The sequence below is a fragment of the Opisthocomus hoazin genome, chromosome 5 (genome assembly GCF_030867145.1).
Source record: "Opisthocomus hoazin isolate bOpiHoa1 chromosome 5, bOpiHoa1.hap1, whole genome shotgun sequence".
NCBI classification, from domain to species: domain Eukaryota; kingdom Metazoa; phylum Chordata; class Aves; order Opisthocomiformes; family Opisthocomidae; genus Opisthocomus; species Opisthocomus hoazin.
The window spans coordinates 53,361,318-53,505,496 of record NC_134418.1 but is presented as its reverse complement, the minus strand read 5'-3'; the positions used below and the strand labels follow the sequence as shown (position 1 = coordinate 53,505,496).

General features: G+C 42.1%; 1 protein-coding gene across 1 annotated transcript; it reads left to right on the top strand.

The window, feature by feature from the left end:
* The first annotated feature begins 55,355 nt into the window (after nucleotides 1-55,355).
* Nucleotides 55,356-123,528, top strand: TECRL (trans-2,3-enoyl-CoA reductase like). The gene is made up of 12 exons (XM_009942302.2): nucleotides 55,356-55,589; nucleotides 70,287-70,338; nucleotides 95,455-95,499; nucleotides 96,758-96,861; nucleotides 109,276-109,391; nucleotides 112,831-112,936; nucleotides 114,697-114,769; nucleotides 116,814-116,857; nucleotides 119,799-119,856; nucleotides 121,138-121,223; nucleotides 121,657-121,702; nucleotides 123,264-123,528. Exons 1-12 carry the CDS (start codon nucleotides 55,356-55,358, stop codon nucleotides 123,389-123,391), a joined length of 1,092 nt encoding a protein of 363 aa, XP_009940604.1. The 3' UTR covers nucleotides 123,392-123,528.
* Nucleotides 123,529-144,179: the final 20,651 nt, after the last annotated feature.

Sequence of the window (144,179 nt, the reverse complement as noted above, 5' to 3'; positions counted from 1 at the left end):
GCATGTATTTTACATTTCTCCCCTCTCCCCATTCATATGCTAAGTCCTCTGATAAACGCCGCTTACTCAAAAGAAAATTGAAATCAGTGGATTGAAGCAAAGCTGGATAATGAGGTATTATTGATATATTCTGTAAATGCTTCCATTATTCCTTCCTTCGGTTTTGAAATTATTTCAGAGAAACAAAAAATAAATAAAAAATGGCTTTTTACAAAGTCAATTTTAATCTCTCCATTGCATTTGTGGTTGTTGTCTTTTCCCCTTAATAGACATGGAAAGGGCTTGATTATAGTTATCTTTCTGAATATACTGTTGCTCTTTGTAATTCCTTTCTCTTGACTCTCAAGGGCTCTCTCACAGAATGGTGCCCCTCAGTTATGTGAAGCACCTGTTCCCAATTCATCTCTGTAAATGAAACTTAACACGGCTTTGTCTCCTTGCATCTTAAATGCACTTTCTTCTTTCTTTCTCTCCACTGAATTCTTAAAGAAAACAGCTACCAGAAGGAGCTAGCAGAAATATCCTTAAGACGAAAGAGTGATTGTGCATTCAGTGTGTTCTTTACCACAAAGGTCTGCAGCAGTCTACATTCCTTCTTGATGCAGTTGAGTTTTGACACTTGATTTCAACGTGATCATGCTCGAACAATCCTGACAGCTTTCAAAGGTCCTATCCTAAACATAGACTGTTTACAGCAAAGAGACAGTTTAGTTAAGCTAACTGCTTCTGGCCCAGTGGTGGTCTGATCTTTGTCTGCCACAACACATGGCTCTCAGAGGATCACCAGTGGAGCTGCCCTTATCCTAGATATATCTATTTTGGTTTTGCTCATCTCCTTTTCTTACTGTCCAGTCATTCAAACTAACAATGCAAGCAATCAGCTCCTCTACGCAACTAATGAGAAGTTCTCAGGAATTTTTTTAAAAGAAGCAACCATCGTTATCTTTTTCTTAGCAGATGGGGAAACTGAGGCCCTGAGGTGCATAACTTAATGTACCCAGATGACCAAAGTCTATCTTCTAGATACAGCCTATTTCTCCAGAGCCCTGGCACAGAAAAAACATTAGGGAGCTGCAGGTACACGAGCACAGCATATCTAGGTTCCTGGGTTCAAGTCCCTGAGAAGCACAAAAGAGTGCAATTAGGAAAGGAACAAGAGCTTACTGAAGTCAGTGGCAATCTTTCCAATTGTTTCAACAGGTATCTGGCACAAGTCCCTGATGAATCCTCTGGGGCTGCCTGTTGCCTGCTCTGCGTGGCTCATTAACATCAAAATTCGTCTTGAGCACCTAACTCCTCAGCTTGCAGGTTTGCAGTTATTTGTGCTTATCTTTCCATTGCAAGCAGCAGCTAACAGAAACAGGATGGAGAAAAGAGTATAAGAGTGGAGAGATCAGCGATAGCAAGTCACAAGAGGAAGCAGCTTACAGGAATGGCAGGATCTCCTGTTCCTTTTTGCCTGTCTCCCAGGAGCTGGGCAGAAACCTGACAGCTTTGTGGCTGTTAGTAGAGCAAATACCATTTCTCAGTTTATTTTCTCTTGCAAAGATGAGCGGCTTGATACTGTGATTGATCGATGCTCCTAGTGAGTCAATACTCAGATCACACACAGTAAATTCCAGGAGCAGTGCCAAAACTGCAATGAGCGACTATGTCTCACCACACTGCCAAATTTTCCTTCCTCTCCCACACCAGAAACTCACCAAGCCAATGGAGCTAGTGTGAGTCAGCATCAGCACACCAGAAGCTAGAAGCTGGCTCATTTCAGTCTCTGAGACATCACCATTGGATGTATAGCTCCAGGGGAAAGGTCTGGAAAAAAACAGCACATTCTCTAGAAAATAGCACTGACAGGAATTTTGGAGAGCTGCAGTAATGCTGTACACTACACCAGGTGATATGCCACTCAAACAATGCCCTGTATCAGAGCAAGCTAGACTACTTCATGAGTCTAGTATAATGATCAGAAAATAAAAAAAACAGATTATACAACAGCAGGCAGCCCTGCTGCTCAATACCAAGTAATAAAAATCAATTGAATGATCAATAGGCTTTTCTGTCCACCAGGGCTCTGAAGATTCTGCTCTCATGCTCTCTGCTATAATTAGCTCTTGATGAACTTAAAATGTTTAATGACTGTGAAATTGCATTCCTATAGAGACAATCCACATCTGGAATAACAGCATGCAATTCAGGGGTCTATAGAGTCCCACACCATTAAACACAAAACTTCAAATAGAGTTTTCACCATGAAAATGGAGCAGGCTCTTTGATGGGCTAACATCAGCTCTGGTCCACTTGCTTCGCAAATCACTGGTGTAGCAGAAAAACTTCAGATTGCTCAGGATGTGCTTTAAAGCAACTACAGCATTTGCTTGTTTAGGAGTGAATGTACTCTCCTGGCAGCAGATGCAGAGAGCCAGACCACCCTTACCTCAATTTCACCTTCATAGTCAGAATGAAGGCAGAATGAGGTATATCACCCTATATATACCTATATACATACTACCCCTATATATATAGGGAGAGAGAAAAACTCATTGACCAATGAACCCCTTCCAGATTCAGTATAAAATAAGCTGCTTTGTGATATAGATTAGAAAATAGAATCTTTTGTGGAGAGAAAAAGGAGAAAATGCATTGAAAACGTGATTGACTCCAACTGGCAGTTTTGCAAGGCTGAGAATGCAATGGAGAAAGTACAGGAAAGTAAATGTTTTATTCTCCAGAATGAGCATTTTTCACCGTAAACATTTCTGCCTTGCACACTAAATGAAAACAGCACTCTCTTGCGTGAGCTGGGGGCATACACCTGAAAAGGAAAGCTGAATTGGCAAAGACAAGACAAAGGGCAAGGAGAGGCTGATGTTTTCCTTCCCAAGTTCAGCAGAAACTTGGCCATGAGCTGAGTTTAAAACAGGGTAACCTGGACTAATGTTTTTAGCTGTGCTACTCATTACTCATCCTGGCAACTAAAACCCCCAAAGAGAAGACCCATTGTATCGGATGGCTATTTCCAAAGAGCATACACACAAGATAGATCAGGTGGTGTCATCAGCCTTGCTTTAAGGGCTAATGCCAATAGACTATGAATGTGACTTTTAGCAGATGTTTACCCTGAGAAGCTGGTGGTCTCAAAATAAGGACCCACAATACGGGAGCAGTATGTGGCAGTTCAATCTGGCCTAAGCTGCCTTTCACTCTACGCAAAAATCTGAAAAAGAAAAAAAATAGAAGGCCTGCAAATGGATTTTGTCGTTCTAGGGCTTTTCAAGGCCAGTGTTCAAAACCAGAACCCTGACTTTCTAGTATCATGTTGGGCAGATATTAAAAGAAGATGAGGCAGAGTCCCAATCAGAATCATCTCTTTAATGCTATCTCCTCAATCATGGAATAAAATTCTCTTGTCTCCCTACAGCTCTATCCATGGGCCCCAGAGTTCAAGGCCACACAAATGTAAGCCTAAATATTTGCAAATATTATTATTTCATTCTGACTTATGTCTGCATAGAAATTCAATAGGGATCACTGTTTCAAATCTCAGGCTTGATCTCTTCAAGTCTTAAAAGACTGCTATCGAAGGCTTTTCATTAATTTATTGTGAAGAAAGAAAAGTAGAATTGTTAGCACTATGCTAGCACTCGTTATGTGGACAAGGTTAATGCACGGTAAGATATGAGGGCTGGATATGAATCTATAGTGCTTGATCTCAGAATTCATGCTGAACTGTTTAAAGGTTTGTCAGTGCTAACACTGCTAGAATTAGCCAAGTCACACCCATTTCTGATCTGTAAGGTCTCAAAGCCAACAGTTCTCTGCCACACAAAAATGCAATGAAGATCATACATTGTTGAAACAGAACAAGATCTCATATTTAAAGAAACTTGCAAAAATATGCATGTATATGGATGAAAAAACAACAAAATAATCCCTTCATATATCACATGAGAAGTACTAGTGTGTGGTTTTTTTCTGCTTTTGTAATGTGCATGTAGAACCTTTTAAAGCTAGAGGTTAAACATTCAACCTTTACTTTGAGCTTTCCAGCCTCTGAAGTGTTTCCATAGATACTTAATATATAAGACAACGCGACCTTTGAAGGGCACTCTGTTGAGGTTTCAAATATTATCTGATTGTAACACTTTACCCCTAACCTGTGCTTGGCTTCTCTTTCCTATTAGTATGATGAATCTCTAGTTTTCACTCTGTAGGGGCAAGGTTTTTGTTTTTTTCTTCAAAGTTTAGTAGCAGAGCACTGGACCCAGCCTTTGTTTCACCAATTCTTTGATCACCTGAGTTCTCACAACAGAACTGCAGCAAAACCATAAGCACTAGCAAAGCTTTATGAAATCAAGTCCCTACTGCTTTTAAACAGCCCCCATCCCATTTATTCTCTTTTTCCAGAATAAGTGTAGGTGCAATTAGTTGATGTTTGCCACTTCAGCCATGACAGGCAGCAAGACAGCCTGAAGATATGGCACATCTTTGCTTAGCTATTCCTCAAGCTGTTGCATGGGTAGCAAAATTCATGCCACATTCCTACCCTGTCCTAAGAGCATATTTCAGCACACAGCATAGAACATTAGCTAGTGATCTACTGCACCTGGGTTGTTATATACATCTAAAATGACTGGATTATAGTTTATATTTCAGGGAAATATCCCAAGTTACAAGAGCTGGAGGAGCTGGGCCATTGACCTCAATGAAGACATGATAATTTACATCAGCCAGCGTAGCAGCTTGGTGGAGCTTTGCTGATTTAAACCAGGGGAGGATTTTACTCATTATCCCTGGAAGTGTTCCACAAAAACATGTTCCTTCTAGTCCCTGTTGTCATTGTCTTAAGCAATTACTGCACTACATTCCCAAGAAAGGGTATAGCAATATATATTTTAATCTCAAGGTGACTTAAGTGCCTGGTTTTCCATGACGAGAGATGACTGCTTTACTTCAACAGCTTTTATTAGTGGTGAAAAAAGAAAAGGCAGTGATCAGATTTTGTAATTGAATAGAGAAGGTAATTTGCACTCCAGTCTTCTTGGAAATGAGGATTTTTGTTAGAAAAAGGAAAAGGTCTGAAAGGAATAACTGTCTTTCACGCATTGTGGTACATAAAAAAAAGCAAGAGAATAGTGGGGGCTGTCCCTTTCTTCCCTTGTGTACTTCTTTCCTGGAGAGAAAACCAGAGCTAAATCCTAGGCAGATCTCTGTGGCGCTGCCCAGTTAGTTGGCTTAGTATCTCTCAGGGGTCCTGAATGTGTGCAGCCTTTGTAATTACAGGCCTTGTCTTGCACTGAAAATACCCAAAAGCAGCACAGGGGAAAAGAGGGATCAGGTTCTGGAAGTGTGAAGACAGTGGGAAGATCTGCATCACGTTCCAGCCTGTACCTAAGGAGTCATTCTCTCCACCTCCTACTTGCCACCAGCCCACAGGAGCCATCACTGCAGAAATAACAGAAGCAGGCACTAAACACGTCCTTCATTGCTGACATGTTTGAGGCAGGGGTGCTGCTCCTGCAAAAGTCATATGTCATGAAAAATGAGCACTATGTACTCTAGCTATAGCTCGGGTGGCTGTCTGAAGAAGTAGAAAGGCTCAACTTTAAATAAGAGGCTTTGATTTTAAAATAGTGCCAAGAACTTAATGAATGAGACTGAAATCAGTGGCTCAGAGAGCTATGTTTCCATTTGAGTAGACTGGAAGGTAGGTGAAAGCCCAAAGCCTTTTGTTTCACAAAATATAAAGTAACAGTTTTGACACTCTTTGGTAAAGTTTCTAGATAAAGCAAAAAAACCTGCTCACAAGTCAAATTTCCATTTCCATTTCATTATGAAATAGCCATTTATTTTCATTTTCTTATTAAAATCCAGAATGAAACATAAATGGAAGGTGAAAATGCCAGCTTTATTTTAGATTTCATCAAGAAAAAAAGCACAAAAGCCAAACCGCAGAAGCAGTTGAAAGTAAAGCCTCCACACTGTCAGAAAATAATCTGCTCATCTCCTGATTAAGGAACAAAAGTAGGAACAGTGATATTTTTCATAACTTAAAAAAAAAAATTAAAATACTGTTTTCTGACTGCATTTTATTCAATGATATGGATTTTCTCATGGTTTTTATCTCAGACTTTTCTCTGCCTGCAGGCCATGCCTGCAAGAAACAGATAGTGCCACTGATACATAACTAGATTAGTCACTGCAGCATGCAGGTGCAAATGGTTGAAACAGACTTGATAGGAGCCCAAAAGTAGAGGATGACTTGTTGCTCAGAAAGCTACTACATGGTCTTGTAAGATGGGGATGGCAGGATCAGCTGTGATTTCAGACTGGAATCTGCACTGAGTCTCCAACAATCAGAAGCTGCACGATTGCAGCAGAAGAAAAAACTTCTTATGCAAGAACTTCCCATTTAGAAATCCTGGGTCACATCCTCTACCAAGACAGTCAGCTTCTTGAGATAAACAGCACCCAGGATTGGGCCGTCTAGACTTGTCGTTCATGTTTTCAGAGCATGAGAAACTCAGCAGCAGCAGCCATCACCTGGTACAGCTTGAACAAGTACATTTTAAGCACTACTTATTGCATATATGAAGTTTTACAGTTTAAAATTGCTTGGAGGATCTTCAAGAGTGGAAGGGAAGATGAACTGTAGATTTTAATAAACTGGTGTGGTTTCTGCCTTTACCCTATTCTGTTGCTAAGTATATGTCAAGAATAAATGAAGATAGATAACCTAGGGGGAAAATAACTGCATTGCAAAAACAGTTCAGCCGAGATTTATTTTTCAGCTGGCTAAAGAAGAAGCTTCTTAAACTTAATATGACCTAGAAACTGCACATTCCCCAACAGTCCCAGCAGCCCTAATTAGCTGAAGAAACTGAGCGTTTTGCCACATAACCTTCAAATCATCTCTTTGAATTCACTCTTTGCCTCTAAATCTCACCGGTTTCCCAAGTGTTTCCTTGTCTCATTTCATACAGCTAATGAAACAACTCAATCAAGGAGCAGGTTTTTTTTATGTGAGCAGATTCTGTCTGCATTCTAAAGGTCTGAAACTTGAAATAAGTTACCACTCTTTGCTTTGTTTCTTAAAGCAAAACGAGTGTCAGCACCACATCCTCTTTCTGAGCCCTGAATGGTTTGTCAAGTACCTCGCGTCCCTCTTTACTCCCAGAAGAATAGTTTCACATCTCAGGAGGAAAAGAGTTTGGGCACAGAAATCCAAACTGCTTTGTTTCTCGTGTAAAGCTGTGATTTGAAATGTGTGGCCTCTCTCAAGCTTTACCTTTTGAAATGGGGTATTTTTCTGTGTACCGTGCCAAATATTTTGTAAACACAACACAGTTCATAATTGTCAAGGCACTGATGTTGCCAGACCTAGCATATACATATAGAAATACAATTTTATCCAGGGCAGAGAGTGCAGGGAGCATCCTGTTCACCAAAGGCCTCTCTTCCTCGTTTTCTTCCAGCAACTGTTCAGAAATGATTTGTCTTTCTGTGCCTGCCAAGGTTTAACCTGGCATCCAGCAACTAGTACCAGACAGCCGCTTGCTCACCCTCCTCTTCCCCTCCAGTGGAAGTGGCAGAAGGTAAAGCTTGTGGGTTGAGATAAAGGCAGTTTAATGAAACAACAAAGGAAAATACTACTACTACTAATAACAATAATATTGAATATGCAAAACAAACAATACACAATACAATTTTTTCCTCACTGCCCAGTGACCAATTTGCAGTCAGTCCCCAGGTAGCAATCGCGGAACACAGATATCGCAGATTTTGTGGAGCTCTCGAAAAAGACCAAACTCACAGAAAAAAGAGGAAAAAAGAGGATTCCTGCCCCCAGCCAACCCCCATTCGTAAACTGAGCATGACGTCCATGGTATGGAATATTTCTGTTAGCCAACTTCGCTACCTGTGTGGCTGTGCTCCCTCCCAGCTCCTGCACGCCTACTCATTAGCTGAATATGGGAAACTGAAAACCGTCCTTGATTTCTTAGCAACAACTAAAAACATCAGTGTTACCAACATTCTTCACATACTAAATCCAAAGCACAGCAGCTACTGGGAGGAAAATTAACTTTATCCCAGCCAAAACCAGGACAGTGACCCTCAGCCTAACTTCCACGAACAGACCCCTAACCTAAGATGTCTAAGCTAAATTGAGCAAAGTAGTGTGAACCCGTCCGAAAGTTTTGGAAATTGATCCACATAGAAGAAGTCTGGAATTTGAGCAGCATTTCTAAAGCTTCCACCTTTCTCCTTGTTTTCTTTCATTCACTTGTCACTATGACTAAGTAGGAAAAATACAGTTAAAATTGCTACTAGAGTTATCGCCACTGGCAAATCACCTACTAGGGGAGCTTAATCCCTTTGAAATACCAGTCAATAGTTTTAAGATGGTTAAAGTGTTCACATCCCATAGGTACCTGATTATCTTAAAAATTTGGGGTCTGGCTGGCTCAGTCAGCTACCCCAGAATTCTCAACGTGGTCACTGTTTGCCTCTTTCTCATTTTAACTGGCCCTAGTTAAAAACAGGCACTTAGTCAAGAGATTTGTAAGCTTATCTAATCAGTGTTTCGAGGACAGCTCATAAGCGAAAGAAAATGAAGTCAACTAGACTATAAAAGAATTTTTAACACAATTTTTTTTCCTAAAAATATTCAACTAAAAGCTTGTTTAAAATATGAAAAAATATTACTGGATTTTCACTAAAAAACTCAAACCAGTTCCAGATAAAGTTGTGGGTTTTTTAGAACAACTGATTAACATTGTGTGTGTGAAAGTGTTTCAGTGAAAAAAAATTTGGCCAGCCCCAACAGACTCCTAGAGAAGTTCTTCCTTTGTCTTACTGTTACTCATGTGGGGATAAGTACAAAATGGGGTAAAGAAATTACTTATCGGCAAAGACTTCTATCTGTCTGCTTTCTGAATCAAGCACACATTGTACATTTGATGACCATAACAACTAGAATGAGAATGCAAGCCCACAGTCTTCAGCATTACAACCCATTAATGTCAAGGCACAATGAAGAGAACAAAGGAAAACAAAAAGGAAAAAGATGAAAGCAAACAGGGCATAAAAATCTAACCTCAAGAACCAGCTGGGAATTTTCCATCAGGAGGATTTCCTGAGGGAAAAGAGCTTCCACAAAAATCCAAACTGCATTTTTTACAGTAAATATTTCAACTCCACAGTTGGGGGAAATTGCAATGAAGCTATGTGATTTCAATAGTTTTCAACATTTTCAAATCCTACTTTCAGTCAAAGACAAATGCTCAAAGATTGGAATATCCCTTAGGAGCAAAAAAAAAAGTAATCCAGATTTGCTCACTCACTTTGACCTTCCTGGGTAAGCTTTTCTTTTGACAACCAATTTCCAGAAGAATGGAAGAAAACCCAATGGTTCAGAACCAACTGAGATGTCATTTGGCTCATAGCTTTGACAGCTTCTGGTTTCCTGGATGATCCTTGGAGGAATGTGATTCTGAGAAAATGTGCTCCACATTGCAATTCCTTTCACAGTTGTATTTCCTTTCGAGATTAACTGCGGACAAAACCAGAAACCGACACCATCAATAAATGATTTTTCTTGTTTTTCTTTACCATGTTCTGACTTCTCACAAGAGGGTAACAGAGCAAGTTATTTGCTGGACCTGTTCAGTATCACATAAACATACAGAATCACAGAATGTTTGGGGTTGGAAGAGACCTCTGCGGGTCACCTAGTCCAACCCTCCTGACAAAGCAGGGTCACCCACAGCAGGCTGTACAGGACCTTGTCCAGACGGGTCTTGAATATCTCCAGAGAAGAAGACTCCACAACCTCCCTGGGCAGCCTGTTCCAGGGCTCCGTCACCCTCAGAGTGAAGAAGTTCTTCCTCCTGTTCAGAGGGAACTTCCTATGCTTCAGTTTATGCCCATTGCCCCTTGTCCTGTCGCTGGGCACCACTGAAAAGAGTCTGGCCCCATCCTCCTGACACCCACCCTTAACATATTTATAAGCATTTCTAAGGTCCCCTCTCAGCTTTCTCTTCTTCAGGCTAAGCAAGCCCAGCTCCCTCAGCCTTTCCTCATAGGACAGATGCTCCAGTTCCCTCATGATCCTCGTAGCCCTCCGCTAGGCTCTCTCCAGTAGCTCCTCATACCATACATTTCTTCTGTTACAACTGTTATTCCTGTCCTAAGAGTTGCTCATTTTCCTAATGTGCAAAATTTCCTGGCAGCTTGGAAATGTGCTTATGTTTCTGACACTATTTTTGCCTAGTAAGAGGTCCACTCACAGAACTAACTTGGAACTTTGTGAAAAATGCAGTTGATTCCAATTTTGTGTTGAAGTTCAGTATTGTGCACCTTCCACGACCATTATATTGAAGAATAAGAAACAGTAAGATTTAGAATTATCAGACACTTCATTTACATATCTAACAACCAAACTCTCTTGGAAACTTAGCTCTAACTGTGATGCTGAGTTGATGTCCTACAAGATGGTTAACTAACAGAGCACAAGACAGCTCTGCAGCCCAATGAACTGGTTATGCAACTCCAGTGCTTACCGTTCTGTTACCCGGTACCAAAATCGTTAAGCAAACCAGAAATATTTATTGAAACACTGTTTCGTCATGAGAAAAATTTACCCCGTGGAAACTTTCTAACCCATTTAAAATGTGCCTGCACGGTAAAGCATGACTGGTTCAATGGCACAGAGAAACACAGCTCTCTTTCGTTCTCATTCTAACTCAAACCAGTTCGCCCTTGACTAGCTGGGCTTCTGCCAAACGAACCGCGATTGTCACCGTCCTTACCCCGAGACGTCGAGCACAGGGCCAGGAGCTAGAAGCTGTATTCCTTCACGCTGGAAGAAGAACAGTGCTGGAGCTGGTGGACTGCTTGCACCACCTAGTGATGCCTGCAGGCTGGCACAGCTCCCCTGGCTGAGGATGCTGGAGATCTCTGGAGGAAAAAGGGGAAAATCAACACTTAAACCACAAATATTGTTACAAGGACTAGTGGTCTCTCCTCAGCATCACCATTTTTAACTGGCTTTTCCTCTGACACACCATGTCACACATCTGCGCTACATTTGTACGGATATCAGATGAAGCACACGGGATTTACAAGGCACAAGAGAGTGGCTCTGGAGTGGCTGAACTGGAGAAAGCAGACTGTAATGGGGAGTGTCAATAACATTCCTGCATGCATTTTTCTGTAAATCCAAAGTTTTCAGACAAAAAAAAAATCTAAAGGGTCATTTATTTTCCCCAGAAAGAACACTTTCAACATTAAATAAACTCTTTTCTGTGCAAAAAACATTTTCACCACTTTCTTCACGCTCATCTATGAAGTGACCTTTCTCCAGAGATTTTCCAGGATCCAGCTCATTGCAAGGAAGGAGCAATGTCTGCATGGATATGTGACTTTGCAAAAAGCCAAAGTGCATTGGTGTCCAGAGGATAAAAAGCTGCTCCCGTCTGTATTGAGTTTGTGTGGCCAGGTTTTGGTGGCAGGGAGGCTACAGGGATGGCCTCTGTGAGAAGCTGCTAGAAGCTTCCCCTGTGTCCAACAGACACAATGCCAGCCGGCTCCAAGATGGACCGACCGCTGGCCAAGGCCAGGCCCATCTGTGACAGTGGTAGTGCCTCTGGGATAACGGATAATGTATTTAAGAAGGGGGAAAACAAACCTGTGGAACAGCAACTGCAGCCAGAGACAGGATTGAGACTACATGGGAGAAACAACTCTACAGACACCAAGGTCAGTGAAGAAGGAGGCGCAGGAGCTGCTCCAGGCGCTGGAGCAGCAATTCCCCTGCAGCCCATCAAGAAGACCCTGGTGAGGCAGGCTGTCCCCCTGCAGCCTATGGAGGTCCATGCTGGAGCAGATCTCCACCTGCAGCCCGTGAAGGAACCCACACCAGAGCAGGTGGATGTGTCCAAAGGAAGCTGTGACCCCGTGGGGAGCCCACGCTGGAGCAGGCTGCTGGCAGGACCTGTGGACCCATGGAGAGAGGAGCCCATGCTGGAGCAGGTTTGCTGGCAGAACTTGTGACCCCATAGGGGATCTGCGCCGGTGCAGTTCATGAAGAACTGCAGCCCATGGGAAGGACTCATGTTGGAGAAGTTCATGGAGGGCTGTCTCCCCTGGGAGGGACCCCACGCTGGAGCAGAAGAAGAATGTGAGGAGTCCTCCCCTGAGGAGGAAGGAGCGGTAGAGACAACATGTGATGAACTGACCACAACCCCCGTTCCCCATTCCCCATCCCCCTGCACTGCTGGGAGGGGAAGAGGTAGAGAAAATCGGGGGTGAAGTTAAGTCCAGGAAAATGGGAGGGGTGGGAGGAAGGTGTTTTAAGATATGGTTTTATTTCTCATTATCCTGCTCTGATTAGTTGGGTAATAAATTAAATTAATTTTCCCCAAGTCGAATCTGTTTTGCCCGTGATAATAATTGCTCAGTGATGTCTCCCTGTCCTTACCTTGACCAAGGAAACTTTTGATGTATTTTCTCTCCCCCGTCCAGCTGAGGAGGGGGAGTGATAGAGTGGGGGGCACCAGGTGTCCAGCCAGGGTCAACCCTCCACACTGCTGAAGTATAATCCAAAAGATCACTGGCTTAATTTGGCCAAGGAATTCACATTTCCATTTCTATACAGTAGCATGTTAAAAAAGGCAGGTTTTGGTGGGTTTTTGTAACTAGAAGTGGCAACAGGAGTCACAAGTCTCAGGATCTGTGCTGTAAGTTACTAATTTTATTTTAACTTTAATTGTATTGCCCATCTCAGTAGACCTTTGCGTAAAATATGGGTAATTTTAACCTGTATTTTTAGAGTGTTGCCAGGCTTTGCTGGGTAATGCTTGAAAAAGGCACAGAAATCTTTGAACGAAAACTGTAACATAGAAATTCAGGGGACCAGAATTAAAATTGAACAAGAGGAACAGCAGATATGTGTAAAAAAACCCATTTCTCTCGTTCTGCCATGGGGAGCAGGGAAGCTATTCACGTCAGAAGGACGTTATAGGCTATTGATGACTTCATGGGGATTCTTATTCTTTCTGTGGAATCTCAGGTCAGTGAAGACAGGAAGGGATGTGAGCACAAGCGAGGTGCACTCTGTTTTTGCTCATACTGTGTTAAAACCCAGGCTGAATTTGTGTTCCCAGAAATTAACTATAGTACCTATTCACAGTCCAATTTTTTATTACAATTATCCAAAAAAGTCTCACCTGAAGAGTGAAGTTGCTGAGTGACATCTATACATAAGCTGATATATGCACTTTTGGAGTCTGCATCAGTCTAGTAAAGAGCTATGGGAGCTTTTTCATTGCACTTTGGGCTACGAAGATACACATTGCCTTTTCTCCACCTGAGCATTTCTCTGATGACTAGTCACTTAATTCCATTAGCAATTAATATCAGGCACTCTCCCATCTGTGGCCACAGAAATGAAAATGCTATTACTTCAGGCAAGCCATAGGTAATTTGGCCTGAAAAGGGATGGGGGAAGGGCGTGGGTGGGGGGTGTATTTCCTGGTCTTTGTTTTACTTGATGATCTTTTCTGCTTTTAATTTCTTTGGTTCTGGCATTTAAAAAGGCAAGCCAGTTGAGCTTTAAATCAATCCTTTTTTATTATTAACTTGCAAATCCATTAAAGATTTCATATGTTATTTGCTTTTCAGTGAGGGCATTACTAGGAATTATACTTAAACCCAAAAAGAGCAGACTTTCCAGGATCTTCCAGCAAACACAAAACCAGACAGTATTAACACTACTCTGATTATCTTACTACAAAGACATTCCACTGCAGTGTTTCAAACTAATTGAATGTTTATCTGAAAGCCTTCATTATGCTAATATCTATAGAAACCATCTCGATGCCAGCTTCTACTGAGATGACATATTTTAATCTAGGTTGTTGCAGAGCTCCATTGCACAATAATATCAATTTAATGACAGAAGGCCTCAATTAAATCTCTGAGGTTTCCAGCAACATCTTCAGCTCTTCAAAAAGTTATTACCTGCCAACCATGTTGATTGGCCAAAGGCAGCCTCCTCCCCCACTTCATTATGAAGGCCTGAGCAAAACTGACATCAAAACAAATGGTGGTTAGTGAAACAGCCTTTTTGCAACGATAGCAAGAGTTAATGGAGTTTGGATGTCTTGATTTTAGTATGTCCTTTGAGATTAATCTTCCTTTTTCTCCTGACTTTTCCACTTTGATGTAGACTTTCCCTTGCTGTCATTGTACTTGCCCTTCTTTCCTTCCCCTGTACTCACACAACCACAAGGGTGTTCCCATGAAGCATGCACTCCTCACTGGTATACGTCCTAAGAATTTGTGCATTTGTGTAACTGCCTGAGTGGGGTCTGTAGTGACAAAAGGGGATCCTTGACCCCACCCTTTTTGAGTTCCAGTCTGATTACTTAAGCCTCCTGCTCTTAATGCTTACTCTGATTCACTGGAACAAGCAGGGGAACTAGAGACCCATCTTCTGCTACCACAGCTCTTGTAGAGACAATGGATCTGTGCCAGAAGAAAATTCCAGAAGTGTTAAATATCAGGGACAACTAGGTCCTTTCATTTCAACTCCTTTACAAACTTCAAGGATAGAAAAGAGCCCAAATATTCTTATTATTTAAGAACACAATGCTCAGATACACATCCGATCTGAGGCCATCAAGTAATGGAGAAACCCAGCAAAGATTCTCATACATTTTCAGTTGTTAATTGGCCTCACTATTAATAGCTGATCCTTATTTTTAAGTTTTTTTTAATCTAAAATTACTGTGTCTTGCTAACCTAAATCAAGGTGCTCCCCCTATACAGTTATTTCTATGCTATTCCCAAATCACTTCTCAATCAGCTTTGTGTTTAGCAGAACAAATTGCATTCCTTCAGTCTCCTACTTTAATGCCCTATGGATATAATTATAACATGCAAAAATAGTATTCCTTGTTAACATTTCTGCGTCAATAAAACATGAGTGTGCTTGACAACTACTGTAATTTTACATCACGGATCTGAAACTTGCCCTGAGACTGCTATGCTTGAAAACGAAGTCGGGTACAGTTTCCTCTCAACATTAGCAGGATTTGTCTTGAAGACGAAAAATTCCCAGACAAGCTCTGCTGTCTGTCACACCTTGACCCACACATCTTCTAATGCAACTGCCTGCATTCAAACACCAAATCTTTTATTACTGTGCTTCACAGCCTGTGGCAGATGAGAGAAATTTCACATCAGTCATAAGAAATATGAATAAATGCCTTGTCACCATTGAAAGCAAAGCCTGATCAATTCAAATTCTTTTACAAAGGCTAGATTCATGTATAAATCAAATTGAATAAAAGATTTATCACATCTGTCTGCATTATATACACATCTTCCAGGAGTTCTACTACTTTAAACATATTTGTCACAGTATTTCTGACATACGCAGGACTTTTATATTAGTAATGACATCTGAGTAGCATCAGAATATCACCAAACACTTTCAAACCCGTGGATCGTTATTAGACATTGCCAGAAATAACTTGGTTTCTGAAGACATTGCAAGCATGCAGGTTTCTTTAAGTAGCTGAGTGGATTCAGCCATCCTCAGAATCAAGCTCTGTGTGCACACAGATGTGGCACCTAGAGAGATACACAATGGGCTTGGCTTCTGTTCAGTCCTCATGTGGGAACTTGCACAGACTCTTCAAGTTCTGTCTTCATACGTGCTTACTCAGAAGCTGAGTGGTCCCAGCTCCTCCAGTTACTGTCACAGTTCAAAGGCTGTTAAATACAACCTGCATTTCCTGTACGTAGGCAGCCAGTGTTTTCAGAGCTGCCAGGGTTTGGAGGAGTGACGGTATTCTAAAGCAGCAGGACCAGAGTTTAGAAGGTAGGTTTGCTGATGTTTACTACCAAGAAGTCTAAATCATGATCCAGTAGCAACTGCTCAGTCTGTACAGAAACTTTATGTCCGCATCCATTGTTTGCTGCCAACTGGTTTGCTTTAAAATGTGGAAGAAAAGGTCCTCAACCCAAAAGCTGTGCAAGCAGTCCAGCAGCAATCCTCAGTAGACGTCTTTGAAGAACCGATGATCTCTTTTTGCCTTTATGAATTCGACTGGCATGGACCTGAGTATGCGGTTTGAAAATGGCCGTGAACAATTTCAGCACACTCAAGAGCCTGGGAAGTTTCCAAATCTGTGCCTCTGGAAAATTTTAAATTACTGGAGAAAAAAAAAGCCCTAAACAGCTTGGGCCAAACAGCTGCTCGCTGTCCTGTTCCCATATTTTTCATATCTTTCCAGGGACTGCTTATGACCAGTGCTTTGCAGTTTGGCATGGATGGCAGACTGTAATTTGGGAACCACTGCACCGAAGCCAACAGGCATGGCTCCTCCATTGCTTCAGTACAGACACTCTTGTTGAGCTGAGCTTAACAGGGAGAGGAAACAGAGTACCATTGTGCTGCCCACAAGATGATTGATACGTTTGAGAGAACGATAACTTGACCTCCCCTTATCCCTTGGAAAAGCCACGCTGGAATGCCATCAATCTGTTTTGCTAGCAATTTAAAACTGACTCCACATAGGCATAAACAACTTAAGCTGTGAGAGAACAACATTAGAGCAGGACTGGATATTTTTTGACCTTAAGGTAAAGTAGCATTTAAGCCAAGACTTCCACATCTACTCATGGTACTCAGTGTTTTTCTGTGCAGCCTTAAATTCTACGGTTACTTATTTATATTGCTTCCACAGGTGGAGACATTGGGTATCCTGTGGTACAGAAGAAAAATTCCTGCCCGACAAGCTCAGAAAGGCCTAAATTTCTGGAAGAGCCCCTAGGAAAATAAGATCCCTTCACAGCGTGCTTGTGTGTGCTGGCCACGTCTGCCTGGATCCCACCTGCAGAGCAAGACCTACTGATTATCAACAGAGCACTGACAATGTTGCTAAATCACACAATTTTAGCACAAATGTTATGAATTCTCCCCCTTCAGGAGACCTTCCATTTGATTTTATTAAAAGTAGTTAAGTGGCTAATTATCATCACAACCAGGATGAAAAGTCATTCACTCCTGCACAGGTTCCTGCAATTCTCACATGCGAAGTTTCAGCTTTCTTTAAAACCATCGCCTCTTCTGAGCACTTAGCTGCAGAAAGACGCTTGCAAGTGGCATATGTTTACACTTAATGAAAAGAAACACTGGGGTTACCTTTGTCAGACAAAGCCCCCAATCTCATTATCTGGTGCCTTAGCTGATGATTTTCAAACAGCTGGACTGCATGACTTCTGAAGGCTGGTAGTGCAGCAATGCTGCCCCCAGAACAAGAACAGGAGCACACTAACTCTTCAGAGTAACTATGCTTTAAGCATCAGTTTGACATGCTTTTCCCCCTCAGAAGATCACAGGGCATACTGATAAAGATGACCTGAAACCGCTGTTCAGATGCTAGACCAGTGCCCATACTAGCTACAGCCTCTTCCGTTCCGAGGTACTTGGATGGCTGCGCAGACCTAAACAGCAGGCATATATTTACTGCTGATCAGCAATTCCTAGGCACAAGCCCCCCTCTGTTTTGGAGGTGATATTCTTACACGTTAAGTTGCTATTTTGCACACAGGACGCCCTGTGCAACGACACCTGTCTATATACTGCTTTATTATATAATCCTTTTTATCTGATTTCTTTCAGTGCTTCTTCCCCACGCTTAAAGACAGGTGACTGCATGAACATTGCAGCTTTTTAGATCCTCTGACTAAATGTCATTTCCCCTCCTGAAGATATATTCGTTACACTCAATGCCTGTCAGCCAAACGGAGAAGCAGCATTTGATTTGTTCAAAGCAGCTGGAATTTTCTCCTTTCGCTTTCTTGTTGTCACATCAGCCAAACTCCTGCTGTAATTCAGAATAAGCATAGGGTGCAGTGTGAGTTGAGGTGAAGGCAGCAAGAACCTCTGGGGATGGAGTTTCACGTATCTTCTCGCCGAAATGTTGGTGTCGTCCATTCCTTTTTAAGCGCACAGTATTTGAGAAATAATTTCAAGCCTGTGAAGCATTCCTGTGAATGCCTGCAGCATTTTTACAATCCTGAATTAGACTGCATTACAGCATTATATGTCTTTTTCTCACGAAGGCCACAAAAGCAGTTAGGGTACTTGTCTACGGTCAGATAGCAGATCCGTATCTGAAACTGGAATGGAGATGCAGCACTCCTTGTAGGAAGGCACTGCTGTTTTCTTCTGCCAGCTTCCTGTAAGGAAACAAAGACTCCATCCATGCTGGCTGTTTCTTTGCCTTTCATTAAAAAAAACCCAAAAAGACCATAAATATCACAAGAGAAACTGAATTGTTTTGAAAACATTTGCTCAGATGCCCGCGCTCTGGATCAAAGCCTGCCCCGGACCTTTCCTGCGGAATGGCCACCCCCGGCCACAGGAGCAGGGAAGGCTGGGGGAGCCCCGCTGCCATGACAGCTGCCCTGCACACTGGTCCTGCAGGCAGCATCCTCTGGGGTCTGGGCCCACTCACAGCCGGTGAAGACCCTCTGTGGCAGCCCTCCCGCGTACGGCTCTCTGTGTACAGCCCGGGCTGGCAGCCCTGCAAGTGCCTCTCACCCTTCCACACCTTCCCTTGCTCAGCAGTTTCATTCCCAGAAGCCAGGGCTGCCACAACATGGTGGCTGGCAGCACGGGAGAGGAGTGCGGAGTGGGGCAAAGCGGTGGCCGTGCTGGGTCTCGGCCCTGGGGGCCATGGGAGAGGCCAGAGGGAGCTGGGGCTCCTTCAGAAAGGGCCTTTCATCCTCCATTGCTCCTTGCACAAGGGCTGTCCCTGGCCGGCAGCAGTTCATTTTGTTCCCCTGCTACATGCAATGTTTCCCTGCGAGCCCCGCTGCTGCCCATGGGTATGGCAGCACCTGGGTGTGCACAGCACCTGTGCCTTTTGCATGTCTGAAGGCCATTTGTTTTGCAGTGGACTGTAAAGTGAATCATAGAATCATTAAGGTTGGAAAAGACCTCTAAGATCATAAAGTCCAACTGTCAACCCAGCACCACCATGCCAGCTAAACCGTATCCCGAAGTGCCACATCTACATGTTTTTTGCACACCCCCATGATGGTGAGTCCACCACTTCCCTGGGCAGCCTGTTCCAATGCCTGACCACTCTCTCAGTAAAGAAATTTTTCCTAATATCCAATCTAAACCTCCCCTGACGCAACTTGAGGCCATTGCCTCTCATCCTATCACTAGTTGCTTGGGAGAAGAGACCAACACCTGCCTCACTGCAACTTCCTGTCAGGTAGTTGTAGAGAGCGATAAGGTCCCCCCTCAGCCTCCTCCAGACTAAACAGCCCCAGTTCCCTCAGCCACTCCTCATAAAACTTGTGTTCTAGCCCCTTCAACAGCCTTGTTGCCCTTGTCTGGACATGCTTCAGCAACTCAATGTCCTTCTTGTAACGAGGGGCCCAAAACTGAACACAGTACTCAAGATGCAGCCTCACCAGTGCCGAGTCAGGGGCACGATCACCTCCCTGCTCCTGCTGACCACACTATTGCTGATACAAGCCAGGATGCCGTTGCCCTGCTTGGCCACCTGGGCACACTGCCGGCTCATGCTCAGCCGGCTGTTGACCAGCACCCCAAAGTCCTTTCCCACCAGGCAGCTTTCCTGCCACTCCTCCCCAAGCCTGTAGCGTTGCATGGGGTGGTTGTGACCAAAGTGCAGGAGCCGGCACTTGGCCTTGTTCAAACTCATACAATTGGCCTTGGCCCATTGATCCAGCCTGTCCAGATGTCTCTGCAGAGCTTTCCTACCCTCGAGCAGATCGACACTCCCACCCAACTTGGTGTCATCTACAAACTTACAGAGGGAGCACTCAATCCCCTCATCCAGATCATTGATAAAGATATTAAACAAGACTGGCCCCAAAACTGAGCCCTGGGGAATACTACTTGCGACTGGCCGCCAGCTGGGTTTGAAAGTGAAAGGAATGTTGTGAACTAGATCCAAAAATCGCAGGATACACTGATCTTTTATCATTTCTTATCCTTCACCATGGAGTTCTGAGTACTGACTGCCACAATCTCTTACCTTGATGTGATTAACGTAAGATACTGTATATGCTAATCATGAGAGAGGAAAGTGACTGAACTAACAAAGTGCCTTGATGATGTAGCAGTGAGAGACCAGATTTTGATCTTCTCAACACTAGAATAGGTCCAGGGTGACTTCAGTGGAGGATTCCAGACTTCCCAGGTGGAAGTGACAAAAAAATTTGGCTAAATAGTTTAATTCCAGTTCCCCATCAAAAGCTGCTAAGGATTTATCAGCAAATCCATTAATCCTAGGGAATACATTATACTTACCTTTTTTTCTTCTCACTAGTAAGCCAAAGCATTGAGCGATGCTCAAAGGAAACCATGAGAGGAAGAATTGTACCTTTGGCAGGGTGGGTGCAAGGGAAGCAAGTTTGATATCAAACCATAAGGAAGAATCCCTGTTCTTATAGAAAATGTTGATGCAACTTCATTTTCGAAATAGATAATGGCCTTCCAAGCTTTCCAACTAGTCAGGATGATGGATATTTTAACATTACTCTCAGGTAACTTCAGGCCAAGTATTTCAATTCTTTGCCTCTCAAACAACCATAAAAATAAAAATAGACAATCACAGAAACTGTCATGTAACTCTGAACAGTTTTTCCAGTTCAGTGTCTTCACTTTGCTCTGAGTGGCTTATGGTAAGAGCTAGAAACAGCAGCAAAAAATGTAGAAGTTCAGAACTAACTGTAATTCAAAAGATGTCACTAATCATAGACAAAGGAGGGACTCTCAAATGGGACTTAGTGGCCACAACTGCCATTTATGGTTTCTTGGTTGTCTATATGAAATACCAGCGTATTCTGGATCGGTGGAGATACTATGAATGAAGAGGGAAGACAAAAGAAGGAAGCGTGGAAACAAGAATTATCCAGGCCAAGGTCGTTAAAAGAAAAGTTGCTTCTCCTTTTGTACTGGCTCTTTCAGAATACTAGCTATTGCCTTTAACTCAATCCAAAATGAACTGGCACTTCACATGAGCCTCAGCATCAGTCTAACCAAACAGCAAAAAGCAGGGAGTCCAAAACATGACTGGGTGTCAGACGTTCTCTAGGAATGCAAACGATAGGACAGGTGCAGAAACAATGCATTATAAGGGGGGTTTATCTACAAAAGGAAGAGCAGAAAGAATGATTTAATAATGTGGCATGATCAACAGGGTATATATACTACACAGAACTGTCAGCTCATTTGGTGTAGCTGAGCTGGTAAGTCTGTCTGATGAGAAGATACTGCTTTTATTTTAACTTGATTCCATTTCAAGAGTGTTTTAGGATGTGCACTAATGTGTAGCAAAAAAGACTCATCCGATTTCTGAAGCTAGAAAGCTGCTGAGGAGGGGCTAATTAACAGAGGAAAAGCAACTAGCCTACTGCAGGTCTCCAAGACTTTTAAAGTGCCTGTTCACTCTTCTCTGCAGTGTGCTATAATCTTGACTGTAACAAAAAAAACCCAGGAGCCACCATCTTAAGTTATGCAATGTTTTACAGCCCATGGGTAGAATTTGAGATATGTGAAAGGGGTGTGCTACAGACCTTTCAGCACTAACAGGCTATTGCATGCTGGCCTATGATGGCAGAGAGCTCGAGTCGGTGATCAGCATGGCCTTTCCTGGTCCTTTTTTTCTGGCAATGATCCATACACTCCCTTCCCTCGCCTGTATTATATTAGGACTCTAAGCACATACTGATCACTGAACTACTGCCATACTTTAAAAGGGTTGAGAATGGAGATATTGAGAATTATGGTTACACCTATAAAGCGGCGTAGAAAACTTACGACACTGAACAATGCTCTCAGAGGGAGCTTGCATTGCTGGCTATGACATTCCCTGCAACTTCCTTAAGCTGAGTGCCAATACTGACATCAAGGGACCATTGTATCAGCCTGGAAGTGTCACACAAATTCCAAAACTATTTTCACTTTTTTCCAAAAAAGTCTTCAAGAGCTTTTGAGTCTCCAATCAATGCAGCAATTTTATTCTACAACACATTTTGAAAACCTGTGAGGTCTGTGAAAGGAAATATAATCCTAACAATTGCCTTTCAAACATTTGGTGCAGGAGAAGAACAGTTCTGTAATATCCACAGCATGCCTTGTTATTAAATTAATTGAGTTTGGATATATTTTAGATCAGTAGATATTTGCATAATAAGCATACTTGATAAATAATTACTAAGTTACAATTAATTGTCCAATTAATTATAAGAAAATTATTTTGAAAATTGGAGAAGTCTTACAAGTTGTAATAAGAAGATTGGAGAGCAGAAAGGAAAAGGTAAATTCAGTTAAAACCTCATCTAAGTCATCTTCATAGTTTTTAAGACAGCGAGGAGAGGTGGGTGATTTCCATCCTGCTGCTGTGAGACATCACTGCTCTGCCGCTGCGGTTTCTGACACCATCATCAGCTCTGATCTTCTGAACCTTTGCACAGTACCTCAACCTACTACGTAGGGACCATGAGTCTCACTGAACTCTGGGCCCACTTTCTCTGAGGAAGGCTTACATATATAAACAGAGATGCTTGAAAACTCCTCTGTTTAATAATACATTATTACATTATTGGGAAGCAGCTTTCCACGAACTGGAGTCTTTTCATTCATTTTTGCAGGCTCAGCACAGGGCTTATGGCAAACACGGCTAGAGCACCAGAGCAAACGTGATGCTGCCTGCAACTCTGCCTTCAGCTCTGACGACCTTTCTTTGATGCAGATCTGTTGGCAGCAAACTTCAGACCGAATTCTACAGACAGCGAGAGCCTGGGCCAGCCTGGGTGTGTAGGACTGGGCATCACAGCATCCACACTGGGGGGAACAGAAAAAACTCATGTAAGGTTTGCTTTTTAAAGAGGAAAGAAAAGAAGTCAGGGTGTGACAACAGAGGAGCTGAAGATCAGCCCTTCCCGTGAACCTGCACCGCAGTCACTCGAGCATGACAAGGCAGCAGCGCTGCTCACCACGGAAGGGGGGAAGCAGCATCTTGGAAGAGGCCGGGAAGTTCTGATGTTCACTTTCTTTGACCACTTTGAAGCACAGCCTCTACTTTTCACCTGTTGCTTTCCAAGCCTCCCGGGCCTTAGCCGTGCCTGCACCCACCCACAGGTTTTCTGTTCCAGCAGCATTTGAAGTGTGCGGAGAATAACTGCAATTTTAATAATCAACGCTTTCAGATGTGCATTTATTTTTAGCGAATACTCTGTTCCTCCCTCCTTTACTAGCTTTTCCAGGTAATTGAGTACACATCTCCTACTAAATTACCTTTCACTCTTTGCCCTTGTCTTCTGATGAACTTTTCCCTGTCACTCACACTTCCTCGGTAGTTTAGAAAGTCTGCCAGTATGCAGTATGTTTTACTGTTTGTTTTGTGATACTAATAATGAAACTGCTTTTGTTGTTTTCTTTTTTTTTTCCATTTTTCCTGAGTACCATTTATATAGCATGCAAATACAGTCACTTAAAGCGTTTGCAAAGTCTGATTTTTCCCTTAGCCATTTAACTACTGGAAGCAACGTTCCTCTCTTTGCCATACAGTGTATTGCCGTTTCCTCTCTTCCTCTGCTTTTCTGTCTCCAGCTCCGTGTAAATACTGATAATAAAGGGAATACGACACCTGGATATTTCACCACGCCAGTATTGCAGATACTCCCCAAGGAGCAAATGGGGGGGCCCTTTATGCTCCTGTGACTTTTTTGCCAGGGGAGGGCGGCTGTGGGTGAGAACACAGACACAGACAGGTATCCCAGCTCAGCTGACCTTGGATAACTGTATTGAACGTGAGGCTTCACAAGTAGTGAAAAAGAGGGAAGCTGGATGTTTCCTAGTGCTTCTGACCGTGAGAACAAGCTGCTTTGGAACAGAGGTTTGTTTTACTCGCTTTTAGGAAATAAATGATTGTGGTCCAGATTCAAACATCTCTGTGCCACTAACCACAAATTACTCCAAACAATTCTATTATTGCTCACATTGTTCTTTTTCCTTGACATTTTCCTGTTCTGGTATTTCAAATTCTGCTTCAACACGGCTGTGATTACCTGCTAACCACACACTATCTGTCTTATGGAGTCGCACTTCAACAGAATTGCGTTACCTTTTGTCATCAAAGGAAACAAGCGATGCTGAGATGTGTCTGGCATCGGGCAATATCCAGGGAAAAATTTGAGAGTGAAGTTCAAGGTCACCATAAGAGAAATTTAGCCTGGTTTTGGAAGGTAACTTTGTTTCAATATTTTTAAAAACTCTTTACCTGAATGTTAGCCAAGCAGACTATTATTGTTATTCATGGTGCAGGGCTGTATTAAAAATGCTGCACACTTGCTCTTTCTCAATTTTTCCTGTTTCATTCAGGAAATACTAGGAAGTTCTAATTAAGATGGAGAAAAATCAATGGAAATTGTGCTGCATTTGTCTCAGCTGCATCAAGCAAATGCTGAAAATCTGGAACAAGTGCGATTGCCAGAAGTAGTTCTACCAGAGTAATATCTGCTGCTCAGCTCCACCAGAATTGAAAATGCAGTGGTAACTCAGAAGTGCTATATATAAGGTAAAAGTGAGCATATGCCTGGCTAGTCTGAAAACTAGCAGATCCATTCTGTTACGTGGGACATACACCATGCTGTACGACCACTGGGGCCTTCGGCAGGCTGTAAAAAGGTGAGGTTTTTATACAAGCCTGTTGTAAGAGCCTCGAAGCCTGTTGAATTAACAGACATTTGCCCCTGTAGTTACGTGCCCAGTAACCCCAGCCATAGAGCCCTTTCTCACCTAGTGTTGTGGTGGCATGTCAATATTTGTCACTTGTTATTTACGGATAAAAAGGTGACATTTCAGGGGACAATAGGTCTCCTGTATTTAACAGGCTCAAGCGAGAGGAGCGGTTCTTCGCCAAGTTCTTTCTTGCTGCACCACTTGATGGCACACGTGCATTAGCACATTGCAGGCTGCAGGCAGGACAAATCAACCAGCAAATCCTGTCCACAGGTGTTCCACTTAATTTGTTTTGCATCATGAATGTACCTGTTTAATTGATTAAAGGAATCTAACACTGTGGTACTGAGTAGGAATAAGCAGGGCATACAAAATAACTACACCAAGAAAGCCCTGTATTTTGCAGTTTTAATCCGAGATATTGCCTGGATAATTCATTACTTTTTCATTCTTTCAGTAAGGTTGCCAAGAAACTTGTCTTTGCCTTACTGAGCCTTTTCTTCCAAGAGTGGCAAATTTTCCTCGCCCAGTATTTTCTTTTTTCTCTATCAGAAGGTTTGTAGCAGGTTTGTTCATCACATGTTCATGCACGGTTCAGGGTTTACTTTTGTCCTTCCAGTTCAAAAGCAGCAATGAATTACTAGTAAAACTAAACAATGATACCTTCTGTTTGGCTAGACAGTAAATGGAAATTAATTTATGTTCTCTGAATAATAAAATTATGATTCAGCTTTATATTAAAGGAACATTCTCCAGTGGGCTATAGGAGTTTAATAAATGAGTATAAAGTTTTATCACATATGCCACTTATCTCTAGATGGTTATAAATACACCAGTGAATGCTGCAGATGGTTACAGGCCACAGGTAGAAACAACTTGCTGGTCTGTTGGATTTTATGACTTCATGAAGAATGTATTAAAACATTTATTATCTCTTTATATGCAGAATCTTAATGGCAAGTGTAACTGACCAGGTTCTGAAGTTAAAATGTTTCAGGGACTGGGGTGAAATCATGAGAGGGTGGCTGACTGTCATTGGAGCATCTTCTGCTCAAGGGCTTGAATCCACGTTCTGAATGAGAACCTCAAGGGGAAAACTGGAATCATCTCAGTACAAATGACTGAGTGCCAGGTGTCCTTTGTATTTACCAAGGCCTCTATCCCACAATATTTAAAAAAACACAAACTTTACCTGGTCCACAATGCAGTTGTTAATAATCATTCCTGCTCAGGACTAACTGTATGATCCCTTACTTTGACAATTCATGAGATTCCCTGAGGGCTAAATTAGTGAGTGCAGACCCCTTGCCTTTTTTCTGTAATTACCCTTGTTTAACTTTTTGAATTTGTTCCCCTACTCCAAATACATGGGTAGAAGACAGACTAGATGTTTACACCAAGGAAAGCTCATGCTTTTTATTCTGTTTGGAACAATGGAGGAGCAGAGTGGGAGCCTCACAAATAAGTGTTATGGGTAGGTAGCACAGGAGAGGTTTTGAAGCAGATACTGTCCTGACTTCCTCCACTACCCACTGAATTGCATTGGCAGTGATAATTGCAGCTTCAGGAAAAAAAAAACTGCTAAACAGCGACAGCACCAAAGCCCTACAGCCATTCTCAATTAAATGGAAATTTCGTCCTTCAGTACTAGTTCTGAAACTGGCTGAGCAGAGTAAGAGCAAGTGCCCTGGTCGGTTGGAGCACAGCACAGGGCAGGAGAAAGTCTGCTTGCTTTGCTCTGTGGCCACCCTCCCTATCCCCCCCATCTGAAAAGTCAGTGGCCACCTCTGCCCTATATCTGATGTTGGCATGAGAACAAAAGCAACAGATTGCAAGATGCATCTACTCTAACAGAGGCCACATAAGCTGGGGAATTCAGGGAAGGGCCACTGTCCTCTCTGTAGCCATCATTTCTCTTCTGGGTTCGCATCAGCAGCTTGTACTTCCACCATTATTCATCTGTCTCAGCTGCAGCCTCTTGATCTTTGAAGGCTATTTTGGTATTGTTAGTATGTCCTTGCTACCTCATTTATTTCTACCCTTTCTGCATATCCCAGTACTTGGGGTTTTTATCAACACCATCTGCAATTATCTTGCATTTGTTAATGGGTCCTACAAAGTAGAGCTTTTTATGTCTACATTGCTGTGTGAAGGGGAACAGGAGTCACTTTCAGGAACAAAGGAAATATCTTGACATGATTTGTCGTAAACTACCCAAAATGAAAGAGTGAAGCAAAGAAAATGTCTTTATCATAACACTTTGTGAATCCAGGAGGTTCTTTTCAAATTATATCTAAGAGCATTTCCTTCAGCCTTCGTAAAGGAAGGGCAGCTCTGCCTTAATGAACATTATTTGCTGTAAAGATGGGATAGGAAGGACAAGTTTTTATGGAAGAGAACAGCCTGCAAATTGATGTAGCCTTTTAACATCTTTCTGCAGTGCTAAGAAACCATAGCCCAAATAAGTAGAAAGGGTTTTAGCCAACCTTTACATAATGCAACTCTTTTAATGGATGCTGTCACTTCAGTACCTATTAAATGAAGACCACGCAAAAAAATAGAGAAGATGAGGTGAATTTAATACGTTTTCCATTGCCACCGAAATGGAGTATTCTGCAGGGCAGAGTATTCACCTGTTTGTACAGTATGCAGACTGTGTGGATTTGCATTTGGAGTTTGAGGTGACTTCTATCAGTGCAAATACCTTTACAGAATCACAGAATGGTAGGGGTTGGAAGGGACCTCTGTGGGTCATCTGGGCCAACCCTCCTGTCAAAACAGGGTCACCTACAGTAGGTTGCACAGGACCTTGTCCAGGCAGGTCTTGAATATCTCCAGAGAGGGAGACTCCACAACCTCCCTGGTTAGCCTGTTCCAGGGCTCCGTCACCCTCAGAGGGAAGAAGTTCTTCCTCATGTTCAGACGGAACTTCCTGTGCCTCAGTTTGTGCCCATTGCCCCTTGTCCTGTCGCTGGGCACCACTGAAAAGAGCTTGGCCCCATCCTCCTGACACCCACCCTGCAGATATTTGTAAGCATTTATTAGGTCCCCTTGCAGCCTTCTCTTCTTCAGGCTGAACAAGCCCAGCTCCCTCAGCCTCTCCTCGTAGGGGAGATGTTCCAGTCCCCTCACCATCCTTGTAGCCCTCCGCTGGACTCTCTCCAGTAGCTCCTCATCTTTCTTGAATTGGGGAGCCCAGAACTGGACACAGGACTCCAGATGGGGCCTCACCAGGGCAGTGTAAAGGGGAAGAAGAACCTCCCTCGACCTGCTGGCCACACTCCTCTTGATGCACCCCAGGATCCCATTGGCTTTCTTGGCAGCCAGGGCACACTGCTGGCTCATGGTTACCCTGTCGTCCACTAGTACACCCAGGTCCCTCTCTGCAGAGCTGCTCTCCAGCAGGTCCACCCCAAGCCTGTACTGGTGCATGGGGTTGTTCCTCTCCATGTGCAGGACCCTGCATTTGCCTTTGTTGAACCTCATCAGGTTCCAAGTGAGAACAGCAGCGTGTGCATTGGTAGGATGGGCAGCAGTGGCATGGCAGAGGAATAGTGACTTTTGAAGAGCCTGCTCATTATGCTGGAGACTGAATTTATTCAGGTCAGTCTCCAAGGGACATGGACTCCAGCTGGTGCTGGGGAAAAGAGGCTGATTTCTCCCCTCCACTTCCTTGTTTCATGCCTTGGTTAAGGGTCCCTGTCCTGGCACAGAGGCTGTCCCCAGTGGCTAGGCAGGAGTTTTTAATCATAATAGCATTTTTGTCAGGGGACAGTATTGCTTCCCTACTCACTTGCATCAGGCCTGCCATGAAGCATAGAACTGGATCAACGCATGCATCTCTGCTGCTCAGTGCAAAAAGTGGGGATGAGGAGGTGGCTTTACACTTTCTCCCTTGGGTCAGGCAATTCTTATTCACTGCCGTGCGGTTCTTACATGAAGCCTCTAAGCACAGATTTCTGTATGTAAATTCTTCGCAGTGCTTAGAAAAAAGTATCTAAAACTTTGGGAAGCAGGTAGACACAGCACAGGGTTGTGACCTAAGAAAACTGAGTACATTCACATTTGTCTTCCATCCACAGCTCGTCCACTGAATTAAATTTGTGCAGTTCTCCCCATTAGGGGACCAGGCTCTTCACAGTGCTTGGGCCTAGCCTGAAGTTTTGTTTCTCCCTTTCATCATCATTTCTTGTGCCAGTTCCCCATTGCTTTTGGTGTATTTTGAGCAGCATTTAACCCCGGCATGCTGTGACAGGCACTTTATCAGTGTAACAAAGCATCTCTGGTCCTGTGGGAAAACGAAGTAGTCATCTGTCTGGAAGTGGCCACGACTTACTACAGGTTGTCATGCAGAGTCAGAGGCTGAGAACAGAACTTGTCAGCTTTACCTTGATAAGCCCATGAGTGTGAAAGACATGCCACATGCAATCTCCATTACAGAGATCACCAGGAGTCCATAAGAAGCGTGAATGAGTGGAAGGAGTCAGGCATGCAGAAAATTATTTAGACCACAAAACTTAGGCAGTTCCAGATGTGCCTGTTTTCCACAGCAGTCAAGAGGATTCTCAGAATTATCTTACAAGATCAAGAGAAGATCATCCATTACAAAGTACATCAAGACAGCAAGATAATATTTTCAGATTAACCTTCCTATATTTTTTTCCCCTCAAGCAGGAAAGGTGATAAATTCTCTCACAGTAGGAAAGCAGTTTTAATATCATCCAAAAATATTTTAGTGCTTTTCCACTCAATTAGGACCATCTTACTGGTTCACATAAGGGCAGTGTACTGCATCTTCCTTGTCTTTCCATGACACTGGCAACTTCATCCGCAGGTACAAGCACCCTCTCCCTTTGTGCTGGGGGAAGGATATGGACTGTTGGTGGAGTTGTCTTTCCAAGGCCAAGAACCCCAGCTGTCCTTACAAGGAGATATCAGAAACAAGGATCCTATTCTTCAGCAGCACCTCAAATTTTGTAGCTTCATGAGCCGCCCACAGCAAAGGAATTGGCCCGCACCACGCTGCTGTGCAGGAAGATCCCACCCAGGAGCTGACTGCGACTCGGCAGTGGAGAGGACTGGCCATCAGCTGGACAGTTACCACGGCTCTTCCTCCCTCTGAAGCACGGCAGTGAATAATGATGTACAATAAATACTTGCACTGTGGCACTACTGCCAAGGAGTAGCAGATGTCATATCCCTGAATTTGGGGTTTATCAGATGAGGAGTCATGATTTGAGACTTATCTTCCTGAAGCCGGCTGTTTGGTGTCAGCTGGGGGAGATGCAAGGAGCCATGCAACTCATGTGTTTGTGCTTGGTTTCCAGGCACCAACTTTGTGTTAAAAACTGATTGCAGTTAAGGAATCAAGCTTTTGTTACTTACATTCACCTTCTCAGACAAAAAGCTTCTGGACCTGGAAGCTGGTAACAGCACAGCATATTTGTAGAAGGTAAAAATACTGTTTCACTTGGGAAAATAATGCCCTGTTGAAAACTACAATTAGTTGAACAAGTGATGTAATACACATATAAGATCTTTCAGACCAATGTTACCCCCAGACAAAGTGTTTGTTCATCAACACAGTACTAAAATAGCATCACTGCAAGAGTTCAGCAGCCTAGTTTCAAGAACTAAAGTCAGATAATGGTTACTTTTGCAAGACAAGTAGAAGCAAAGTCTGCTTGTGTCAATCAGTATGAAAATGTAATTTAATTCAGTGCAACAGAAATCAATTTTTCTCCTAGGATTTAAGGTAACTAAATATCACACAGTCAGCTTAATTAGTTTCTGATATTTGTACAACTTCACCTTTAAACTCTGGAAAAAGCACAGTTCGTATGTTTGTTCTTTATAATTCCTTTCTGTTCTGCTTTACTACTTAGAAGAAGGTGGCTTATAAAGCTTCACAGTGGCAATAAAATCTTCGTCAAATTAAGACTCTCTTTTGGCAACCAGGAGATGGAATCAATGTTCCATTAGATCCATCAGGCCATCTCATTAGTGTCACTAAAGCAAGCTCAACAAAAGGAAGAACACAAAATCAGAGATTCTTAAACCTTTCAAAAAAACATGTTCTCATCAGTTGCCTTCTCTAGAGAAGTAACAGCACATAAACTGCACAAGACCCTCAATCAAACAGTCATCTGTTCCCCAAAAAATGTATCTGTCCAAGTCTTTTTCCGTATCAGTGGCTTCTCTTAAAGTCTTTGCTCTGCCATCTTGCAGTCCAGGGGCACCCTGGTCCCCAGGTCTGGGCTAGGACCTCCTGCAAAGCAACTCCAATCTCTCTGCTGCAGACAAACTAAGGGCCCTGTGTCTTCGTGCTGCCCTGCCCCGCACGCTCCCCAGCTGTATTTTCTGGGCTCTCACACCACACAGGACCCTGCAAGAAGCATTAAGTTACCAACACCAGAACAAGCCTTGGTACCTGTGGCATGGGCAGCCCCCCTGCCCCAAGGGCTGCTCAGCCCCCCTGACCAGTCACTAGCACACAGGGCATGTACCTTGGAGACAGGAGGCCAGCAGCAGGGCACTGGAAGAACAGGGCTGCTCCCTTGAGAAGGACAAACCAGGATGTTACTACACCACAGCAATTCACCAGTGTGGGGCACACTGCCAAGCAGCACAAGCAGAGCAGAGTTGGTGGCAATAACAAGTCCCAGCAACAGCCCAGTGACCATCAGACAAACACACAAGGATGAAGCAAGTCCCAGGGCAAGCGAGGAAATGTGGTAAGCAACTCAGACTCAGCAAAAAACAAGGCTACACTCAAACCTTCTCTACAACACAGTTCACAGAAAGAAGAGTGGTCAAACCTGAGCTTATATAGAGCTCCTGGGCTATGGGTGCAGGCTGGAGGCATCAGGAGAGGTTGATGAGGGTGATTAGAGTCTATTAGCACCCTCATGGCCTGCCAGCTGGCTTTCCTTCTCAGGCTGATTTTAGTCAAGAATTTTACCACTGGTCCATGAGACACAGTACATGCTTTAGTTTCCAAAATTTGGACTGCATTTCCTCAGTTAAAAGAGTTTTACTTGTTATAAATGTTTTAAGCATACTCCTGCACTCATCCCTTATCCAAGATAAGGTTTGTAGTGGCTGAACTGAATTGGCTCTTGCTTTTTGTTTTGTGCCTCTAAGCTCAAGAGAAGGGTGATTTCTGAGACCCCCTGCGATGTCTCTTTTCCAATTTGTCCTGCACTGTGCTTTTCCCTTAAACACCCTTTTGGCTCTGTAGTCCTTTTCCAGGCTCATACACTTGCCATGAGTGCTATCCTTGAAGAACAAATCTAGGCCCATGAATTTCACAGGCATTCAGAACAGGCATGGTCCTGCTGTGCCTATAACCCAACCTGAACGACCCAAGATTACACAGGTACTATAGGATGAAGCACAGATTTCAACCCTCACATGATTAATGTCAAGTTCTCTAGACCACAATAAGCACTTCTATAAAGCCATGCTCACTGAAGGGGGCTTCACAGCGTGCTGTAGCTATCCAGAACTTTCTTAGCAACTGCTGGTTGAAGAGAGAGGAGATGGTTGTTTTAGCAGAGCTATGCACTCCTTTAAGTGCAAAGTCATGATGTGATAAAATGAAAGATGGAAATCTGCATGGCTGTGCAATGTGCAGTGATAAAGATGATTATAACCTCCAGTTCTCTTTAAACTTACCAAGGGCAATGGGGTGAGAGCTTAGTTAATCAATCCTGAGGAATCCTTTCCTGCTATCTTTTCCATCAGTGAAAGAATGAAAGCACAAATGATGAAGATGATTCATACTCAGCAAACAAAGGCATAAAAAGCTCAAAGTGCAGTTGGCTCAACACAGCTTAATTGAAACAGGCATTGCATGAGACTGTTGATAACTGCCCTCTCAAATCTCTTCTTTTTGAAGTGGCTGCATCCCAAGTAGATAGGGTCTTGAGGTAAAACTGCTCTAAAACTGACAACAAAGAGCATGCCACTGTCTGGCCTACCCTAAGAATTAGATATATTGGGGCAGAAGGCAGGACTAGTATTCCAGGCAGGGTACATGTGTCAAAAGTTGTATTGCTTATGTAAGGTGTCAACGGACAGTTTCATCATTGACTCTTGGATTAGTTGTAGGATTGCAGAGGTAAAGATGTTGAGAAGGAGTGTATATATGTGTATGTGTGTGGACTGATTACAGAGGGAATGAGAAAAGCATAAAAAAATTGAAATTCAGACTGGCAGGGGAAGCAAGTTGGGGTGAGGCCGAGCCTCTGCAGCACATTTGATTGCCAGTGATGGCAAGAATTCTGTACGTGGTTGAAAGTCCTTATCTTCATATTCCCACTGAAGTTGATCGTAACATGTAAAATGAAGTACCTTTCTAGAATCAGGGCTCCACTTGTTCTCTGCGGAGATAGACACTGCCCTACCAACGTGGACATTAAAAATGTCACGCATGTGGTGTCAAAGATGAGAAGCCTAACTTTTTGTTAATGAAAGCTGATGCTGTAGCATAACAACTTTGCTCCAAGAGGTGGATTTTTCCAGGAAACCTCAAAAACCTCAAAACTTGCAAGATTCATGCTTAAAATCTCTGCAGATCTGATTTACAGCACAGTATGATTTCGGAGAAAAATCAATCCAGGAGCCATAATGGTGCTTGTTAGTGTGAGCAGCAGAATAAAAACAGGTTAAGTGGTGGAAAACAAAGGAACGATCCCCCTCAGAAAGGAAGACTTCTCTAACAGAAAATACATGTCATTTTCCCTGTATTTCATTAGTTTAAAAATTGGCTAATTTCAAACTGCAGCCTTTAAAGTCCAGAAAAATTTGCAGTGCAGTGCAGTGGCTTGTCAGAACTTCAGACGAGAACTCAACTCGAGTCTAAGTTTGTCTTTTCAGCCTTACTTGCAACTTTTTCTCCCTGTCAATTGCTGGGCAAATGACTCAGATTTCAACTTTTTCCTGTATTGACTTGGCTCTTATCCTCTTATATCATTCATTTTTCACGTGTACTGGGAACTCGGCTGGACTCTGCTACATACAGCCTCTTTAACGCTACTCAAAGGGCTTGAAGTCAAATCTCAACTTCCATGTGGATTATCCTGGGATTAGAAAGACATCCAAAGGTCTTGCACGTTTCTCAGCTGGAGGAAAATTAGCTTTGTGTGGGGATGGGAGATGTTCATGTCAAGAGTTAACAGCAGCTGCATCGCTGTGGCTGTAGCACATTTGGCACAGATCTGGGCCAACCGCTTAGTGGCTGAAAGCAGAACTGACCTTTGAGATTGTCGATGGGACAAATATTAGCACCCATTGTAATACTGCTAGCATCTATTAATGATGCAGAAAAAATATGCAGCCCGCATGGAAGGAAGGTACAGATCATATCTGCCTGTGGTCTGCTGGTTTTTCTGCACTGGTACTGTCTATATTATGATCCCATATGTATGGTGTAGCTTAGAGCAACCGCAGAGCAGCTTTAAATGATAACATGGCCAGTTCTGGTCTTGAGAATCATTGTGTTCGAAACAGTTCTCTCATGGTCTGCAGTTTCTAATGTGTTAATCAGTCTGCCTCAAGAAGCTGACAGTGTTCAGTCTGCTGTACTTTAAGGTAAAGAACAGAATTTTCTAAAGAAGTCATGGTTAATTTTGGTTATTTAAGAAGACAAAGCAAGGAACTGTCTAATTAGCAATTATTGTCTGATACAAATTGTCCAGTACTGAACATCTAATTCCCCTGTCTGATCTTCGGTGAGCATGAAGGGCTGTTTATTACTACTGCTGTTTCCAGTGTGTCTGAGAAGACAGTTTTTATTTCATTAACCTGCACGTAGGTAATTCTCAGATAGTCATCCTTTTGTTCCTCTGTGGGATAGATGTAGATAGTTTATGGGATGCAAAAGCTGTTCAATTTTAGTGCGGAAGGGCGAGAAGGCAGTCATCTTTCTAGAAACTGGCAGTCGTGCCACTGTCCCTTATGTTGCTGTTCCGAGAGAATGGGTGGGATGTAATTCCCTTCACTTCACACGGAAACTACTTGGCCATGTTGACATTTGCAGCCCTCTGGGATAGCCCCAGCTACTGACCTGTTTGCTAAACACTCGTTCAGCTGTGTCAGTTCTGTCGAAAACTATTTCCTGGCATTTGTGTTCAGCTCACACTATTTTGCAGTACCCCAGCCATGATTGTTTCCTTTCTTGAGGAAAATAACTTCTCTGCTCGGGCCATTGAAAACCTGGGTGTTAAATACCTTCCATGTCTTTTATCAGCACTGTGTGCCCGCCTTCTCTGTTGCGAGAAATCATTACTTTTCATAGCGTATCGGTTTGTCATGTTTCACGTCCGCAGACTGTTAGTGGGGTTGTTTCTGGGAAACTGCGTGGCTCAAAATGACCTCCGAACACCCTGGACTGTGCAACCGCACTTATGCTTAGAAGCAAAACTCAGAAGCAAGATCTGCCTTGGGCTTGGAGGGAAGCTGAGTCCTCAGAGGCACAAAAGCCTGAAGCTATTTCCTTCTGTCAGTTATTCAGCTGAAGTCATTGAGAAATTACTGAGGACAATACATCTAATTAAAGAGATCAGTTCTGCACATCATGACAGCACTATGCAGTATGCATCGTTCCTTCAGCAGCAAGCAATAGAAGTTTCTCACAGGCATGCCCGCAACGCCTGGAACGTACTCGCACTGCAAGCAGCATAGACAAGGACGAGGTTTCTGTTTGCATAGCAGCTCTAGCACTGCTATAATAATTCAGATTGGAGGACAGCACTGCTACTTCCTTCCTGCAGTCCTGTACTGCAGACCTCTGTAAGCTCCACAGGTGTTCCCCACATCTCTGCAGGTCTGAATAGGTATCATGCCATTGCGTTTCAGAAGCAGCTAATTCCATACATTTAACTGGCATGCACTCTGGTGAGATTTGTTTGGGGTTTATGTTTTAAACATAAACAGACCTGAGATTCTGTGATTCAACAAGAGAGATGAATACAATGCTATACATGCAAATAAGTTGTTGTATTAAATTGGGTTTTTTTTCCAATTATTTTATTAAAAACATCCACATATATGCAGCACGAGAAGCCAATACTGAAGGAGATAGAGTCTCTACTATTCTGACAGTAGACCAGAATTATATGTTGGTTTGCAACCTGTTTAGAAAAAGCCAATGGCAATCCAGGCTGCCTTTACAGAAGTACTCTGGTGCACTCATTTCTTGAATGTCATGCTGAGTCTGGGCATTGCATTATCAGTAGGGAGACTGAAAGAGAAAAAAATTGATGAGCAGATCGTTGACTTGGAATGAGCGACTTGTACAGTATGAGAAAGATTAAAAGTACTAAAGTGATTTATGCCAGCTGAGGATCTGAGCTGGCTAGTTTAGTTTTGGCCACTAGCCAACCTAAAGGGTGAGAATGGAGCTCAGCAGTTTGCAAATAACTGAAGGCTGTTAAATACCAAGGAGGAATTAAAATGATTTAATGAAGCACACAAAGGTGTAACTGGAAGTAGTTGGACTTAATTAAGGAAGGGAAAACTGTAAATGAGTATCCAGAAAGCTTCTTGTTAATGAAATGTAATAGTCTGCAAAATCACCTTTGCCTGAGACTTTTAAAACTGGATGTGACAGAACACAAATGCTGTGTAGGTCGAGAAAGATTGTGTGTTTATAGCATATAAATTTATAGTTACCATGAGGCTAAGCTAGCTGAGGCTTCCCAGTCTTGGGCTCATCATATTTAATACTTCCCAACAGACACACCAAATAATATCTGCATCTTACCTGTTGCATGCCATCATGTACGTTTGAGAGTCACAAGCAAATACTCGCTGTATTTTTTTTACTCCCTGTAATGTATATCTGCTCCTTTCAATTCTGAAAAAAACCCGACCCTAGCTGGTAAGGCATGCTTAATAGAGAACTGGGTTTATGGCTAAATGGAGAAAAGCTATGATGACTATGTGGAAGAGTAGGCAGGATAGCCCTTGCCAAAGTTTAGATCAAAAGATGTTTTCTGAGCTGTCTCAAAATTCTTAGGAAATGTGCACCGTGCGGTGAAGGCACTGCAAAGAGACTAACTGTGCAATCCCAGGCAGGAGAGAAACTTGAGCTCAGCTGGAGCGTTTAGGTACCTCTGTGATGCAAAGAAGAGGCATGGAATTGCTGCTGCTCCCTTGACATTAAAACCAGTAGCAACAGGCTGGGAGAGTGACATTTCCATTTGTGAACAAACTGTGAATCATTAGCTCAGATATTTGAGAGATGGAGATTATTCTGAATTTGCTAAAATTGCCACATCTGAATTTATTTCACAGCTCATTAGGGAGCTGTGTATAATAAATTACCCAGCATGTTACGTTCAGCTAACCTGCCATCTCCCTGTGTTTTTTTATGGTCTGGGTTGCTGAATGTGAATAAGCGAGTAGTGCCTATTCGACCATCATTTCATTGTGCAAATGTCAGAGACGGTGAATTGACAGAGGTTCTTTTTCTTTCCATGCAACCTAAAGCAGTTACTCACAAACCTAGAGATGATTTCCTGCACTCTACATGCGAGGGCTGTTTCCAATTGATAAGAAAGGACACAATAGCAGAAGGACACAGCTACCCAAGGCCAGGAGATTCTATTTTTCTTTTCTAATTGGTGCCTACAGGAATGGTTTCTCTCTGCCCAGTAATTTCCACTACCCAGAGAGGAGGATTTCCAGACAGGTTTGAGATGTCTTGTAGACCTCAAGGACACAGGCACAGCCTTGCCGTTTTGTTATTTACTTTGGGCTCTGGTTTCATCCGGCTGCTGCACAGCATTGCGCGTAGGGAAAAGCCTTCACCTCAGTTTGTATCAGTAAGAGCTCTATGGGGTTTGGGTTTTGTTTTTTTTTTTTTTTTAACTTGACTGTGCAGTCCCAGCTTGCTTTGTGGCCCCACCTTAGCATCTCTAGCAGTTGCTGATGTGGGGGAGAGTGGCAAAGCAGGAATAATAGCTGTGTGGATTTTTTTTTTAAAGAAATCAGCTTTTCAAAGGGGGGGCTTTTTATTTTTTTTAATTTTTTTTCAGAATTTGAAACCTCATGGCAAAATTTTCTTATTTTTACATAATAATTTTTTTTTGCTTTTCTTTTTTACAGTTATTACCTAAAATGGGTCTCCACAGAGTGAGAAAATGTTTCATTAACTTCTTTGGTGCTTCCTGGAAAAGAATAGATCATTACTGGAACTCATAAAATTGTATGTATGTATCTATATATAATAGTATTTATGCTTTCTCATAGCAAAAGCTTTTGATGATGAATAGGGAGCTTTTGTGAGATGTTTCACTGCGGAGCGTTTCCATTTTCTGTCAGCACTGTTCATCAATGGGATTGATCTTTTTTGCAGGCTGGCTGTTCCAGGCCATACTGCTGGCTGTACGAGACTGTGGCGGGACAATTCCTGTTTCCTGTGCTCTGGCATGTTTGCATTAGATCCGATCTAAACACAAAAACTGTGCTGACTGTCTATGCAGATTTCTCAGTTGATTTCAGTAAACCAGCAACCTCCACGACTTTGATATGTGTTTTAGATTGGATAGTGTTTTATTCGGTGTTCTGTGAGTTGTTAAAAGGAAAAAAAACAAACCCAGAGAAGTATTGAATACTCGTGTCTCATATACCCTGTGAAAGAAAGAAGTGTGTCTTTACCAAATCAGATGTCAAACAGATATAGGAAGACTGGTGCTCAGGTGAACCCAGATTCTTCTGTAAAGTAAGTCACAATGTAGACTTTAATTTACAGGCTGGTGTTAAGGGATCAGCAGCATTCACAGGTACATGAAAGCAATATGCTGGTGTTAAGGCACCTGAAACCAGTGGACGCACTTTTAAAACCACCCCCGTCCATCTGCTGGGCCGAGGGCGAGGTTTCATCCACAGGTGTGGTCGTACAGCTGACCCGCTCCTGCGCTGAGCTGGTGTTGGAGAACCGTAGGCGCCTTGCAGCAGGCAGCACCTGGGAGCATAGCTGGAAGCAGGCTGTGACAGGCCTCTGCTTCACCAGCTGCGGCCGGGGCAACAAAGTGCACTCATTTCTTTATCCGTGCTTTGGTGACAAGTGTTCTGTTAGAGCCAGGCATTAGGGCTGAGAAAAACGGCCTGTCAGTATTCCCTGTGCGAGTGGTAACACTACTGAACAACCACCTCCATCACACACGCATACACCCAAACAGCTCTGCAAACTTCTCATGTTTCCTGACAGTGACCTAAACAGGGGATGGAAACAACCTGCTCTGAGTAATAGAACAGAGGGATTTCCGTTTTTTCCAAAAGGTACAGCCACCTTAATTGCTTTCCTGTAATAATATAGTGATACGGTGTTGGCTTTCTATGAATAATTCAGGGCAGTGAAATGATAAAGTTATCAACAAAAGATGGCTTACGGTGATTATTTAATGCATTTCATAGATGTTTCAAAGACAAAAAGATATATCTGCAGGTGGAATGTGAAATACTACATTGGAAATGCGTACAAATATATTAACTCTATTACTGGTAAAGTAAGAGTCAGCGGAAGACAGTGAATAAAACATTTTTATATTCCCTGTATGTATGCTGTCTTCTTCTATTAAATGATGAACAAAAGATCTTTGCAAAATTCAGATAATCTCTTGTGCAATAGGTACACTTTATGTTATGAAAAGGAATGGCAAGGCTAGAAGACACAGGACTAGTGGACTGGTTAATAACTGTGGTGACAGTATGTATGCAGCAGCAATATATAAGGGACCAGGTTTTATGTGTGGACCACACTTATCAGAGGGTGCTAGGGCTTTACACTAGAAAACATGCCCTGCACGAACAGCTCTTCTTTTTTGTCCCACTCACCCCCAGGTCTCCATGTGCTGCATGGTGTGGGTGTGGTGATCGAACGTAGCAACTGAAGCCCAGTTAAAAACAAAACAAGAGATGTCGCCAAAGGAACTGATGGAAACAGCTTTTCAGAGCAAAATTTAGTGGCTACTAAAGCCTCCCGACGGCTTCAGCTGTGCTAGCAAATGTTAAGTGGTGGGGTGAAGAGCAGCCCATGTTTCCACTGGTCTCCAGTTCCAGAGCAGAGCGGGACTGTGCATTTTGCTTTCTTCTCGGAGCACAGGGGAGGTGGGGAGCCTCCTCATAATGCAGAGAAGGATGGCCATCTCACGTGCTGCCCTTGCAAGCCAGCCACCAGGAAAACAGACAAAACAAGATGTTTTATCTAGGAATCTTCCTGCATGCTGAATCCTCACTCACACACCTCCCTCTCAAGGAAAGTGATTTTCCCTTTCAGCATCCTGATATAAGCACTTGGAGAAGCGGGGAATGCGCGGAGGCACATTTGGAGCATTGCTTGAGGCTTTTGGCAGTTTTCGTGTTCAACCGCTGCCTGTGCTGCAGAGGCTCAAAGGACTGCGGTCTACCCATCACTGGTCCGTGCAGCCCACTCGGGAGGCAGCATGGGCACAGACAGCCCGCGCAAGAGAGCTGCAGGATTTGCAGCCTAGACCTTGAGAACTACTTGACCAAAGACCACGGCTTAACAGCTGCTGTGGAGAACAAATACTGTAAAGATGGGGACTTTGAATTTTTAGGAAGAAGTCTCAAGTCACTCTTAAGTTTGGGTGACAGCTTGCTTTATGTAAATCCTTTATCCAGGCAGTCAAGTTCTTTGTGCTTATTTACGCTGGAGAAGTGCAAGCACCACTACAGATCTGCCCCTGAAATGAGCTTGAAGATTTCTCTTCTGTTAAGTAAGTTGCCTTGGAAAGACATTTCCATTTTTTTTCACATTCCTCCCTGTTTAAAGTGAGTTGAAGAGGGATCTTCACTCTTCAGTGTTGGAGAAATAGAACAAAAATTCTTGACTTTAAAAGTCTTGACTTAATGGTCTTGTCTCTTTTTCCTCCCCCACTCTATTACCCTTTACACTGTTGATTTACCTGTTCACTATTAAAATAACTATCTGATGGTGGCATTACTTGGTGAAGTGATACAGGCAGGCCAAGTGGAGTGTAACAGATGAATTCCATAATTTGAAAACCTGCTATCTATGAGGTGGCAAGCACTGCCTTTTTCTGTCTTTATTGACTATTAGAGCTCCATTTTGCAGTGTATACTGTTCCAGTGACATAGTTTTCCATGCAAAAAGTCTTGATTTTTTTTCTGAAACCAAAAATCTTCCCTTCTGAGTTTGGGTGGACTGTGTAATATTCAGGCCACAGAAAATACTTTGTTTTGTTAATAAAATGGCTTTTCATTCGCTTCCTAGAATGTATTTTATTTTTTTAGTAGGTAAATTAAAACCTTGCTTATTAATTGTAATGCATGCAAGTGCCTTTGGCACTCTTTCAGTATACCTGTGCCAAAGCTGTTGCTGGCTAGGATGTGACAAGGCAAAGGGAGAGATCTGAGGTTGTACGAATCCATCTGGTCTGAGTGATCCTGATGGGAGATCTGACCACAAATCCCTCTTAATTCCTTTCTGTGATTGCTTTCTGCTCTAATTGCTTTGTGAAAAGACAGAATGATTGTCTTTTCGATAAGCTGACATACTTTTTAGATTGAAACAGTAAAGTGTTTTCCTTCCGTGGAGGCTTCCACCTTAATGGACTAGGAGTGCTTACAAACTCAGTTAGCTTATCTCATTTTGGCTCAGTTCAGTTCAGCAACAAACAGCTGAGGAGTAACTTCATTAAACATGTGCTGTGCGGCAGCGGAACATTGCTTTGCCAAAATCTATACTTACTGTGAAGTATGTTATTTTAAAGAGGGAAAGTTAGGATTTCATTATACATCATAAAGTTAATTGTATTTGTCTCTCATACAGCAACTTCCATGAATTTTATTAAACATGAATTAAACCTAACCTAACCATTTACTCTACTAACAAAATGATAAATATCCATCTTTAAAAATCAGCTCTCAGAATAGTCTTTTATTTTAAATAGGTGTCTGCTGTTAATTGACTATGTGCTGAAAATGAAAGGCCAGATCTTGATCTTGGTTACCCACTAAGGAATGACAATCAATGTGCTGGGTCTAACAGATTTACGTGGATGATTTCATAATAAAAAGCTTGTCTGCAAGAGCTAATGTTGGAACGGTGGCCTTGTCCTTCACATGCACTGCTCTGAGAACAAGGTAGTAACTTGTCTTAAGTCTAGTGGGAGTCCTCTGCTACTGGAAGGCTTTTTGTTGCTGAAATCTAAGGTGCAGTTTCTAATTAACTATAGCGTCACTGGATCCCTGCCTAGCTTTTCTGAGAAGTCTGCTTATCCCAAAATTTAGGCCATGCAGTGACTAAAGTGGCTCAGAAAGCAGAGCTTTCATTCCTTGCGAGTTTCTGATGGTGGGCATCTGGAAGGATATTCAGAGAGCCCAACCTTAGGCACGCAGCTCCACAGAAAAGGGAGTGGATTTTTTCCCAAGCCTGATTTAGGTGCCTTGATTTTTTACCTTCTGTCCACTGACTATGTATGTAGAAAAGGTGCAAAAAGCAGTTTCCTGTGCTGGATGGTGTGAATAGCCATATTTTATTCATTTCTAGGCAAAAATAATCTGAATCAGACATTGACTAAACTGAAATCTCTCTAAACATTTTATCCCTTAAAATGTAACCTTTTTTTTTAGGTCTTGGAATATTTCATTTTTTAAGTGCTTCATTCAGATACTTTTAATCAAGGACACAAATATGCTGGCGTTAGTCGACCAAAACCAAATATCTTCTGGCTGCTGCGAAGAGTTTCATTTTGGTTTGTATTGTTTCTGAGCTCAGCCTCGGGGTCACTGACCACTGAGGCCCCTGAGGCCTTCAGTTTTTGGTAAGCTCCCTCTGGCCAAATGCCCAGTCCATGCTAATGTGCTTGCTGTGATTTTCAAAATTCTGCCCAGCTGGTCCTTTCCTCTGGAATAGTTTGTGATGCTCAATCTCCAGTTTTTCATAGGGGAGAAATATATAATTTAATTTGTGGGTTTCAGTAGTCTTACTAATGACTTTCTACTTGTTCTGCTGTTTTTAAGTAGTTACAGAGGCTTCACTGGCACTTTTATATTGTCCTGTATTGTTTCCATCAGCCGTTGGATTTCAGGAGGGAGAGATGTAAACTGTATTTCAGGTTCTTTGAGACAAAGCTGACAGAGCTATCGAAAATGAGGCACATGCTGCTGCTGAAGTTTTTGCCTTTTTGGGCTGCATTTTGCGAGAGCTGGGAGAGTATACCCATGTGAGAAACTATCGAGATGAAATACTTGCCTCTCTCAGTCTAAAGAGCATCAAGTAAGAAGCCATTAACTTTTGACTCAGAACTTGCCCTTTAGCGATACACAGAACATTATTAAAACAACCTTTAAGGATTTTGCTAGTGAAGATGTCTGACTACTTCTTTATCAGCATCTCAGCAGTGCTAGCTGAAGGCATGGACCTGAGGAGCTCAGGTCTCCTGATCCGACAGGTTCACGGGTCTCTGCAGCATGCCACTGGCAGCGAGTCCAGCTACAACAAGGGACCTGGTGGGCTCTGCATGTGGCATTCCTGGGGCATCTACTGTTCTTAAAAGGACCTCTCACTTTGTTTAGAAGTGTTTTAAAAAGGTGTGCTGCAGTAGTTAGTATATAATAACAAAAATGGTAAAAGCAGAACAAGCAGAAGTTATTTCATCCTTACCTTCTGGTAAGCCGTGCAAAAGCAAGATAGAAGGTTGCTGCGTTCCTGTTCTGACAGATTCTTTCTACCCTTGAGGGCTACAGCTAGCTGAAAACGGAAATGCCTTCTGGGAGAAACTTATTTTTTGGCCCTGCTCATTAAAGCTGTATTTTTATTGTGGCTGAAGAACCAAGTATTTAAATTTAAATGGATGTTAGTCTGCTAAGGGAGTGCTCTGAAAGAAATGTTTTGAGGTGGAGTCTGTGGTTCTCTCTACGTAGGCAGTCCTGTGCTTAGCTTACAACAAGCTGACACCAGTGGTCGGTCTGCCTTGCTCTACATGCTGTGAATTCAGAGAAAAGCTGTGAATTCAAATCTTCATTAGAAACCTGAGTCTCTGCAATACATCCAATTTTTTTATTACTAAAACTGTATACATCAACAGTTCACGCACGTTGCAGCTGGGTGCTTTAGTAGCTAAATCTACAAAGAAACACTGCAACAGACAGCGATCAAGTCTCTTTAGTAGCTATTGTCCGTGTCTGTTCTTGGATGTTGTGCTTTTGCATGCAAAAACAACTTTTTGAAAACAGAATGAAACTTCCAATTCCTCTATATTAACAGCAGCAACAACAAAGCAGGTTCTTTATCTGTAAAGCAACTTGCAGGCACAGCCGGTTCCTTCTGGGGCTTGATGTAATGCCAAGAGCTCTGGCTCAAAGACTGCTAAACTGGATGGACTCAGATACGGCATCTGTGGTGCCTGCACGTGGTTTGCTCTCAGGGGAAAGTTGCAGCAGAAAGCAAGCTGGAGCGGGGTCCTTCGTATGGCGGTGATGACCGCAGTTGTCTGCAGCTCTGAAGAGAGAGAACAAGGGAACAAGGGACAGAGACTGTGAAGGTACGGTGTGGCTGTCACACGTGCACAGCGAGTAGCCCTGGTCAGCTCACACCTCCCAGTCAGCAGGGTAGAGCAGTACACAAGGATTATGTCTGAGTGTATCTGCAGCAGTACATGGTTTGCCAAATGTCTGACAGCTTGAGGTGCTGGGCATATGGAAAAATAGCTGGTGGTCAGGAAAGAAAAAAACAAAGCTATTCTTCATTGCTTTTCAGACAGGACACAGGACCAACTATTTATTAAGGCTCTATAGGATGTCTAGCAACCTGGCTGATAGGGGTGGGTCCTTTCAAATGCAGACATACTCCAGCCTCCTGCTGTAAGATAGCACAGGTAATCCATGGTTTCTGGAGAGTTTCCCTATTTGTAAAAAAGAAATGAATTTATGTATGTCATCAGCTTGTGGAACTAAAGATAACTGCATCAAGTTCTGCTAGGTAACTGTGGATTTTCCCTGGTAAACTGGTAAATTTCTAGCCCTGGAAGATTGCAGATGTGATGCTGAATCTTCCTTCATTTCACCCTTATAAATGAACAGCACCTTCAGGCTTTTAGAGTACTTCCTACAGTTGGGTATAGAGGGAGAACATAATTTCTACCCAGGGTCTTTATTTTACGGCATTCTTGAAGCTGTCTGTTGATCTGAGTTGCTTTCTGCAATGGGGAGTCCTGGTGAAGCATGCTGATATCTTACCTATAATCCTCCAGCATTGCTTCCCAGACTGGTAAATGTCAGGGCTCGCCTTGTCACATCTATCTGTATCACCTCGCCCCAATAATGGCTATGGAAATTGTGGGAATGCTTTATAGAGACAGCTGTCAGCCTATGAACAGCACCAGCGTTTTGGTTTTTTTTTTAAAAGTAAAGATAATTCCGACAGCTGGATGGTTGTTGTCCTGACCTTGTTTGCAGGCTGTTCACAGTCATTCCTGACTAGGAGCTGGTAAACTGGAACTCAGACTCCAGAGGCGTTGACTGACATGCTGTTGTCATAATGTGTCAAGCAACAAGTGCTGTCTTTTGGCAGCCTGAGCTTACATATCAGTTCCTGTCAAGATTTTAAAGTCTACTGTGGCAAACGTCTGCTTTGGTTCTGCTTGTCCTCAGAGCCAAACTACTTACTGCTGAGTTGTCACATGCTAACTAATACAAGCAGCAAGCCTCTCGCCTTTCTGATTTGCTACAGGACCAGGGAAGCCTGTGCATTGCAAACTTCACACAAATTAGTGTGCTCTTCCCTGCCATCTGTGCTGTACAGCAGCAATTTTTTTACTTTGAAATGCTTCTGTGCCAGCCTTGGTGTGATAAAACAACACATGAATAAATCGGGATGTGCCAGCAACAGAGCGACAGGTGGAAAATGGTTTCTTCACTAGGAATACAAGTGTTTCACAAGAAACTACAAAAGCATTTCTGGAGCTAACGGTACCATTTTTCCTTGGAACTCGAGTTGAAAACCCTGTTCTTCTCAGCTTGTTCCAGGTTGCTGGGTGGTGTAATACGATTACGTAGATGAAATGCACACTTGTTTGTGTCTGCGGTTCTTTCTGGGGGTTAACACTGGAAGTGAGGGGAGGCCTGGAGCTCACACGGGCTCCATCCTCTTGTTTGTGGCAGGGTGCCCTGACGCTGTACTGAGATTCATCGACTTTGTGTCTGTGGGCAGCTTGTTTCCCCTACGGGTCAGTTCTGCTTTCTCCTCAGAGTATCAACCTGTGGCACAGAGTGTGAGAGCACAGGCCAGATGCTAAAAGGGACCCAGGTGCTACCGCACTCTGCTCGGAGGCAGGCGGGTCCCGGGGAGGAATTCGGAGCCCAGTGTTGGGCTACCAGGGCACCCTGTACCTTGTGCAGGGGAGGCACGTGTCTCAGCATGGGGGACTTACCTAGATCTTGTCCTTTGAAATTACGCAGGGACTCAAAAGCCTGATCTGCTGGGTATTCTCCAAGAAGAAAGAGGTAGTCAGGAGGCAGGTCTTTCTGTGCCTGGTTTCTGGAGCCTTGTCACGTTTAGGCATGAGCAAAAGGGCCAGGTTGCTCAACTAGGTTGTGAGAGAGCCACGATTCAGCGTGGCACACGTGGATGTGCCACCGGGCTCCCCACGGAGCTACGACTTACCGTGATTCTGCCAGTACCCCCCAGTCCGGCTGGATTCCCTGAGGAAAGGCAGGTTTTATTTCAGGGTATGTGGTGGCTCCAGGTGCTGTGAAGATGGCAGGTTTGATGAGGTGGCGATCTTGAACACGCGATCCTGATAAATTGGAGGTAGTAAGTCAGTGACATTTTCACCTAAAGCTGCTGCAAGCAGAACTGCCTGGCTGAGCACTGCTTCCCATGCTGGACCAGGCCTCGCAGAAAAATGATCTGATCTCAGGTGGAACTTCTTTCTGCTTCTGACGTATAAATAAAGAGTGGGTTTCTTGTAGTGCCTTAAATATGATAGATCTCCTGTACTGTTTTAAACAACACTAGTGAGGCTACCCTGGTTGCTGATGCAGCCTTGGCAGAAATAATGGTCAAAACACGCAACAGAAGGCACCACCCAGCCAAGGACAATACCCAAATTGTCACTTCTTCATCGGGGTCATTACTGAGAATGGTAGCAGTCTGGGGGCAGATGACTTCGCCGTATAGGCTGGAGACTTTAAACAGGAGAAAGAACTAGAAAAAAATAAGAGTATTTCAATCTGATGAGCATGCTTGCCTTTGTTTTTTCATTTTGCTGCATGGAAATATTTTTCCAAACATTTTAAGCTTGAAAAAATCTGTCACTGAACAACAGTTCTAATGAAATAAATAAAATCCTCTTTTGTTCACTTGTCTTATTCAAAGTTTTCAGGAATTCTGCTGTTTCTCAAAATCATTTTGCTTTGAGAGAAAAATGTTACAAGAATATTTTTTAGTCACAAAATGAATGTAGAAAAAGACTGATCATTTTTCTTTTAGCCTAAGAATAATTTTTGGGCTGAGCCTGTATATTAAAAATGTCATACTAAATGGCAACTTTTCTGAAAACTTGAAAGTTTGTGAAAGAAGAAGGTTATGCTGACAGATATTTCAGAAACCTAATTAATGAAGCCCTGAAATGAAAAAGACTGAGAACAATTTGGCTTCTTGTATGAAAAGAAATAACACATAACATTTCAAAAGTAATGAAAGACCAATCACCCCAAGAATTTCAGACAGAAAAGGATTGTAAAACAGGAGTTATATTTCTTTTTGTCATGGTAAACTTTTTAAACATATATCTGGATAGAACTGTCTGAAAGAACACGACTGTATTTTGTGACAATTACTGAGGTTTCAGGATTTTTATACATTCTACTTAGGAAACAAAAGCTTTTGAATATTTTTGTGTTGAAATTCCTTTAGGAATCTGTAGGTGTTCTAGTCAAGGTTGTTCTTTCCTCCTACCGGTCAGAAATTATTAGAGAGACCAGATTGTTCTGAACCTCAAAATCTTTTCATCCAAATGAGTAAATCTTTTTAAGTGCCTCAGCATCAATGAAAACTGCATATTTGAACAACATTTTGTTTTTCTGAAACTATTCCAAGTGACTCCAACTTTGTCTTGCACGTAATAGTTTTGCACAAAAGAAAGATGCATTTAATCTCAGTTGTAAGAGCACGGATTTGCCTGTTCTGTACTGCTGCTGTTTCTGAAAAATGGCTTTGCCTTACTGTATTTCTTTTCATCATCCTTACTTAGTGGCTGATCGGCTTCCGATAATGTGGTTACTCGATCTTACCCTGTGAAATTACAATCCATTATCTCGTCAGGATATGTTCTTAGAGGGGGGATAAAAAAATGTTGTCAGTAATACATATACTTAGTTGAAATTAAGTGAGGACATGAAATAAGCTTACACTGCTGCAAAGCACAGGGTATCAGCACCTGTCCTTCATTAATCCACTCAGTCCTCTCTCTTTACACTGTGAAGTGGCATGATAGCATAAAGCCACAATGAAATACATGGACACTCTGTCTGTCCATGCTTTGAGGACTCTTATCCACCTGGATGCTGCCTCGTTGCTTGCTTTGCCACTGGGCACCAGTATGGGCGCTGAGATTGCCAGGAAGCCCATCACAGTGACTTTCCTCACGTAAGCAATGGCACATTAGAGCGCACAAAGCCTATTGCAAAGTGTTGAAATGAAGCCAAACATTTGGAAGCAAGTTTCTAACCTTTGTTAATAGAGGTGCCATTTTATTAGGCCGAGCTGATGATGCAGTAGGGGGACTTTAGGCCAATGTATGGAAACACTTGTTGGCACAGAAAAGGAGATGCTAAAGGGTGAGTGTAATGCTGTAGGGAAAATCCTGCAGGTAAAGGTCAGTGGAATTTTCTTTAAAAGTTGTTCTTGGACAAGTTTGGGTGACATTTATTTGTCTTCTTTCTAATACTGCATTCTAATCTTTGCCTCAAAGAAACAATGGGGTACAAAGTGTATTGTCTGTGTAAGGACTTCAACTCAAAAATCTCCCTGTCTGCCTCCAAATGCCAAGATTGACTTAAAAATCATGGACTGTGGTTTGAATAAAAAAGTATCTTTACTTCTAGACCTTTTGAGGTCAAGTTGTCAGACATTGTTGTATGTTTCTAAGGGCTACACATTTACCTAAGTGAGAAAGAATAACAAAAAATATAAGTCGAAAAAAAAGACATTTCACATAGTATTTGACATAGTCACGTACTTCCAAATGCCATGTATTTAGGGGAAAAGATCATCACATGCCTCAAATAAAGAGAGTTAATAACATCAGGAATAGCACAATTTGCACTGATTTAATTTAAATGAGAACTGAAAATTCTCAGCTGCATATCTGTAAATATGCTATTTGTTGTCAACAACACTAAAAGATTGATCTAGCAGGTCACCTGCAAATTTTCATTTGGGCCTCTTCATCATCAGGAGATTCTCCTCAGGCTTCTTCTATGCTGCAGTCCAACAGCTGTCTTTTACAATATATCCTGACTGTCATCAGATTTGAGCTCTGTATCACACTGTACTTATTTTGGTAGAGAAGTAGGCGTGTGTTTGTGTGCGACAGGGACTGGGGCTGGAGGTTTCACTTTGTACTTCTTGCAGATAGAATTACTGTGCCTCTGTTGGCTTTGCTTATTTCTCTTATGTCTCTTGTGGGTATCTGTGGGGGTTAAAATAAGTGTTGGCTTTGGATTTGATTTGCATTGTGAATTTGTGTTGCCTTTGTTGGCGTGGCGACCTGGTTCAGGAACGGCACGGCGACCAACCCCAGGCCGCTCGGGCCATCAGCTCGCAGACACCAATGTGGTGGACGGCAAATGGCGTTTATTGACGGGTAGCACAGTATTATATAGCTTAGGTTTACAGCGTCACTTCCGTCTGCTTACACCTATGGGCTAAACGCTACTGGTTATCAGGAGAGGAGGGGGGGGCCTACCTTTCCGTACAGCACGACATCTTCCGACCGCCAGGCCCTAACTATCCACAAATTTGCTTCTAATTGTCACCACCCACACCAAAGTTTAAAGTCAACATTTTCAGTTTTCAAAGCCAGAAGGATAAAGCCAGCCTAGCAGAGTGAGATTTTAAACAGTTGGCAAAACTCCATTGCTGTGATAGTGGTAACAACTTCTCTTGAAGGGACAGGGTGGGCACTAGAGGTCTCTGGGCCTTGCTTGAAAGCTGTACCTTGGACTCTCCTTTCTCACAGTCTCTGGAGGATGTGGCCTGAGGCTTGTGGCTTTTGGCTGTGTAATGTTTCCACTGGGCAGCTCACAGGGTCAGAAAGGCTGTCATCCTTTGCTGAGGAGCCCTGCCAGTATAGCTGAAGGGGATGAACAGGGGTGTATATCACTTTTGCCCTGTTCCTTAGCACTGATGAGGTCTAGTTCTGACTTCAGCGTTATTTAAAATAGCTTTAGGATTGTTTTGTGTTACAGAGTCAGTACACTTATTTTTTTTTACCATGCAGCCTTTATAAGCAGTATTTGGAAATAATGGTATCAAATTTCATGTACTATATACTGCAATCTTAGATCTACGTTCTTCATTTCCAACAACTGGGCTCACATGCTTAAATTTCTACTATGCTTCAGAAACTCATTCTAGTTGTTACTAGTATGAGATGGATAACAGAATCAAACCAAATATTTAAAAGCGTTAGCCCCCAAAATAATCTGGTAAACCTATTCCTAAACCCTCAGCCAGATGAAGCCAGGAGCCAGACAAGTTATTGTTAGTATTTTTCCAAGTGAGTACATTGTATCAGGTTCTTAAATCCTTCCTTGGACAGCTCAGTAAAAAAGAGACCAAAAGCATAGCTCCACTTCTGCCTGGCTCTGAAGACATTAAATCCAAGACTGAAACAAGGAGATGCGGAGGAGCACTGATAAGATCAAGCGCAGTACCAGGCATACGCGCTGCACAGCTACCGAGCAAGGGTGGTGCGGCCATGGTGCATGGTACGCACGCGTGAACTTACTGGTTCAGACCTCCGTTAGCAAAGGGATCTCGCTGCTTGTTTGCAACACTGTTGAGCACTTGGTCCCAGCATCTCCTTCCCGACAAAATGAATGGCTGAGTCTCCAAAAATGGGACACTGAAGTGAGTATCCGTGATCTTGGGAATCTGCTTTCCTTTAGGCTGCATGACTTGCAGTACCAAACCCTACATACTTTGGGCTCTGGACTCTTGTGTCTTGGCAGGATTGATCAGTTCTTTGGCATCACAAAGCCAGTGGGAAAGGAATAACCGTGCTTCCACCAAGCATTCAAAGCGCGTGCGATAAAAAAGCGATGTGTGAGGGGCTGCTGACAAGCATCTAGACTGATAGAGACAACCCTCTGCTGCGGACTTAACAGTCGACATTCTGCAGACTGAAAGGAGATGGCCAGTTCTCAGGGGAAGGAGGAGTACAAAACATGACCAAAGATGAAAAGGAACTTCAGAAGCGCCTTAAGGCCCCAGCTGAGATCTTGTGAAATCCCTTTGTGCCAGGCTGTCTGCAAAATGCACAGTGCAAGGGAGCCTCACACAGGGAAGGCATGTGGAATGGGAAAGGAAAAGCGGGAGAACCAGCAGCTCCCTAACACCTCACAGGAAATCGACACCATAAGCAGAAACTGAATACTAAGTCTTAGTCCCTGCCCAGTGTTTGTTACCTGTTTTGTCAAGACCTGCACAGGTTGATGCTTGTTTCAAGATACTGTATTAGAAGGGTGCAAAAAGTCCACTACAGGGTGTCGCTTTTGTTGTGAAAATATCAGCAGTTCAGCTAACCAGAAATGATGGCCCTGCTGCATGCTTTGGGGGCAGGAATTCCCTCCCTCCTGGAAAAAAGGCCTTTCAGAAGGATGGCTTAACAAAATGTCTGCCTGTCTGCAAAACAGCTCATGTCAGCCAAGCGCCAAGGGAGGAGAAGAGGTAGAGCCACAGTTGCCACAGTTTGAGAAGAGTTAAGCCTGTCCTCGTGGCTCCTGAAAAATATCGGCCCTTTATATGGCAGGAAATTCAGTGTGAGTTGAAGCTGTCAGAGATGATTTAATTCTTGCTGAGTGCTCTTTGAGTCCTCTCAGAGTCCCAGAATGAAGCTGAGTTCCGGGACTCGGTGACTGCTGGCTGCTAGCCCTGCCATAGCTCCAGGAACAGCAGCTCGTACCCATATAATGTGGATCAATAAATCTCACCATAGGACTGATCCCTTGTCCCCATGTGCTGGGACTCCCCATGTCCACTGTTGGGGACTGAGATGAGGTACATATAACTGCATTGACAGAGAAGATGTGGCTCTTGTCCAGGAATTAATGTTTCCCTTCTTTGTGCACATCTGCATAGCATGAGCTGAATTACTTCACATCAAGCCAGAATATCCAAATCCACTGATGACATTTCAAACAAGCGCAGCACTTGTCACATTAGTGGCAAAATCTCCACTGCTTTTATGCATCTCCCTTTTAGAGCTTAGGTTATCAGTGGTAAATCTATCCCTGATTATTTTTGGTAGAGTAGGTCTCACCCACCTTATATGCAAGCAGTATGTTTGCTGTAGACATGGTGCTGCAGTCTAATCCTAGACCCATGATTTAGCACGGTCAGAAAAGGGCCAGTCACCTTCTGGGAAGTCCTACTAGTTTATGTCAACAAAGTATTTGGCTCTTGTAAAGATTGTTGTTTATCAAAATATTGAAATTGCATATGATTAACTTAGATTAAAAACAATATATTTTTGTGTTTTCCTGGAATTGGTTTAGATATTCAAGTGTTCATTGGTCAGAAATAAAATTCCAATTATTTAAATGTCTGCAGTAAATCAAAAGCTCTTCCTCAGAAGCAGCAGCTCAGATGTTAGCATTTTAGATAACGTTATAAATATACCCACAGTAATGACTGCAACACCAGTTCCTTCTATACACAGAAATTAGCCATGATGATCAATATTACTCCTTATTACGTTTGAATTGAAATAAATTTAGAAATTTATTAATATATGCTATTACAGCTCACTGATTCATAGATTTTACATATAAAAGGGGATATTATATCACATTGTCTCATCTCTTGTAAAGCAGTTCATACAGTCTCCTTAAAATAGTCTGTTCAAATAAGTGTATCTCACACTTGGAATTTAGGCCCTGTGTGTTCTGTGGTCTTTACCTGGCTGTTTTTAGCAAGCCCCTTACAGTTAGCCAATAATTTGTCACTCTCCATGTTCTGACTAGCTTATACCAAAATTTCTGTTTGCTATATTGACTTCACCAAGGTGGTGGTTCCTTGCACAACTTTCATCTAAACTTGGAGACAGGTGTACTTTGATCAGAGTATAATCTTGTTTAGCTTTAATAAAGTTTTTCTTTACATGCTGACTTGTTTTGCATCAATGGCAAGACACTAACTGATTTCAGTATAGCCACAAGTTAATCCTTATTTGTATTCCGAGACCCATATTGTTATACCTCTGCATCCCCACACTCAGGGCTTTCCATTAACAAAGCCAGTGAAGGCATTCAAAGGTTGCATGACTGCATCAACGAGTTAACAGGGACTTTCCTCTCAGACCTTCGCTACACAGAAGTTTTTCATGTCACATGGACATAAAACTTCTTAGTTATGAGTTGGGGTTACCCTCTTTAGTGAGGACAACTGGCTAAAGAATCATAAATAAATTAGACTGGGTCTTGGTATTGCAAGTATTTTGTCATTTCAAATGCTGAGTCCTGTTACCACTGAGCTCAGACCTGTTCACAAGTTCAGCCCCTGCTAATTCGCTGTTTCCTTCTCTTACGTCTTTTCCATATGTCTATAAGCAGGACTTGCATTACATCTTGATTCTTCAGAACTTAAGCACATACACAACTTGGTGTAACGTGGATTATTCCATCAACAGTAACTAGACAACTCATACATGTGAAGAGAAGCATATCTGTGAATATTGTCAGGAGAGGAGCTTTAGTTTGGAAACTGCCTTCCTTGGGGGTCCCCCTCACTCTCATTTTTAACTCTTGCAACAACTCATCAATTAGTTTCTCTGTTATTTCATAGAGCTTTTTGTCATGTGTTGCTAGACAAGATGTGGTGACCACTAAATTTTCTGTAAGTTACAGCAGAATCAAGGAAAAGAGACCTGTTCTGTTCCCACCCTCCCTCCCAGAGGGGGTGTTGGTTGTGTGGTCACTTTCGTCTTGTGGGAGGTTTTTTCACTTAAGTAACTTTCCTTAGTGTAACCAACCTATATGATTTTTGTAATAGTGATTGTAGTTTCCCTGAGGTGTTACCATGTAGAATTGCATTCAAAACATACTCTGTCTCCGCCGGAAAGAGTTGTCTGCAGAAACACGTGGTGCCCTTCTAACACTGTAATCTTAGGCAGCTCAGGGAAATTTAGGGAGAATCTCGCTATGGAAAAGTGCTACTGGTTCTATTAAAGCCTATTCAAAAGTCATTCAAGGAAAAATGAAGTTTAAACAACACTTGGGGTATCATAGAATCATAGAATCATAGAAAGTTTTGGGTCGGAAGGGACCCCTAGATGTCATCTAGTCCAACCCCCCTGTAGCGAGCAGGGACACCGCTAACTAGATCGGGTTGCTCAGAGCCCTGTCCAACCCGGTCTTGAATGTTTCCAGGGATGGGGCCTCCACTGCCTCTCTGGGAATGCCTCTCTGCCATTCCAGTGCTCTTTTAGAGAAAATTTGTTGTTTTAAGTAATCCTTATTTTTACCATTAAGGCTACTTTTGTTTTGCTGCAGACTTGTATTGTAAAAATTAATTATCAGGAAAGAATAAGAAAATAGTAAAATGATCCCAGCCCTGAATTAGTGCCTTTATGGTTATAACTTCCTTTACTTTAGCTGAGTTTCCCTGGCAGAGCTTCAGGGAAAGCTCTACCCCATTAAATAACAGAAAGTCCATAGTACTAAATACAAGTAGGTACGAGATCCACTCTATATTTGCAAGCAACCCCTAAATTTTGCTGATGAACTCCTGGTATTTTGTTAGTAAATATTTCTGGAATAGATGACATCTGACATAATTTTGTATATGCATACTAAGGGTATGCATACGTACATACACACACACATATACATACACACATACAACATATGTATACACACACACATGCCTATACATATGCATATATTTGGGCCTTTTAAACATCTGTCTCAATAAATAACAGTGAAATTTGCTGCATTCATTCCTGATTCCTCTGGGGCTCCTAAATTTCAGGATCTGACTTCTTCTAATAGGGAATCTCTAGATGTGTCGTTTCAAATGCTAGTTTAAATAAAAAGGAAAAAAAAAAAAGCAGCAGCTATACCACACATCACAATAGCAGGTTAAATATAGACATGGATTACAGAGCCATTGTTTTCACTCCTGCTAAATAAGACAGTACTCTTAAAATGGAACGCCACTTGACCTTTCACGTCTCACCAGCCTGTGATTGTATTTAACTGATGCACGGAGGAAATATTTTCCCGCTGGAACTGTCCCCTGTTGATATGACGGTCGCTACTGCTGGGTCACACCATGCACAGGAGGCAGAAACCCAGTGCTCCAGAACACAAGAGGGATCTTGCAGCTCATGGCGGAGCTCTGTCCATGTCCCACAATGACACGCGCTCTTTTTTCAACTTCTCTCAGCTTGTGCTCTCTGCTGGCCATCTCAAATCACCACCAGTGCTCAAACATTCAAAAATCACTTACTTTGAAGTGGAAATCCTTGATGTGCAAAGCAAGAAGCAGATCTGCATTGTGGACAAGGTGAGTGTATTCTTCCAGCACGCTGGGGATGTGCCTGGTTCACACGGTGCCTCTCCAGGGACTCTGTTCCCACTCTTTCGTGGTCTTATTCTGTAACAGAAATACTTTCGTTCTTTTCTCTGGGATATACTCAGAACTTCTCATTAGTCATGATCCTTGGCTGTTTTTCTCCAAGATTTTTACAAATAATGCAACACTGGTTTATTTTAGACCTCCTGGCTGCTCTGTGGACTCAAGATATGTCCTTAGGCTGTCTCTTGATGCTTAGATTACAGTGCTTATTTCAGAGCATGATACTTAAACGTCTACTTCAGAATGGATATTCAGTGTTATTACTTTTATAAAGTTTAGCATCTCTGCGATGCTGTGGGTTCTTGTTGGTATCTACATGTACTCAGCTGTGCCCTACTTATCAGATTGGGCAGGAACCTGGCAATTTTAAAACAAATTTATTTTTAAACAAAGGGTCTTGACTAAAAGAGGGTTGTTTTTTTTTTAATAATATGAATCAAAAAATAGAAACTATGGTGAAATTGTATAAGTAGGATGAGAGGACTGGGTAGGAAGGAAGTTTACTACATAATAAACAACAGCTGAAAAAAATGCTTCATAAGTATTTTCATCACAGTTTTTGCGATTCAGTGTCCCTCAGCAGAAGAGCTGGTCTCTTGCGTGCCATGAAAATGGGAATCCTAATCTATTTAGACTATTGGATTTTTCAGTAACATAGTAGAGTTTTGAGACTTACTGTTTTGCTAGGAGAAAAAAATAAACATTTCAACATTTCCCTTATCCTCACTGGCAACAGCTGGAACCGGTGGATAAGTTTGTTTCAAATGTATAATTTAATGCCTTTAAAACATGCAGAGTGGAATACTACCAGATTTCTACTGTTCTTGATCTTTTAAAGGGTGTTTTCGCAATTTGTATGCCTTGTTAAAGGTAAATGTCTCTTTTGTTCATTGTTAATGGGGCAAAATATTTTTTTAGATTGTTTTAATCTAGTCAAAACAGAAACTTATAAAATGATCAAACAAATATGATGACTATTAATACTAGTTGTAATGATACTGCTTGCATTATTTAATTTACTGAGTGATATTTATGCAGTTATTCAAAAGGGTCACCAAAATACTATACTGAATAAGGTTTCAATCCAAAAAATAGACTTAGTCTGTTTCTTATCTGAAGCTTTCCTATGGTGTCATTGAAAGAAATATAACAGAAACAGGATTAGGCAAAGAGCCACATTTCAGGAAACCTTCCATGAGGCATGGAAGAACTGTAGTCTGCTGGAACAATAGCAGACCTGTGTTTTAACCTTTATTTTGAATTTTGATGAGCCTGAACATTTTCTCACACCTTCTCCAAACCATGGAATCTGCCCTGGTAGTGGTGGAAGGAGAGTTATGAGTGGTGATTGCGAAGCTCTATCTATATAGAGGTAAAATAGACACAGAGGAGCAATAACAACTGTAAGCTGAAAGTGTCTGCTCAGGAATCTTGTTCCACTTACATGGCCATGGCCAGCAGCATGGACCTTTGTACTTTTTCTTGGGAGGGGGCACAGCACCAGGGGGTTGCTGCAAGTACAGTGCAAGGCTGCCTACAGAATTTGGGTTTTGAATGCACATTCACCTGGCTGTCTAAGTCCCTAAATTTGCTGTGATAATCCCTTCCTAAGGCAACCCTGAAAGTACAGAAGCTGAGTTCCTTACCTCTGTAAGCACTTGTTAATATCACTGAACTTCGTTTCAGTTGGTTATTAGAGGAAACAACAGGCCATTTCACTGGATTATGCATAATCTTCTGCTTAATTAATGATAGCATTGATACAGACCCAACATGACACTTCTAATGCCTGTTTTCTGTTTGTAAGATAATTATGATTATCTTAATTTCTCAGGGTTGCCTGTAATTATTACTCGTCAGGATTTATAATAGGAAAGAATAGGAACCATAGATTTTAAAATGTATGTATTTACATTGTTATTGCGTATTGTTAGTAGTTCAGACTATTATGATGCAGCAAATAGATCTGTAATATCCTCATATTAATAAATCTAAAGGGACAAAGTATGTTATAATGGCAGAGAGAAGACCCTTTTCTTTCTCCACTTAATAGAAACTCAGGCAGAGTGATCAGATGATTAATGCTATGTGGGTAAACACTAATCACTGCTTCCAGAGGGTTAGTTTTCTAGAGACTCTTTCTTATGCATATGAATCCTGTTCAGATTAGTGGGAGCTCTGTAAACTCTGGAAAATGATGATACGTCTAACTAGTTTCGGTATTTAGAAAGCAAAGATGTCTTGTGCTCAATGCAGTGTCAGGAATTTAGAAGAGGTGTGTTTGCCTCTGTGATCTCGAGCAATCAATTGACATCAATAGGATTTGGATCCAGCATAAGTAACTGTGAATTAATTCTCCATCTGTAAAATGAAAATAACATTATTCCTTTGGCTTTCTTAGCCATCTTATAGGAAGTACCAGTCACTTACACTAAGTGAACTGAACAGTTGCTATAAGGTCTTGCTTGTCTTTAAGATTGGCTTAAAGGAACAGAATAAAGACATATTTGCCTGTTTTATAAGGCTGTAAGGTACATTCACATCATACTGCAGGCTTTTCCACAGTCAGGAAAGGCAGGAAAAAAAATTGAAAGATAGTAGTGGAAGATGAACACTCCAGACATTTTGTCCCATAGTTGTAGCCTCCAGGAGCTGGGTCTTGAAGAAAAACACCTAATCTTGCAAAAGTTGAAATAAATTCACAAGGGTTGGCAACACAGGCAGTTCATTTTACACATGTGTACTTTGAACATAAAATTCTTTAAAGCAGTATAACTTCTTTTATTTAACATTGTCAGCCTGCTCTGGAGACTTTCTCTGCTATGGATGCGACATTATGCAAGTAGTTTGGTGCACATGAGCTTTTCCAGAGAGTTCCTTAAAAAATTTGAAAGAGAAATAACAGCAGCGTGAGATCTTTTTCCCCTGATTCACTCTTGGTACAGAAATTAATTCTGAGGTGAGATGTCATGGAGAAGAGACTTCAGATTTTGCGGATGGGGAGAGAAAGGAGGAAACACAATCCCGTCTCAAAATTTTTTTCAAGTTACTCTACAAAATGTCCCCAAACTGCTTCTGGCAGGACAGCAGCCACTAGACAAACGGGGGCTAACTTTCACAGTTGAAAAAGCCTTCAAAAAGGAGCTAGCAGGGAAAGTTAATTTAAACCTAGGCTACAACCCCATCCACATGTCTTTAAAAGCAGTATATAAATGCTCAGAGGAGGTATCCTGGGACTGTACTCGTGTGAGCAGAGGTGCCCACACTCTGATGTGATGGCAGCAGGGGGGCTAAAAATGCTGAAGTTTCAAGGAGGTGTACAAGCAACCTCTTGCTCTGCCCACTGCCTGCAAGAGGGCAAGGGTCCAGGTGTGCAGGTCAGTTTGAGGGACAGGCTGGGGTCCTGGGTCTTCCTTCCTTCCCCACTCCTGGGGAGGCATGCCGGTGTCTTGGGTTCTCCTTCCTTCCCCGCTGCCCGGGGAGGCATGTCAGTGTCTGCACGCACAGCATGGCTCGGCCGCACACAGAGCATCTTGCCTCACCTGAGATCCCTCCACGGCCCAGGAGAGATTTTCTCAGAAGAGAAAGGGGTTTACCCAAGCAGGCAAAGGCCTTACCAGAAGTGGTGGCTGAAAGCCACAATTAGGCAAATTTAGCCAAGAAATTTGGCCCATATTCTGACAGTCAGTCAAGGGGTGATAAGTAACAGCTGAGCATATTGTGGGTGAATCTTCAGTCTCTTCAACATGCAGATTGATACTGCATTTTTTAAGTTGTTAAGATGAGTCGTGCAAGTTTCTTGCTCAAGGTGCGAAAGAAGTATTCAGCAAAGAATAAATCTTTTCTTTGGCCAGTGTGAAACAGCAGGTGAGCCTAGATGATCGCAAGTCCCTTTTTCTTCACAATTTATTAATTTCTATGGAAGAAGTTCCTGTCTGTCTGTAAAGAGGAGAGGGCATGTAGTTAGTGATTTCTAGTTAGAAATATTTTCAGTGAAAGAGAGTCTTAAAATGTCTAAGGATATTACCTCCAAAAAGCTATAGAGAACAACAGCACATGCAAATTTCATCAAGTCTTAAAAATGAAAGAAAATAATTCCTTTTTGTATTTTTTAACAAATAATCCACATTTTTCATCATCAGCCACAACTTATGAAAAATATATAGCTACTCAAAAGCTGTTGTACTTGTACATTATTCCAAAAGCCTGATGTAGGTCAGTTTTAAAGTTATCGATGTGCAGTGATTTGATTTATAAATGCTGTTAAGGCAGCTCATAACTGTTTCTGTTATAGCATTCATTGTATAATATTTTTTTTCAAATTAAGTTGTAATAAAATGCATTTTCCCACAAACATAGTGCAACGTAATTAATTTTGCATGAGTTGCTTTTAAGGCAGAAAGTGTTATACAATATAGTTTTTACAGAATAAATCACCTTTGGGGAAACCAGCAAAGCAAGTTTTTTCCCATCAAAAGCCCCAGAGCTCAGTAGTTTCATGCTATACAATTTTGCAAGTTGAGCTATAAGCAGAGGTGCAAGATCAGGTTTTGGCTGCTAGGCAGTGGCCCTCCTTTCTGGAAAACTTCTTGAGGCTTACAGAAGTGAGCTTGCTTCCTAAGGTGTGCAGGACAGAACCTGTTTTCTTGGTGTGCTCCAAAGATGGCGGAAACTACTTTCCCGCTGTTCCTTAAACCAGCCCTCCATGCACCCAGTGCTGTCTGCCACTGAAATCTATTTGGAAAAGCCAGTTACTGATAGTCAAATGTTTGTGGTTAACAATATATACTGTAGGAACATTCAACTATGTGTTCGTGAGTGTAGACATGCCATGCCACGCCATGCCTACAGTGAAAGTCATGTGAACATTCTTATTTTTCTTAAATTAAAGGACCCTTGCATCCAGCCACTTACATATACAACTCTTATTGCCGTTAAATACTACAATGTATGTGTATTACTGCATCTTTTGCCAAAGATGAACTGGGGCTTATTCTGATTACTCCAAAAGGCTTGTCTGTCTCTGAAGGAGTTCACAAGCATTTCTGTTTGTAAAGCACCTAAAACAATAGAGTCCTTGTATCTGCACACTATGGCTTAGCATCACAATGGATTTACACTGGCATGACAACAAAATCAGATAGATGTAGCAATGGTATCTCCAGTATCAGAAATCTGTTACTCTCACCTGTGGGTTGCAGCTTTGTCACAGAAAGTGAGCAGCCAAGAATGACAGTCGTCACCAGCTCTTTTGCATAGTCATCTCTAGCAAATAAAAATAACTCCTCACATCATGGCTTTGGAGTTAGACATACCACATTCATTTTAGGTAAGCAAATACAATCATTAAAGTAGGCAATGAAACTATGCAAAGGAACTCTTTGCAGTACCAGGACATTGCATTTACATCATTGAGTTCTCATAATTTGCTTCATTCTAAGGAAGTACAGTGAAGAAGTCTAAGAAAGAGATTAATATTTTAATTGCCTTGTATAGTCTTTTTTTCCCTAAAACTTGCAATTTTAATATTTCAGTTCACAGGACTCTATATTCTTCCTTGTCAAGAATGAGCAGAACCTGTGCACTTCCACAGCAGCCTCATTTCATTCATAGGAATTTTAAGATCATCATCTTTCTCATTCACGCATTCTATCATTAGAGATGTTCTGCCTCTGATGAGAAAGATGCCCAAAGGGACTGAATAACCAGCTATGTCAAAGGAGGGGGCTTTGTTGGGAAGACCACACATTGGTGCCGAGTCCCACAAACTAGGGATTCCCACGGCAGTACGGGTGAAGGAACACAGGCACAAAACTAGCTGAATGTAGGCTCATTGCTGTGGAAGTCATCTCTTCTACTTCCTTTTGGAAGGAGGATTTCATAGTGTCTTGTGTCTTTACTGTATATTTTCATAGCATCCAGCACAATGGGGATCTGGTCCCTGCTGGGAGGCACAGCAAGAAAATACATTACATTTACAAACTTGTTATAAAGTCTATGAATTTTCTTACCCATAAGAACTGAATTTTATGCCTAACCCCCAGTGCTGGAGGTGATGACAATGGTGTTTTCTTCCTCAGTTATTAGTTACACTTGGTAAAGTAGGTAAACATATTCAAATTCTGTTGAAGCAATGCATTGCACTAATTTCTTCCTGCTCTACTAGAAATTCACATAATTTTAAAGTCAGTACAGCTACAGATAATTTCAGATGAAAAGAGGAAACTAGACATATTAATTTCTGCTTGCTCTTTGCTGTCACCACTCTTGTTTCAATACGTCTTTTTAAATAGAATACCTGGAGAAAAGGCCTTTGATTTATCTAGAAGAGAGAGACTGGGGAGGGGAAAAGCTGGTAACTTTAGGGCACTTAGCATTTGTAATGGGATAATTTAAAGAATTACAGAAGCCACTGCAGAAGACTGATACTTCAGCTGATTCTAATTTTCAAAGCTTAGACGTGCCTTTAAATGACAGGTTTTATACATCTCTTATTTTAGACAGAAAAGTCAGAGCCTGGGGGGAAGAAAGAAACAGTGAAAAGAAAGAGTGAAATATAACAAATGATCCAAAAAATTTGAGCTTGATTCAAAGTTCAGCGAAAACAAGAGAATGAATTCTAGAGACACAAGTGATGCTCTAGCTCTCCATGAACATAAGCCAATCTGGCCAACAGTAAGAGCCATCTACGAGAGCAGTGAATATTGCCAGCAGTGTATCTGTAGAGACAGACTCCCAGCCAGTGTGAAAATGTCCTCTTTCCTAACAAAATTATGACATTTTATCCCAGCTGCACATTTGCCTTATTATATCAAACATAATTCACAGAGTATTGTAAATTATGAACATACTGGAGTAATGTAAAACCATAGGGAGCTGTAGGTCTTTTATTAATTTGATAGTTAATCAGCACAACTCATGATGGAAATTTAGGTGTATAAAGGCATCTCATATAGGCATTATTGCAGCATTAATATACTCCTGCCCATGATTTATTGGTCCATCAGAACATGGTTCAGGTTCTTTCTAAAATCAGACCTGTGATTCTTCACAATGTACCTGAAGCAAATAGTAATGGATCTACAAATATCTTAAAGTATTTATTAATGCTATCATTATAACATATCTGCCTAAGTTTAAACAATTTTGGATTTTAAAAAGTCCTTGAAATGCAGGCTTTCCTTTTTTAATATATACAGCTGTTGTATTACAAGAAAACAAATTTTCCAGTCAGAGAATCTGTACCAGAAGTATATCAAGCATCTCTTCGTTGCACTCGGGATGGTGAAAAGTACTTAGGTTTCTAATTAACCTGATGATGTCTAATTTTTCTCATCTATCATCCTTGTTTCCCATTCCTTTCTGCTTCTCAGCTTCATACTTCCCCTGATGGACCACAGAGGGCTTGCTGCCTCTCTGTCTTCCCCTGCCTGCTCTCCCCAGTGTAACTTTGGACCTCCTGGCCAAGTTTAAATACATCCAAAAGAGGGGGGAAAAAAAAAAAAAAAAAGGCTCAAAAGATTACTTAGTTCCTCGTTGAGTAGTGGCAGCTGGAGGCTGGGTAGCACAGTGTTTCAGAGCAGGGAGCACAAGCAGAGTGCAGCCTTCCCCTCTGCCGTACGCCAGTAGCCGGCTGCCAGCTCAACGTGCACGTTCTCACTGGGCATTCAGCAAGTGCATGGCAGCAAAACAGCCCCGGTTTCTTGCCCAGTGGAAATGTCATAGGAGACAGGGAAGGGATAAGGGACAGCTGGAAAAGGCTTTGAGGTCCTCCTTAAGTAAGGCTTTATTAGCCCTGCTACTCATAGAATCACTTGGTTTGCCAATACACATTCTGTGAATTATCTTTTGAATTGGTTGATCTCATTCTTGCTTTTTGTTTTCATACAGACCCCCAAATAGTTTGTGACCATCCTATGCTAAGTACTGGTTGAGTTTCTTGGCTGCCCTACTTGACTTTAAATGTTAGCCGTCTACATAGGTATAAAAAAAGCAGACGTAAACTTCTACAGCCATTTGATAGAAAAAGGAAGACAAATTCAGAGAAATTTCACAGCTAAACTGTATGCTTAATCTGTGCTAGGACTGGCAATCAAGATCCAAACAAAACCCTAAATGTCACCTTCTTCCTGAGAAGAATTGGTCAAAGTTAGCAGTTGTGGTTTTTTGGGGGGTTGTTTTGGGTTTTTTTATTTGTTTTGTTTTGTTTTGTTTTGGTTTGGTTTTTTTTCAGTGCATACCCCAAATGTTTTCTTTGCAAATTACAGTGAAAAAAAATGAGTCTTGAATTTTTTCTGAGGTAGAATTTGGGAAAGATTATATTACAAATTAGTTTTGGAATATTACAATCTGTTTTGACACAACAAATATTTCATTTCGACTGCAATTTATTTTACAATTTAATAGTACATTTATTTGAATATTATTTCCTACTGGGTTATTTTCCATGGCATGATAGCCATGTGTTATATTATTTTACACTATTGTGATTGATGTGTCATAAAATAATGCAAAAGTAATGAAAGTTCCATACCAATGAGAAACAAAAGGAAATGAAAATAATACAATGAAATGAATTTTCAGCATGTTTCTGAAGCAAGATTTAAAAAACCCCACATTTTCTATTTCATTTTTTAAATTTGAAGTCAATACAAATTTACACATCCACAGTTTTTTCAGAACAATTCAATTTCCCTTGTAGAAAAGTGTTGTGACAGAGGCTTCCTGACTGGTTCTGCCGTTAAGCTCTCAAGGTGAATGCAGTAACCTTAAACAGTTCCCTTTAACAAAAGGTCAGAAGGCACAGAGGCATCCCAATTTTACTCAGATTTTCTCAGAAATAGGTGAATGTGATGAATTCTGTAAATCAAAGCATGGCCTGCACACCTTCTGTGTGCTAATGGACTGCATTCTCGTTACTTCCACTCTCATCTTTAGCAGAGGGAAAAAAAGCTCTTTCTAGTGCCTGACACTTTTTCAGAAAGTTTCTTGCAAAGGGAGAGGATTTTTTTTTTTTTTTTTTTTTTATGTAAGCACCCAACTAGCAGTAAAAAACCCAGTATAACATCATTAAAGACAAATTTGGCCAGTGTAAATTGACATGACTGCACCCGGCAAGCATGTGGTTATGTGTATTCTTAGATAATTTGACCCATAGTCACTGGAAATATTAGTCAGCTGGATTATCTCATATGCCAAAGTTCATGTGACCACATAATAAACTAGGAGCTTGCTAAGCGATACAGCCCCCTACTCCTGTGTACTGGAACTGACTTGAGCCAAAACCATAGTTCTGAATATCTCTAGTTTCTGGAAGGACTGGCTGGAGGTCAGAGCTAGCTGTCTGGTAGGCAGCTCACTGCAGTCTACCGAGTAAAATATTAAATTCTATATAAAGCCTTTGTGTTGTTGCTGACAACACTTGTTATATGTAGTTACTTCTATGTCATTTCCACGGTGAGCTCATCTATTTATATCTCTTTTGACATGACCAGCACACTGGTTCACCAGGCTAACAAGAAAGCAGTGTAGGACATACTGAGGGAGGTTACAGTAAAACAGTACTCAATTTTTAATACTGCCTTTGAAATTTAACAGTAAGAAAACGTAATCTGATCTAGAAGCCAAATTCACACAACACGGAGATCAATTAGAACAGGTGTTTTCCTGATTAACTTTCTGTGAAACGCTGCTGATTTCTAATAATATAGCATGGTCCCAAAGCAAGGACAGGGTGCAAAAGCAGCAATGGTGAAGTATTTGTTGAGTGCTGACCTTGGAAATGACCTGACTTTGCCATTAGCTGGTTATCTGTTTAGAGGTCAGATCCTCAGCTTCAATAAGCTGTTGTCACCTTTTTGAACAAATTTACCCTGGCTGAAGATGGGGTCGTCTATGGTTAATGAGCAGCTGGAGTGGCCAAATTTCGGAATTTCTGCAATTATGGAAAATGACTGTCTGTTGAACGTAGGTGACTCAGCAGTGCAGTGATACTGACATGTCACAAAGAGAAAAAAGATTCAAAGAAGGGAACTGTTGAAAGAAAGATCACTTATTTGCTAAAATGGTATTATTCAAATTCTTATTGATATTCTGCTAACCTCTAACCCCTAAAATAATTCTTTAGTGCAAGAACTGTGTGATGCAATTATATACAGATACCAGATTTGTTATAATTCCTTGACTTATAAATGTGAAAGAGGTATGAAAGTGGATAACTATCTGATTAGCTTGCACTCACAAAAGGCAGTATTAAGTTCCCTCGTAATATCTTCCACTTAGTGCTCTTCCTTGAGTCACAGTCTAAGTTACTAATACGGTATTTTAAATCTTAAAAAGAAATGTGATGCTTTGTGCATTGCTGCATAAAGGAAGGATAGAACTGGAATGGATGACTGAGAAGGTCCTTTCATTCTTGAATTCCTAAAAAATGAGAAGTTGCCTCAAATGGAAAACTAGAAGTGTTTTTGCTATGAAGGTACAGGAAAAACAGGATTTGAGGTTTTGAAATCATCCTTTTCTGAATGAAAAGTGCAATGAGTGCAACCCACACCTGTAAAATCTGCATTTCTTCATAATAAAGTACTCTTAAACCTTACACATGATAACAACTTACTAGAAAGTTAACTATATTCAAAACCTGGTGTTAGACTAGAAGTCAAGAATTTGGAGGGAAAAGTGCTTGACCATCAGACATAGAAGATATGTGCCAAGTAAGAGGTGTTTTTAGCACAACTGAGGGTGGTCTTTCACTGTTTTGCCTTTGCGTATTTGAAAAGTGCTGAAATAGCGGAAAAGAAAGGTTAGAACAGTTTCAGAAATAATTTAAAAGAATAAAAGAAAAGTAAGACTAATAATTAGAGTGAAATGTTCCAGGGTGTTTTATTCAGTTAGCACAAAGGGTAATAAGCACAGATGCTGTTCCAGTCCTTACAATTCTTTAGCTCGTATTGATGTACAATGAAAAGAACAAAAGATAATTAATGGTCTACGAAGAGGACACTCTTGGTAGTGAGCTGATGTCTCAGCATCCATCTTCACATTGATCAATATTAGAAACTATAACTTCACCGGTTGTTTTATGAGGTCCTTAAAAAAAAGGACACAGATTATCAAGATCATAAAAAAATGTATTTCATTCTTCTGTGGCTATAGCCTCATTACTCTGCCTGGGAAAGGACACTGTGATTCCTCTATGTCATAGCCCATTCTGAGGAGGAAAGTATTTCTGTTATTTTTCAACTTGCGATCTGTGCAGTTTGTCTCAAGTGGAAGGGTCCTTCTCTAAGCCAGCTGGCCTGTAAACAGGCCGCCTTTGCGCCCTCCTGGCTGGCTGCATGCCCCAGGCCTTCCCCGCACGGTGCCACGCAGAGCTGCCGGGCTGCGGCCAGCCAACCGAGCACACGCTCAGCCTGGGACAGGGCTGGCAGGGTTCAAACCAGCTCTAGCCTAAAGCGGCTTGGATGTACTCAGGCACAGCGGTGATTTTGCTAATGAGCTCTGCCTCTCTCATAGGTGTCGTACAGAGCGCAGTTCCCCCCAGCTGCAGCTGGATGTTCTAAGAACCAGCTCTGGATGTAAGGGAGGCGGTGTGTGATGGTTCACATTGCACCACGTGGATGCGCTCGCTGGTTCCTCTGCTGCAGCACAGATCCTGGCAGGCACTTAGTAACTTTTAAACACCTAGGGCATGTGAATGGTTCTATAGGTAAACCTAAACCACAAGCTTAGACTAATTTTTTGACAGCTAAAGTTAGGTGGTATGAATGCCATGGCTGGCATAGCAGGATTTAGAGGGGAGAAAGAACTGAAAGCCTCAGGTTGAAAAATGGGAGAGGGATGTAAAGGTAGAGTTGCTAAGAAGGGCTGGACTAGAAATTTTGCACTGATTGAAAGCAGCGCTGCTCTGAAGTTGACACATACTCAGGAGTGCAGGAGATGCAGACCATGGGCTCTGTTTTGAGCTAGCTCTGCTCTGTGAGCACGCTAAGCTTAATAGCCTTTCAGCTTCCCTTGACTTAATCCGATGATCAGCTCTCCAGAGCCTGGGTTGGGCCTGGCTACTTTTTCCCATAACCTGGCATGGTGAGATGCTGATCCCTTGTAGGGATGCAGGCCCTACAGTAATATGGCTTATACTGTATTTAGAAAACAAGATCACCTTCCATAACATCGGAAAAGGCCATCCCCGTCCTTGAGCTGGCAATGCCAGCTCCGAAAACCTGCACACCTGCCCTGCGCTAGGACACATGACAGATTTTGGTCTGTGTGCTGTAGAGTCGTTGCCAGCTAACAGCACTTGCATCCATATCTGACAGATTCTGGGCTCCAGACCTCACAGATGTGAGATTACAAGGTGTGAGAAAGCAATTTCAGATATTTTGGAAGTTTTGAAAACACAACCCCCCTATCTCCCGTATTCAAGTCCACAGAGGTTGTATACATTACAAGAAAAGGCACATGTAGACTATGGGAGATGTGCTGTTCTACTGGATGTTGTGTGGAATGACTTAAGTGCAATAAATAAAATAATGAAAACAGATGATAAATAATAAAACAGATAAAATGTCTTCTTTCCTTTTTGAACTGAGAAAAATAAGATGACTTCTTCTATTTTTCCCCATAGCTAGGAAGAAAACAGCTGGCATCAGCAATCCAAGGGCAATGTTCCTTTTCTGGCCCAGTACTGTTCAACATGGTTTGGGTGCAACACAGACCTTGTTGATGTTGGGAAGGGGCAAAGGGTACATCCTTGGTTTCAAGGAGCCCAGCCCTTGATTTGTGTGGAGTTGCCATTGCTTAGCAGGTGCATCAGAGAGACAAGTCAGGGTTTAAGTAGAGGTTTGCTTACAGCAGTTTCTGCAAATAAGGACTACTCCAATGCCCAGTAAAACCTTCTGTAACTGTGGAAAAGAAAGGGTTCTCATCTAAACCCAAAGAAAATTCTAGGAAAAATCTGAACTTTGCATACAGTTTAGCACAGGTATCATTTTACAGCTTTAGCTCATTGTTGAGCTCTCTGCCTGTTCACATTATTACTGAAAAAAACTTGGCTTACTCCTAAGCGCTAATGGCATACGTAATTGTATATTTGCGTAGGATGTCAAATTATACAAGAGCAAAACTTTGCTTTGTGTACTGATTTGTTGCTTTTGAGTCAGCAATTTTATTTTCTTACATCAGTATTTCTCCAAATTCAGTCTTTTCAGCAGAACAACCTAAGCTAAGGTGCTGACTGATCTCTACAAGTAGAATTTCTTGTGTTCTTTATTTTTTTTCATGGGTATTGTCCTAATTCACTAATATCACTGATAAGTAAAATAGGTAGATAAATATCAGTAGTTACATTTGAAAGAAGTGGGGCTACAGGTTAAAGAAGGTGCCAAGATCCAAGCAAGGCTCAGTAAGTTGATTAATGCCTAAGTATATGAGTTCCAACTAATGCAATGAAACAGGAACTGGATTGCCCAGCAAACCCCATAGAAATCTTTAGGTGGGAAGAGACAGACAAACTTCTGTGGAGCAGAACTGTTGGGTTCCTGCGTAATTGCCAAGGAGGATATGTCAGGCAACTGCCGTAATTCTGGTTAAACTGAGGAAAGCTGGAGATGAGGTGAACCGGATGATGAGTGCCCAGCCAGGGAAAATGGTGCCATGGCTGTTTCTCTACCTCAAACCAAAGAAACTCTGCTGGTCCTCAAGATTTTGCTGTATGTCACCACCACTTCATAATGGTATTAGCCTATGCTGTGCAGGTGCCTAAAGTCTCCAGGGAAGGTGGTTTTCTGCATTCTGCTGTCTGTCTGCAACGATGAGGTCTCTCTCTAGAGCTGAAGCAGATCCCCATAGTTAAGACACATATCAATTTAATTCTCAGTCTCTGTGCTTAAATGAACAGTATAGAATATGAAATCAGTGTCAACTGCAAAGGGATGGTCTTGTTAAGATCAGACCCTTACCTCTTGCTGCCTTGATCTCAAGCTCAACATACTACTTCCTGCAGTGTTCCATTGCCTTTTCTTTTAAATGCAAGGTACTTCTAAGTCTGTCACTCTAGCAAATTCTAACTGTGTTTCTCAGATACTTTGTAGAAAGTGTATTAAGAAATCAATATACATAATAAAATAGAGCCTAGAAGGCCACCGGACTGCCATCTAACACTGTGACAGCTGAATTGCTTCAGTGCACGTGAAACAACAGCAGGCAGAAGCAAATCATTTCAGGCAGAAAGGACAGAACCTGCCACCTTTGTTACTGGCCCCTCGGGAAAACCCTTTCATGTCTCTAAGAGATGTGCCCCAGCATATTTGAACCTAACTTTAAAGCTAACACTTCAAGTTGTCCCACTAGTTTGATCCTGGGGCAGTTATTGCCTCAAGCATGGCCAGCAGCTTGAGACTTTACCCTTCCATTGGCCAAGCAGAGGTGGTCCAGGTAATGTGTAAATCAAATGTGGACAATCCTTAGTAACATATAAACACGTGAGAGTAAATATGCTGATTTGCTTCATTATTGCCTAAGGAACTTGGACACAAATTGATTCACCTCTTCATTAGAGGAGGGGAGAAGGGATCCCAGAGTGAAGACAGGAAAATTAATCTGCATGCATGTTGTTATCTTTTCCAGGTACCTCCATCATCTACCCTTCTTGATGTGAAACACAAATTTCACAAAGCATGTAAGTACTATGGCTGGCAGGCTGGAGGCACGGTTAGAGGCTTTTCAGCTTGGAGAAATCGTCAAATTTATTTTTCATGAAATCCCGCGTGAGAGCTGAGACTTACTTGACAGCTCCAGTGCTAAATAAGAGAAGTGTTTGGACTAAGGTTCTACTGTAGCTGTCACAGATGTGAGAGGCTGGAAGGAGATGACTGCATAATTTACCACTGCCAGACCATGAGGGGCAATACTTCTCTATCCTCTTTTTAACATTACACAGTGTCAATTCAAGACCACAACTGCATTTGCCCTCCCAGTGTTATATTAGATAATCTTCAATAACATTAGACTGCTTCAAGCTGGCCATAAACAGACCATGTAGATCAAACAGCTACTGCAGTGGGGAACTGAAGCGCAGAGTGGTTAAATGATTTATGTGGATTGTGCAGGCAATCTGACAGAATTCTGAACTGACTCAGCCACGATCAGTTCCTTAATGGTCAGGGCAACCTCGCTCTCTTCTAGTATTGCTTTTTTTGTTTTTCATATCCATGAGGAGGGGAGAAAATAGCAGAGGAGAAGGTAATGGTTGCACGTACAGACTGCAGATAAGGACCTTGTACATAAAAAGAGACGAGAGCAATCATACTCGAAAATCCCTCTTTTTTTCCTGCCAGAGAACAGAGCAGTTTTGCTGGATGCTTCCTTTCTGCCTTCTCCTAGCCATGTGCCTCCAGCCCGAGGTGGCTGGAAAGGTGGGAGAAACACCAATGAAAGTAGCCAAGCATCAAAGTTTGATGGCATTTACCTTTATCCACTGAATTTCTGGTCAGGATTTTGGGGAGTGGGGCCAAATGTACCTGAAACCTACAGGATGTATGTGTGTGTATAGTGTGCCTTGAGTTCTGAAATCGTAAAATACTGCAGTATCTGTGTTTGTAGAGATTCTAACTTCACCACCCTTGTTCCTAGACTGAGAAATGTTTCTCTGACTCCTGCCTGTGGGAAGTAAGGTGTTACTTGTGATAAGGACTGGTAACCTTGAGTGTCACCCACATTTGAGATGTACAGGCCTGTGCAAGGCCTATTAACTTGAAATAGACTTCTTAGAACTGCAGAGGTATTTAGTTGAGCAGAAGAAAGTGCAACAAGAAACAAGGGTTGGAAGTGAAAGCCAGAAAAACCCAAATTAGGAATGACATATTTGGTTCCAAGAGGCAGGACGGCTTACTGTTGGAGTAAGCATCTTAGATGATGGGCTTTCATTATTTTTGCAAGAAAGGGTGTATTCAAATAAAGGCTAGATGCATTTCGTAAAAAAAAGGTTTAGTGAGACACTAATATTTGAGTTCAAAGTAGGGTAAGTAGAAGAAATATTATGCTTTTCCTCTGTCCTTAGAGTTTTACGAAACACTAAAGATGAAGGCGTCTGTTGTTGCACAAAGGTTCAGTTGACGAAGCAAAAGGCTGTTGACCTGATTACTCTAGAGCTACTTGTTTTCACTCCCTATAAAGGCTTGTAAAGTGGTAAAAGTTCAAAACCCCCACAGCTGAATGTGAAAAGACCGAGTGTGTAAGTTTTAATATTTGAGTAAGAATATGTCTTCCCCTCAGTTTGTGAAAGGCAGTGCATTTCTGCCTAGACTCTCTTAAATCAATTGAAATTGAATTTATATTGATGCATCTTAAATCAGTTGAAGATCATTGGCACAAAGGTTTATGCCAATTTAACTGTAATGAGGTTTTTAATAGATTTGGGTTAAAATGGTGCAAGTCTGCGTGTAAGCCATTTTAATGGCACCTGTTTTAATATTTAGAAGTATCTTACTCATCAAATACTCTCAGTGATGTCAGTGGAGCTCAGTATAAAGGAAGATGGTAAGCAAAGCAACAAAGCACGATACAAATTGTGAACTGAAACTCTGACAGTACAGCGTTTTACAGCACATGGAAGGGCTGGCAATTGTCTTCAATGCTTTTTCAGTTCTCAATTTTTACGTCAATTCTGCCCGTTCCCGGGAGTACACCATATCAGTGTCCTGTGTTCTTTCTTCCCATTCCAGCTCATTGCTTTGATCTCTCTTTTCCAGTTCAGCCTGGATATTGTTGTCTCATGAGGTTCCCCCCTCCTCCTCCTCCTTTCTCACTTGCAAAGAACAAACCTTCCCTTTTTTCTCTTCACATAGTGTGGAGGATTACAGCTAACAGAATACAGTTCTTTTAGGCAAGAGCTGAGAAGGGACTGAAGCTGATCTGTGGATGCCTTTGCTTAGCACGCTATTTTGTACTAGCTCATGCATTCATTTCTGTCATTTCATGTGTGCCAGACTCACATGTTCCCCTATAATCTCTTGCTGAAACACACTCCTACGCACACCCCCTTACAGTCTCTCAGTCTTCATACATTCTCCTTTGATCACCCATGCAATTAAGCTTTCTCCTCAGCTCGTATCTTGTCAGCCCTTCAGTGAGAGGAAGCCCAGTGCAGCAATTTCACACGCATCATCTCTGTCACTGAGCAGTTTCTGCTGCCTGATTCAAGAAAGGATGAAAAAGCCTGAATTACGAATTGCAGCAAGGGAGGCTGTTAATCGTGAAAATAAGAGAAATGGGATGCGAGTGACACATATTACTGCTCAGTAGTTTCTAAGTCAGCCAAACATTAGTTTGAGTCTGTGTTTATACGAAAGACAGAATATGGACTTAGAAGTCCAGCAACAGATACTGAAATACTCCTCAGCCCTTGCTTCAGCAAAACTGTCTCTACTGAAACAACCCGGCAAAGCCTAACCCTGTGCCTTCTGTAGCACTGAGTTCATGGGGGCAACCCCAGTTTTACTGCTGGAGGTTTGGAGATCTATGACCTCTTCGTGGAGAATAACCATTTCAGACATACTGCCATTTCCATGGGAATTCAGAGGTTTTCTCCAGACTGAAGACCACTGTTTTGGATGAGCCACTGGTCGCTGTAGCTGCTGCCCCTGGCAGGGACCGGCAGCACCCACCAGGGTCAGCACAGAACAGCAGTTTCCCTATTGCAGCCTTCCAGCCATCGTCTCTATAGGGGCTTTCTGTAACAGATGTTAGATCCAGGATGTCATGCTTAATAGCAAACTTCACACCTGCCCACCATGAACCTGTCTAATCCTTTTAAAACCTACTTACAGTTTTGACCTCAGCAAAATCCTCTGGGAAGGAGTTCCACAATATGAGTATGTTGTGGAAAAATGTCTACGCTTCTACTGCTTGATGTTTTCTGCCTGAAATTGAGTGGCAGCTGAGTGCCTGGGTGTTACTGGCCATCACACTGTATTATCTAAGGTATGGTCAAAGAAGCCTCAATCAAATTGGTGCTGTGCACTAGGTGACTTTACTACTATTTTCCTCATTCCTTTGGCTAGCTTGCAGAAGTGAAACCAAGCCAAAAAGTAAGTGCGTAAGAAGGAAGCCTCTTGTCCCATTTTCTCGGTTGCTTATAATGAGTTAGCTACCTGGCGTTTTCTTTATCTATAAAGATTATGTTTTCAATAGAGAAAGAAATATCTTGTACACTAAACTTTGCAAGCTCTTGCCCTTGGCAATAACTCTTCACCTTTAATTTATTTTTATCTTTGCAAAGTGTATTGGACTGGTGGGGGAGGGAATCTTACAGATAGAAAATGAAAAACTGTAATAATAATGCTAATTCAAGTATCACATAACTAAAATAAAATACTTCTAGAACAGGTAATATAACGGAGTCAGTGATCATTAAATATTTTCAAGGTTACTGCACAGAAGTTGCTGAAAAAGCTCTTGAAAGAAAAGGAAGAACAGAAAGGAGAGGGGAAAATACGATCTCTGCAATACGGTAACGAACTTGTGGATGCAACCTTTTGCAGAAGGAGGTAGCACAACTAGAGCTACTCTTCGAGGGCAGAGGAGTGAGCTTAGGGAGGCCAGAAATTGCCCTCTAGGCAGAAGAAGCAGGCAGGGAAGGAAGGGCAGGCGGGAGGAAGACTGGCGATGGGTCGAAGGAAAAAGGGAAACTGAAGAGAGACCTGAAAACCTCACGTGCAGAATATCCCAGTCTGCAGTGGGGAATAAAGTGCTCAAGGAATAAGGAACATTACAAGCTGCCAGCTGTCCCAATAAAATACTAACTCCTAATCTTTCAGCTCCAAAATCGCAGCTCCTCCATCTAAGCTAACAGATGTTACACAGGGTATTTAAAATAAGCAATGTCACTGAAAGTAAATCATTAAGAAAGAAATTGTCAGTAGATGGCACTCAAGAATAAACAGCCTCATTTCTGGACACTAGGAAACTTCAGAACTCTGCTATACCACCTTAAAACTGCTTCTTACAGGTATTTCTATTGTGATGCTAAGAGCTATGTTACCTGGAAAACCACTGAGAGATTTTCTGTTGCTTCCTTCTAGGGAGAGAACAAGGAGAAAGACAGTGCTACTGCTCCTTCATGGTGGGAACCAATCTTTCTTTTAGCCTCCTCCTTACAGGCTGTAGGGCAGTGTGTTAGGATGAATTAATCTGCCAGGTTTTACCTGCTGCTCTCATCCTGCGTGTTCCCCAAAAAGTCTGCTCAGTGTTTTCACACCCTGAATCTGAAACTCTCCTGTTTTTAAAAATATCTGAGAGCTATTAGCATGATTCCAAAACCAAGGGCTTAAGGAATAACTCCATATTTTGCCAAGTCTATGCTAAAACACAAGAGCTGGATGCAGAGCTATGGCTGGAAAGGATGCCTGTTCGTACTGCATCACGCAATTCCCTTCTAGAGGCTGGCTGCGATGTTAAACTGCAAGGCTCAGAGAGGTGAGAACGGATGCTGTGGGGATTAGTCATTAAGAGCAGTACCAGGGAGAACAGTGACTGCTAAGCCAGTGCCTTGCCTACCGGCTCTGTGTAATCAGGGCTGTCTGATAACACAATCTCGCTGAGAACTTGCAGTTCCTCTGATTTTTCCACGCTGTCTAATACAGCTGGATTCTCAGGTTGAAGACAGTTAATGAAATCTGTCAATTTTGATGCCTGGAGAGACTCATGTGCCCCATGAATACACCTGCTGGGGACTCAAAGATGCTGAATTATGCTATTTATGGCTCTCCCAAGCTGACTTCACAGTCTCCGCCTATCAATCAACCAAGAGCCCTTCGTGTGTCTCACAAACTGAAAAGATCCAAATAAGTTATATCTAGGGCATAGAGGCTTCCAGAGGGATTTTTTCTTCTGACCTATATTAGGAGATCAGGCTTTGAAAAAGCACAAATTTTGGAAAAAGGGCAACAAGCTGATAGTGCCATGTGTCGCCTTGAGCTGGATGCAGTCCCTGGACAGAAAGGCAGCTGCAAAATCTATGGCTTTTAACAAATCTCAAACTCCTTCTTCTAGTTCACGCTAGCCCAGTGTCACAGCTCGAATCCATACACGAATGAATTTTCAAAGGGACAGGCCTGCTATGCAGGCTGTCTGACTGCAGAGCTCATAGGCCCAGCGTTACGCCCCCAGCACAGATCTGCAGAGTGTTTTGGGTTGGCAGTCACATCCAGCTATTGTTTTCAATGAATTTTCCCCTCTCTTCAGTCATAACAACTCAATTGAAAATTAACATTGAAGGCGAATCACTAGGGACAGGCAGTTACGGCAAATGGGCACTAAGAAGTACAGTGATTTCATCTGGGTAGATTGCTCATTCATCTGTGTTGACTTTGTAAATGAAAATGGATAGATTAGGAGGAAACATGATATTTATTTCATCTTATATTTATAATTTATTTTTCTTTTGTCTTAGTCTCACAGCAGATAGCAACAAAAGACTAGTTTACAATGAATTTTGGTATCCCTCAAATGACACAGTCCTAAAGTCTTTTTACTTCTCTATGCCTGCCAACACAACTCAGTTTACTAGAAACTCCTTGAATTTCTTGTTACTGCCACAGTGAGGCTTGTATATACTTAAACTCTTTATTTTTTATTTTGTAAGGCTAAGCAAAAAGTAGGCAACAGCTCCTGCCACAAAACTCAAACCAGTCGCTACCATCTTCCTCCCCAGCTCGCAATCAGAGATCTAATCCATGAGTAAATTGCTTCCTGCCATTGCAGCGTGTGCATGTCAGAACAGAGACCTAAATTCTTGCCTTGGCATGCCGCTTTAGCCATGAGGCCAGCCTGTCCGGTAGGCTTCACTTCTGATCTGTGCAGGAAGAAGCATCATGAAGATGACCTCTTCTCAGCTTATTTGTGGCATATCTGTGCAAATCTCTCTATACAAAATACAAGACTCTGTCTGCTGGCACAGATTTGCATAACTTGAATTTATGGCTTAGCTGTCAAAATAGTTGAAGCACACCTGTGAAAGCTGGGAAGACTTTCACTTCTTTTGCAATAGCCAGTCAGGAAATGAGAATAGTGTCATTGACCTAACACAGTTAAAAGAAAAAGAGGACAAACTGAGTTAGCCTCATGGTTTTCATCTTAAAAGTGACTAAAAATTTATCGTAGACTTCAAAATCTCTCTTTTTTCCCCCCACGTTCTGTGTTGGAATTACAGAAAACCAATTATGGCGGATTTTCAAAAGGGACAGACATGGTATTGTCTCACAAACGGAGCTCGTTACCCTGTGTGCAACATCCAAGATGCACACAGAGCCAAGATATCTGTTTATTTCATGTCTGCACAGAGATAGGTGCTAGGTGGTAACTCCACAAGGCTAGCACACCTGGTGACAAATCACATTGCATATACAGTTAAAAATGTCAGTTCCACCTATTAGCCATATCCTCATAACTATGACTGGTTAGTTCTCTTCTCACTTTGGTTTAGAGATACAGTACTCCTAAAATTTACTGTGCGTGCCCAATCAATCAGGGTCTCTGCTTGGACCGGGGTTTCCAACTCAAGGGGTGTGATTTTTAGTATTACAAAGAGGATAGTTCATTTAAGGGCACTTTTTATCATTCTTCTGCTGTTTGTTCCAACTTGTTCAAAAACATCTTAGTTAGCTTACATATTCTTGCAAGATGTACTTCACTACAAAGGACTGTAGTTTCTGATTAGACGCTCCTGTATCAGGCACTCTTGTGAACATCTTGGACTTCTGTTAATCCTAGACTACATATTCTAGGTAGATAATTAGGTCAGACTGACCTTCTATGCATACTTGTGTAATGCTAAGTTCAACAGACTACAATGGAGTGCTCTAGCTGAAGTCACAGTGGTGTAGCCATTAGGTAGGTCTCCAGAAAGTGCTGTGCACTTCACAGATCTTATTTTGCATCCTGAGCTGTGGTCATCACCCTCCCATCTGAGTCCTGATTCATGTGTCTCTTGTTGACACTGCTAAAGCACAGAATTTGCATGTGGACATTTCTAGCTGGGGTGCTGACGTCTGATTCCTTACTCCCAGCGTAACTGGGCTTAATGAGAGTACGCACCAGACTAGGCACCTGCAGTTCACTTTTGCTGAGCACTTGAATCTCTTTCTAAGCTGTGGAGGAAGACATATTTAATCAGTCTGAAAAGCATCTGATCAGATATCCCTGGAGGTTTACCTTCTGAAATATACATGTGGCTACAAAGAATATTTTAATTATGTACTGAATTAGGAAAATATGATAAAGGTTTGGCTCACCCAGCTGGTTTAGAAGCAGTGCACTTAGTAACATAGGACCTTAAGCAAGACTTTTAGGGTCAGATTTTTAAAACATTTTGGTCTTAGGGGAAAAAGAATTCTTGGCCACGAGCTGGCGGGGCTCATTGAGAGGGCTTTAAACCAGGTTCGAAGGGGGAAGGGGATATTGCCCAGCTCAATAGGGATGAGCCTAGGCTTGGAGTGCCAAGGCCAGGGGTGAGATTGACAGCCCAGCTCAAGTGTGTTTACACCAATGCACGTAGCATGGGCAATAAACAGGAGGAGCTGGAAGCCATTATACAGCAGGACGGCTACGACTTGGTCGCCATCACAGAAACGTGGTGGGACAACTCGCATGACTGGCATGCTGTCATAGATGGCTACAGACTCTTTAGGAAAGACAGGCCAACAAGGAGAGGTGGGGGAGTTGCTCTATATGTGAGGGAGTAACTGGAATGCATTGAGCTTGGCCTGGGGGCAAATGAGGAACGAGTTGAAAGCTTGTGGGTTAGAATTAAGGGACAGGCTCACACGGGTGACATTACGGTGGGTGTATACTACAGGCCACCTGACCAGGAGGAGGAGGTTGATGAGGCCTTCTACAGGCAGCTGCAAGCAACCTCACAGTCACAGGCCCTGGTTCTCATGGGGGACTTCAACCACCCTGACATCAGCTGGGAAGACCATACAGCTAGGCAGGCTCAATCCAGGAGGTTCCTACAGAGCGTCGATGATAACTTTCTGATGCAAGTGGTGGAGGAACCAACAAGGAAAGGCGCGCTGCTGGACCTCGTGTTAACAAACAAGGAGGGACTGGTAGAGGATGTGAAGGTTGGAGGTAGACTCGGCTGCAGTGACCATGAAATGGTTGAGTTCAGGATCCTGCGTGGAGGAAGCAGGGCGATAAGCAAGATCAAAACCCTGGACCTCAGGAGGGCTGACTTTGCCCTCTTCAAGGAGCTACTGGGAGGAATCCCGTGGGCCAGGGCTCTCGAAGGCAGGGGGGTCCATGAGTGCTGGTCGCTCTTTAAACAACACTTCTTCCATGCACAGGAGCAATGCATCCCCCTGAGAAAGAAATTTAGCAAAGGAGGCAGGAGACCTGCATGGTTAAACAAGGAGCTTCTAGCGGAGATCAGGCAGAAGAGAAAGGTCCATGGAATGTGGAAAGAGGGACAGGCCACTTGGGAAGAGTACAGAAACGTGGTGAGAGCATGCAGGGATGCGACGAGGAAGGCCAAGGCTCACCTGGAATTGAAGCTGGCAAGGGATGTCAAAAACAACAAGAAGGGCTTCTTCAACTACATCAGCAGCAAAAGGAAGGCTAGGGACAACGTGGGGCCGCTGCTGAATGAGGCGGGTGTCCTGGTGACGGAGGATACGGAGAAGGCAGAGCTACTGAATGCCTTCTTTGCTTCAGTCTTCAGTGCTAAGACTGGCCCTCAGGAATCCCAGGCCCCGGGGGTAAGAGATGAAGCCTACAAAGAGGACGACTTTCCCTTGGTCAAGGAGGACTGTGTGAGGGATCACTTAAGTGATCTGGATGTCCACAAATCCATGGGCCCCGATGGAATGCACCCACGAGTGCTGAGGGAGCTGGCGGATGTCATTGCTGAGCCACTCTCCATCATCTTTGAGAGGTCCTGGAGGACAGGAGAGGTGCCCGAGGACTGGAGAAAGGCCAATGTCACTCCAATCTTCAAAAAGGGCAAGAAGGAGGACCCAGGGAACTACAGGCCGTCAGCCTCACCTCCATCCCGGGAAAGGTGATGGAGCAGCTTATCCTGGAGGCCATCATGAAGCAAGTGGAAGAAAAGAAGGTTATCAGGAGTAGTCAGCATGGATTCACCAAGGGGAAATCATGCCTGACCAATCTGATAGCTTTCTACAATGACATGACTGGCTGGGTAGACGAAGGGAGAGCCGTGGATGTTGTCTACCTTGACTTCAGCAAGGCTTTCGACACAGTCTCCCATGATATCCTCCTAGGGAAGCTGAGGAAGTGTGGGCTGGATGAGTGGTCGGTGAAGTGGATAGAGAACTGGCTGAATGGCAGAACTCAGAGGGTTGTCATCAGCGGTGCTGAGTCTAGTTGGAGGCTGGTGACAAGTGGTGTCCCCCAGGGGTCAGTACTGGGCCCAATCTTGTTTAACTTCTTCATCAACGACCTGGATGAAGAGTTAGAATGTACCCTCAGCAAGTTTGCTGATGACACCAAACTGGGAGGTGTGGTAGATACACCAGAAGGCTGTGCTGCCATTCAGCATGACCTGGATAGGCTGGAAAGCTGGGCAGAGAGGAACCTGGTGAGGTTCAACAAGGGCAAGTGCAGGGTCCTGCACCTGGGGAGGAACAACCCCATGCACCAGTACAGGCTTGGGGTGGACCTGCTGGAGAGCAGCTCTGCGGAGAGGGACCTGGGTGTCCTGGTGGACGACAGGTTAACCATGAGCCAGCAGTGTGCCCTGGCTGCCAAGAAAGCCAATGGGATCCTGGGGTGCATCAAGAAGAGTGTGGCCAGCAGGACGAGGGAGGCTCTCCTTCCCCTCTACACTGCCCTGGTGAGGCCTCATCTGGAGTACTGTGTCCAGTTCTGGGCTCCCCAGTTCAAGAAAGATGAAGAGGTACTGGAGAGAGTCCAGCGGAGGGCTATGAGGATGGTGAGGGGACTGGAGCATCTCCCCTACGAGGAGAGGTTGAGGGAACTGGGCTTGTTCAGCCTGAAGAAGAGAAGGCTGCGAGGGGACCTTATAAATGCCTACAAATATCTGAAGGGTGGGTGTCAGGAGGATGGGGCCAAGCTCTTTTCAGTGGTGCCCAGTGACAGGACAAGGGGCAATGGGCACAAACTGAGGCACAGGAAGTTCCGTCTGAACATGAGGAAGAACTTCTTCACTCTGAGGGTGACGGAGCACTGGAACAGGCTGCCCAGGGAGGTTGTGGAGTCTCCTTCTCTGGAGATATTCAAGACCCGCCTGGACAAGATCCTGTGCAGCCTGCTGTAGGTGACCCTGCTTCGGCAGGGGGGTTGGACTAGATGACCCACAGAGGTCCCTTCCAACCCCTACTATTCTGTGATTCTGTGATTCTGTGATTCTGTCTTCTAAAGATAACAATAAAAGCCAGAGTCACAACTGGGATTTTTGAAGTCTCCTGATTCCCACTGAAATGAATGTGGTGTTTAAGGCTCAGGTCTTTAAGACTTGATTCAAAACCAATGGGAGTCACGCTATTGACTGGGGTGAGTTGTGTCCTAGACACTTTCTCCCTTTCAAGTTTCATTTTCTCATCTATAAAAAAAGGATAATTAATCTGCCTTTCATCCACCTTGGGATCTTTTGTCTGTTTTGGCTGTGATCCCATAAAAAACACTTGGGACAAAGAATGACTTAAATATATGCCTAACGACCTATTGAACCAGAGGAAGTAAGGTGTCTAAAACACAAAAGCCAAGCTATCCATTAAAAGCTCATAGAAATAAGATGACCTTCAGAAAATCCAGCAATATTTAAACCAGCAATGGAAAAAGTGAAGATCAACTAAAAAACTTTAATGGAAATTCACATTATTTCTCTTTTTTTGGCAGCTGCTTCATCTGATGTTACTGCATTTCGTTAGTAGGATTACAGATATCATTTCAGATGAGTAACATAATAAAAGGCAGTGAATCTATGGAGATGTAGCTTGAAGCACAACTGGCCCTTTCTGCTCTCTGGGATATTGTTCCCAGCTGAGATTTACGGGGCTCTAACAATGCATCACAAATGACATCCTATGTAAACAATCGGAGAACAAATGTGAGATGCTATTTAAATACCTCATTAAGAAAAGGAAATTTCATAGCTAGATTCTTTGCTTTTCTTGCCTTTGCAGTAGATTTAATTGACAGGTCTAGATGAGAAACAACAAAATTTGTTTACCAGAATTGCCTATTCTTAGTTACAATGTGTCTTATATTAGTGCGTATGGCTCAACTGAGAAAAGGACAGTGCAAAGCCCCGTAGAAGTAATCCAGGCCCTAAAGAATATCTAGTCTCAGGTGAAATGAAGAATTAAAGCCTACTGAACTGTTAACAGAAGATACCAAAGTAGTTTTGGTTTTTAAACAGCTCCTACATCAATTTAAACTCGAGTATTATGTTTTTTGTCTGAAAAACACATAGACTTCTAGCTTTAATCTGGTGTTCACCACCGGATTCATGTGGGTTTAATGTTCATTCAAGCTACTCAGGATACTAAAAGCCCCAACGGGTCTTCATGATTGTGAAAAGAATCTCATGTTCATTAATAAGACAGATGCCAATTGATTATGGCAGGGTCAAGATCACTTCAGGCCTTTACACGTGGTCTGCATCTACATCACGTTTTTCATAGGAGTCCTGTGGTTTTGGACACCAGGGTTGGACAGATGGCTTTACAGAAAGATACAACATTTTCTATTACAAGAAGCTGCATGGAATGGGCCCACATGAAATGTCCCAGGGACTTCTTGTGAGAGAGACCAACAGGCACTGGATAACAGAAGAGGAAGCCAATCTCCCATGCCAGAATGAGAGGAACTTACCTCCTTCTTGGAAAGCTCTGGGAGAGCATGAGAAAAAAATGACAAGGCCCATGGTGTCACCTCTGCTAGACAGGTTAGAGAAGAGGCAGCAGCTTTAAATGCGAAGTTCAGACTTTCCTGCAGGTCCTCTCTGCCTCGTAGCTTCCCTGGCTGTGCTCCTGCAGCCCTCGGCATCTGCAGGGCCCAGGGGCGGTGTGCCGTAACACATAGCTGCAGTGCTGGGGTAGGCTCGGGGAGCAAGACGAGCGCAAGGGAGGCCATTCAGACCCGAATGTGAGTGACGTCACCCTGTCATGGTGACTTGTTTTGCATTTGTTTACACGCGTTCGCTCTCTCTCTCGTATTTGTAGCCTGTTTGTTTATTTATTTTCCTGTTTGGGCATGGGGGGAAAGAAACTGTAAGAACAACCAAAATAAGAAATCTTTCAAACAAAACTTGATATTTGCCACTGTTTGAAGTTAATGAAAGCAATGCATCAAAGACAAGAAGCTGAACAAATGATTCACAATAAAAACAACATAGTAGAGGGGAGTTCTGCCTCCTTCTGAACTGTCCCCAGATGGCAATGATATTGAACTTATTTGCTGTTAGAAATGATTTACCATTGAAATAATTGATGTGCTGGATCTGCAGCTTATTCACAAGCTGTGCTGATGTAAAACCTGGGCTGGTCTTGCCCACTGTGTGGCTCTCATTGCTACTAATGGATGTTACGTGCCTTTGCACGCCTACCTCTGTATTCCAGTCTAGCATTTAGTTATTTCCAGTCCCCCAATCATACTCTATCAATGGATGTTAGATTGAAACGAATTCCTGTCTCCACCAATTAGTCTCAAATTTTTCAGTGAAGGACCCAAACACCTCATATCTGGGGAAAGAGGGGCACAGGCACATCTCAATCCCTCAAAAGATTCTGGAAAGAGAAGCCAGTCTCTGAGGCTACCTGTTTTTTCACCTACTACCTTCCCTTTCTCGTTATTTTCATCTCTTTTTTGAATGTTTGAAAACAAGCAAACACATACACAAACAGATAGGGCCTCTGAAAGTGTGGAAAGCTTAGCAATGTCTAGAAAAGAGTGGATGGGGACTTCTCTGGAATATGCTCATCTTTAGGAAAGCAAGACAGTTTTTTCCTGGAGATAACCCTGGTATCCGTTAGGTAAGAGCAGTAATTGCTGTGTTCACATATAGAAAGCTGACAACACATCGTTTAGTTTGACTGTTGCCAAGGACTGCCTTAATTTGCACTGAGATGACTGCATGGCAGCACCTTTTTTTAAGGAATATTTCTGATCCCTGAAAAAAATGACACTGTTCTTGGGGTTTTGAAGATCTGTCATAAACTTTCCATTTTGAACTGAGTAGCTCTGTGAGTCCAAATGCACTGGATTCACTGCTGGCTAGATGCCTTGGTATGAGGCAAGCTTTGAATGTGGCAAAATATAGCTACATTTCCTTTATGATCTGAACAAGATTTCCCACATAAAGGTACAGGCATCTGAGCCCACGGGAAAGGCGGGTGTTTCTGTGTATGCTTTGCTCTATTTTGTTTTCAGATAAACTTTTTAATTATTTAGCACACACCTTGGAAAGTTGTAACTTTTCCTTCACCTCTTTTGCTGCTGCTGCTGCGATGACATATATTGGGTGTGGGTTTAAGGCACCGTGCAATCTAGACACTAACCTGTTTGCAATGCACACTTGCATTTTGACTTGTTTTTTGGGTAATATGGTTCATACTTTTGATTTCCTATCAAAATGAATATAAGAGGTAACATGTTTTCCAATCAAGGTTTCCAGCTCAGAAAAATAAGTCATCAGTTAACAAGACTGCATTTTCTTCTTAAGACAGGCAAAATCAAATTCATAGCCTGCCAACCAGAAGTTGCCAAAACTTCAGACAAAGAAAAGGGAGTTTATGGTCTAAATTATTCCATAAATGTGATTAGAGAGAAAATCTGGAGGTAGAAAAATTAAAAAGAGAACTGTACATGGAAAATCGGAGGTTGAAAAAGAACCAGTAAGCCAGTTGCGAAACACAAGACTAGGCTTTTTTTCTGGGTTTGAAATATACGGTTTCACTTGCTCCATAAACAACTCTGAATTCTGAAACAAAAGCTATGTTTCTACAGCATCAAAAACGTTTTTGAAAACTTTCAACTAATCCTGCCTGCAAATAAGGCGGCCAGCTCCAAAAATTGTTACCAAATGGCACAGAAACAGAACAGAAGGTTATGCCAGTGGTTTGTTTGCTTTGAACAAAGTATGTTGCTCTTGTTTAAATACATACTAACAGGAAGGCAATATTTTTTTTTTATATTCTGCCATTAGAGTGCAAGTTCAGAGTTCACAAACAGTCTAGATGAGTTGTGGCTATAACATTTACAGAGGAAAATCAGTAGTTGTTCAAAGGCCGCTAAGTGTCAGCCGTATAGATCAGGATGAAACAGCATCCCTCAAGTATATGAATGAACATACTCACCAAGCAATATCTGCATAATCAAGTCCCTCATAGGCCATGTCTGTGTAACTGTGGAAAAGCAATTTGCTGATCAGTTTTAAGCATGTTACACTGCTTTCTACGCGGCTGCCTCGTGGCATCACTTGCAGCATGCACAGGAGGCAACCTGGAATCAGCCATGTTTGCTATTTATCCTTGCAACATCTCTATTCACTGGAAAGGTACTACAGCCTCGGTTCACAGCCCGGGAACTGCAGTATGCAGAGGGAAAATTATTTGTCCTCTATTGCAGCGCTGAGGTGGGAAGAGCAGTTTCCCAAGCCTCATGCCAGTGCTACTGAGGTGCTGCAGACTCTGCTCAGGGAACAGGGAATTAAACCCGCCCAAATAAACTTCTCTCAGGAAGGACATGCGAACGTGACTGAGCCTCTGGCTCACATGCTAGCGTCTGGTCCGCTGCCAAAGCAGGGCAGATCTGTGGTGCCTCTTCCTCATCGCTCGTAGAGAAACTACAATTTAGCCCTGTTATTAGTGGGGATTAATCTTCAGTGTGGTGAATTTACCAATGAATTTATGAGAAATTAATTTGCACTGAGGAAGAAATCATGTCAGTTCAAAAGTGTTCAGTTAATTGTTGATGGCATTGGTGTGGCCATTAGATACAAAAAACGTATTGCTGTTAGGGGTTAGTGAGAGAATGCGTCCTAATTAGACTGGAGACTGGAGAGAGCACTATCCCCTGGACAGTCAAATATTGAAAGAAAATTATACTTCATTAGCATATTTTATTAGCTAATTAACTAAGGAATGCTTTTAAAGAAACATAGCTAGAGCCTGGGGTAGGACTCTCCTCTGCCCACTTCATCTGAGGTGCAGGCAAAAATGAGCTTTTGAGTCATCTTTGCTGTATCAGCTGTGACTGTTGGACCACTGGGTACTTTCTGATGCTGGAATATGAATCAGCAGGGCCCCAAGCCTACTGTAACATGCGCCAGCGCCGTACCTCATCCAGGCAGCGTGCAAGCAGCGTGGGGTGAAACAGTGGCCTCAGCAGCCCTCTGCCCTGATGCAGCTCTGTGGAGAGCTGCTCCCTACATGAGCTTAGCAGCTGTGCTGATCACCACAGTGTCCAAACTAGAGCTTTCTGACGTGCGGAGGCAATGACCCCTGCTATCAGTGTCCTGAAGCACGGTGTATCTGTAACACCGCACTGCACAGCACTGTTTGTTCTCTCAGAACCTGGCACAGGCTGAACATGAAAACAGGTTTTAAAAGAAACAGCATTTTAAAACAGGCCTTTATATCTTACTGCTCGTGTTTTCTGAGACCACGAGGATGGTCAGATACCTGTGTTTAAACGCTCTGCATTGCTGCCTATGAAACCCTTGGCTGGGTTGGATACTGCCACATCACTAAACGTATTTGAGAAGTTAAAGATTCAGACAGACAGCAACTGATTTCATAAACCACCAAACATTGAGCTGCGTTTTTAACAATCCCATGTTAGAATATGGACAGGCAGATAGAAAAGGAAGGATATTTTTAGTCCCTGAAACACGTATTTAGTTTGGCAAATGGATGGTCCTTAACACACAGTTTCTCATGTTTGGATTGCCCTTTGAATGAAGGCTTCACCGATAGGTTTTATATTTAGGAAGGCAATCCTGCTCGAGTTCTCACATCGCCCCGATACCCCAACAACTATCTTCGTTACCCTTTCTGAACACGTAGAGACAGGAGAATCAAAGATGAAGATAACTGCCAGAACGCGCATCCTCAATCGGCATAAATTACTCATCTCTCTTTTAATTGGGGCTGGCATTTCAGAGCCAGAACACAGCCGTTTGCAAATACAAAGCAAACTCGGTGCTATTTTAGCACGTGGGTCACAGGACGCAGCCCTCCCTTGGGGGTCCCTGCTCAAAAGACTCCCCAAAGCCAATACGCAGAGCCCAGCCTCACTGACCAACGCGCCCACCACCCCTGGGCAGCGACAGCGCTTGCCCCTGCGCCACGACTGCGTGTCCCACAGGCAACGAAGGCACCACGAAGCCCGGGTGAGGGGAGCCAGCCCCATGGGCACGCTGCCGCAGCCGGGCCCCGCAGCAGCTCCGCGCACATGGCACCTCCTCACCTCCTTGCGCTGAGCAAGGGCAGTCCCTCACGGGAACGCTGCTTCAAGCTCCAGCCTTGTCAGAGTGTCTTGTTTTGCTGTATTCTGCTCTATGGTTATTATTAATGAAATAAAAGGAGACCCTCATTCCCTTTCCCTTCCCTTGGCTACGCACATTAGTTTAAATGCAAAACCACACAGAAAGATCAAAATTAATTATACTTTCTGTGGCAGGCTACATAGAAAATTGAAATGCACAGGGCTGGCTTTTCTTTTTCCTTTTCTCTTTTTTTTTTTTGAAGTGGAAAGGAGAAGCAATGTCGCAAAAATATTAAAATATGCATCTAAATGTTGCATGCTTGCTTGCTTTTAGTTTCTGATGCTTTTGCTTATCAAAATTTCCACAGTTACTTTCAGTGTCAAGCTGTTTCAGAAGGCAAATTGAAAACTTAATCTGCTAGTGACATAAATTGACCTCTAAATGACAAATAATATTCTGTTTACTACTAATAACAATCGATCTTCATTAATAAAAACTATGCTGACTCTTAAGAAATTTATTCATTATTGCCTGATCAGAATATAGCTAAGTCTGAGATTTTTCTTTCAGGGAAAAAAGGGTGGGGGGGAGAGGATTGTTCCGTTCCTTGATGAGTTCAGGCATTTATATAAGTTTTTTCAATGAAAATGCAGTCAGGTGAATTTGTGACCCAAGGTGAAGTGCAGAGTCCCATGGGCTGGAATTCAACATCTGGGCACAGTCACTAACATATGGATGGGGGTATCCAGTTTGCCAGATCCTGGGCAAACAAAAGCAAAATTCTGACACTTTTAAAGGGGAATGGCTGTAGGCATTGTATGCAACACAATACTCTTCGCTATAGAGATGTCAGGTATGTTCTGAACAACCTTCTGGCTCAAGCTCTGTGGGGCTTCAGTGGAGGTGCCAGGGTGACAGTTACATGGCTTTATGTAGGAAAAATGGATGCTCACAGATTTTAAGAATTTAAGGCCAATGAGAATAATCAAATGGACAGCTAAAAAGGAAGTATGTAGCCAGACACTTTGTCAGGCTGGGGCTTACTTGCTTAGCAGTCTGTGGGAAGTGCGTGTTGCTCGGCCCCTTAGCCAGACCCTGTCGTTAGCACTGTTGGTCTTCGCCAGTGTCTGGAGACACCAGTTCAGCCAGCCCACTGCTTGCGCTCCCTGTGCAGACAGTATGGCTGTAGCTAGACGCATTCATGTATTACAAAAACCAGAAGGAAGAAATGGTTGCTTGTGATCAAATAGCTCCTTTTTCAAATTCCACATGTCATTAAGTGGTCATTTATGTCTCCATAGCAACTAGAGGTCAAGGTGCCTTTGTAAAACACATGGCCAGAGATCTTCCCTGGAGAGCTTACAAATTAAGCAAATCAGAGGAAAAATCTGACAAAGAAAAGGGATTTATCCCTGGGTATGGAGCCATTAAAAACAACATCTATTTCAGTAGCCTGTTGAGATTTTACTGAACAGGACATGCTGTATCTGCTCTTTCCACTGACTTCCCTTGAAAACATGGATCTAGTTCAAGATCCTGCTCCTGCTCTTTAAATATTCTGATACACCATATCAAAAGTCCTTCTGCAAGAAAATCACAGACTAGCTGAACAATCCCAGATCCAGCACATGCCTTCCCAAGGCCAGCCCTGAACCCTAAAGACTTAGCGATAGAGGTGGAAGCAGCACACAGTTCGTAGCCCGGCCACTGCAAGCCCAGCTGGGCTCAGGAGCCCAGGACAGTGCCAGGCCAGTACAGCTGGGCAGCACCTGGGGGGGGATGGCTAGAACTGGTCTCTCTGCACTAGCCCTGAAGAAAAAGACCCAGATGATCGTGCTGGCATTTAGTGGGCCAAATCAGCAAAACATCTTTTGGTCTGTGGCCAAAGAGGCCCTTTTGAGTGGGACCATGTGAAGAGACACTGGGGCCTTGCTTGCCCCAGGCTTGCTGCTGAGAGCTGCAGTTCCTCAAGTGGGCTGGTCATTCAGATTGCAGTGCTCGTTGGCTGTCATTTACTACAGTGAAGGCAAGCATAGTAAGCAGTAGCTTCCAATAACTTCTTTCTTGCTCTTGTGGCCCAGCTTAGTTTTACTATGGTTTCTTAGGTGTGCTTTGCTTATTGCCATCATGCTCAAGAATCACTCAAGTGCAATGTTAGCACAATAAATCCCACAGCCTTTTCTTCCAAATAAAAACAGAAGACAAAAGCTTCAAGTAATTTTAGCATCCAGCTTTCCTGCTGTCAGCTCAGTGAAGCAAGGATATGCAAACTTCAGTCCAGCAAAGACTGCAACTGTCAGCACGGTGATAACTCTATCTATTCCTCTTTTCTCAGAAGCATTCCTGAGAATGCTCAAACACACCTGCTGCAACCAACAGAAACAAAACTTATGACTGTTGCTGTTTAAGGTTGCTGTCGTGGTTTAACCAACTAAACACCACACAGCCACTTGCTCACTCCACCTTGGTGGGATGGAGAACAGAATCAGAGAGTAAATGTGAGAAAACTTGTGGGTTGAGATAAAGACAGTTTATTAGGTAAAGCAAAAGCTGCGCACGCAAGCAAAGCAAAACAAAGAATTCATTCACTCCTTCCCATCGGTGGCCAGGTGTTTAGCCATCTCTAGCATCTCTAAGATGTTCTCACATGTTGACTCCGTGCAAGAACAGCTCAGCAGTAACTAAAACATCCCTGTATTATCAACACTGTTCTCAGCACAAATGCAAAACATAACCCTATGCAAGCTAATACAGAAAAAATTAACTCTATCCCAGTCAAAATCAGCACAGCTGTGGACATGGAAGAACTATTTGTTCAGTATGTACTTGTCAACGAAAGACTTCGGCAAGTTTTCAGATCATCTGTGTGCTGATATGTTCGTCTGTCTATATGTTATGCACAAAACCACCATCCCCACACATATTAATATATGACTCTTTCCTAGCAATCTCTTCTTATTGCTACATAGATAACAAAACTACCATGTAGTTAAGATGGCGGAATGCATTTCAGCCATACTTAAGTTCACATGAGCAAGTGCTGTTATATTTCTCAGCTGATGTGTAACATTTTGTGATCATAGAAGGGATATTGGTGCTGCAGTGGTCCCCAGAATTTCCTATATTTCTCCAAATTTAAACAACATGCTGCTGCTGATTGATTATACTAATTTTGTTGTTCATATCATCCTATTTACATCACAGCAGGTATTTCTTGTAATTATTAAGGCTATTTGTTATTAGAGATGCTTGGGTGGTGACATACAATGAACAGCAAACGATTTAACTGATAATAAAATTAGCTGATCATGGAAAGTCAATCTGCTAATTATCTCCAAACTGTGTCCGTCAGCTCTGTTTTGCATTTCTTAGACTCCCCGCTCCCCAGTGGAGTAGATTTTGCAGGGCTGTGTTCTAAGGAGCACATTGGATTTCCCAGCAAGAGAGGTCTTCATCATGTTACATCTTTGCTGTCACACAGGTTTGCATAAATTCATGATTACTTCATGACAAATAGTCATTTGATCACGTAATTTACTATAGAACAGGCAGCACACTAAAGAATTTGTATGGAAGTTTCTTTATGAAACTAAACAAAAATTAGACTGACCCCTTCAATTTCATAACTATTGGAAAGTACATAGTACGTAGATTTCTTAGTTGTTAATTTTTCAAAACCTCTTGTGATATTTAAGTGATGGAGCACACATTAAGGTCAATTTGAATCATGTGGATAGAGAGTACCTTTGGACGCTTTTAAAACTACATATGGGCTTTTAAAACTGTTCTCAGTTCCTGTGATTGTCAGCTGATTCATTTACTGAAACTCTAACATAAATGCAGTGAAAAAACAAACTGTGTGAGCAGTGGGACTAGTAGAACTTGTTTTTCTGTGCATCTTTGCATAGTGGTATTGACAGCTGGGCATGGCACTGAGGCTGTCATTTTAGCAAGCATTTGGATGGTTGTTTAATAGCAGTACGTCTCCTTTTTATATCCAGTATTAATAGGTAGTTTCATAGTTGGGTATGGTCAAGTTAAAGATAGCTGTCAGTTTTTATGTATCTTGCCAGTTTGCTTATGTTTTAACTTTTGTTTTCAGTACTGGCAGGTACAACAAATAACCTATGCAAAATTAAGTATTTTTCCTCATGTCCATTTTCTAAAGGAGATTATTAAAAGTAAACATTGAGTCACATTCCAAGAAAATACCATCCTGTGTTGAAAAATTATGATTCTTCAAAGTTAACAGCATTAAGATATTTCAACTGTTTTTAAATAAATGTGTGGTTTTTTTCCACAAAGTTGGAACAGATTCCTGACAGAGAAGATGGAATAAGGTAAAAGGCTTATAATGAATTTCTTACACTTCCAGACTAAAGGAAGCCTGTACACATGGAAGGAACATTGTCTGAATCATAACAGAATGAATCATAGAATTGTAGAACAGTTTGGTTGGAAGGGACATTCACAGATCATCTAGTCCAGCCCCCTTGTCGTGGGCAGGGACATCTTTCACTAGATCAGGTTGCTCAGTGGAGAAGAATGATGTTGATGACACTTAAAAGCAAGGAGGTTGTGAATAACCTTTCAGCTGAGGCAAAGCTTTCAGGTGCCTATGTGCGTGCAGTTGGAGGGTGACCATATTAAAGTCCAAAACAAACATCCTTCAAGAGAAGGATATGTCAGGACGGTAGAAATAATCAAATAGGAGATGGAACACCAGGATGACATTTCAATAGCTGTTCAAACACGCTGTAAAGAAAGGAACCAAAACTGTTCTATACAAATGCTAGAAAATCTAAGAAATGTGATGGAGGAACCACAATATTGGCTAAATATCAGAGGGTATAATACTGACTAAATATCAGAGGACATAATATTGGCTAAATAGACCTGTGGTTTGAACTATGATGGCCATTCTTATTTTCTGGTCAGCCTATATCTGCTTTTTCAACTTATAAGTGGTCTGGGATATAAGTGGGCTGAAATGTTACTTTTACAGCTGTGTTCCAAGTATGAAATCCATGGTCAAAACCATGCATAAGGGAGCTGGACAGCTCTGCTGATCACAAGGAATACATAGGGCCTGTGACCTACTGAGCACCGTGTGGCTCAGCTCTGATGCATCGTCACAATGTCAGCAAGTAAATAATGATACATGCCTGATTTTAGGTGCAACAGAAGTTACAAGGTAAACTCCAGTCGCTTATGCTCTTGGATTGCCATTAATCTCTGCAGAAGGCACCAATGGAAAGTGTTAGTAAGAATAAACTGGGAAGTAAACCCTACTAAAGAAAAAAACAACCTTGAAAAAGAGAAACCCTCCAGCTTTAGATTGGGAGCAAGGGGAGCTTTGCCAGGTGTGAGAGTGCAGAGAGGCGTTGGAGTTCTGCACACAGCTGCAGCTGTGTCTCTGTCTTTAGTGAGTGCTTGTTTGCTCTGTCTGGGAGCATACACTCTCCATATGAGCTTCCAAACTCCTTCCGATGGCAGGTGAAGCTTATCTGCTAAATAGTACCGGCTCTAGGTATCCAAGAAAGCCTTCAACCCCCTTTTCTGACAGACAGTACCAAGAATTAATATGGGTGATAATTAGTCACTGCATTTGGCTTCTTTTCACTATTGAGAGAAAGAACAGCTCTTCTCCTAAAGGAATGATGTGAATGTGTGTTTGCCAGAGCCAGGTCAGATGTGAGTGGCTTCCTTCATTGCCTAACAGAAATCCAGAGCTCTCCTATTGAGAGGACTGGAGGATCCCTGAGGAAAACAGTCACAGGAAGAAGGCAGGGAAATGGTGACAAGTGGGGCCAGGGTCCCCTTGGCTGACTGCTACCAAGCGGTGAGCAGGCAAATCTCTGATGCCTAGGGACGTGTGAGGTTTCCTCTCTGAAATGAGTCTCATCTGGCTGGGAGAGCAGACCAGCCGGACCCCTGAGACCTCCCGAGGAACAAAGTTGGGTCACACTTCTCTTCAGAAAGCAACGCTGTTTTGTGCAGGACTCCGGGCAGCTACGGTTTGGGAACAGCCTTGCTGAAGTCTGTTGCCAGTAAAGACTGAAAGTGGGAAACTTTCAAGTTCAGACTAAAACCAATGTACTTACAGAGATGCGTTTGGACTTTGTCCCCCCTGCTCCATTTCATAGCATTTCCACTTGACGTTAGCTAGTGTCCCTCCACCAACAGTAAGGTCTTGGAAGGAACATCCCAACGGCTAAATCCAGGTCTCTCCAGCAAAATACACACAGCACCCCAAGGATGGTCTGGAAACCAGAGAGACACAGTGGTGTGATAACAAGGTCACTGCAGGCAGGCAGCAGCAAAGGCACACTTCCATCTGTCTCAGTCTTAAAGTATGTTTGAACATAATGGTGTACTGAGGGTAAAGGGCTGAAAATGTGGGATGACGTTCTTAAACGCACAACCTCTGTTTGCCCTTGGGAAGATTATGAGCCATACCTAACAGCACACTGCCACAGGATCAGGTAAATGGGCTTTTATTGAAACATACTGTAATATAGGGGGGAGGGGTGCACTCGGGGGAAGATTCCAATTTAACACAAGTACATTGCATTTCAGGCTCCCAAATAACTATTGATATCTGCTGTCCTGGAGCAAATCATATCTTCCTTGACAAGTCAGACAGCTGCTCCTTCTCTATCTTCCTTTTGTTATCTTTAATAGCCATAGATTTTTGTGGTACCTTGAAAAAAATGCTTGCGACTTACTTGATGGATGTCTCACCTCCTGCTATTAGCCCTGGTTCATGGGTTCATCTGATGCCTGTTCTTGCCTTCAAAACGCATACCGAGTGCTTTTGAAATGAGCGTGTGCTGGGTGCCACTGCACAGTGAGTGCAGTGCACGCTGTGTACAGCTCCCCTTCCCCTCCAGCCAGCAGCCAGTGGGGTGAAAAAGCTTTCATGATCATCCATAAATACAGTTAAGGTAGAAGCATCCTCTGGAGCCCATCTGGTCCAGGCTCCTGCTCAGAGCAGAGCCAGCTTTCAAGTCCTATAAGTTTGCTCAAGGTCTTCCCCAGCTGAGGACTTCGGGAAAGTAGTTCCCACAGCTTCTCGGGGTAAACATTCCCACACTTGATCACAATCATTGCAGAGATTTTTTTTTTCCATTTGCATAAGGTACAGGAATAATTGTATCTTAAATACAGGAATACTAACAATTGTAATATAGGTCTAAAGAAAACCATGGCTATATTTGGCCAATTTTACCCAGAATTTGAACTGAAAACACAAAGCAAATCTCTTTCAGGCTACGAACTGTCCTAAGGTGTGTCAAAGGAAATAAAGACAAATGTGGTAGAAATGGCTGGGGGTGGTGATAGTGCAGCTGTTCCCTTACTTTCCTCTGTCAGACTTTGCCACCCCCAAATCTCAGTCGATGTCTTCAAAAGCAAACCAAATCGTGTGTGTGGGTTAGGTGTCTTTGTGGTGCAAAGGAGGAGTGCTTATATTGTCCACTCAGCCAGAACAGCTGCAGGGGTACAGCTTTCTACGTATAGGCACTACAGAGAGCTGGACAAGTTAACAGTTTGAACAGCCGCAATCCCTTCTGCGGTCTTTCTGTGGCACTTACCCATTTGTCCTGACACTGAAAGAAACAAATGCCACTGGAGACCTGTACCTGTTTGAACAAACTGATGCTTCTCTGTCCAAAATCATCAAAGGAGACCTAGTAACAACTGCCAACTGCTATCACTCATCTAGTAGCAACCTTTAAACTAGGGCATTTAACAATCTGCTACTAAGGGAGCATCCTTAAGTTGATGAGTATCATGGAAGTCATATGTAACCCAATATTAAGCTACCCAGGTGCCTCTGCTTTTTGTGTTTCTACTTACCTAATTAATCCGTGCTTAAGAACTAGTGCTAGCTGCATGTGCCTAGTAAGGTTTTATATTCCTAAATGGGAAAAATCAACCCCTTTGGACCAGACTGTAAAAAAAAAATCATTTTGGAGAGAGGGGCAAGACTGACACATTGGTAACAGAGTTTTGGCAAATAAAGTAATAAACAGGGTCTTCTTTATACTTCCCAGTGGTGTGCTCACATGCCCATTTTTCATGCACTGTTGGAGCATTCAGCATCGAGATCGGCCCTTCCGACAGTCAAGTGAGAATCTGCTCTAATGTGTGTATTGTGTGCTCCTCCTAGCTCTCTTGTATTCTCCTTGTATAGCTGAGAACGACAGAGAGGATTTTTTTTAATCTCACATTTGTAGCTATCAGCTAAAAAGAATACTAACAGAAAGAGAAATTTAGGTCCTCCACCATTAAATTAACAGCCATGCTTTGTGACTTGAACAGGTCCCCAATGGTACCCTTCCCGTGTTGGCCTGCAACTCGAACGCAGTAAGTACTCATATAGTTAAACACAGCCACCTAACATATTGCTAATCCTCTGACAAGTTCTCGTCCTAACAGTATTGCTCTCTCTATTCATGTTATTGGGTAAACTGCTAGCACTTTTTCATTAGTAGATATCAGAGATTAACTTACTAGCTTTCTCATTAAAAAAGGTATCTAATGGTTTTCATAACCACTGAGTAAAAATGTTTCAGAATACAGTATACAATCAAATAATGAAGACAAGGCGGTTTTAAAACCGTTCACTCACTTCCCTCACTCACTGTATTATCCATTTCAATACTTGCTCACAGCCTTATCAGAAGATGCAACTGGCTGCAGGAGGCAGCCTCATTTTTTGTGCTAGTACACCAGTTCTTGGTGGACATGGCAGTGGGAGATAGAGCTGCCACGAGCTGTGTGGCGTTTGCTCTGTGGACATGTATCATTGGAAAGCCCTAGCAAATGAGGGGTCATCACCTGCTGGAATTTAGCACCCTCACTGACTCAAACAGTCAACAAACGTATATTGAAAGGGAGACACAATACACAAAGTGGAAAAGAGAGAAGTAGTGTTGGCATGGCAACACCCCATGCCAGTGGCTGCTGGGGTTTCCTAATATCCAACTTACTGCCTCTACAAAAAAAAGAGAACCAGATATTGCCATTTTATGTCTCTGCCTGAACTCTAGGTCCACGCAGACTGGAAGCAGTCAGAACACTATGAAAAGTAATGCAATGCTTAGACACACTAGGTCTGCCTAGGTCAGACAGCTTACAAAGAAGCGTTGGACTGTGGGCCTTTGCCCAAGAAGTTGTGTTCATCATGATGGCGTCGCCTATTGTAAAATAGCCTGACAATGCAAACACTTCAGCAAAAGATATCAGTGAGGGAGACACCGCATGACATCGACTTTCCCATTAGTCTTGCAAGAGAGAACAAAAAGTGCTCTATGAAATTGTCTGTGTGATTGCATGGCACGTCTCTAATGGTCTAGATTAGCAGAGATAGCATCGTAACAATTGCTGTGCATTGCTGCCCAGTGTCATGTCAGCCTAATGCTTTTGTTAAAATGAGAGAAGAACTCTCATAGAAATGCTCCAAGTTACTAACCCAGAGAATAAGTACCAAGTCACAAAATAAATCAGAATACAAGTTGGATCTACACCTTGACCATCAGCAGGGCAGCCTACCCATTATGCTGAGCCTCTGAGAGGATGCCTGTTGTTCACACCACCTCCTTGTCCCTTTTTGTCATTACAGATGGGCCCTATTTGAAGGATTCCATTAACATTCAAAGCCTTGCCGTTTCCTCCATCATTACACTGTATTTTACAGACCTGGGTCAGCAGGTCGGTTGGACCACAGTAAGTATGTCCTTGTAACAATCAATGTGATACATCTTAATGTACAATGTATTTTAGCATCAAATTACTCCAACTTCCTCAGCCTGTCCTTCCCTTTGTCAGATGGTGTAATTACTTTATCAGCAGCCAAAATAGAATTAAATTGATAGTGAGTCAAGTTATCAATGTCCTAACTCTGACATCCAATTAAGGACTAGAGGGTGGACATAGCAATGTTGCCTGAGGAAAAAGAAAAATCAATTTTTAAAAACAGCTTTAGCTTATCTAGGGTTTATATGCCTGTGCAAGAGCTGTAGCCAAACATGTTCATTTGCTGCAAGGCTCCTTAACTTTGAAAGTGGAAGGATATTAAAAAGAAAAACTGGATTTCTGGTAATCCGGATACTAATGCAGGAAAATTATTGGATGGGAATGTCTTACTCTTTGTTCACGTGAAGAACAGCTCTGAGAGAGTGGTGAGGCCAAGGATTCCAGGCAGAAGGTGCCCAGCCACGCTCAGGAGCCACAAAACTTGAGTCTCTTTGTAAAACAAAGGCATTCACCATGAACAACAATACCTGTATTATGCTGTGGGTAGAACCACGGTCTGTTTTTACTTCTAGTCTCAGTTTGGCTTCAGTTACTTTCCTGTAAGCAGCTGTTGGAAGGTCAGGTTGGTGGGAGAGAGGCAACATGTTCCATCCAAACGGGGTTGAGGGGAACTCTCACCTTACAGGCGCATCTGTGCAAGAAGGAAGTGAAAGATTCAGTTCTCTCACAGCCCAAAGACAGAAGACAGCAGAATGGTTTGAAAGGACAGTGAAGGAATGGGAGACGAAGAGACCTTTTCAACGTCCTGCAGTAGGCATAGATGGTGGAGCTGAAAGTAGTCTCGCTACTAGACTGACCTAGCTTTTGCTGTAGTTTGCATGTACTATGTTAGCTGGAGTAACACACAGCCCATATCTGTATATTGGGTAACAAGATTCCTGATTTCTGCAGTGAGAAACATGAGTAAGATGGAACTACAGTTTCTCAAATCCATAAAAGCCGTGATGAGACTATCTATAGCAACGGAAAACAAACCACCAATTGTTTGCAATTCCTTTAATGAAGCTGGCTAGGTTTTGCTAGCTGGCATCATGGCTGTAGACCAAATTATTAGATTCTTACCTCAGGCAGCCCACAGATGCTGTAGACCAAATTATTAGATTCTTACCTCAGGCAGCCCACAGATCCCACCCTGCTCATGTAGGGTGACCACAAGGCCCACTGACAAGCCACTGTCCCTCCTTGGCTGTGCCTATACAGATGGAGCTTATGAGTGTCAGGTCTTTAAGCAGCTTGCAGATGATAGTAGTGGTTCCTCTCTCCAGTAGGTCACTATAGGCTAGGAAGCATTACGTCAAGACACTTAGAATGGACTTGCTATTTTACATCTCCTTATCCATTAAACAGCACACTCAAGGTGGATGCTACTGCCAGAACTGCCCTTGACTTTGGGAAGAGTCAGCTTCTGGATCAGCACTGTAAGGTCACACACCCATCTCACCTGTTCAAGCTCACATGCATTTCTCTCTCTCCAGGGAAGCAGATAGTCCCTAGCAGCACAAACTCTGGGAGGTTTTAGCCCCTATGAACAAAAACACGACTTATATCTATCCTTCCCAGTTCTAACAACAGTAGTAGTTAGATCAAAATCAACAAGCAGTTTACTTCAATGGAGTTACTTCACACCCACTGTATCCCCTACCTGTTTCAGTAGAGGTCTGTGAGTGTACCAAGCCTGAGACTACTTCACTGATTCCCATACTGATTAATGGCCTACTGGGGCCATACTGATTAATGCTAGTTAGGGTCCTGTTTCCCCCCCGAACCCATCCCACTACCTCTCAACCGTGGAATTTCCTTGCAAAGCAAAATTGTGAGTAGTGCAGCCTCCTGTTTGCTACAACTAAGTAATCTGCAAGAATCTTATTTATCCTCTCCTTTCCTGGTGGTTTATGTAGCCTAGGACAGTAACATAACTAAAGCTTAATATCCCATTATAAATAGTGCAGTTATGACTAGGCGTTGATACTGCAGGCAGTGGCATATTTTTATGATTTAATCTGTGCGTGCAGAAAGTTGACTCCATGAGTTTCTGAATATTCATATTACCCTACTCTGTTCCGTATTCTAAATCGTCTCCGTCCTCAGTGGGAGAGATCTTCTTCCTAGCCACATCATTTAAACAGTCAAGAGATTTTTATATTATAGCTAGTCTATAGCAATAGTGAAAAAGTTAATAGAAGATTGTATTCTAACAACAGCAATTAAGACTATATTGTATTTGTACACCGGATGTACAGTTTTACTGCAATTTTTACTGTGCTTAGAGCTCCCATTCTCCCATCCTCCTTGATGCTCTATCAGCTTTATGCACACAGTGAGGGATGCTTCTGATTTAAAGGGCTGACATTTAAATAAACAAGGCACAGAATAAAAATATTCTTATCTCGTCAGCAATGTGATTGCTGAGGTACAAAGGCCACATTCAGGTCTGGACTCCAAAAACAGACACAGAAGCACATAGAGATATGTTGGTGCTCCAGAGGTGAACGCACTGGGCATGGATCTGTCTAGGGGAAAACCAAGCACAGAAGAGGGTCTTCTAGGGCTTTCTCACCTCATTGGAGATCACACTTGAGACAGCCACTCGAGGATCAAGATCACTAAGACCCCTAATGCTGGGGATCTACACCAAGACTATGAGCTTGTGCTTTTTAAAAGGGGAAAGTGGTACCCACCTCCTGGGAGCAGTACTCTCTCCAGGCATTTTGTAAAATAAGAGATGATGCTGTTGTCTGTTCCCAAACAATCAGCTTGTGTCCCTAAGTCTAGGAGCATATTTGTGAATCAAGAAACCTCAGCTTCCCTTTTGGAGCATGCACGGTCTCTGATTTACAGTTCTTGTCAGACTCCACCTTGGTGGCTCAAGAGTTTGTCATATCCTGTTGTTGTCTCAGTCCCTCTGTCAGAGGCTGCCACTTTGTAGGAAGGATGTTTCCTTCTCATCCTCAGTCCTCCTAAATCATGGTTGCACAGTGACTGAAATATTTTTGCTGTTTTGTGCAGTGAAAGGCCAGATGTCACCTGGGCTCAGGTTACACCACAGCTCTGAGATAGGTTGACCAGATTTCAATAAGTTCTAGAGGCTGTGTTGCTCTGAGGGAGGAGGGAGGACAAACACGGGTGAGGGATTTGTGGTTCTCCTCCGCTAGAGCAATTACTTGTCAATATCTTTTCAGAATGAGGACCTCTCCTAGTATAATGTGGGTAGAAATCCAGCTTCAGTGGGTTCTTTTAGAAGCATGTGGGCCCTCAAAGCTCATCTCCAGAAAACAATTCAGGGACAAAACAAAACCTGTTTCTTAGTATCATGGATTTTGTTAGAACTTTCTTTCTACTCTGCCTTCTTTTTTATAAAACAAATATTCTTCAAAACACATACTTTACTTCTGCACAAGATTTACGAATTCCTTTACCCTACCTGGAGGGGATAGTTGAGGTTTGCTGACTGATGCTGCAAAGACACTAATGGGAGCTGAGTTTTACAGATCTTTTCGATATGCCTTCTGCAAAGATTGTACCCCCAGGGGTGTTTGAAATTTCCACCACTGGAGTGATGTGTTTTATTTTTAATCTCTGTCCAATTTTGGGCCTAAGCATATTTGACAGAGACCTCTTTTTACATATTGCAATGTAGCATGTGACTTTGTGCAACATGGCTGGCATTTTACCGCTAAGAATGCATACTGCTGCTGTAGTCAAAAGGAAAAGGAGAACCATTTTTCCTGCTCAAATTCAGACTTCCGTTAAAGCTTTCCTCATTTGAGCAGTGATTGCAATTTCTGATTTATCAGCTTCTGTTGTCTATGCTACCTGGCAGGCTACCGGAAGGATCAAAACAGAACTGAGAAAACACTGCAGAACTGTGAAAAATATATTTTACGTCCAAGTCTGTGAATATCATTAACCCTGAAACACAGCACCTTAGTAAATATTTTTTGTAACTGTGATTCAAAATTAGGGATTGCTTAAATACTTTGACTCCTGAGAGCCTTAAAATACTGAGACTGGCAGCAGAACTGCTCCATTTGCTTAGATTATAGTTCCTTAGGTTGTGCATTTTTTTTGCTTTGTGTTTGCACAGTTCCCCCCCATATGACTTTGATTCGACACAGCTCTGCGATACAAAGAATCACACAGCAAAAATGGTTGATTCTTTCTGAGTTACCACTTTGATAGATTTCTGCTGGTGTAAAACAGAGCTGGCTGAAAAATGGAACTATATTTAATACATTTCAGATTCTATTATACATAATTTTTCTGGAATAATTTCAAATTTTCCAATGAATAAAAGATTCTGCTCAATTTAGAAATGTAGAGACTAATACTTATTTAACCCCGAGAACAGCTTTGAAATCTGAAAATCCACGCTTTCACTAATCAGTCTGCTCCCTTCTGGCTGGCAAGCAAAATTATCACCGGGCTAGACACTGTGGAAAATGGACAAGAAGCCAAGAGATCTGTGCTTGAAGCTTTGTGGTTATGTACAGCAGGTGCACACAGTGGGGAAGAGCATGCTGCACTGAACAACAAGGTGTGCCTGTTCTCTCGGGGGGAAGGCAGTGTTTGGTCAGCGCGGTTCTCTCTTACTCGCACAGTGCACGCGTACTGAAGTTTTCCTGTCCTGTGGGTGTGGGTGGGTGGCAAATAGGGAAGGAGCAGTTTGCTCTGACCGTGGCTGGCAGAGGTCACTCAGCTGGCCCTGTAAATGTGTAACAGTCCCTTGAAGTCTGTGGGATGAGTGTGATATGAAGCAATTTATGAGTATTGATGGGTTTAAAAAAGATGCAGCCAAACCGCTGCAGACTCATTTTCTCCACTTGCTCTACATTGAGGTCAGCTTTGGGCTTCCCATGGGGAACAACTTGAGATGTTTGTCCTAATTTGGGAACGGAAGAAGAGACTTCAGTAAAGGTTTCTAACATCTCAGTGAGACGTAGATGTACAGACAATTAGAAGAGAAGAAAAAAGACAGGATCTGGGGAATTTGCAGGAGTGGGAGGGCTGGGAGTCTCAGCAAACTCATGGGCCAGAAATGCAAGAAAACTCGTATGATCATTGCTTAGCAAAGAATTTGAGATGAAGGTAGGAGACAGAGCTGAGGATCTGTAGGATTTATCAGTGGAGAATATCACTGAATATATTTCTCAGCGGATACATATCAGAGTTTGCATATTTTATGGCCAGTTCAGAGTCTGTTGTGGGACAGAACCCTACAAATTGAGTAACACTTTCAGGGAATTGTGGGTACCTTGAAAACTTAGCAGCGGTGCCAAATAAACAGAATGTGTGGTTCTGTGTAAATCTGTGGGTGGCTTAAGAACAGCTACAACAACGTGCCAAAGAGAGAGATATCCCCAAATGGTTTTTCCTTGCTAAACCTCTTGGAACTACAGATAATTTGATCATAGAAGATGATGTCCAGGAAAAAAAGAAGTCACTTTTTCCTCTACAACCCGTTTTCCAACTACAATTAATTGTAATGCAAAGCACGTCCAATTTACAGCTAGCAGTTTGCACTGCTTGAACACACAGTAAGTGCTGCTCTACCTTGGTACAGCTGGCCAAGTCTTTAGCTGATCCCAGTCAAATGCTATGAACTTTCAAAACATTGTAACCTTTCACAAAAGCAAACCACACACACAAGATTGGTCTTATTTTTCATTTAATTAAGTCTAATAGTTTTCAGCCTCCAGGGTTATCAGAAGAGAACAGCTTGCCTTTGCCTGATTTCTTGCCATGGTTTTACATTGTTTGTGCCTCTCCTTGGGCCGCATATACTTTTGGCTCTTTGTTACTGCCCGGTAGCAACATGAAGTCAACTGATAAAGGAAGAGGAGACCTTTGAAACAGCCCAGCTGGCTGATTCGGATTCCTCAGACACTGCTTCTAATAAGGCAAACAGTGTTGCAATCCTTTCTCTAGGTCTCAGCAACAAACGCCACAAGCTGTTGATGAACCATGCCAGCAAGTTGATTTTTCAGGCACCAAAAGCAGTTCGGGAGCTACTAGGAAAATTAATTTTGAAGGGTGAAAGTTTTGGTTGCTGTTGAGCACAGTAGAGGCTGAAGAACCTATGCATAAGTGTTTATCGCAATACCCTTGAGTTTTTACTGCTTCAAGCACAAAAAGAAGGTAGAGAGAATTCAGTATGCATAAACAGAACAAGCCATTTCTTTCAGTTATGCACAACTTTATGCTTAAACCCTTCCTACTACTTAAGGAACAAAGAGCTACTTGATGTATGGTGCTGATAAGTGCAGACCCTTTCCTATTTGTATTCAGAGTAACTACGGAGGTTGACAATTTGTCAGTCTACACAAATTTGAGACGTTTTAGTCCCTCTAGAATTCATAAGCCTGGCAAAACCATTTTGTATGAGGAATTTTTGCCCAACCCCATACTGGGGAGTAAGGAGAGCACAAAGAAGAGAGTGAACCAGAGCGACCCAGTGTTTGAGAGGACTAGGTGCCCCTTTGCCAGTCTTTACCAACCTTGTCTGGTGACCTCGACAAGTCACTGAATTTTTGTATCTCAGTTTCCAAATCTGCAGCAAGAAAATAACAGTATTTTCCTCTTTGCAAAGTGCTTTGAGGCTTCTAGAGGAAAAGCACTGTGGAAGAGCTAGTTGAGGTTACTAGTAATGGCCAAGTGTTAAAAGCACTGTTTCATTTAGGTATCTACATAGCAGATGATAGATACACATTTTAAAATTATACACATTATATGGCAGACTTCAAAATGCTGTCAAAGCCCTGTAAAGATTTGGCAGCAAATCTGAACTCATGTTGGTGTTTGGTTACAAACAGAACTTCAGTGCTTTGCTGAATACGTATAGGTACAAATATATGTAATGTGCATATACATGTGTGTGTAGGAAGAGAATTTTTTTCTTTGCAGTAATTTTCCATTTTGAGTAAGAAACATGCAAAGGCTTGTGCTCTCAGAGAAGAATCTTGACCAGAGTATGAAGTGGTCTGATGCCAAAACAGTGGTTTCGGACAGCTCAGTCTTAAGAGAAGAGACAGGAGGAAGCTAGGATTTCACCTCGTTATTCCCACAGAGGGAGCACAGGTCCAGCTCAGGGAGAAACACCATCCACCACTGTTCACTCCCAGCTCACGAAGCTGGCCTATGTTAACTGCAATTTGGCTATAAAATCCTACAGCAAATCCATCCCTATCTCCGATATCTGCAGTAAATATTGAGCTGCAGACTGAAATACTCTTAGACACCAAGTCACTGCAAAATCTGCCCAGACAAGGGAAGTTTCAGGTGCCCCTGCGTGCGCTATTTAAGTTTTGTAGAATGGATTAGCCAGTTCCATAAGAACTGGAACAAAAATCATTGAATATTCAAACAGCCCTTAAGAATTGTACCACTTCATGTAAAACTGCTGCTGCTGTGGATTTTTGCAAACAAGAAAATACAAAAATTTTTAAAGGTGAAGATTTAGAGATGCTGCTAAAATTATGCCATTATCATCCCCAGGTAACTATATGGCCTTTAATGAGGTAGCAAAGCATATGAAGTAGAAATTAGTCCAGAAATTAACAATGTTTCTTAATGATCATTGGCTGAAGAGTACTTAGAGTTTGCATTGTAAAAGGAATCCAGGGTAGTTAGATGCTAAGTTTAATGTGATCTGGGGACTTGAGGGAATTCAACTGCATGTTTCTCTTGGGTTTCTCAGAAATCTCAGCTGCTTTCTGCACACTCACATGTAGTAACAGTCTGTTTGTCTGATATCAGTAGATCCTCCTCTTTATCCAGTATGTAGGTCTCAGTCTGGCCCTGGCTCAGACCTGCAACTGGTGCCTTTGTCTCACATTTACCAGAGAAACTAAGCTCTGTCCATTAGGTAATTTATGTACTGCAGCTGCTTTTCCATCAAAGTTAGCCAGGACATGATTGTGCTCACTTGTATCTCTTGCTATGCGGAGAGCTTCAGGCAGTGACCCGAAGTCGCTGTCCTGGCTGCAGGTATTGTCCTCATATCCATGTCCTCCGCTTCCCCTGCTTGAATCCAGACATGCTGCTGGCAGCGGAAGAGAAAACATCATGACCAGCGCCCATGAACTGGGAAACTGCCCCTACATGGCATGGAAAGAGCTGCAGAAAAGGATCAGTATGGAAAAGGCTGTATGGCCTTTCCTCAGATCTGCTCTGCAGCTTGTCATAAATGAGATAATGTGAGACTATGCCAAAAGGCAACATGAGACAAGACAGGGTGTGTTGTGTGGTATTACAGAAAGGGCACGTTGCAAACATTACAGACAGGAATTAGCTGATGCTCTCATGTGAAGATTGCTAATCCGTGGGCTGTTCATTTATGAAGATTCTGCTGGACTTTTTTCAGACTCCTTTCACTCCATTCCCTCTGTTTATAGCTTCCTTTTCTTCTTTTCTGCCTTTTCCCAACCAGTACACATGGTACTATTAACTCTTATAAAAAACCTATCCATTCCCTGTAGCAGACCTGTTGGGATGGTGTCAGGCACTATGTCAGCTGCCCCTATCTGATAGAAAATGCACCTCACAGTCCCTCAAACAACTTTAAAGAGCTCCTTTCACTTCTGTTGCATTCATCTCTCCCTAAATATACCCTCTGCCTCATAAAACCTGGGATTATAATTCCTGACCCGGTTGTTACTCGGTTCAGCAAGGTGTTACTGGCGTACATCTGAACAGAAATAAAATAAGCAGGTACAATCTGGCTCATGCAAGATGAAATGCCTTGCTGGTTTGCAAATTAGCTATCCTGTATTGCTTTCCCATTTGTCTCCTGAATGATGGAGATTCCTACATTATCTCCCTTTTCACATATTTCAGATCTCCATTTTGTTGTTTATGTAGTAGATATTTCCAGTTTGCATATTACTGGATCAGGTCCCCAAGGACCTGATCATTGAGAAGTTGAAGAAGCTTCAGTTTAGCACCCTGTATGGAGCTCCTGCCTGAGAGAGGTTTGATTCAAGAACAGTACTTTCTCTATGCCACTGAGAATAAGAGGTATATAGAGTATGTAATGTCAGACACTGCAGTGGAGAGAAGGAAGGTAAGAGAACTGGACACTGTGCAAGATATGAAATAGAGTCTTCAGATGCGGGAAAAAGGGGGCAATCCCCTGTTTTCTTTCTTCAGGGAGTGCATGATGAGCTCAGCAGTTAAATTCTGTAGAGCTTTGCACTTTGTAATAGAGATGTAGTGCTCCTCCAGGAACAGATATTTGTGTTTCCCCGGAACAGATCTTTGTGTTTACTATGGACCATCATATTTGGCTGCACCACATACATAAAAATAATCTAGGCAGGCCCACAAGATGGTAAAGAAAAAGTAATTTTCTTCTAAATATTGGATGTTTTTTACATTTCTGCAGAAGAAAAATGCTCGGTGTTTTAAATGATCATTTTTTTGGTTATTACAAAATGGTATTTCTTTTGTCTAGAAACTACAAGAGATGATGTTATTATTTTCAGGGTTTTGTTTAAAATTTGATTATTTTTTTTTTGCAGGATATGTCAGCAGGAACTAGTATCTTAGTAATTTTGTAATTTTTTTAAGCATCCATAAAAATGATAGGTTCGATTGATCCTTAACACAACTAACAACTCCCCGAGCCCAGCAATTACTCAACTATAGAATGAGCATGAAGATACTAGGTAGGCTTAATTGCATATATTCATTGAGATTCAATAGCAAAATAATGGTGCTTACCTTTGATTGCCAATGGTTAGAACTGACTGTAATTTTGTGTTGGTTTATGACTACTTTCCCTTCCATCTGCTTGAAGTAATGGGATTTTTAGCAGAGATTCTTTGCTTGCCTTTTTGGAATTCACTTTTCATTTCTGCTGAATCTAAAATCAGTGAAGACCAGAGAAAGAGAGCAGAGGCTGCAGCATGGGAGATGCAACAGAGGGAAACAGGCTGAAACTCACATAAAATGTAAAAAAAAAACCCCAAAACACTAAAGCAAATTGAACCTTATCTTCTAAAACAGAATGCTGCTGATCTTAACTATGTTCCAGCAGGATGGTGCAGTTGTGACAAAGGCAAATACAGTCCTGCCTGCCAGACAATACCTACTTTGTGATTCTCACAGCTGACCCTGGACTGCCTGCCTCCACATGGGTGATTAATGCTTTGTGTTGGATGTGACTGACACACAGATAAGATGGGACCTCGTCCCTGGCCTGCAAAGCACCCTGGGCATGCTGATGCTGCTCACCTCCACAAACCCCAACTTAAGAGCTGCTGTTTGCTCTCTCAGCTGCTTCTCTGAATTGCTCTGATGGGAGGCTCTGCATCACCCCCTCCTGCATCAGAAATACCTCTTCACCCAGTCAGGGGGCTTCAGGTGTTATGTGGCTGGTAGCTTTGCCTGTTAAATAGAGACTGGATTTTTTTACTAAATCCTGAAGCTTTCCTTCTCCTTTCAGCATCTGAATCAGCCAGGGGATAAGGGGGGGAATACTTGATGCAGTGACAAGTAACTACAACTTGATCCTAAGTCCTGCCAAACTTTTCCTGGCAGCTTTGTAATATGCTCATGCCAAACAGATGATAAAAGCTGGCAGTTACAGGTGTATTATTGTGCAACTCATGGCTGAGAGGAAAAGCTACACTGAAGAAAGCAGCTCGTTCCTAGCTCCTACACTGACCTGCCCAGACCATAGTCTGTGCACCTCTGTCTCCTATACCACCGTTGTCTGTATTTAGTATATTAGGTTTTAATAGTGGAGGCCATCTCTTACAGCATTTGCAGAGTGCCTAACACAGTGAGCTCACAGTTAGGAGTAGACCCATACAACTGCTATTATGACAAAACTCTAATAAGCCCTTGGCTGTGGTGTGTTCCACAACAATGTGGGTTCATGGACATTCCTTGATTAAATGTTTTCCTACACACACACATGCTCTTGGGATCATGCAGAGTCTAAATGGAACACAGATATCACTGTGTTATGTGGAATAAAAGAGAATTCAACATTTCCCTGGTAGAGTACACTTAAGTCTGTTACCTGTGGAGATAGTCCTGCTATGAAAGGCTGAAATTTCAGAGGAAAAGAAATGATACTGGGGGTCCCAAATGAAGGAAACCTAACTGCAGAATATTTCTGCGGGAAAACCTTTCTGTTGCAAAGCTCTTCTGAAGAGCAATCAGAAGAAAATCCCACTGGGGGTCAGACTTCTTGCGAAATACTACTTTTGAGAAAGGTAGTCTAAATTCATTGTTGCTTCCTTAAGCCACACAAATTTATCCATTACAATTCTACAGCAGTGCAAACAGCCACCTTAAAGCCCAAAGGCCCATTAGTTACGAACCTTTATCCCTTAAGCAATACTACGCACTTAAGTTATGATTTACCAGTTGCTGGTCCTTGTAAACATGTAGGACTGCACCATTTCCATTTTATTCTGAGACTCCTTCCAGTGAGGTCAGATGATCAAATCTGGACGTCACATCACTCTAACCATGTTTTACTTCCTCCAGCTCTTTGTAGCCTAAGAGTGTGCCCTGACAAAAGGCAATACAGGCCATACCAAACCAAAGCCAGAATGTAAAACTGAGGGTGGCTCATGGCAGCACTGTAACTCCACCTTCTCTCCCTGCCCCCATATCTCCTCTCGTCTCTCTGTGGCTAGCACGGGTGACAGTAGGGAGGTGAAATTATTTCTTTCTGTTTTACAGGGTAATGTACTTGTCCAATCTGCCCACCGCAGGCTACTTCTGCTGGCATCTGCACAGAGAGGACTCCCACTCAGTCACTGAACAAAGGCTCAAAGCACCATACACCAGACAGGCAGGTCCTGCCCTTCTACCCATCACCAAATTTTAAGCAATGATCCCTCCCTTCCAGATGACTCTGCTGGCAACCAGGATTCGAAGCTATGTTCATTTCTGTCATGCTTCGTTGGCTTTTAACTGATGTATCACTTCATTGCAAAATCCACTGGCAGAAAGCAAGCTGCCTTCAGCTTTTGGCCTTGATTTTCAGTGTTATTTAGATTCCAAATAGGCATCTGATGGCACAGCCAAAAGTATAAAGTGTAGATGACTGTGATTTTGACCACCTTCCATGAAGCCTTTCTGATTGGGTTAATATTCTGCACAGAAATCTCTCTCTCATTTCCTAGATGGATTGTACTCCTTTGCTAAAGAGACAGCAGAAAAAACCCTGTGTGTCACTTAAGTCCTCAAAACGAAGCCAAAATGACTTTTGAAGGATGAATAGGTGTTGTAGATAGGGTATTCTTTTTCTCATGCCTTTATTGGTACGATTTCCTAGTCTGATACAGCTATTTTCTTTTTCATTTCTAGTTTTTTCTAACAGAATACACCGGGCCTCTTCTCATATATCTGCTCTTTTACATTCGTCTCTCAACTATATATGATCAAGTGGAAAGTACAAAGAACTTCCGCCACCCCGTGGTTCAGTAAGTGATGCTTGCGTGAACTATTTTCTTGGAGGACAAGGACCCAGAGGGATGGAGACCGCATTTCCAGGGCTGAGGACGTTACAGAGGGTGTGAGGTGTATCCCTGGTCTCAGAGTCAGTGGGAGCTTCAGATTGTTCTTATCAATAGTGGTTTGGTGTTTTAGCAGCAGTCATAAGCCTGACCAAAAATGGGATCCCAGTTGCAATGGTCACTGCACCTGGTCACAATGGGAGATGTAGCATTCTCCCCAAATAGTCTGCCCTCTAAAAACACTGCCTGGACAGAAGTTGGAATAATAAACACAGTAGTAACCCAAAGTCATGCTTGACAGAGAAGAGACGACAAGACTTCAGGTGTCCCACTCCAAGTCTCTTTGCAGCGCATTATTCCCACTGATAAGATGAGTAGCATCAGCATCCAACACAGAAGATAACTACCCTCGTGGCAGCTCTCCCCTGGGCATAACAAGGAGGAAGAGGTCTGCATGTCATGAGTCAGGTCAAGAACAGCTGAGGAATTCAAAAGAAGAAGCATAGGAATTCAGAACTGGTAATCTAGATTTGGAACCTAATCTCTTCAAACTGTGGTTGTTCCCCAGGGCCATACGCAACATATGTGAATTCTGAAAGACTTTTAAGAAAATAAACATTTACATGACAGATAAAAATAAGAGCTCAGCCACTGTTAAAGAAGAGTGAAGAGCACAGGCTGTATCTAGCTGTACAGACACAAATCAGAGGAGCTGATATATAAGCGTAAACCAGATAGCTTTGCTTCTCTCCATCACTGGAACAGTAATGCTAACAAGGAAGATCAAAGAGCTCCGATATAACACAGTAGAAGCTCACCACAAGGAAAAGCAGCCTGCTTAGTCTGCTAGAACTTGAGAGCATGCCGAAAGGCAATGAAGAGAGAAGAGACGACAGCCAACCAAGCTGTCCTCTTGATTACCTTATGAACTTTGATAGCCTTTGCCATTCCCAAGCCTTTTGAAGGGCTCTGGAAGAAACAAAGCAGACCTGATCAATGGGAGGGATTAAGAGCTGTTGCAGTCAAGAAAGTGGCAAGCAGCTACACACGATAACTGTCAGGGAGGCTCAAGGCACTGCTACCACCAACTGTACCCCTCCACAGGATGGTGATTAATGCACCAGACAGGCTGGGAAATTTCACACTTCAGGAACTTACTTCTCTTCAGTGTAAGAAGCAGGGACACATATCCTGGGAAGAGTACAGGGATGCTGCACAGTTGTGTAGGGATGATGTCAGGAAGGCCAAAGCACAGCTGGAGCTGAATGTGTCAAGGGATGCTAAGAACAGTAAGTAGGGCTTCTACAGGTATGTCAGCCAGAAAAGGAAGGTGAAAGAAAGCGTACCCCCCTATGGACAAGAATGTTGACCTAGTATCAACAGATGATGAGCAGGCTGAGGTACTCAACAATTTTTTTACTTCAGTCTTCACGGGCATGTGCTCCAGCTACACCACCTAAGTTGCAGAAGGCAAAGGCAGGAACTGGGACAACAAAGAACCACCCACTCTAGGAGAAGATCAGGATTGAAACCATCAAAGGAACCTGAAGGTGCACAAGTGCGTGGGACCTAATGAGATACATCCATGGGTATCCTGAGGGAACTAGCAGATGAAGTTGCTAAGCCACCATCCATCATATTTGAGAAGTCACTGCAGTCCAGTGAAATTCCCACTGACTAGAAAAGTGGAAACTTAAGCTCTGTTTTTAAAAAGGGTAAAAAGGAAGACCTGGGAAACTACAAGCCAGTCAGTCTCACCTCTGTGCCTGGCAAGATCGTGGAGCAGGTCCTCCTGGAAACTATGCTAAGGCACATGGAAAATAAGGAGGTGATTGGTGACAGCCAACACGGCTTCACTAAGGGCAAATTGTGCCTGACAAATTGGGTGGACTTCCACAACAGGTTTACTGCATTTGTGGATAAGTGAAGAGCAACAGATGTCATCTACCTGGACTTGTGCAAAGCACTTGACACTGTCCCGCATGACATCCTTGTCTCTAAATTAGAGAGACATGGTTTGACCACTTGGCAGATAAGGAATTGGGTGGATGGTCGCACTCAAAGAGTTGCAGTCAATGGCTCCATGTCCAGGTGGAGACCGGTGATGAGTGGCCTTCCTGGGGGGTAGGTATTTGGACAGGTGGTGTTTAACATCTTTGTTGGTGACATGGACAGTGGGACTGAGAGCACGCTCACCAAGTTTGCCAATGACACCAAGCTGTGTGGTGCAGTCGATATGCTGGAGGGAAGGGATGCCATCCAGAGGGACCTGGACAGGCTTGAGAGGTGAGCCTGTGCGAACCTCATGAAGTTCATCAAAGCCAAGTGCAACGTTTCTGTGCATGGGTCGGGGCAATCCCAAATACAAATACAGGCTGTGTGGAGAATGGATTGAGTAATGGGTTCATCTGCAGTCCCTATCCTAAGCCAAGTTAATTTTAAAATTCCCAGCAAACTGGAAGTTTACTTCAGACTTTAGATAAGTTAATAGTTTGAAATTTTTTTAGCTCAACTCTCTGTGGTTTAATTACTTTGAAATTGCTTAATCTTTGACTCTGGCTACCATACAAGACACATAATAAAGGTATTTGAGATTTCACATGCTGAAAATCACTTTTCATTTATGTCTTATAATTGGTTTGCAGTGAGACAGATTCTGGTAGTATGGTAAATGTAACCAAGATAAAATGCCACCAGGAATCACTCTTGACATTTGTTTCTGAAACTCAGTCTCTGTGAGCTGCTACTCTTTCTCAGAAGCAAATCAGCAATGCCTGTTATTGTTTCACAATCTTCCTCAAAAGAGGATCAGTATAATAATTTCTACAGCAATTACCTCATTTCGTTGTAACGGGCAACAAAAAAGCCATCAGAATGGATTAACTTTGCAACAAAATCTCATTTTGCATCCACAAGGAAATGAAATACAAACTACCTTCATGCAGCTGTTCGAGTTAGCAAAGGACAAGTAAACCATTCAGATGATATTCAGAATGTTTTTAAATGTCAGTCACGTCCTACAGGAGCATTAAGGTGGCCTTAAAACGTGGGAGACGTCTTTTGGAAAAGCAAGGCAGACGCCTGCTTGTGTACACAGCTGTCCTGTTTTAATGTCTTGTCAGGGCTATGTATCACATTCAGAGCTTGAGGAACAGTTTTTAAATCAAAGGTAGTAAAAATAAGTTGTTTCCCTGCAAAATGAATGTAACTTTGTATAACACTGAAAATGATTCCATTAATCTTTGGTTCCAGCTGCTTCAATTCAGAAAATATCTTAAATCCCACGATTTCCCTGTGACTCTGCAGTTTTGGAATATTAGTCCTTATTCGTTTTGTGACATTAAACTGTGAAGTGATAAAAAACAATCTTTCGCTTAACTTAATTTCCTTTTTTTTTTTATTCCAGCTTGGCCTGCTTCTGCCATTGTTTACACTACGTCAGACATCTTCTGGAGACGTTATTTGTTCACAAGTTTTCAGGGGGGCACACTCCTCTGAAAAATATGATAAAGGTGACAATATATTTATAATTTTGTGTAAGAGAGAATAGCCTTATATCAAAGCAGCCTTTGGAAGAAGATAGGAAAATAAAAAAGAATATATTTTATAGCTCCAGGAACTATGATTAGTCAAAATACAAATATAGGAAGAATTTCAGGGCCATGTCCCCAAGGACATGAACTGAAATCAATGTCCATTTTAGCTCCTGCATGTCAATGTCCACTTTGACTTATCCAGCCAAGGGGCTGATCGTCATATCCAGGACATTTTTCAGACTGAATGCTATTTTATTATGAGATATGCTGCTGCAACATCTAGCAATGCTGATAGAAATCACACTCCACTTCCTCAGTGCAATGTAAATATAGAGCAAGAGACAGGCTTTGCAGTAGGAAGCAAAAATCAAATTACAAGTAGAAAAAAAGATGTATTCTCCTTTTATAGATGGAGACCTCAGGAAGGAAGATACTGAGCTGGCCTAAAGTCCTCTATCTCCCAAAACCTCCCAAATTTCAGTTGTGTGTCATTACTCATACGCTTTCCTTTCTTTTATTTTGCATACTCGCTCTCAGTCATTTTGTATCACCCCACCATTCACCCCATTCAGTGTGACATAAAGACCCTCCGTTTAAAAGTTTTACAATACATTTGAGATTATAGTGAAGGAGATAAACATATGGACATGATAGGGGGCTTGTCTCAGTTCCAATCAGAAAGGAAGCAATGAGATGCACTGCCAGAGATGTTGTTTTACCATACGCAGTGTTTAAAAAAAAAAAAAAAAGACTATAAGCTAAGTGGCTGTAGAACCATAGTGCCATTTCCAAGTGATTCCTGCATGTGGGAGTTAAAGACCCACAGTTATTCTTGTCCCCTTGTGTCTGTGTACATGTACCACAGTGGCATTGCACAAAAATATTAAAAAGAGAAAGCCTGACTCGCTGCCCTACTTATGGGATGGAGTGCTAGCCAGTCCCAGCACACTGCTCTCCCCAAGAAGGTACTGAGCGTGGGACCCTTAACTGAGACATGTAGAAAGGCTTTATCCAGTCTCCAGGGTGGTTTCAGTCGTTTGGCTGGTGGGCTTTGGTTTTTTCTTCTACAAAGGATGGGAGCAGTGACCCCTACACTGGGTAAAAATATGATCCCATCATCTCTGCTGGGGCTTTCCCAAGCCCACAGCTTCAGTCACCACACAAAGGCAGCTGGGGCGCTGCTTTTTAACAAGAAGAAGAAGTGGGGCTGAATCCACGGGAGTAGATGCAGTGTGTAGCTCAAATATCTTTACAGGAATTGTGTGCCTTGTTTTTTGCCAGGGTTAAACCAGGCCTATTCAGTTTTACTCTTTATTGTCCCGGCTGGTTTAGTGTTCTGTTTGGCTAGCTCTATCTTGCTTGGAAATGCTGAGTTTAAGGTATAGTAACAGCTCAGCTGTTTTAACCAGTCCTAGACTTTTAATAGTACAACTCAGAGAAATGTGCCCTTCAGCAGCAGAATCAAATAAGGAGAAAACAAACATCAATTCCTACAACAGGCATAAAACACATTCAATACAATCCAAAAAAATCTACAATGTGCGTCCTTTTATTTTATTTTTAGTGGCTTCACAGCATCTTAAAAAGATCTATATTCTGTGACTCAAGAACCCACTGCAAAGTCTTTCAATGGTCATCTGGGCTTTGCACTTACCAGGATTGATATTTATGAAGTCAGGTTTTGTACTTTCTTATCGCCCTTTCTAACAAAAAAAAGTATCTTTTGTCCGTTCCAGGGCTGTGCCTTTTACTGGGGATTCACTTCCTGGATTGCATACTACATCAACCACCCACGGTACACGCCACCATGTATGTATAAGTAGAACACAAAATTGACCTTGGTTTTAAAAAGTTCTTGGTATGCAACCTGAAGTCCTCCAAAATCAATAGGTGGCCCCCACATGAGATCATACAACTAATCTGGCCAAATCTAGCCTTTGCTCCCCGTTGGAAGGAAGACTGTTGTGCAGGAGGCCCTCCTGCTCTGCCACTGAGTGTACCTTCCTGTTCAGCGACGGTCAGTCACTGTGCAGTTTTATGAATTGGAAATATTGGCCAAGTGAAGAAAACATGAAGATCAATATATTTTGCCCGTCTTCACCACATTTGTGTTAAGAATGCAGGAGAGAACCAGAGCTGCCTTCATATTCTTGGAGGAGATATTTATTTGCTAAAGATACATCCTTTTCATGAAAAGTAAGCTTCTTTGTTTTTTTTTGGTGAGAAACCAGTAAAAGTCAATTGGATACTGCTGATAAAGCTGAAAAATTTCTGGTTTTTGTTTCCGTATTTCATTCATCATTTTGTTCCCTCTCATTGTATTTTATTGTTGCACTGCACTGCTGTTTCTTCATGATTTTCTCTCCTTGTTTGCTCTTTGAACTTTTGCTTCATTTGAGCATAATTGTCAGAAGTTTTGTTTCCTCCTACTTTGCTTGCTACACCTTAGTCTTTCTTTTTCTCTGCATCTTATACTTACCTATGAGCTTTGGAAACAAAGGGTTTGCTTTGCCATTTTTATTTACATTCAATTAAATTACTAATTTTTTTCAGTCAAAAATTTCTCCTACATGGCACTTGCCTTCCTTTCAAAATAACACAAAAATTTTGTTTCAAAATAATGTGATTCATTGAAACGCAGCCGAATTTCGTGTAGCTTTAACAGTAACGTTGCAAACCATGTTGAAACCTCCCCAGACACAGTTGTTAGCAGTCTAGGCCATCAGATCAGTAGCTGCAGCTTCTTTACAGAGGAAATCATTTGTTCAAGACACAGCTTTCCAACAGAGAAAGCATTCACAAGAAGAACCTGTAATTGCTTTCCGTTGCCTTAAAATGACAATTTTAGGTACATGGGTCTAACGCTGGAGATCACCCACCCTCTGGCGTAGTTAGCTGGATCAGTAAAACATTGATGGGTTATTTTGGATGCAGAAGCAGGTAACCTCCACAGCCATATCCAGAGATGGCTGCTCTGTGGGCAGATAAAGAGAGGTAGTTGCAGCATGCTATACAGGAGTGGTATTTTAAACCAGGCTGACAAAAGGCTCATGAAGAACATCTGCTTGGCAGCTACGGACACGCGCTGTTTGTTCTGAGGAGGAGTTTTAGTGCATGCCCTTGGCATCACAGAGGAGTCGTGTGTCAGTCAGAGAAAAAGGGTTCTCAAAAGGAAAGGCTCAGTGAGACTTGGTCAGGGAAGTGAGGTACATACATGTGCTTTGTGTCCCTCAGCCACGACCAAGGTTTACTTGAGAACTGTAAACCTTTGCAGATGAACATGACACAGCACGACAAGGTCTGGGGACAACAGCAAAAAGGAGAGGGCAGGCAAAGGGCAGGTAAAAACTGCAAAGGCTAAATATATTTCTTGCATGATGAGACTGTGCAGCAGATAGTGGCTATATAGTAAAGCCTCACTACTTAAAAACAAAAAAGTAATGGATAGGTTATGTCTTGTGTTCTCGCTGCTCATGGAGGTAGAAGGTCCTATTGATAAGGCAGTGATTCCCAGCCTGGTTCTGCCACTGACCTTCACTTTGTCCCTCCCCTTGTCTTTCCAAGGAATTTAACACCACCAGCTGCTTTGACAAAGCACTTGGATACATGAAACTGACAAATGCTGGAAAAAGTTAGGTGAAAACTGCCTTGAGATCAGTGGTAAAGAGACTGGCATTTCTAGAGTGCTATTACTATTCACATTGTCTTCACATCGTGTGTGATAATATCCATTCTTTCTGCAAAGCCTGTCAGGAAAGCAGCATTTCTGCTCCTCAGCACTAGATTAATTTCACCCATAGCAAACCATGTGCATACGGTAAAATGCAATTTATAATTTCATTCTGTTTTCTAGCGTTTGGCCACAAACAAGTTTCTTTTGCTGCCCTTGCTTTTCTGGTATGTACATAAATAAAGTTTTTTTAATGATTATGGAATAGAAATAATTCACGATTTAGCAAAATGCAGCAATGCAAAGACAAGCAAAATACTCATATGAAGAAGTCTGCACACTCAATGAGGCTCTACAGCTGAAAGCGATGATCTGTACTGTGGAGACAGGAGGTTGTGGCACTGGTGTGCCCAGAACCTTGCTGAGTGCACCCTTCCCAGGCTCAGGGGTTACCTGAAACCAAGAAAACCACTTGCTTGAATATTCAGTGCTACCAGTAAAACCAGTCCTCACCAAAATTTCTGCGTAGAAAAAGCCTCCTTTTCTAATGAAACATCCTTCCTCTCCTCCACACACCCTGCTATAGTTTTTATGGAAAATGCTGCCATCAGGCAGAGATGAGTCCTGTTGGGGGTATTTGCTATCAAATATGGCCATACCCTTCTGACCTGCATCAGCACCTGGTCTGTAGTCTGAATTCCTGCAGTTCTTTTGAGAACTTCCTGCTCATGGAAACTCAAAACCTTTCCCTTTCATTCAGACCTTGTTCTGGCAGGTTCCCAGGCAATGAATTTAAAATAGTAACATACAAAATAAAATAATTTCAAGCTGTTTTCACAGGTTTCTATAACATAAGAATAAAATATTTGGAAGCTTTCTATTTTTCCTCTCTTTCAAGGTTTGTCTTTATTACATATCCTAATTTAAGTGTATACATCTGCAGCTGCTGTAAACAACAGTACTGAGTAATTTGAAGAATGTCAGCAAGCCCTTCTGAAAGATTCACTTATTTAGAGAAATTACTCTAAGCTTTGCAGTGACGTTTTTATCATAGGGTACACATGCTCTATAAAGAGGGGGAATAGTATGTAGACTTCAATATTTTATCATTATAAATAGAGTAAGGTTTTTTTCTGCTGTTCCCCACTGCCCCATATTTTATATCTGAGATGCCGACTAAGCACTATCTTACATTTAGCAGTACTTCTCAATATAGAGCATTAGCAGCCACATTTCTAAAGAGAGACATAAGAGCTAATTACAGCAGAACGCAGCTGCAGAGTCAAAGGTAAGCCAATAAAAATCCCTGCAGAAATGCCCTTTACTTGTTTTACTTAGAATTGATTATGGAATTAGTAGCCGTTCACTATAGTGCGTGAATGTCTCTTGCTCCACAATAGTACGGGCATTGCACATTTCAGTATTTATAGTGTTTCACAAAAATACTTTTAACTTTGAAACTTTTTTCTTTAAAATAATAGTAATCAGAAACAATCATGTTCCTACCTCATAATTGGAAGTATGCAAATTAAAATTACTTCTATTGCTATGGCTAGAATTACACCTTCTGATGTGATATTTTGTAATACAATTTGCTTTTCTGGCTATTTAGTGTTTTACATCTGGTGTTTATGATAGATGACAGTCAGTTAGTTGTAATTAAAAAACATAAAAAGACTGCAGGATTTGACCCGTGACTACATATCCATGCAGAATAACAGCTTTACTAATAGAACGGATTTAAACTTCCCTAACAAATTCCACAGAAATCTCTCTGCCAAAAAGGAGAAAATTCTTCAGCAATGCTATCGACAATGTTCTTTCTGATAATGGCACATTTCAATATAAAATGAAGTTACATATTCCTTTCAATTACTTTTAATTGAAGCTTGTTATGGATGACTTTCAGAATTGGCTTTAAAAAATTATAGTAATATTTCTTTTTTTTCTGCATTAATTTTGTGATTTTACACTTTCAATGTCACTAGATTTTAGCACACTTCCTTTTTATTTTAATTTCTTAATTTTTTCCAGCCTTGCAAAATTTGGAACGACAAATGATATAAGAAAATACAACTTTTTAACACTGCGTTTTTTCAATTCGAGAGGAGAAATCAATCTTCAAACCCAGAAATGAATAAAAAAGTTCAATTCAGTCCAAGTTTGAAATGTGTATAGCATTTTGTTTTCTTCATAAAGCTGAAGAAAAATGAAAAACATAAAATTAGATTGTTGTACTGGCAGGTTTTCTTTTTCAGGAACTGGAACTGATTTTCATGTTAGTTCCCACTTAAAATATGGGTAGTAATTGGTTTTGTTTCTACAGCAGTTGTAATCAATGAAGTACTGAAAGCCACAAGGAAGTCTGAAATCACCTTGTTCTACATGCTGTATAACGAAGTGGGGAGACATGGTACCTCTTCCAAAGATTTAAACCCTCTAAATATTAAAGACCAAGTTTGGGAGGTTGGTTAGGGCCAGAAATGGCATAGTCAGAGACTAGCAGAACCAGGAATAATACTGACTCCCTTCATGTATCAATTCCCAACAGCTATCCATTCGACCAGTCTGCCTTCAGAGAACCGCTGCCTGCTTATTCACCCTATTTTTCCTTCCTCTGTGACTTACCTAGAGAGCTGGTTACGGTGCTCTGTGACTGGTGTAATGAAGGTGTTAGGCTGAACACCTTTGAAAGTGTGCGTAGGAAGAGGGTAGACACGTTAACTCACGACATCTATACAAAACCAGTGGCCAACTTTTCACCTGCTTCTTTGTAGGCTGGATTAAATCCAAATCCTGATGATGATGTTTGGTTCAGACAAGTATCTTGCTAAATTCTTTAGGCCCCAGGGAGCCTCTCTGATCTCCCCAGACCAAAGCACGTTGCACATGCTGGGCATGGGAACCACACTGGAGGCTTGCCTGCACTGAGCTCTGTGGAGCTGAAACATGGGCTTTCACACCACGCTGTGCCCAGGGTGCTCACTAGACACCTGTGCATTTGACAAAGATCACAGGATGTGTTTCCCATAGGAGAGTCATTCTGCAGTACCTGTTTTCTGGATACAGAGACTAAGCTGTAATGAGGGGATTCTGGTTATGCACTGCAACACAGCTACAACAGCATTTTAGACATGCAACTGAAAATATGTTTTTAATGTCTTGCAGATGTGTGAAGCTGGAAATCACTTTATCAACGTAGCTCTAGCTCACCAAAATCATTCAGGTCTGTCTTAGCTTCCTGTTTGTCTATTTAAGACTGAAGTGTGCTTAACCTATCCATCTTCTGATGGTATACAGTAATTTATATATCTACATCCACAGAATAAAGAAAGATGAAGTAGGTACCATGCCATTGGTATAACATCCTCAAAATAAATGTGGTGACAAGGAAACATTATCAAGACTGTTGTTGTTTCAAAGCTTACAGCAAATTTATCTTACAGACAACTGCAATTTCAATATAGAGTTAAGCATGGAAGTTCTCTAAAGCATCCTGTTGACTGACAACAGAGGATTCCGTTTTAAATAAGTTTCAAAAAATTTTAAACTAGATGGCAGAGTTTTTAGATACATGCATCTCACGCAAAGATACACACACATATATACAAATACACAAAGACAGACTCATGAATACCTACACAGGCATCAATGTATATGTATGCCCTTAGGAGGCTGCTCGAAGCATGGATTTTCAGGGTCCTTTGTATGATGACAATAAAACTTACACTATATATAGCAGAAAGGAAAAGATATTTTCAGATAATAATAGTATAATTTCACACTGTAACACCCTGTTCAAGAAAATGCTTCAGCACAGTATGATCAGCTACACACACTGAAGTCAGTTTCTATTCTGGAAAGCTTTTGATGTGCTGTAGTTAAGCAGGTGCTTGTGTTTGTTGCAAGGGACCTAATTCAGTTTAAAATCAGCAAGAGCCAAATAATTCATCAGCTTTCTCAGTGCCCTACAAGTATTAAAGATAGCATTGTTGCCACAACTTGAAAAGGAAGTGTTGCATGTGTGGCATTTTGTGTGAACATTCTCAGTGGCTGCAGAGAGTCATGCTGTTAGCTCCGGAGCTGCTGTCCTGTGCCACCCTGGGGTAAAGGATGAGGATGCGAGAGGGGACAGGTTCACATTCCTGAGTCAGGCTGAGTAAGATACAGCTGCATCCTTTAAATGCCCGAAGGGTGCCCTTAGCCCTCGCCTGCCAGCTAGTCCGCATTAAACTACTTGTCTCTCTCTTCCTCGGAACAAAGGTTGCATCCTTCGGATGTGCCAGACCTTTCCTGTAAAAACTGATACATGGCTCACTAAGCAGCGTTCTCACTAGGATAAATACAGCTTTTATTGTCTCAAAAGATTTCACTGAAACTTTTTTAACCAGCTGTACTCTGGGAGCATTGGCCAAGGGGATGGCTGTTACATAGGCAAGTTGTGACGAGGCTCAGTTCCCCTCCCTGTACTGAAACTGTGTGGTTTTTTTTTCCCTCTTTCATGAAGGAAGTAAAGCCTGTTTTCCAAGTCCAACCTACAACCCCTTCACGTGGCTCTTCTTGCTGGTATCCTGTCCCAACTATACATATGAGGTACATGACTTTCTTCTGCTTATGTGCAAAGGGTAGGTGGTTACTGTGTTTCAGGCTTGCCTGCAGAAATTCTGCAATGCCTCCACACAGTTCTCTCTGCACATCAATCATTATGTTCTGTCTGTCAGTCCCCTTACTCCCACAAATGTTTCTCCACCAGACCCTTCTCTTCCCTCATATCAATATCATGAATTTTGTATACATTCCCCTCCACTACGGACTCCCCAGTGATCCAAGGATTTACCACCTGTCGCTTCACCCCCACCCAGCACACTGGGGGGTCACTTTCTAACTATTTTTCCTCTCCCATTTCCAGTATGAGTATCATGCTCTTCTTCCAGGGGGAGCTATTGGGGAAGTGGTCACTTTTGAAAACTCGCCCTTTTGCTTTACATATAGTATTCAATTAACAGTCCCTTTTTCTTTGCAACAGGTTGGGTCTTGGATTAGTTTCACAGTGATGACACAAACCCTGCCAGGTAAGTTTGAAGCAGAATGAAGAGCCTCTAAATTGTTGTTTGCAGAACTGAATCCTGGAAATCTAAAATTTGCAAAAAAATTTATGGCATATGAAATATTGCCTTCAAATGCCCCCTGTGACATAACCGTATAAACTTTCAAAGCGCTACCCTCAGAAAGCTGCAGAGAGCACAACACTACTGCGACACTTCCTTTTGATCAAAACCAGCTCTCTGCTTTTTGTTAAATATTGGTGTTTCTTCTGTTTTCTCACCGAAAACAGACTTTGAAATTTAGAAAAAAAAAAAAAAAAAAAGCCAGTATTCTCCATTTACAGTCAATCATTTTTGACGTAGGAAAATTTCTTTGCATTGTAAACCTGGAATAATACTTCTAATAGAAAAAGGAAACCAGATGTACTTAGTATTTCAAAAGAAGAAAGTCACACATGTTCCTGGCAGCACTTCCCCATTCACCTATGTCAGGCAGCCAGTTTGTAACAGCAGCCTGCTTAGTTGTGTTTGCAACTCTTGCTCAGTACTTTCCTGCATCCTTAGAGACCTAAATACCCATACAAATATGGTCCCTGGGACCGAGCTTTCCAAAACATTCAGTTTTTAATTATTTTTCCATTCCAAAATCGAGACCTATAAAAGCTACTTGCAAAAAGTAGTAGCCCCACATGGTTTACAAACAAAAGAGAAAGGAATTTCAGCTGTGGATTAAACTGCATCATGCAAAAATTAAACTTTAATTTTGTTTGAAAAGATAAAACATTTTTGTGCTTTAGGCTCTGTTATGGAAATGACCTGAAAATTTGGGGACATTGTGGCACTGTGTTTAAGAGGGCAGGGAGCAGCAACATACGCAGCACACTGGTGCTGGCTGTAGTTGTCCCAAACATAACTTGACTAGATGCCAAATGAATGTTTCTGATCCATCAGCTCATTTTAAGGAAGGAAAGAGAATGAATTTGCAAAAAGCACCTGTAAAAGCATTCCCCATTCGGTGCCACTCAGCCCGAAGAAGAGGTACCCGAGAGACCACTTATTGGCTCCTGAGAACCACAGCAGGGGCCTGGGTATCTATAGTTGTTAGCCTTCGTGAGGTCTTGCTGCCAGGCAGCTAAATCTGTTTGTGCGCCTACTGCCTACTTGCTTTGGGGCCGACCTCTCCTCCGTGCAACAGGAATTCACAGCACAGCTCCCTGCTATGGGTGGGAGCCAGAGGTGGAAACAAAGGAGTGTTACAGGCCAAAAGCAAACCAGAAAAACAGTTGAGAGAGGTCATGTGTGGTTCTGAGCTGAGACAGCACCATGCCCAAGGAGGCCTTGTGATTTATGGTGAAGTCATGGGTGATACAGGGTGTGTCTAATAGATGCGAACATCATCTGCGTGCATTCTGATGTGGAGGCTAAGCCTCAGGCTCAGCAACTGCAAGGCTGAGAGCAACAGCAGAGTTAACTTGTCTCTGACCACAGAAGAGACCGTAGACTTTTCCATAAACGCTTTTGTATTCACAGAAAGACGTTGAAAGAAGACACATGATACTTTTTTTTTTTTCTCTTTATTCCTCGGTAGTTGGCATTTTTGCTTTCCTGATGGTCATCCAGATGTCTCTCTGGGCCCAAAAGAAACACAAGGTGTACCTGAAGAGATTTTATCCAGAGGTGCGGAGAAAAACAGCTATGATCCCTATAATCTTCTAAGCTCTTCATGAGAGTTGGATCCTAAGTGTACACTACAAGACCTAACTCACAGTAAATCAGCTATTTCATTCAGTAACCAAAGTGGATCAGAGGAAGAAGTACTGGATATCTTTTTCAGAAAAAATAAGAGTTCAAGAAGAAGAGCTTTGAATTAAGTGAAAAAATGTCGCTCTTGAATTCTTTGTTGCTGCTAAAAGACATGATTTAATTAGATTTTCTGTAATGGAGTTAATTGGGAAGGGACGAGAAAATTGCTTCTATTGAGTATTAGGCTAGATATTTAGCTGGTGTGAATGGGCACAGATGCTGTTAGAATTAACGAATACAGTTCATCTGCATGCATTCAGGTCTGGTGATTTTAAGGTTCAGCATTAGATGTTGACAAGAGTCCTGGATTTTTGCATCAGAAGACGTTTCACAGCCTTATTTTTATTAAACTGCATAGAAACGCACATTCTGCCTCAGCTCTAAAGCATCACATCAAAGAATGACCGCTATGCTGTTAGCACAGTTTAGTCTAGCTTTACAAGGCCTTCCTTCCTTCCTTCCTTCCTTCCTTCCTTCCTTCCTTCCTTCCTTCCTTCCTTCCTTCCTTCCTTCCTTCCTTCCTTCCTTCCTTCCTTCCTTCCTTCCTTCCTTCCTTCCTTCCTTCCTTCCTTCCTTCCTTCCTTCCTTCCTTCCTTCCTTCCTTCCTTCCTTCCTTCCTTCCTTCCTTCCTTCCTTCCTTCCTTCCTTCCTTCCTCCTTTCTTCCTTGAATCTCGTAGCAAATTGTCCAGTACAAATTGCCTTAAATTGCTCACTGCAGAGAAGTCTGGATTCTTTTACTTTCAGGTAGGTAGATCAGCCCCATGATCCCAGGAGGGGACTGTTTGCGAGGTGCTTCCCATCTCGCTACTAATTTGCAGCATGACCTTGGGTCATCCCCCTTTCTTACACTGAACAGTTCTGGAAATAGCAGAAGACTTTCTGGACTAAGCAGCATATTAAGATACCCTTGTCTGGAGGCAGTCAGGCACTGAACATTCACCTTACTTGTATGAAGCACTGTGAAATCCTTGGGCACAAGGTGAACCAGAGTGCAGCTCGGTTATCGCAAAAGAAAGGGATCCTGCCAAATGCATTTCAGTCCATGTCTGAACTGCCTCAGATAGATGCTGCTGAAAGGCTTCAGCTCTCCTTCAATTTGGTCAATCTCTGTCTGCTACTTTGCTTTCCAGGACATTATCTTTTAAGGGATTCTCTGGGCTTGTTATTCAAGTCCTGAAAACTCAATTTAGCCCCCTTGTCAAATCAGTGGCATCCATGTCATGCAGGAGCACAATTTTTAGCAATTTTAGTTACAGAAAGCAAAAGATCCAGAACTGCTTCAGCAAATACTAAGATATGGAGAGTTAGGGCATTAAGTCCAGTTTTCATTCTATTTCTGTTGCACATTTATCAATGTCTTTTGGCTTCCTTAGGCTGGTGAAAAAGCTTGCCTAAAGAGCTTTAATGATTAGAGAAACACCAGAGTACACAAGTAAGGCAGGCAGTTTGTCTCCTAAAGGCACTGTTATCTTCAGGCCAGCTCAAGTGTTCTAACAAAGTTAATTTGCCCAGTAAATTGGGTTCATATCCCTCTTCTAATGTCTAAGTTTGCAACACTTCTCCTATTAGCCACTGTAACTCAATTTCATCTTGGTAATGTAAATAAATCACTTTCCATATTTTTTAACTTGTGACCACCTAGAATTTTTTATCCCTCTCAATGGAAAACCCAAGTCACAGTGAATATCTTGTTCTCTAACCCAGACTGCTAATAAAGACCTATTTCTGAAAAATTATTTTCTGTAGTCTTTAGTCACTTATACATAACAACAAGATTTTTGAAACCCATTTTTTTCCATCCAGTGTTATATTCGTGAGTCAAGACTATTTTTTTAATACAGCTACTGAGATTGTTTTCATTTCATGTTTGTTAAATGTCTCATTTTAGCAATCTTTAAGTTTAAAATAGTTCACGTGGGAGTGTTACTAACCAAAATTACTTACTTATCCGTTAGTCTCTTGGTTACAATGGCTGCAGCTGTAAGTCTGTTCAAGGCATGTTTCCAGAGTGATTCCAACTACTAGGAGCACGGTTCCTGTTCAACAGTTAGACAAAGGAAGTACTTCAGGACTCGTTTACATCCCCGCTAATCAGTTGGCCATTCAGTACATGAGGTTGGGGGGAAGGGTTCTGGCTCTTGTAGTAAATGACTGAAGTTTTAAAATGGGGGTAAGAGTAATCCCTAGATAAGAAGAAATGAAGGTACGTTGCAGAAGGCTATCTCAGATAAACATGGCATATATTTTGAGTTTCACCACTGGGGTGTCAACCAGCTAAAATTGCTCTGAACAGTGTTAAATGGCTTCATAAATAGCAATAAATCCAACTTCCTGCATCTTCGTAGACCTTTCTGTATTACTCTGCCCACTCTGATTTTCAGGGCAAGTTCCATATGATTCGAACAGGTAAGTTAACTTCCCGGCATGGGGGACATGTTTTGCTTCAAAACAAAAAGCACACACAAATGGTCGGTCTTTTTCTTGATAGACGTTTTGGGGGCCTTGCTTTTGAAAAAAAAAAAAAAAAAAGAACACAGACAAAAAAACCCAAGCAAACAAAAAACCCAGGCAAAAAGTAAGTATCACTATATAAAAAAATTGAATCAACACCACCCTGATGGTGCAGGGAGGCGTTGTGATGGGGATCTGAAAAGACAGATGCTACTGCACACAACTTGGCAGCCGATATTTGGATCCCCAGTTTGAAAAACCCTTAAGACCCAGCCATATGCTTGTCTTATAAGATGGTTACCACATCTTCGCAGCTGACAGGGCTGAAAATGATCTTAGTGATTTCATCTTTCCATAGGGAAAGTAGAGCTCGAAAGGACACTGAAAGCAGAAGTGAATAAAGGCAGATGGTCATCCTTTTTAAAGACGCTATTATCATCAAAATATCTTGTACTTTCCATTGTTTTGTATAAAGAAAGTGACTCTAAATTGGCTTTTATCACACCAGGAACTGAGATAAAGCAGCCTGATGTCGAAGTAGTTCTATGAAAGAGAGCCTGCAGTGATAACCAAATATAATAAAATAAAAATCACTGAATGTGAAGACTTCTGAAGCACACTATAAGGGGAAGAATGCTACAGGAAAGCGAGAGTCTATTTATCTATTTATAGTTTTAACAAGTGCTGTTGAACTAAAAATTAATTCAAACCATAAAGAGTTTTCTAGCAAGCTAATATTTTCCACATGATGCTTTATTGGCTTCCCTTTTCTACATTTTCCTAGGCACGAGCTTTTTCTTCAAGCTATATTCCCTGTCATTAATACTTATAAAAACATTTAGAGAAGCACACTGTATGCCTGTTCCATTGTTCCACGGATAGACGTAAATGAAGTCTTGTGCTGTCATTGCACACAGAGTAGTATCTATATGAGTAATATTTTATTATGAAAAGTCTGGTTTATCATAGGTGAGTGCATAAAGGCTGCTGTATAGCTACAATTAAAGGCAATTTTCACATCACACATGTTTAGCATCATGGAAGAATGTTTAACGGTCTCTGCACATCTTCAGCCATATGTGACAAACATACAACTCTTTCTGCAGGTATCAGAACTAAGAGCCGAGCTGTCCCAGGCCCTTCATCAAGGTCCCGGTGATTGGTTATTTATTTGTCTAGCACACCAGAGATTGGTTCTCACCTGGCACTGCCCTGTGAGGACATCTGAGAAAGCGTTTCCTTGTCCACCTTGTCTGACTGGACAAGCAGATGTCCGGGTGAGGAGCGTCAGTCACTGCGTGACTGAAATAATCTGCACTGAATTTCCTTGCAATATAATAGTCAATCTAAAACCTCTTTAGCAAAGGAAAAGACAAGTTAATGGATCCTGGAAAATGTGTGCTTAGATTAAAAAAAATCTACCACATATTAACACCTCCACAATATCCAGGCTTCTAATGTATACCTGCTTCTATCTAACTTTTAAAGCCTTTGGAGACTGAGGAACCAAGAGGAAATAATTTGTAGTTAAAAGAAATATAAGACTATTCGATAATACTAATGAATTCCTTGTTTAAAAATGCAAACTTCTTACCTTTTGTCAAAGAAATCTGATTGTTAGTCAGCTTCCTCCTAATATACGGCATTATTCCTGTGAAAAAGTAACATAGCTTTACCAGTGATCCCTTTTATTTTTCTGAGCCACACTCAATGAGGAAGGCTTATGTTTTAAAATTACAGGTTTCACCATTTGGGGGCTCTTTTAAAGCACTACAGGACAGGCTCCAAAGAAAACAGAATGCATCAAACATTCTTTTCCTCTTATTCATATTGAAAAGCTGATGAGTTTTCAGTAGACTGGTGATACACTGTGACACTCAGCTAGAAAACAAACAAATATTTTAAAAAGTGTCCCTTTTCTCAAGACAAGAATAATAATTAAAAAAAGTACTTTTTATCTTTTCTCTTAATAATATGAGGCCATTTCACAGGATCAAGGGCATCCTTGCAGAAGGAAACATTGATTAGAGAGCTGGAAGGACCAGAATGTGGTTGCAGTGTGCTTTTAGGGATTAGCAGCTATGTGTTTTTGGAAAGAAATTTCATTCTTTCTGACAACTGAGCTTGACAGATTTGTATTAAAGATGACACATCTCCAATATTTTATCTAATGAAAACCAGAGTACCTATTCTTAAACCAACAGGGAATATTTGTCACATCTACAAACACTGTATTCTTCCACCCTCTGGTTTACATCACCTCTTCGCAGAAGGTGATTTGTATTTGGACTTGTACGCCTTGCATTCTAACTCATAATTATTTACCTGTTAGAGCTCTGACATATGCAGTGAAGTCACAGGAGAACCAGCTGTTTATTTCAAAACACTAATGGTGAAGAATTTATTTGTATACTGTTAACCTATTTCAGCCCTGTTGCCCCACACATACGTGACTATTTTGCCACCATTTTTAGATATCCTTCCAAGAGCCATGAAGCATGACGCCATGTTCAGAGACCTGCCAAACATCCCACCTTAATCCAGCTGCAGAGTGCAGAGCTAAATCTTGAAGCAGTGAATTGCAATACTCTGCACTACCTGACCCCTAACTTCAGAACGACTTTCCTTGCTTCCTTTGCTTCTAACCTCTCCCTTTACTCAGGGACTTCTCTCTGCAAAACTACAGGTGTAGTTCTTCCAGGTTTACAATGGTATTTTACTATTAAACTGTAAATATGTAAAAATAGAAGCTGCTCACGCACATGTTTCACATTTTCTTATTCAGAAGGCCCTAGCAGGTAAAAGGAAGGTGGATATTGTGCTTATAGGGATACAGGGGCAAAGTGAACAGGGCTGTAGTAATTTGAGAGCTGGCATCTACTCAGGGGCTCAGTGCCTTGTGCACCTATCCTGGGAGAGGGCAGTGCAATAAAGATTTACTGCAATCTAATAAGGGCAATGCTGATGTTGATTACGGATCTGAAATTAAACAAACAGGTAATCTATTCTAATCACATCCAAATATTTGCTGGGAGCTGTACCTCAAAGAGTTTTGCACTTGGTTTGGAAATACCAATTTTAGAATAATTCTCACACACACTATAAACACATGACGGACTTGCACAGAGTAGTGCAAGTTACACAGGGAATTACTGCATGCGCCGTTAATTGTATATAGTTACTTGTCTTCAGTTTTTCTTAGGGAAATTAAGTGCTCTTCCTACCAGTGAAGTGGTAGCAAATTTTCCTGCCCTTACAAACTGTAATACCAAATCCTTAGGGCAGACACAAGACACTGACTGAGTGTGTCAAAGTGGGTAATCTTCACATAGGGAGTTTAGAAGGCATTCACAGATAGGAGATAACAGTCTCCACCGACTGCCCTGCTCCGGTGCTGGTGGGCCAGAGCCCATGATGGACCAAAGCCCATCTCAGCCACTGCTTCTCCCTCCTAGAGTCCCTCTGCCCATGGACCACGGCCAGCAGTTTCAGCACACAAGTCCTCTTTGAACTGCTCGAGGGCTGACGTGTCACGAGCCACCACAGCTGTGCTAGGAGATGTGCTGCAGGAGCAAGGCCAGGATGCTGAAGCCAGATGCAAGATGGGCTTAGCCATCTAAATAAGTAGCCTGCCAGACAGTTTTCCATCCTTGAGCAAGTCATTGATGTTTGCTTCTCATCCCTTAGGCAGCTCTTGTGGTCCCTCCCAGCCGGTGCTTCATTAAGGCACATATCTGACTCGCTCTGAGTGGCAGAGGACTGCCCAGACCAACAGAAGTGAGCACAGCAGCCATTGCCATCAAACATTTAAAAAAATGACTACTTTTATTTACTGGTAAACAGTTCATACAAGAGCACTAAATCTGGGCACTCACAACAGGCAATATGAGGCAATCTTGCCTACTGCAGTTCTGGGACCTGGGGACTGCAGATGCATATATCATCCAAAAGGAATATCTAAGCAAGCAAAAGGAAATATCTCGTGTAATCACATCGTCGTGTCGTAATTAGATGAGAATAACGCATTATAAAACATGTTGACAAGATCCCCACTTCTCAGCAGCCCTTCGAGCACTCTCTTTTCAGATATCATTGAGCAAACAGAAATAAAACCAAATCCTTCAGCACCCACAAATGTGTGGTTGACATACACAATCAATAGGCAGTTACAAAGAGAGAAAAACTGCCGGAGTTTTCTTACTGAAGATAAGGACTGGGGGGAGAAACTTTGTTTCCCCCCCACCTTCAGCAGAGAAAATAAAATTGATTCATTGGTTACAGTGCAAGGAGATGAGCATCTCCGGCAGAAATTAAGGCCACAAACAAGGTCATGATACATAAAAATTTCAAGCAGCAGCAGACAGGACTGGCAATACTGACTGCCGTTTTAACTGCAATTGTCGACAAAACGGCCACATCAAGAGGGAGGCTGAAGGATAGTCAAAAGGTTAACCCAAGGCAGTCTGGCAGAGAAAACATAAAAAACGTCCTCTTCCACAATGGATGTCTGCAGACAGGGCTTCTCCTGCTGCTACCCTGATGGGGAGAAGGATGGAAAACTCAGGGTAAGTAGGGGTCCTGATGCCTTGATCTCAGGCAAGCCCTGTAGGATTTGTCAGTTGAAGCCAACAAAGGTTAGTGGCACCAAAAATCAAGCCCTGTATTTCTATTACTTCTAGAGCTTCTAATGAATTACCCTGCAATGCCTTCTCTCCATCTTCTTCATCCCAAGAGGATATACTATATGCCTTTATGTTGCAGCAAAATATTCCACAGCCGCAAGAAATGAAAGCCATCTGTTCTTTGAAAGTAAAGTGTCTCAGCTAGGATTTTTTTGGTTTAGTTTTCTTTTTTCCCTTTTTTCTAATTAATACTATAATCTATTGGCTTGCTTGCATTTCAAACAGAGCTGAAATACTAAGCATTTCAGCATAAACTAAGAGAAAAAGTTCAATCAATCTAAAATCGCTGTTTTTTCCTTCCAATTTTTGATTCACAGAAAATGTTGAATATGTTTACACCAGGAATCAAAATGTACCACTTCCCACTGGGAACCCTCCTCTCCAAACCTCCTTTTTAGGAATGAGTTGCTCACAGTGCTTCTTTCTGTCTAACCAAGCATCACTTCATTGCTAACTACTGTAAATCACAAGTGCAAGGGACAGCACTCCCTTGCTTTCAGAGAGAGAACCAGCTGGGCTGAACACTGCAAACTGGAAAACAGAGTTTTTGATTTGCCCAGCAGAATCCTCCGCTGACCACTCTGTACATGGGAATCTGACATAGCTTGAACTGTGAGTGAGCCAAACCTGATGCTTCAGACCACCGAAAAGTCAAAAGCAGCAGCAGGAACATTCAGCATGCTGCCAAGGGGGAAATAAATATAGCTGGAAAACCCTGACCTTTTCTGTAACAAATGTAGCATGAGGTAAGACTGTGAGGGGAAAAAGACTGTACCATAACTGAGATTTGTTGTACACCCAAATTTTTTTCTCTGGGAATGTGCTACCCTTACATTTGTAATGGGAGTGTACACATGGGGCCAGTGCCCAGGTTGTTCCATCCTTGGGCTGGATGTGGGAGAGAAATGGGTGAGAAACAGGCTGCCTCTCTCCTTACCCCCAGCTGATATGATGGAGTTTGCTGCTAGCATGGGCTCACTGTCCAGGGCCTAGGAGGAAGCAGAAGTCTGACGGAGGAGAGGGTCTCTGGGACCTGCTGGGTCCCAGGGATAACCAGGAGGTGTGATGGGTCACGCATTTCCCCACAGCCTGCTTGGGGCTCAGCCTCAAGAGGCTTCTCGTAGCGTTACCAGTCTGCATAGCGCCAAAGCAACCTCAGGGCAAGAATGGCCAAAGTCACAAAAGACACTAAAGCGTCCCCTTGCTGGGCTCTTAGGAAGCCTTATCTCTCTGAGCAAGTTACTATCGTTGAAGCTCTGCCCTGTCCCTCACGTTCCCCTGCCCTCTATCGTGCCATAGCGCATTCCGCCAAAACAAAAGCTGCCCACAGTTGCAGATGGCCATTGTAATCTTCCTGAGTGACATAAATGAAACAGATGGATGCAAGTAGACTAATGATCTACTCTAGGACGTGTGGTTATGATGCATTGAAAGGAACAGCTGGTTGTCAGCAACATATTTACCAGGAATTTAAAAGACAACAACAGCCATATAATCCAGAGGATTTAATGACAGAGTGGAATGAATGCTGAATAAATGCTCCTTTTGATAAACTCACAAACATTTGGGGGATGCAACAGTGATTTATATTCTTCTGGGAGAAATAAACAAATTAAAGATTTCATGGCCTTGTGAAGACCAGATTTTGTAAATGTGAATTTCTATGTACTTTCAGATTAACCTTTTCTCTCTTGGTATTAAAGGGAAACAAAACATGGAATTTCCATCTTATAAGAAGCTCCAGTTTTCAAGTGTTCAGTTCACTTGTTATCCTGCCCTTCCTGAATCAAGTAAGACACATTTGTTGCACACTCAAAATGTATTGTGGGACAGAATTTCAAACCTGGTCTATAGTGAAACCATGAAATGTCCATACCAAAATGTTACCTTTGTGGATGTCAAAAATGTTTGAGTAATAAGTTTGGTTTTCATACTGTCAAAATGTTTCTTTTCAACATGGTAGAATGACTGCAATTCACAGTGCGGAGTATGACAGTTGCATTTTAAAATGACTTATCATCCAAACTAATACAAATAGGCAGTACTATCAATGGGTAAAATGAAACTAATGAAAAAAAAAGTGCTCTTAGTTTGGCTGTTGTATATCTTCCTACAAAATTTTGAGATGTCAACAAAAGAGCATTTTCTAGCACAAATCATTTCAGAAAATGGCTTTGGCCAGCTCCATGGAGTGTGCCAATAACTGAAGGTACGTAGTGCAAGAGTCTCTGACCCTACCTGCTCTCGACTGTTGAACCTCTCGCATCTATTCTCCCAGTTCTTATATTTCTACACTCCCCAAGGACACAGCCACAGGCAGCTGACTCAACCTCTTGGCTCTGGCAGCAATGCACAACGTGCTGTCAGCTCTCAGCTCGTTAAACCCAAGCATGCAGGAGTTGCTCCCTCCATGTGCACCCTCCAGTAACACAAATCATGAAGATCAAGTCTGGGAAGAAGCCCCTAGGTAAGCTGGCAGTTGAGGGAGCGGGTGACGCATTGTGAACCATGGCCATTGCGTTCAGCATATCAAATGGCTCCAACCCAGAAGCAGGAGATCTCTCTCCTGTCCCATCCTGTGGATGCTGGCAGGATTTGAAGCACATCCCATGTGGATTCCCTGACCAGATCAGACTCTCGGGACAATTTCCCCTTCTGTATGTGTGGCTCGGTGTGGGGGACGGCCCTGTCCAGATGGCTCTTGGGGACCTGTTTTGGGGCAGGAAGCTCTAGATACATAACACCACAAATCAGACATTGCCAAAATGCTGGCAAGGCTCTCAGACATTATCAGTATGTAGAGGATCCTGCTGTTTACTGACAAAATCTTTTTATTCTTAGCATAGGAAGTTGTTGCTGTCATTTGCTGAAGTCCTTCCTGAAATGCAGCTCCTTTCATCCTGCCTCATCATCAGACACAAGCCTTCAGCTGTAAACACGTAGCATTTTTACTGTGCTGTCATTGCTACCACTGCGAGGAAGGTAGTTGTTCTGTACCCTAACTGCCACCAGCATTGTTATTAATCTGCATTACACACGTGTTCAGAGCTCTCTGGTCGCTATCCTGAGCCAAGACACAGGCGCGTAGTTAACTTCAAGTAGACTGCAAGCCCCACCCAAATCAATGGGTCAAGACTTCTGCAGCCCTCAGCACCTGACATTTAACACTGAAAGCAACACTGAAACTCTTCCCCTTCCCATGGCATTCAGCTATGTGAAAAGGCTATTCTTTTAGCATTGGCAAAAAGTTCATTAACTCAGCGGGGGAACAGTGTTACAAGTTCACCAGGGTGCCTATTTCTCTTTCTGTTGGATGCTGAAGGAAGCAATGATCCAGATCTGCTACCACACGCTCTGTTCCCCCGGACAGCTCTTAGCCTCCTCCCGTTTCCCAGACTTGGCCCTGTTATTGCTTAGTAGTTGCTACATTAGCACCTGAAGAAAAAATCAAGACATCATTGTGCTAGGTGCTGTAAACAAAAATAAAAAGGAAAACAATCCCTACTCCCATCTAAGCACAAGAGGAGGCAACAAATACAACAAAGCACAAGGGCAGGCAGTAAGTCTTGAGTTATGAAGTGGAAATCCTTCTAGATTTTCATTAGCAAACTCATTTGAGATAAACTGGAAGAATGACAGTTTCTTGGAGGGGAAACGAACTTCGTCCAGTTAAGTCTGTGCTGCCAAACACAAAAGTTAACAATGACCTTTGCTTTTAATGTATTTGTCTTTCCATATTCATCCATAGGCAGTGAAGCCATCCTATTAGCACCATTGGTCTAACACTAAAAGTCAATTTGATTTAACCATACTTGCTGGCACTGCAAACTGCCTGACTATCACTCAATTAGAAAAGAGACATTAGCTCAGGTGCTGCCTAGAATCTAGCTGCTCTCTCACCTTTGTAATGTGCCCGGGATTCTGCTTTATTTCAATGTTCTGTAATCACCTGTGTTTAAACCAATCAAGGGTTATCAAAAGCATATGGGATCAAATGAAAATGTGAAATTTAAAGTACAAATAATCATTGAAGGTAGCTTTTAACTGCTAATGCTGTATCATTACGGCAAAGTTGATGTCATTTACAGCAACATTAAAGCAAGTGTTTTTAAGAGAAAATAAGACATTTGTCAATGAGTGTTTTTAGAGTTATTGAAGATGTCAGAATTAACACACTTGCAATATTTCGACTAAAACAAGATCTTTCAAAGGCTCTTTCTAGCACATCAGCATGTTGTTAGACTTTGAGGATGTTTCAGATCTTCCAAAACTGTGTATTATTTGCTGCTGCTGCCTGTACACTTTGAGATAAAAGCACTCAGAGTAGAAAGATCAGCCTTTTTGCCAGAAAGTATAAAACTTAATTTCCATGGTCCCAAAAGGAAACATGAGCCAAATGCTGATATCCCCAGCCATTACTGAAGAATTTTTGATTATATTAATTACCCATTACCTTTTATAGGGCTATTTCTTCAGTGAGAATGCACCCACTGAGATTAGAGGTCTGTCTCCAGCATCATAAAGTTAAAAGAAGCTGCTAGTGAATATCACAGATGGGTATACGTTTATTGTGAGAGCATTTTTTGAATATTCAATCGCAAGAGGAAACCTCTGAAAATCAATTTGAGTTGTTTGCAGAGTCCTTAAAAAATATATTCCTCTGTCTCTTCTCCTCCAAACACTTATGGTGTCTTGCATATACAGATATCACAGTACAGAGACACACACGGGAAACCCCACCTACTGCATACTATGCCAAGAAGGACAGACAGCTTTCCCGCTGCATGGACAGACTCCTGGCTTTTGCTCCCAAATACTGGTGCATCACAGGCACCTTTCCTGGACCCTCCTGTTTTCTCCTCTACTCCCTCCCAGCCAAAATCCTTGCCCTTCCCACACTCTTTAATACAATGCTGATGGACAGAGCTGCCTCAAAGGGCGGCATTTCTGCAGTACACTGCACGGAGACTTTCTTACCAGAGAACAGCAGATTTAATAATTAATGTCTCGTTCTGGCTGCTCACTTTTTGGTGTTCCTAATAAAAGCTCATGCTACACCCAGACTAACTCCCTGCTAAACCTTACAAATAGAAACTTGATGATATCAGGGAAAGGCTATGAACACATGAAAGGTTTGGGGTAGAGCTGTGGGCAGCCTGGTCTGGAGCAGAGCACAAGGCTACTACCACGCTGCACCACATGAAAGGCCCATCTGACCTGGCATCTTGTCTTCAAAAGCACTCAGAAAGGATGACAGAGGAGGAACACAATGAAAAAGCAACTGCGTATGCCTCAGGACTGTCACTCAGCAGGTGTATCTACGTGGGCAGACGCAGACAGAGCCAAAGCCAAAATATTTCTGGGGCAGAAAACACGTAACAGCAATCGCATATATGCACCAGCGAATACACCCTGCTCAAAAGATCTGCATCTTGCAGGCTACAGTTGGTGTACATCTGTCCAATTATAGCACAGCAACAGAAACAAACTGTGGTCTTATCTGGGGTCTTACACCTATCTACCCGGTGTTAACCAAGATATACACCCTTAATCATTGTATACATTCATTAGAACAAAAAGCCTTCCTTCTACTATGCTGAAATACATGAAGAGGAACTACAGGTTTCTTCCCCGAATGGTCTGCACTCATGTTAAGCTATATTTATAGGTTCTAAGCAACTTGTGCCAAGTAGACAGGGCTGGCATCCCTGTTTACTGAAGTGCACACATGATCAGATACAGAGAGGCTATGATAGTGCCCTTCCAGTTGGCTTAGGAAAAAAATGCATGAAGACCTGGGTAACCAGAACAAGTGCTTTAAGTTATAAAAGTCTGCAACATAAACACAATTGTGCCAAAATGCACATGGAGCAGGCTCTACCCTGCCACTGTGAGTGCCATCCCTTTCAGCTGAGCACAGTCTGGCTCTGTGGCTTATTGCTCAATTATCAAGTTAATCAAAGAACTAATTGAGCTTTGTCAGCTTGGTCTTTCGAGCCTTTTCTTATGGATGAACTTTTATTAGAGCTAACAGAGGACATGAGGAAGGCTGTAAAGGGCAAGGAGATGATAAGTCTAGTATGTGAGAGGAATGATAGTTATACGGTATATTTGTGAAGACAAAATCGGGTTTGAGGAAGGAATATGACAGAGCCATGTACCTTTTAAAACCCTATAACCCACTTGGCATTAGAAATCTTTCTTGTGGTGTTTTGCCTTCTCTACTGTTCATTTCTCTAGCTGTGTTTCTAGCTTTCTTAGCCTGTTTGCAACAAACCAGTGCCCCACAGGAATGAGACATTATATCTGTCTGTAACTGAAATGAAAGACTATACCTCTTCTCTTAGCACAAAATGATCCCAAGGAGAAAGCATAGGTATCCATGTGGTATAAAAAATCTGCATATATAATAGCATTTACATGAAGAAAAAATATGACAGAAAGGGCCCAGCAATAATAAAAGCTGTGCAGAAGGATGATTTATTAAAGACACCATTAAAAGTGAACTTGCATTATTGGATGTAGGCTTCGAAATTAAGGCACATGATTAAGTTATGTGGAAAAACAGCAATGAGTTACAGTTCCTGACACTTTTGTGCTGTTTTCTCTCTGAGACTAATATGTTCTCTGAGACTAAAATTGTTCTATACTTCAGAGCAATTAGAATATTTTATCTTTTAAAATTGTTTTGGAGAGCACATATTCTGCAAACATCTTAGCTCATACTGGATAATGATGAGCAAGCTAAACAGAATTTCATGCTTTCTAAAATGTAAATGTAAGGAGGCGTTCATTTCTCTTTCCGATGATCCTCCTATGCTACAATTGACTTATTTTGGCTGTCTACATAATATTCTCACGATGATAAGGAAAGTGCTCATGGGAATTCCCATCACATAGTTACAGAGGACGAAAATATCTTATTTAATGCACAGCATCCAGGATTCAAAGGCAAAGTATTGAAATTGAAGGTGCTCCCTGGCTACAAGATTTTTGCTCACCTCTGGTATGAGACGAGGGGTACTGACTGGAAAATACAGGACTAGTGTAAAGTTCAGAGTCAGGTGTTCGTGTGCACACATTTCACCTCAGAAGGCTGATGCAAAGTGGGCCACTTTGGTGACCCCAATTCCTGCCTCCCAGGAGAGAAGAGTATCATTTCCCACGTAAGACAACCTGGCGAGACCTTGACTGAACTTCAACAGGCAGTTCTTCCAGCTCTGTGCTAAAACATAAACCGAACAAGCCATAGGTACAGGAATCAAAGAAATGATGAGTTTGTCTCAAGAGAATGAACTAAGAGTGTTTGTCTTACTTAGCTTAGCAAAGCAGAGGTCGAGAGAGAACCGAATGAGCTCTATAAATACATCGGGGTAAGAATCAGGGAGCCAGAAGAGCAATTTAAGCTAAAGAACAACGTTGGCACGAGAACAAATGATCATTAATTGGCACGAATAAATTGTGGCTGGAAAGCTGAGGGTGATTTCCAGCTATCTGAGGAGTGATTTCCTGGCACAACCTTCCAGTGGGGGAAGAACAAGCAAAAATAAACAAAAAAAAAGCAACAAAACGCAAACATCAAGGAGATTTAAGGTAGCGGCTGATGCATGCCTGACTGGGATGAGACAGCATAGCCATCTGTGATAGCAGCAGACAGAATTTAAGTGATCCTTTCCTGCCCTACTTTTGCACGTTCACTTTCTTTGTGGGATTACAATTTACAGAAACTACTCTGCTTTGCAATCTGGGATGTTACTGACACTTCCAAAGAAATGTAAAGATGTCCTAGAAGCGCAGATGCTTGCCTTGGTGATACAAAGCCTCTGGATTTTGGACCAAATCACTAGCTGCAGCACAATATGAGAGTACGCCTACCACAACCTACATGATTCACTTAAAGTTAAATCGCTGCGCAGTACAAACCAATGGTCCTGAGTTGCTAATGTCAAGAACAGAAATATACAGCAGAAGGGACAGCCTTTTATTCTTTAATTAACTCATACAATTCTTCAGCCATATCATACATCAAGTGGGGCCATAAAAATGGCAATTTTATAGTATGTAAAAAAATAATAAAATGATTCACAGAGACTGAAGATCCATTTACAGCAAACGTATATGCCTGAGTACCACAGATGCCAAACAGATACATTGCTGTGACCCATAAAACTACTTTGATAACTTATTTCCTGTAACTCTGGGTGACATTGTCACAGATTAATAGTTTTGTAAAATGTATAGGTGCATCAGGTCATCATATAGTTCCTGAAGGGATTTTTCTGGTCAGAAGTGTGATGTTGGTGTGTAGCGAACGACCATTGGAATTTCTTGATGTCCATTATTTTGTCCACATATACTTAGGATATATAACGAGTGGATGAACACCAGAGTAATCTGGACAATCTAAGGCAAACTTAATTAGAATATTTCTCACCTAAACTTTTTATCCTGAAAACTTGAAAGACAAGATTTAAATGTAACATAAATGTGACCAATTAAAAAAGAAAAGATAAAAATTTGAAATGAAGATGGGAATAAGAACTTAAATGCTGTAATCTCTGAAGAGAACCAGCAATCAAAGTCTAATATCCTCATATTGTGCCAGATAATGAAACATTAAGCTGGAGATAATAAGATTTCTTTCCACTGGCTAGTCTTCAGCATAGTTAAACCTAGGAATGAATAGCTGAAGTGTTTTATATAAGCAAAAGGTTATATGTCAAGGATTTTGAGGGGTGAAAAAAAAATCCAAGCCCATCTACTACGAACTGGATAGAACTCACATAGCTCATTCTGTTTTAAAATTGTGCTATAATTAAATGCCTTTTAAGAAAGACAGCTTCACCGCTGCACACTGATGGGGACTGTGGACGCAGTGGACACTTTTTACCTAGCTTCCCTAAGGAAACAAAGGCTGGGTAATCATGCCATATGTATGAGTAAATCTATGCCTTCATCCTCCCCAGTAAATGCAAAGATTTCCATCTAACTGGACAAAAAGACAGAGATCTTAAAGATAGTAAATTTCTAAAAACTTTCATAGAATGGGGAAAGCTAACAAAGAGAGATATATCAGCAGCCTCCCACTGAAGGAACAGATGGGGATGAGTCACCTGCATCAGCCTCCGAGAAGCCAACACTGGCACAAATGGTCATAGAAAACCAAGCTAAATTCATCCCATCACCCATGGAGCCGCCAGCCTTTTAACATGCCAGTGAGGTGGTGTAACACTGGCAAATTAATTATTTCCCCGACTGTCTACTGGATTTCTGTCATCATTCACCTGAGGGGTTTTATATTTAGAGCTGCAAGGAGGGGATGAGTTGACCATGCCTGCTATGGAGCAGAAAGAAAGAATGAACTTTACACTGGAAAGAGAAGTGAAGAAGAGAAATATTTCAGCTAAGATCTTACAAAACTCTATGGGACTGAGACAAGCACATCTCGGTGAAACACAGCTCCCTGCCTGCTTGAACTTCACGTGCAAATCCAAGACAATCATCTCAGTAAAAACCATAAAATGCAACACGGAAATACCTACACAGCGCTTGCAGATCAACTCAGATGCCCATGGAGTGAGTTTCTACCTCTGAGCTTGACAGGAGGAGGGCCTTGCAGAAGAACGCAGAGGAGGACTTCGGCAGAGTACCCATTCTTCTGGGACTCCCGCCCACCTTCTCGCAGCGCAGAGGCTTGTGTCAAACAGGTTACAAGGCCACTGCATGTAACAGCTACCAATGGGCCTCTCTCCTGCCAACGTCTTTAATTCCTTTTTTCCCCAGTCCTTCTCACTGACAGATGTTTGCTCGCTTTTACAAAACTGGTATAGATGCTTTGCCAATTTTCAAAAATGCCTTTGAAACAAGAAATCATCAATGCTGTAACACCATGCTCTACAGCAGCAACCTGCTCTACAATGAATGAAACAAGAACAATTTTTCGCACTATTTTTCAAAGTGCATTAAATTGCTAATGCAATGAGATGAGCAGTGTTTTCTCATGAAATAGTTTTTGAATGGATGTTCTCTTTTACATGTTCATGAATGCCTATGCTCTCTTTAACTACCACAAATATACACAGCACATCTCTGCTTCATCCCAAATTACCAAATCCCATCAATTAAGCACTTTCCTTCATCTGCATTTTTGCATGATCCCTTTTGCAGACAAATTGTGGAGAGGTAGACTTGCTCATATAGCCAACATCAAAATCAGGGACAACAGGAGCTAGATGGATTTTTATTTTCTAAAAAAAAGATGGAGATCGTGCAATCTAGATGGGGAGGCACCACTGAAGTGCAGTTTGGGAGCTGCTCCATTCAACCGCTGCTGTAACATACAAGATGAGACACGGAGCGTAGCAGCACTGAATGCAACACTGCGACTAGAGCATGGGATGCCGACACAAGTAACATCGTATCATAGACAAATAATATGCCATTCATGGATTGCTGTGTGGATTAACATAAAAGGCAGGGTTTTTCTATTCCTTTTTTTTTTTTTTTTTACTTCTACTAAAGTTTTTGTTAAGTAGAATCTCACAGAAGTACTATTGTTTAACATGTTAGCAAAATTGCTGTGGAAAACGTGCACAGGGAATGTGAATTTACACTTGCAGCTGAACTACCTTCCCAGTAAAGACAAAGACAGGTTCTCTTGGGAGCATGTTTGGTCTTTGCAAAACAGCAAATGTGTTAGGATTTTTCTTCTCTTTCTAAAATAAGCCACAGTAATGCATAAAGAAGGTAGCAGATGGTTGCTTCCTAATCTGCACATGAAATATCTTCCAAATACAGAATTTGTTCCTTAATGTCTCAAAGTCCGTATTAATTATACACACTAACAGAGGGGCAGTACTGAAAATGACTGGATCTGGTTGTGAGGCTGAATAGTCTTCAGTGTGGAGTTTAATTGTTGTTCCTCATAAAGCAGGTGAAGAGCTCAGACAAAGAAATTTTGCCAGATGGCAGCTGATAAAACAACATGTTCTGCTGCTTTTTTTCCTGCAAACTGCTGGGAGAAAAGCAGTCCACAAAATCTCCTGTGGGTTTGAGGATCTGACATTTTTCTGCGCATGAGATAGAATTCATGGTTGCCTTTGAGGTGAAAACAAGGTGTACTAAGTACCTTGTGAGACTTCAAAATAAGCTATAGGTGGTATTTGCATGCCGTATAGGCCCTGTCCTGATCTTCTGCCAGGGTTAAATACTCAATAGCTTACTATTAGTCCCTGAACTGCAAGAGAATATATTTTTGATACACACATTAAGGAATCAGATGATTACACACCCACACCCTTGTGAAGCTGCAAACCTACAACAGAGAAACCAGACATTTTATGATGCTGAAAAGAACAAAAACACCATGGCAACTTTTCTGTTCTATTTAATCACATTTACTCAAATTTTATTAGGTGCTTTTTGAAGTAAAATGGCAGGAAATAATCTGTAAAAAATAATACGCTTTTAAATACAAAGGCCTTGAATTTGAGTATAAAAAGGAAACCAAATCTCTAATTTAGTGGAACCAGTATGATTAAAAATAATTACATTAGTAAAGTGAACATTTGGAGAAAAAAAATGATTAATGTGCTTAGTAATAACATCCATCTAATTTGTATAATGAGCATTTTCATTTAAAGCCATGTTTCCATTCAAAATATGAGGAGATTAAAAAGAAATAACTCAGAGTTGTTAGCATTATCTACCCATATTTACATCAGCACCCTGACTCTGCATATGACATGGTTTTATGGCTCTGTTTGCCATTCAGTCTTGACAAAAAACCAAGAACGACAAATTCTAATTAAATTTTTTAATTTATAAACTCACATACATGCCATGACACATTAATTGTGGCAAATCAAAAGAAATACTAGGCATTTAAATACTGATTGCTCGCCATGTCAGCAAAATCACAGAAGTTAGCCATCTATACGGATATAAATTAATATTCATTAGAGCTCTACTAACTTTCTCTGATAACAACTCTGGAAAATATTATTTTGCCTTTCTGTGTGTGGTTATAAATTTAGATTGTCAATTTATTTTTTTTTGCTCCATCCCAGACTGCCCCTTTGCTTTTTCTACAAAGGGCTTGGTCATTATTTTCATTGTAGCTAGTGGATGACACTGGGTCGTGAACCAAACACTATAGCTCTGAGTCAGCCTCCTAGCAGGTTTCAAAATGAGAAGTCATTTAATCTAAAGAAACAGAAGTGTTGTTGCTTAGAACACGTCTCAAAAAACCTTCAGTGTGTGAAACATGCTGTCTCAGAGTCTACTCCACTCCCATCACACGGCAGGAGCATCTCTCCCTCTCCAGGACTCCTTCCCTTGGGCATGAGGAGATTGGCGTGGCCTGGCCATTGGCTGGGCCAGCAAAACAAGCCCTTCTGCAGGAAAGAAGAGACCAGGTGGTGCTACGCCACAAAATCTGCTGCGACAGTCTGGGGAATGCCTGCGTGCCCCTGCTGAGTGACATGCCATATCCACCGCTTGTGCCTGCACCCAAGTCCCATAATCTCAGTGCTCTCTGTCTCACACCAAAGACGAGTCCTGACTCTGTCTCAAAGACGGATAACAAACCTGCTCCTGGGTTTCCACTAGCTTTGTAAGTGACCTGAAAATGCTGTAAATGGCCAAGACACCTGCACTGAGATGGCATTTGAAGGTTCATGGCACCTAGAAAGCCCTAAGGGCCCCACAGGTGGCTAGGATAGACATCACTCAGGACAGACACTACAGAGGGTCTCGGAGCCTCCTTGCTTTCCTGCTGAGTCCCAAGATGCGCTGCATGTGGCACACCAGTCTCAGAAATATAGCACCTTGCTTCGCCTGAGAGGGTACTCATGCTTTACAGCCACCCTGTTCCTACACCTCGTCCTTCTTCCTGCTGCACATAGAGTAAGAAGTGTCCGAAGGAGTTTTCCAGTAAAGCAGCCACTTAACACCACTGAAGTTTGCCCGCATGAAGTCTTAGTGCTTTTCTAGTTCCCAGGAGCTGCTTAAGTAAATAATTAACAACATCCACTACTAACTCCAAATTTACCCAAGTCCAGTGGGCAGGGAGGGAGCATAATCCAGAGATCAGGCACAGGTTAGCTCTAGCTCTAACTTTCATGTTTCTTCCTATTCCCTATAATTTAACTATACCTATATGTGTGTTTCTCTGATTTAGTTCATTGCATTCCAGGTCAAATTCAAGAGAAGTTCCACAGAAAAACTGAACCTCATTTATAACACTTCTCTAATGCAGTGGTTAGTTAGAATAACTTCATTCCCATGCACTCCCTGAAGGTTTTTCAAGCAAAATGTATTTTCCATTTGCTGGCTAAATGAACAGAGAGGAAAAGAAACCAGTTCACATTCAATCCAAATTACTGTAAGGCATCAAAAGTGAGAATTCGGTTCTCAGATCTCATTTTTCAAGGAGACTTCAACAGGAATTTTTTGAAAAAAGAAAAGGTAATTCCCATAAACTTTCTCTAAGTGTGTCACGTACTGTTTTCTGAATGTTTAATAACACTTTCAAGCTTGCAGACTTATTAAAGAAGACAAGGACATT

Coding starts and splice junctions, on each gene's coding strand:
- TECRL (XM_009942302.2), top strand. CDS start 55,356: ATGCACAGGAGGCAGAAACCCAGTGCTCCAGAACACAAGAGGGATCTT. Junction 55,590..70,286: donor AGATCTGCATTGTGGACAAG/GTGAGTGTATTC, acceptor TATCTTTTCCAG/GTACCTCCATCATCTACCCT. Junction 109,392..112,830: donor TTCCGCCACCCCGTGGTTCA/GTAAGTGATGCT, acceptor TTTTTATTCCAG/CTTGGCCTGCTTCTGCCATT.